Raw genomic sequence first — 121,554 nt, forward strand, 5'->3', positions numbered from 1 at the left:
ATCTACTTCTGCTTTGTTGACTATACTAAAGCCTTTGACTGTGTGGATCACAACAAACTGTGGAAAATTCTTAAAGAGATGGGAATACCAGAGCATCTTACCTGTCTCCTGAGAATCCCATATGCGGGTCAAGAAGCAACAGATAGAACTAGGCATGGAACAACTGACTGCTTCAAAATTGAGGATGGAGTACAACAAGGCTGTATATTGTCACCCTGCTTATTTAACTTATATTCAGAGTACATCATAGGAAATGCCAGGCTGGATGAACCACAAGCTGGAATCAAGACTGTGGGAAAAATATTAACATACTTGGATATACAGATGATACCACTCTCATGGCAGAAAGTGAAGAGGAACTAAAAAACCTCTTGATGAAGGTGAAAGAGGAGAGTGAAAAAGTTGGCTTAAAACTCAACATTCAAAAAACTAAGATCATGGTATCTGGTCCCATGACTTCACGGCAAACAAGGGAGGAAAGTGGAAGCAGTGACAGATTTTATATTATTGGGCTCCAATATAAAGTCACTGCGGATGGTGACGGCAGCTTGTTCCTTAGAAGGAAAGCTATGACAGACTTAAATAGTGTATTAAAAAGCAGAGACATCACTTTGCAGACAGACATCCATATAGTCAAAGCTATGGTCTTTCCAGCAGTTATGTATGGATGTGAAAGTTGGACCATAAAGAAGACTGAGCACCAAAGAATTGATGCTTTTGAATTGTGGTGCTGGAGATTATTGAGAGTCCCTTGGACAGCAAGGAGATCAAACTAGTCAATCCTAAAGAAAATCAACCCAGAATACTCATTGGAAAGACTAATGCTGAAGCTGAAGCTCCAATATTTTGGCCACCTGATGCAAAGAGCCAACTCATTCAAAAAGACCCTGATGCTGGGAGAATTGAAGGCAAAAGGAGAAAATGGTGGCAGAGAATGAGATGGTTAAATAGCATCACCAACTCAACAGACATGAATTTGAGTAAACCCCAGGAGATAGTGAAGGACAGGGAAGCCTGGCATGCTCTAGTCCATGGGGTCTCAGAGTTGGACATGATTTAACAACTGAAAAACAACAATGGTCACTGATGTTAACCAGACTTACTGTGGTGATCATTTCATAATGTATACAAATATAAAATCATTATGTCATATGCCTGGAACTAATATGACATCATATGTCAATTATTCCTCAATAAAAACAACAACAAAGGGCAGTTTGCTGGGACCTATCACCAGAGTTTCTGACTCAGTAGCTGTGAGGTGGGGCTTAGAATTTGCCTTTCTAACACAGCTAATATTTCTCACAGGTGATGCTAGTAGTGCTGGTCTGGGGCCCACATTTTGAAAGCCACTGTTAATTAAAAAGACCTGTCAAGTGCCACGAAAAATGAGCCATGCTGATAAATTGTGATCTTTTACTATATCAGGGATAACAGAGAAAGTCCTAAAAGTAGGCATGGGGGAGGTGAATTCTAAGACTCGAAAATCAAAATAGGATGAGATTTCTCAGCTCTAAAGTCAAAGTCTGCAAGATAAGGAAGGAGCATTTCCAAAATTCTGAAGGAAAATGATTTTCAACCTAAAATTCTATAACCAGCAAAAAGTAGTCATCAGGAGTAAAGGTGGGAGACTTCCCTGGTGGACCAGTGGTGAAGACTTTGTGCTCCTAATATAGGGGGTCCAGGTTCCATCCCTGGACGGAGAACTAGATCCCAAAATGAAGATCAAAGATCCTAAGATCCTATGTGTCACAAATAAGACCCAGCATAGCCAAATAAATATAAATAAATAAATATTAAAAAAGAAAAAAAAGCTCAGGCAGCACAGATGCACTAAAAAAAAGAAGAAGAAGAAGAATGAGGGTGGGATAAAGCCATTTTAGGTAAGCATTAAATCTCTAAAATATTACTTCCCAGGCGTTCTTTCTCAGGAAGCTACTGGAGGATGTGCTTCACTCAAAAGGAAATAAATCGAGGAAGAGGAAGACACTGAGTCCCTGGAGAGGAAAAGGGCAAAGTGAATTCTTAAGTACCAGTCATGGGCAGTCCCAGGGTGACAGGTGTGCTGCAAGACTTAAGAGCAAAGCATCCATAGAAAAGCAGAAGGATGGGGTGCCACAGGACAAATGTCTCCAAGGAGAAACAAAACAGAACCAATAAGATTACATGACAGGTTTGCCCATATGCAAAATTGTACTAAGAAGGCGTTTTACAGAACCATTGAAGGGAGTGTGAAGACGGAGCCAGAGATTCAAAGAAAACCAAGCAAACAAAAAATTGAGGCAATTAACTCCAGGAAAAACAAGAAAGTTGTATAAGAAAGGAAATGTAAACAGAGCACACAACAAAAAGTTATATTAGAAAAGGAAATGAAACCAGCATATTTGCCTCAAAAGTAAACAACATTTTCAAAGTCAATAATGAGATCACTGAACATGGACTTGACTATAAATTGTGATATAAACATAATGGGGGTGGGTAGCGAGGAAGAGAACCAGAACCCTCATCTACCAAGACAAGGAGTGAACAAATTAGATAAATGAACCCAGAACGGCAGTACACATGTTATTTAGAAATAAGGAAGGAAATTCCAGAAGAAACGGCCAAACCAAGTTGAAAGTGATTGTCCCTGGGGAGTAGGATAAAGCTTGGGAGAAAGGCCAGTAGGACTTCTGTTTTTATTACAAGCCCTTTAGAAGGATTTGGTTTGTAAGCAATGTGTATGTATTAGCTCGATAAAAATAAATATTACTTTTATAAAGCAACTGTAAAAGGAAGTGTCACATCCTCCAAGACAGAGTGCCTGAGGGACCCTGTTGTAGCCTCAGAGGACCAGAGGTCTCCCATCCTCATCGCCCCCCTCCCCTGCCCCGAAATGGGCATTACTCATCAGCTCAGCCCTCTTCTTCCAGAGCACTCCCTCCATCTCTTCCTATTCTGCGCACCATCCACAGGGTGGCTATACTCCAGCCCTACTGAGCCTGATTCTGGGCCTTTGCGTGCACTGTGTCCTCGACCTGGAAGGCTATTCGTTCCTATTCCACTCTCACCCACTCTCACTGCAACAGATTTTTTTAAAAAAATATTTATTATTTGGCTGTGCCAGCTCTTGGTTGTGGCACGTGGCATCTTTTTTTTCAATTGTGACATATGAGATCTTTAGTTGTAGCATGTGGGATCTAGCTCCCTGACCAGGAATCAAACTCCACCCGCTGCACTGGGAGTATGGAGTCTTAGCCACTGGACCACCAGGGAAGTTCCAGATTAAGGACAGTTTAAATTTCAAGCGTCAGTTGAGATAACACTTATTCCATAGCCATCCTCCTTCCCCCCCTAGTCTGGGGCTAAATGCTCCCCCTCTGTGTTATCCTGCAGCTGTGTGTCTGGTCCTCACTGTCGCTCTTTAGTTCCCTGCACTGCAAATGCCCCCTCACTGGTTTAGCTCTCCCACTAGCCTGTAAGCTCAAAGAAGACAGGAACTCAGTCTTAATCCCTCCAGTTCCAGGTCAGGGCCTGTTCCTGGTAAAATAGTGAATGATCATGCAAACGGCTAAATATTAATATACATGACACATTTAGTAAGGGTTCAGATCTGAGTTCTAAATATTCAAATGCAGACCTCCCGCCCCCATCCAAAACATGCCACCCTTGCGTCATCTCCGTTCTATCCTTTGTACTCTCCCTGGCCTATAAGATCAAACTTCTCAGGCAAGCTGGCTGTGGCCAGTGCCCCAACCTCACTCCTGCTTTGATCCCATAAAGCAGTCAAGGCCCCTTCACGATGACCAGGTTCAGCTCCAGTAAAGGCAATTTCTAACCCATTTCATACTAAAATAGAGGGAGCAGCTTAGAGACTGTCTGCCCAACCCGGGAGGAAATCAACTCCCTCTTAGTTTTCTTGTCGCAGAGCCTAAAACACAGGTCTCAGAGGTCGGCCTGCCGTGCTAAGTCGCTTCAGTCTGTGTTTGACTCTGTGACTGTAGCCTGCCGGGCTCCTCTGTCTATGGGATTCTCCAGGCAAGAACCCTGGAGGTGTTCATGCCCTCCTCTAGGGGATCTTCCCCACGGAGAGAGACGTCTGGGTCCCCGGTTAAACAAAGGGGACACAGTCTTTTAACTTTGGCCTGACAAAGGTCCGTCTTTGCATAAACTAAGCGATTGGCTCTCACCCCCCACCCCCCCACCCCCGTTGCATTCTGCCTCGTTGACTCCCAGCCGGTATTATTCAGCCGCTCAGTCGTGTCTGACTCTCTGCGACCCCATGAACTGCAGCACACCAGGCTTCCCTGTCCTTCAACATCTCCCGGTGTTAGATCAAACTCATGTCCCTCGAGTCGGTAATGCCATCTAACCATCTCATCCTCTCTCGTCCCCTTCTCCTCTTGCCCTCAATCCTTCCCGGCATCAGGGTCAGTACATCCATTGGGAAAGATGAGAGCCCCGAGGCCGGGTTCAGGAAGGCCTGAGGGTAAGAAGCGTGAGTGCTCAGCCTGGGCCAGGCAAACAGTAGGTGATGGGCAGTAAAAATCCGCCTTGCCTTACTCCCACGAGGTCTGGGGAGCAGGCTGGACAATTCGCCTCACTGGGAAGCCTGCAGGTCGCAGGCTTGGGTCAGGGGCGTCCTGCCGCCCCACCCCCATCACACCACGTGACCTCAAAGGGCCGCCAGGGGTTTGGAATGCGGCGACCTCAGCGTCGCCCCCGGAGGGGCCGGCAGAGCTGCGGCGGAGGGAGAGAGGGAAGAAGAAGGGGCCGCACCCGCGGCTGGGAGGACTGGAGGGGTGGGGGTGGGGCGCAGGAGGGGGCCTTTTCTTCCCCCAGTGCGCGCGCTGGGGGAGCGAGGCAAGGCAGTAGACGGTTTGGCTTCGTCCAGGAAACCTGTAAATACGGGCCTAGAAACTCGATCTGCTCCTGTCGCTTCCCTATTTAGGAGAAGGGACGGAGACGGGCGATTAGTGGCTCCTGGGGGCGCAGGTCACGTGGCTTCCCAGGACTAGGTGGAGGGAGGGGGAGGCAATGCTCCCTAGGAACCGGGATTCTGGGAGGCCGCCATTCCAGGCCTGGTGGCTCGAGCCCCAAATAGTTCTGTTTGTCCTCATCTTAGACGCTTGCACCCTGCCTGTGGGGTGGGCAAGTCAAGGGTCCACCCTGCTGCGGGTTCCTGCTCGCCACGAGCCCTTCTGAATGCCCTGGCGAGGTGTGTCTGTCGGCCCCGCCAAGCCTCAATCGGCTCCCGGCCTCCTTTGCAAAACCAGGATTAGATGTGACCAGACTCCCTGGTCCCAGACTCCTGTGCCTGCGGTGGCCATCAGGCTCCAAAGCTCTGCTTTGGGTCTAGGACTCGCCATCCTGGGTGGCAGAGAAAGTGTCCAGGAGCCTGGTGTCCTGCCTCCTGGCTTCCCTGGCTCAGTGGCCCAGGAGACCCACAGTTCCCAGGGAATAAAGTGCCCACCGGGACTGGCTTCCAGCATAGCCCACTGTGTGGGCATGAGGGGTGTGGAGGAAAAAAGACAGCGTCTGCCCTCAAGGAGCTTACACTGGAGCAGGGACAACAGTCAAGTAAAGCAGAATGAAAATACTGGAGCATTGAGAAATACGTCGAGCACATCGAAGTCCAGCTGGGACCTGGGAGGGTTTGAGGAAGAGGTGGCACTTGAATTGTACTTTAAAAGGATGAGGAGTCATCGCACCGGGGAGGGGGTAGGGCCTCCAGACAGAAAGAACCCTGGGTGCAAAAGCATGGAAGCACACAGTGCCAAAGAACCGCAGGTGAACCCTTCCTCAGGACAGAAGCACCAGGGAGTGTAGGAAGGTGTGTGAGAAATGGGGCGGGTGAGCCAGAGCCAGAGCCAGAGCCAGGCTTCTGAGCTTGTTCTGAAAGTCCTAGGGAACTGCTGAATCATTTCATACAGCCAGGATCAGATTTGCATCTTCCAGGAGAACTGGGGATGGATTTGGATATGGGCCCTAGAGCAGGAGAGAGCTTGATTAGGAGCCTGTTGCCAGCCTCCTCCCAGATAGCAGCAGTAGGAACCGGAAGAATGAAAAGGCTTGACAAATACTTGTGAGGGGAAGAGCCGCTTGGCTTCAGGATGGATTGGGGAGTGGAGGAGAGTGGGGAGGAGGTGTCTTGGGTGACCTCAGGTTCCTGGCCTGGGGAACTGGGCAGATGATGGATGAAGAAGCCAAGGTTGATGAGAGTCCTATTTATTGAGCACCTCCAGTGTATCAGGCATTCAGTGCTTCCCATATTATCTCATTTAATCCTCACAGTAACCTGTGAAGTAATACTATTTGGTTATTCCTATTTTAAGATGAGGAAACTAAATCAAAAGGTTCAATAACGAAGTAATAGGGTTGGGATGATGAACATACCTGCACCTTGCAGAATGCATCATGCCAAACTGAAGCTCCAGTGAAGTTCCCCAGACTCCTTTACATAGAAAGTATACCCACTACCACTGGCTCCTCCTCCCCTCCCCAGATACTACATGTGGCATCACCCACAACTGTTCAGTCACTGTCACCAGAACTTTAACCCACCCCACTTCAGCCCCAGGTCCTTGCCCGGAATAGCCAGGGCAGGGCCACACAGACCTTGGGTCAGGAGGCCCACAGGGCTCTGCAACCCTGGTGCTAAGATCCCACCTTCTCAGTTACAGTACAAAACGGAACTGAGAAACGGCAATAAACAATCAGAGAAAGCAAAAAAATGGGTGTGGTCCATTTGTAGTAAAAAAAATTTTTTTTCATTTTAATGGAACGTTTCAGTAACATCAGAGGGTCAAGAAAAGTCTTCCTTGGCCCAACCCTGTGCTCATTTTCTGTGGGGAAAGGGGCAGAGTTCTGGAGCAAGTGTGCCCCTCCCATAGAGGAAACTTCTCCAGCTGTTTCCCTTTCCCAACCCTGGCTCAGGAACACCCAGGCCAACCCAAAGAGCCATGGGAGACAGACAGGGGCGGCACTCCTTGGAGCCCCAACCTCACTACCCCACACCTTGCACTTGGGGAGGGGATAGGGTCATTAAGATCCTGTTGCTTCTGGATTGCCTCTCCCTAGCCTTCCAGTGGAAGTAAATTGAGATAAAGGGAAGAAACAGGTAGGTGACCTGATACAGTTTGCAAGCTTTCTCTTGGGAGAATTGTTAGGCCTAGAGAGCCCTGGCCTCAGCTAGCATCCTTGAGCCTAATTAAACAGGGCCCACCCAGTCACACAGCCAGCAACTGGCCCAAGGCCTGGAGGTAGGTTATGAGATGGTTTGAGGCAGAAGTGAGGCCTCTCACTTCCCTTAACTGTAGGAAAGATGCTCATCATGATCCCAGAGAGCTGTCTGGGTCAGGGACCTGAAATCTGAGGACAGAGCAATGAGAACCCCATGGCATCAAGAGTCCAGGCCCCTGCCTGTGGTCCAGGCCCCTGCCTGTGGTCCAGGCTCCAGTAAAGCTGCCACTGCCTTTGTAGTTTCTGGAGGCACAAAGGTCCTTACCAGGCCTCTTGGGGACCTTTCCTCATCTAACCTCTCCACCCTGGGTTCTATTTGCACTGTTGTGCCTCTGGTCTTAGGTTTCTGTGTGTCTTCTTATAAATGAAACTATCTTTGACCTCAGAGCAAGAGGTACTTGAGGGTCATCTACTCTGTATCCTTCAGGGACAGCTAGAGCCCTGCACTCAGAAGGCATCCTCAGCACACAGAGATGAAAGCAGTGTGCCTCCAACTGTTGGCCACAACCTGGTAATGGGTCATGAAATCATGGCCAGCATCTTAAAAAAAAAAGTAGAATAAATAAAGTATCATAGTGCACGCATATAGCAAGGATAAGTATTATCCCAAGAAGCTTTTGTTTCAGTTATCTCATGGTTCAGAATATGTTTCTTGCTGTAGGTCACTGAACCCCTGGTTCAGAGCACTAGTTAAGACATAGACTCAAACAGCAAATACAGAAAGAAAGGCTGCCTGCTCTGTGTCGGGCACTATGCTAGATCCAAAACGAACAATACAGTTTTAATCCATCTGCTGGTGGGGAAGGCAATAAGCAAACTATCTGCAAGAAATGATGCTAAGTGCTCTGAGAGAGTAGGTAAGAGGCTATAAAGCCCTGGTGTGAAAGTGGGTATCTGGGAGGGTTTCCCAGAGGAGGTGATGCAGTCAGTTCTTAATAGGAAAAGACAGTGACAAGGAAAAAAAAAGGAAGGAAGGAAGAAAAAGAAGAAATGGAAAAAACGGTGACTAGATTCTGGTATCTCTTCCATCCTATTGATAGGAAAAGAACGATGGTAAAGTGTTAAGATTCAAGTCTTAAAGTCTAAAGACAACTTCTAGGGAGTTACCTGGCAGTCCAGTGGTTAGGACTTGACACTTTCACTGCTCTGGACACAGGTTCAATCCCTGATCGGGAAACTAGGATCCTGCAAGCAGCCTGACCGAAAAAAAAAAAAAAAAGACAATTTCTAGTCCTGCCTCCTCTTCTTAACAAACTGTGAGACCTTAGGTGAGTCAGTTAATCTTCCCAGACCCTGTTTCCTTGTCTACAAAATGGGCATATCTGCTCTGTCAATCTCAAAACAGTAAGAGATCAAACATGACAAAATGTATGTTAAAGTACTTTGTAAACTATAAATGAGGGAGGGATTGTCTCCATGGATGAGGAAATGACAGTGTAGAGAGGTGAAGTGTCCTGTCTAACACTAGAGAGCAGGAAGAAGGGAGTGTTGGGGGAGTAAGGGTGGGCGGGGCAGGTACCCCTCAATCCTCTGTCCTCAGCTTCTGCCTGCACTCCCCCTCATCTCACTGCAGCAGAATTCCCCACAAGAGGATGGGGGCAGGGCCCGAAAAGGCCCCCTAGCAACCTATTAAAAGATTTACCTTAAGAATCTTTTACGGGTTTTTATGAACTTTTTCACAATGATGGGAGGTACATGAGAACTCCTCCCTTTCCCCTTCTTTTAATGAATTAGCATCTACCCAAACTCAGTGTTTAAAGTTACATAAGCATCATTCAGATCTTCTGTACTAGCTTTCACTTTGGAAAAACTGCATTTCCTTTAAAAGTGTTATATAAAAAGGTTTTATGTATGTATGTGTAGGAACAGAAGAACAGGTGCACGTGAGCACTGTTAAGGCACACAGGCGCTTATGCATCACAAGCTCATCTGTCCGCATGGGGAGCAAGTTTAAGATGTGACCTGCTTGGCCGGCAACCCCCAGTGAGGCCTGGTACATATTGGGCAATGGGAACTACAGCAGGAAGGCCATCAGCTGCCCCAGCCTCCCAGGGGCCAGAGAAATCCTGATCTTCCAGAGAGTTTCTTCCTTGGCAGCCTAAGTTTCATTCATCATAAACTATGGGGGTTGGAGGTAGCTCAGAAGTCACCCAGTGCAATCTCACTGGACATCACTCTCCCCAGCCTTGACCTGAACAGCTCCATTCCTCCCAAGGCGCCCATGTCACCTGTGGATAGCTGTAGCTCACTGGAAAAGACCTGATATTGAACTGAAATTTGCCTTTCTGGAGTTTCCACTTCTTGGGAACAAATGTATATCCCTCACCCACTATCTTGAGTCCAGGAGTCACAGCCAGCAGGAGAGTGCCTGGGCCCTAAAACCACGGAGGGAGGGCAGTAAGGGTCCACAGAGATGATACTTTAAGCTTAGAGACTTCTATCCATCTAAACTGAGACTGGTACTGTGGGGGAGGGGGAGCGAAGCGCCCAGTGGTGGATTGAGAGGAGGGGGAGAAGGGAAGCCTTAAATGGGAGTAAGTGAAAGGCTTTGAGCAAAGCTGGCTCCTTAGGTCTCATTTATTGTGTGAGAGTCAGACCATCCCGAGGTCAGTTCCAGCTCTGATATTCTTAAAGTCCTCGGCCTACTCACACACCACGCACACCACACGTATCCCTTTCTGGTTTCGATGGTTGTACTCTTACGTGAAACGAAGGGGCCACAATTCGAGCGCCAAGCAGGAAGTAAAACAACTGCCCGAAGCCTCTCTCTCATCCTGGTCCGACCTGACTTATGCCTGGAGGCTTGCTTGGCTACCCGAAGGGCGCAACCATTCCACCGTAAGCGGGTAGAGATACCCAGACAAGAACACCCCAGTACAGAGGAGGGAAACGTGAGCTTTGGAGTGTCCTTTTAAGTAGTTGGGAAGGGGGTGTGGCCGAGGGGACTGGGAGGCCGCAGCCCGACGAGGGGGGAGTGGCCCGGGGCGTGGCCTTAACGACTGGAATGTTGTTGGGTCCCCGCACCGCATAGTAAGGAGGGGCCCCGCCCCTTTTCTCGGAGAGGGCCAATCGGAATGCCGGAGCGGTTTCAAGTCTCCCCCGCCAGCCAGCCCGCCCGCCACCCCACCCCCCTCGGGGATTCGCTTTTTCCGTAACAAAACTGCAAAGCTCCGGATGTTCCGCAGCCCCGGCGGCTCACAGGTGGAGGGGCCCGGGGCCTAGGACTGTGCCCCGAAGCGGGAAGCGCCTGCAGGCTGTAGAGAGGCCGGGTCCGGAGCCTGGAGGCGCGCGGGGGTGGGCGCTGCAGCCGCGGGTTGTTTATCTGGAGTACGGAGGGGAGGGGGGAGCCTGGAAACCGCCCCGTGTCCCATTTCCTCCTCTTGTTTTCGCTCCGGATTCTCCATGTTGGACCCAAACTGAGGAGCCCGGAGCTGCCGCCGGGGGATCGGGGCTGGGGGCACCCGGGAGAGCCGTTACCCGGCTCGCCCGCTCTCCATACAGGCCGCCTCCCTTCCCGGCCCAGGGAGGGAACAAGAGCCGGGATGTGAACAGCAGTGGGAGTCGGAGTCTCGGGAACCGGAGCCTGAGCCGGAGCGGGCCCCCGCCCAGGCCCCCCAGCCCAGCCCAGCCCAGCCTGTGCGCCCGCGCGTCCTCCCGCCCAGCCAGCCCGGGCCCGCGGGATTGTTAGATGGAACACGGCTCCATCATCACCCAGGCGCGGAGGGAAGACGCCCTGGTGCTCACCAAGCAAGGTAGGGGCAACAACTTCCCAAAACTTTGCGTCGCCCCCAGGCGGGGAGGGGGCTAGCACAGCTCCGAACCCGAGTCTCGGCCCCTGACCTCCCGGGGCTCAGAGTGGGCGATTCCGACCGGATCCCCTACTCCATCCGCCCCTGCGTCCTGGTGCGCACTCACACCCGGGAGAGGGCTGCGCCGGGGCCCGGGCTCCCTGCGCCCTAGGGGGAGGGGCGTCGTCCGCGCAGCTGTCACCCCTTCCTGCACCCCCTCTCCGGGCAGAGAGACTAAGGGGTGAGCGCTCGAAGCGCGAGTCTACTCGCGTCTATCCTCTCCAGAGTTAGGGGGTGGGGTCGTCACTTTTCCCGCACTGGAGCGCGCGGCTGCCCCAGGACTACAAGGACTGGGGAGGGGAGGAAAAAGAGGGGGTCCCGGCCGACCTCGGGCTAGAATGGAGCCGGGACTGGAGTCCAGCATTTCCCAGCCCCACCCCCCAGCCCCTCACCCCCGCCAAAGCTCGGGGTTGCTCAGGCAGCGGGCGGTGACGGCGTCCGGCGGGACTTGGGACCAAGTTCACCGCCCGGAGGCGGGGGCGGCCGCGGTGGGGGAGGGGCTGAGCCCTGGCTGACCGGACCTGGTCCGCCCGCGGCCCTTTGCTGGGCCAGGGACCTCGGCTCGCGGGGCTCTCCCCGGGCGGCCTCCTGCCGCTTTCGCTGAGCAAACAAGCGCGACCCCAAGGCCCGACCGAAGCCCCTCCCTGCCCCGGTGCGCTTCCCCCGGGCCGCAGCCACACACACAGAGCCGCGTTTGTTTAGCTCGAGAACGGTGTCCCTGGTTACATAATTCGCCGGATGGCATCAGACCCGGCGTGTTTCTGAATCGCGCTGCGAAAAAGTGCGAGTTCTCGGTGGGCATCGGCTAGCGGCCGCTGTCTTCCTGCGGGTCGCGGGGAGATACGAGGAGGGGTCTCGGGCCCTCTCTGGGTGTCGGTTTGGGGGCTGGAGCGTGATTGGGCCGAGGCCCTTCCTAGGGACGGGGAAGGTGGGGGTCCGAGGGTGGGATCTTTGAGTTTGGTCCTGGAGAAGGCCCCGAAACTCTTTCCCCCTCCCCCACGTTCCTCATCAGGCCTTGAGGAATGTGTCTGGAAGAGCGGACAGAATTTCCGCGGGGAATAAAGACTAGTCTTTTTTTTTTTTTCTGGAGAACTTCCCAGACTCGGGCCACCTGGCCTGGGGAGGCTGGGGAGCTCACGCTCTTGGGACCAAATTCGGAGCGTCCCTGCTCATCCCTCGATCCCCCAGAACAGGGCAAAAAAGGCCCAGTGCCTTGTGAGGGGCCAGCCCTGGGGCCTCGGTGTAGCCCCACAGCTCCCTGTTAGGCAACATTAGTCAGCAGATCACTTATTTCGGGGGTTCCTGGTCCCAAGGAGCACCCCCAACTTGCCTAGAGGCTAAAAAGCTGGGCCGGTGGTTTCACCATTCCCTAATTCCCTTGGTGGAATGCTGGGGGGCGGGAAGTAGTGCGTGCTTCCTGCATCTGCTGGCCCTATTTAAATAAGCCTTGCCTACTCAGATCCCAAAGCCCCTGACTCCCTGCTCTCCTGGCCACATCACTAACCAGGCTGCAGCTTCACCCCTCCCCTGGCTGCTCAGCTGTGCTGAGGCTGAAGTGGGGAGGCTTTCTGTTTTATAACTTCACTCCTGACTCTTCCTGCTCTCTTCCCAACCTCCTCTGAGAAAAAGACTCCCAAGTGCTAGCCAAAAATGAAGAAACGTGTGGATGGAGGATTCCAGAGGGGGCAGTGTTGATGAGAAGGGGAAGAACTACCCTGAACACACTCTGGTCCTCCCCTCCTGTAGGGGCTCAGGAGGGTGCCCTCCCAGGGAGAGGACCACACCAGGAGTGGGAGAAGGCTGGACTGCTGAAGAGACAGCTTACCAGTAAAAGCTGGAAGTTTTATCCACCAGGGCAAGTGGTGGGGAAGAGAATAGATAGCAGCAGAGCAAGCAGCTGTCTTCTTGACAGTTTTTAGTTGCTGATGTCGGTTGAATTTTTAGAGTTACGATTTTCATTTTTTTGTGTGTGGTTTATCCTTCAAACTTATCCCTGGAGGAATCTGAATCCTCAAGCCGGCAGCTTGGGGGTCTCTCTCCCCTGTAATTTGACTGCATTCCAGAGAAGACATGATTTCTTCCTGAACTGCTTGGGCAAACGGCAACCAGCAAGCCAACTTTCTGATTCCTTCATTCTTTACAAACAAATCCTGCATCTTAAAAAAAAAAAAAAAGTGGGGGTGGGGAGCAGATGTTTTCTCTCTCTTTAAGAGTTTGGCCCTCTCTCCTCTCCAGTGTCCTATCTCTACGCTTCTGCCTCCCTTTGGAAAAATGGGGAAGGAGTACAGACCCAGTTTTATTAATCAGTAAATTTCCAGAAAAATACTAACGGCTCCTAGCTTGGGTGGTTTTTTAGTGAAGTTGTTTGCTGGATGGTTTTTTCCCTCTTCTTCTTCTTTAGCATTCTGCTCTCAGAGCTTTAAGGCTGGCTGGGTGTTGATGATTCAAAAGTAATTACAGTAGGGGAAGTAGAACAAAGTTGCTGAAAGCATTGATGATGAAAGGACCCAAATTGGACCATCTCCCCAGACAGATGGGTGAAATGGCTCGCTGGTACAGCAAGGATAGGGCTGTGTGGCATATCAAAAGTGAAAAAGGAAAGTTAGTATCCCTGGTCCAGCAAGGCTAGGGCTGTGTGGAGTATCAAAAGTGAAAAAGGAAAGTTAGTATCACTTTGGTTAGAAAAGCACCATTTATGGCAGCCATTGAGGATGTCTCCCCATTGCCGCGAGACTGTACCTTGGGCTTCGAGGTTAGATGGGGGGAAGCCAAGGACATAGGTTAGCTTATAACCTCCTGGGGTGAATTGCGAGGGTGGGGCAACCTCTTCCAGAGCTTGAGTGACCGACAACCCTTCTGTGGGAGCTGGGACTGCTTCTGTTTTGTTTTGTGGGACCTAATGCCCCTTCTTTTCAGACAGTTGATGGTAATGCTTTGAATTGTCTTCTCACATGTCTTAGCAGCAGGTTCTGGTAACTGACCATCCCTAAGAGTTAGGATTGAGGCAGGTTTTTCTGACTCTTGCTTCCTCCCTACAAGGGAGAAATTCTGCCTTATTCGCTCATGTAAAAGCTCAGACACCTTTCACTGTAGTTGTAGCTAGGCCCTTAACTTGAAAAGTTTGGCTTTCTTCCTCAGCTGGCTGGGTGAGCGTCCAGGGTGTGTGTTTACAGCTGGCTCCTCCCGCCCCACGGGTTCCTCTCCCATCCTGGCCCAGCTTCAGCCTTGGCTTCTTTGTGGCCACCGAGCCTCACTCCTGTGTCTCCTTTGGAGTTGTTGCCCCACCTTGGAGTGGGGTGGGGGCCTGGGTGGTGACTGACACTTGTGTTTGTTCCCTGCCAAAGCAGCCCAAGGGAGCCCTGCTAACTCAGCAACAATGATTGTAAATGCCCGCCATCCTGGGCTGGGAGTTTGTAGTTCTGCTGCTGAGTCTGACTTGGACAGTTTGCGGTGGAGCTGGACTCGGGGATTGCTGTGAAAACCCCTCCAGAGATGGCAGAGGTGGTCGTGTCCCTGACTCCTGTCTCCTCCCTCTCAACTATAGGGGTCTTCAGCTGAATAGAAGAGAGGTCCCTTTTCATCCTCTCAGTGGAACCTTCCAAATCCCTTATGATCACAGACTTTGTTAAAATGATAAATAGAAGTAAGTTGATGCACCCAACCTTTCTGTGAAGAGTTAATACATGTGTTCATTACTTAGCAAGAGAAAGACAATATGTATTTATATGTAAGTATATGTCCCTTCCCCTTCTCAACTTTTCTTCCTCCTAGCTTTTGGGTAGGTTGAGCTATTGTCTTACATTCTCATCTTGTCTCTTGGAATGGAGAGGGGATTGGGGAGGGGAGGGTGGAAGGCAGGGGCAGCAGTTAAAGTGTTCGGGAGAATTGCTGGGGAGCAGAATTGGTTGCTTCTGGCCTGGGTGCAGATCCCTGCTTTCCCTGTTTACAGTGAGACTTGACAAACCACTTCCCTGTTCTTAGCGACTTAGTGACTTTTCTGTAAAATGGAAGTATTGGTCTCTACACATATGTAATCCCTGGTACTTAGAAGATGATTGAAAAATGTTAACATCCTTCTCTTTTAGACAGCTAGACTGCCACTCCAGTGTTCCTCCATTCCCTGAAGGACACAATACAAGCACCAAAATAATCATATGGGTTTTATTGTTAAAGACAGGTGGCTGAGGGTCAGAGGGAACACTAATGTGGGAGCTTAAGCCTTCTGGGAGGATCATAGCCTTGCTGCACAGACCCCCTCTCTGCCCCTGTGACACTGGATGGGATTTTATGCAAGTAGATTGTGCCTTGGGCCTTTTGCTCTTTCTGGAGCCCAGGCATCTGGGGTGGGAGGAGGCCGGGCAGCCACACACCTCCTATGTAGAGTCCCTGAAGTCTAAATCTTCTGAACAGTTGCTCAGTCCCTCAGAAGTGGGTACAGTGAAGACCTGAGACAACTGTATGCTACGTTCTTACGGTCTACATTCGCTAAGAGTTAAAGAACCCGGTGAGATTCATACACACACACATATATATATATATGTATATATATGTTTTTTGTTTTTTTTTTTTAGGAAATTCTGGTAACAAGGAGAGAAAAAGAAACTGGGGTTTTGAAGAGAAATAGATGTTCCAGAGCTGTGTCTTTGTTTCTGTGTTTTTGGAGTGAACCTTGAGAATGCACAGACAGCCTTAAAGTGCTTCTCACCCTGTCTCAGGCTGGCCAGCTCAGGAAGCACGGCTTTAACTCATTTGTCCTGGGGACATGGGATTGGGTGTGGCCCTGTCTGAACTCCCTCCCTCTTCTGTAGAGGAGGAACAGTTCCCAACTGAGATGCAGATGAGTTTATTATCATGCACGTTTTAGGAATGAACTAGTAGAAATCAAAGTGGAGAATGTGATTTAGCACTGGAAGCCTCTCTGTACCAGAGGCCAAGCAGAACAGAGTACCTTTGTCTGGCCAAGTGCCCAGCCCTTCAGGTCTTAGTGTGTCTGAACCAGGTCTGTTATGGCAGAATGGGTACTCCAGCAAGCACATGGCCTCCTGGGCAGGAGTTACAGGCATGTTCTGTTTTATTCCTCAGCTATTCTAGGGGTTAGCCTTAAACCTGATCTCTCAGCAGACCTGCTGACAGCTCCTTTTCTTTCCCAGGTGATCCTCGTCGTCCTCTCCTACCCTACCCCCATCCCAAATCAGACTTTGCTCTTACTCCCTTTTTATTCAATACCTCTTTTCATCTCTTTTGCATTCTGTAGAATTTCTCTTTCCCACCCACATAGATCTCAGGGAACAAATGGGGCCCCAAACCCAATGAGAGCCAAGCAGATTCATGAGAAGGCTCAGAGCGTGTACCACAGATGTTCAGAAGTGTCTCCTGGGTCCGCCGAGGGGGCTCGGGCCTCCTTCTCAGGAACAGGGGCCTATAGTAAGAGACGGCAGGCTTGGGTCTTTTGACTCTGTGATAGAATAGAGCAAGTACCCCTAGAAAGGAAAATGAGGCTCTGGGGTGCAAGTCCCCTGAAGCCTGCAGAGACACTGAGGCAGTGGGATGTAGTAGGGAAAGGGGCCTTGGGTTCTCTAACTGAATCACCCTCCGGTCCTGGAAGGGTTAGTCAAGGACCACTGGCAGCCTTTAGACATTGGCTCTTAGCCAGTGACACACATCAGACTCTCCTGTGACACTTACTAAAAATACAACCTCCACCTGGGTCCTACAGAATCAGAGCATGAGCAGGTGGGCCGGGCATACGTGTGTTCCAAGTGCTCCCTGTGAGTCTGACAGGTGTCCCTGGAGGAAAGCCAGGTGAGTGCAGCAGTGGCCCAACTGCCTGTTTAGCCTTGAGCATGAAGAGTCCCTGGAGGGGTCCAGTTTTGCTGTTAACCACCCTGTGGCTCCTAAAGGGGGGGTCTGAAAGTTTTCTGAGTGTAAATGGACAGAGTCACGGTCCTCCCTCACCAGTAATGGTCACAGATGATAGAGAGCACTTACTGTGGGGCAGGAACTGCCCCAGCCTTTTATATCTAGTATCTTACTTAAGCCCCGCAGTGACCTTGTGAGGTAGGAATGATCCTGTCTGGACAGGTAAGGAAATCCTCTGTCGAGAAACCAAGCACCCTGTCCATGGGAACATAGCCAATTTGGGGCAGCTAGGACTGACTGAGTCAAGCCTAACCCTGACCCACACAGCCTCTTCTCAGCATTGTGCAGGCCACCTCTCAAGGTACCTGTTCAAGATTCAGGTGACCTGAAGCCACCTTGTAAGGGACCATGCAGCCTGGCCCTTTCCTGATTGGCCTTCAAGCAGACAACCCAGGGTGGTTGTGCCTTAGGCAGGCCCACAAGGCTGTTTGAGTGGCTGAGGTGGGGCAGGCGCCAGGTTTCCTGATGTCCAGCTTAGCGCTGTCAGTGGACACAACAAGACTGGTGGGTTGGTCCACGTGCAGCTGGGCTGTGGGGGGAGTGGGTGAGTGACCCTGTAGGTGGGACAGACTCCCTGGCAGACTCCTTCCAGTTCGTTTGCAGGGGCCAGCCACGAGAGGAAGGAAGGAAGGAAATGGTTGGCCACCCTCAACTAGAGAGAGAGAGAGAGAGTGTGTGTGTGTGTATGCTTGGTTTTTGTGGAGTCTTGGAAAACGCCATTTCCCAAGATTGGCCCTGCCATGACCTCTATGTGACCTCTGGAATGGTAAGAAATCTCTGTGGTCTCTTTCAATGTGGCCGTTTGAGATTGAGACTGAGATAAGGGTATGAAAGTGCTTTGTGCTGAAGGCAAGCAGCTGAACTTAGGAGTGTTTTACTAGGCTCAGGACACACCCAGACCCACTTGTAATCCGCACAGCTCTGTGAACTGGGTAGCGTTAGTCTTCCCCTTTTACAGAGGGAGAAACTGAGCCCTGAGGCCACACACCTTGTGTGCAGCAAAGCCAGAATTGAAGCCCAAGTCTGTGACACCTGTGTCATCACCCTGTTGTCCACTGGTCAGAGGAGAGATGGTCGAGTCCCTTGCTGTATCTTGGGCCTTCGATCTTTTTCCATCTCACTCTCATGCATGTGTCACCTAGAACAGGCTCCATAGCTGGAGAGAGAGGAGACACTAAGTTCTTCAGGTCTTCACCAAACCAGAAATCAGGCAGAGCGCTGAGACGGGTGGAAACAGCCGCTAAGAGGATGTTAGTGTCCTGCTGGGAGGTTTCTTTTAGCCCCTAACCTCCCACAGGGGTTTGCTTAGTACCTCCTTAGGGGAAGAGGAAGGCTCAAGGTGGGAGGGGATGGCTTCGAGTACCCCCTCTGGCCTAGCAGATGCTGCACACAGTGGAAGAGGGGCAGGGGCCAGCCTGTGGGTTCTCCTGGGTGGCATCTCGTGTCTGTCCCTGCTGCTGTGGTGGACCATCCGGTCACTTCCTGACATCCACCCAGAGCACCCTGGTATGGGCTGTCTGGGCCTGCTCTTGATGCACCTATGAGGAGATGCTATGCTCCAGGGCCTGTTGTTTCTCCTGGGAACCCCAGCCTGTTTCTAAAATATGTTAGAGCTGTCCGGAAGGGTGTTTTGCCAATAACTCTTGTAAAGGCTGACTCTGAAATTGACCCAGTTATCTTGGTCTTGTTTCAGAAGTTGCCAGGAATCCCTTGCTTCCAGGACTGAGTCGCCCTTGAGGGAAGGGCCCTGAAGTTGTGGCCCCATGTTGTGATCAGTGACAAGACTGCCGAAGGGGGCCGGGGAAAAGCAGACGAGGTTGCCGGTGACCAGGTACCCTGCTCCCACCCCACGGTGGCCTGAAGGACCCAGGACTGAAAGAAGTCCTCCTTCCTTAGAGGAGAGGGAGAGGCAGGGAGCCCTTCTGCCCTGGCAAGAGCTACTGAAGGCATCTGTGTAGGCAGGACAGCCCTGCTGCTGGCCGCAGGGATGGCGCTCCTACAGAACACGCTGGCACAAGCCAAACAGCATGGCTACAACTTTCTGAAAGTCGGAACCGTCAGCTTCTCCACTGCTCTTTGGAACGAGGGACCTGGCGCTGAGCGGGGAGGGGCCCCGCCTGCCTTGCCGCCTGAAGAGAGCAGTGTCCGCGGTCGGCCGCGTTTCCAGCCTTTCCTGTGTGGGGGATGTCGAGGCACCTCTCACCTGGCTCCCCTGCCGGCTCGCCTGATGGTCCAAGAGCCCTTCCGTCCACCTGGCGCTTCCAGGCCTCTCCTCGGCCAAGGCACGGATGCCCCGTGCTGGGGACCCGGGAGGACTCCGCTCCATGGGGAGCCCCAATCAGATGCGTCTTGGCCTCAGGTCCCAGGCAGCTGGCCAGGAAAGGCCGGAAACGCTCCACACATGCTCCTTCCTCCAAACGCTGAGGGGAGGGAGGCCCCTCTGAGAGGCCATTTTATAGTCATAGCCAGGCGGCATCCTTTGCTGTGGGGGGATGAGAGATGGTGGCGAGAGAAGTACTTTTGAACCAAGAAAGCATCCTTCTGCATGAATGGGCTTGTTAAAACCCGACAGCCCAAAAGCTTGCCTTCTGCCGAATCCCAGGCGGGTATGTGAGGAGTTCCTTTGCTGGGACACGAAGCTGTGTTGTTGGCAACGGCGATATCTGAGCCTGACCTTCAGAAGGAGGTTAAAAATAGTGTTGTCCTGGCAAAGCCCTTCTCCATCTGTGTGTGTGTGTGTGTGTGTGTGTGTGTGTGTATACACGCATGCATGTTTGTGCACTAGCTTCTTAAGAGGCAGAGGCAAATAGCATCCCCACCTGGTGCTTCTCTGGGGCAGACATGGTGGACACAAGGGGTGAGGCCATTCTTTGTCTCAAGTGGAATGGCTTCACCTGCTTTCCTGTTACTTGCTGATGCCAGCGAGGGAATTTGCAACTGGAAAACAACTTTTGTAGTGAACTGGGGAGAAGGTATGGGGTGATTTTGACTTTTTGAAGCCTGCTCAGGATCAGAGTTCCTCTGACACCTTTCTTGCTTTCTGTTCTAGAGCTTCAACCACGTGCTGGGGTGGGGGTGCCATGGGGTTGCCAAGGTGCAGTCGTTTTCCCCTTAGATAACGTGTTAAAACCAGCATGGATTTAGGTTTATTCCGCATGGTGCGCTACTGTGCTTTGTAAGTTTTATCTGTCCTCACAGTCAGGAGTGGTCTTGTTATCGAAGTTGACAGATAAGGAAGCTAAGGCTCAAAGAAGCGGTGTGGCTGAGTTGGTAACTGGCAGGGCCTGGACCCCAGCCCTGGTGGTCCTGGGGCGGGGGGGGGGGGGGGTTGGCGGGGGGGTGGTGGCGGGGTGGGGCAATGCCTCCCCATCGCCCTTTCTCTTCACATCCTGCCTCAGTAGGAAGCCTTGCAGCAGTGAGTTGAAGGAGTGTCCTGGCCTCCCTTTTCTCAGCCACCTGCACACTTTATTCTTAAGCCAGAGGTCCCCCCATTAGGTCAGTGCTGGTCCTTTCTGACGTTCAGCCTCAGACCAGAGGTTCGGAACGGGGGGCGCAGGCACACATCAGTAATGGAGCTCTGTGGTACCCACTGGAGTCCTGCCCTCCCTCTCTGGCCAAACTGTGTGCTGTGAGATCCACACCACCCCCCCCTGCCACCCCCACCCCACCCACCCCCCCCCCCCCGGCCTGTACACCCGCTGGTGCCAGGGCTCCTCTCCTGGGGAGCGGTTGCAGTCCCTGGCTGGTTGAAAGGAGTCCTGTGACAGGCTCTTTGACACAAGGCTCAGATCCCACCTTGGGTGTTTCCCCTCAACACTCAACACAGAGGATCTCTGACCAGAGGTCCTGGCTCCAGCTTCTCCCTGCCCCCATTGTCCTCTTGATCTCCCAGAGCTGTCTGCCAGTCAGAGTATGTGCTAGGCTGGGGTAGGGGTGAAGGGAGCCTTGGAATGGAATCCCAAAGCCTTGTACTGTTTTACCCCGAACCCTTTTCAGGGACTGCCCACAAGGGCAGCAAAGAAGGGGGCCAAAACCCAAACTGATCCTTGACCAGTCCAGCCTAAAGAGGAAAAGAGCAAACACTCTAAAGGAGATCTTGAGAGTGCCCCACTGCTTCCCACTTGTTGCAGGAATAAATGCTCACGAAGCCCGAGCTGTTGGGGACCCAACAGAGTAGCTAAGAGCCCTGACTCTGGATTCAGGTGGATCTGGGTTCACACCCTTGCTCTGCTATCCTGCTCCCTGTGTGACCTCAAGCAGGTTGCTTAGCCTCTGTGCTTCAGTTAACCTTCTATAAAACGGGGGATTAAGGCCTATAGATGGGTTTGTAGTGAGGATTAAATGAAATAATAATGTCAGGTATCTTATCCTGGGCCTGACACATCATTGGTGCTCAGTAAACATGACTGAGGCCCAGAAGGACCGAGTGGCTTGTCTCAGGTGCTCAGCTCCTCAGTCCACCCACCTCTCCTCATAAGGGAGCTTGTTTCTAACTCTTGTGGGCCAGTTGCACAGAAGGCTTCCACAGGTCCTGGCTCTGTAGAGCTGACCAAGGCCCTGGAGGCCCCAGAGTCACTCACTCAGCCAGAGTTGCTGAGCACCAGCTACTTAGAAGCTGGAGGCCATTGCAGGCCCCATCGGGAGGCAGCCATGTTAGGGGGAGGCGGAAGAGGCCCTGCTGGATTCTCAGTGGCTTGTTTGTAAAGGTAAGGAGGATGGACAGCCTGGAGAAGGATTGAGGGAAGTGGGGCCCCAGAGGTGGAGGGGTGGTGAGGGGCTTCTGGGGCGCTGACCTTGCTGTCATGGGTCTGGGGTCCCCTCCCGAGGCTCCAAGGCTCTGTGCTCTGCTCCGAGTGCCTGCCCTTGGGGTCAAGGCATTCGTGGTCTCTGAGGCCCAGGGGCTGCCTGGTCACATTGTGCTTTTGAGGAGACCCTCATCCCCTGCAGAGTCTGAACCAAGCTGAGGCGCCCCCAGCCCTTCCTCACAAGCTCCTTCTGAGGCTGAAGCGCTCCTGCCTGTTGGGCCTCCCACAGTGGGAACCAGTGAGGCCTCTCCGTGGCCCCAGCCAGCTGCCCTTTTCACCCCCGCTGCCTCCCAGGATTACTCAGCCTTCAGAGCGTCTGTCACTAAGATCCTGAGTGCGTTCTTGACGGCCTCTCTTCAGGAAGGGCTTGGGCTGTGTGGCCTTTTAAGAAAGGCTTGGTGCCCAGGTTAAGCCTCTGATTGTGGTTCTGTGTGAAGAAACCATAAGCCAGAGGAAAAGCGATGGTTCAGCTTTGGTCTTAGAGCTTTGTGTCAGCGTCTGTTTGAGTCTCTGGGCTTGGTATTGAACGTGGGCTGTATAGACAGGTGGAGAAACTGTCCTTTCCTTCTGATTTCTGCATAGATTATTCAGAGTAGGAAAAAGTCCGAGGAACCTCTTACCTTGTGGCCTTTAAGTACTGGTCTCTGCTCACAGGTTTGTCTCCTGGACGCAGGAGCCTTGGGCAAGGTCTCCAATGCAGCTTCTTCCTTCAGACCAGGATCCCCAGTCTCTGGAAATCCTGCTTTTTCCACCAGGGCCAGGAGCTCAAGAGTGATATCCAGGTTTTTAGGCTCATCTCTGGGAAGCCTGAACATGTTCTGAAAGGTTATAAGTGGTCATACCAGTGTCAGGGGATCTGCCTGATCCAGGGAGGGGAGAGGGCTAGACTGGACTGACTGGTGCCCGACCTCAGCCTCTCTGTTGAGCCAGAGCTGAGTCAGTTGTTCCGGGGCGGTGCTGACTGCCACTTGACTGATGGTCAGCAGCCATTTCCTCATCCTTGGTCCCAGGGATAGAGTTTGGTTTTCCCTCCTCTCCAGGGACTCAGGCAGCCCAGGAACTGGGTGTTAAATGTCTCTCCATCACTTCTATAGGAGCAGCCTCTAAGCAGGTGCAGCACACCCTCTGAGGACTGAGCAGAGGGAGCTTGGCCTTGCTGGGATGGCGGTTTGGGTACCACCTTGCCTCCCCTTTCCCTTCTTAAACCCAACAGCACATGGAACGTTGTCCTCAGTGCTACATTCTGTTTGTCCCCTACCCTCGCCAGAGATGGAGGTGTTTCCGGTGCTTATTTTCCTGCATTGGAGTTTGCCTTAAGCCTTAAAGTGGAGTGGGGTGGCTTTCATTCCACGGCCATCTCCTGCCCTGGACCCAGGAGAGCAGGCCTGTGGCCAAGGACCATTCTGGAGCAGTGGTGCAGTGCCACCTCCTGGCCACAGTACACATCCTGGCTTCCTACTCTGGCTCCACAGTTGCTGGAACAGTTCATCTCAAAAGGAACTTGAGAAAGGTTTTCCAAAGTCTGATTCTGGTTGATCCTATAATACCTATAGCTTTTTGTATCAGCTTGACCTTTCTGGGGCTGCTTTACCAAGCCTCTGATTAAGATGGCTTTGTATTTCCAAAGCCCAAATTTTCAAGGCAGGACTTGGCAGTTACAGCCTAGAAGCAGGGACATAACCCAGAACCCAGCGCTGGATGCATGTATCCCAAGAGAGTGACCTTCTTGTGGTCTTGGAGGAGAAGGAGTGGTAAGGAAAGTGGCTGGAATGTGGGAAGGACACAGGTGTGTGAACAAAGCATGTAGGTTCTTCTTGAGACTGAAGCCGTTCTGCTTTCTAGTCTCAGCTTAGTGCTGCCAACTGATTGGGCATTGAAAGAAGCTGATCCAGGACAGGACAGGAGCTCTGCTAACTTGAAGGGGTCTAGCTCACTCCCTTCTATAGAATTGGTAGTCTTCTGGAAACTGGTGGTAGGGAGGATTTTTGGTTTTGTGAATTCATCTTGAGGGTTCCCTTAGTGTGCTGTTGCCAAAGTGGATTCTGTACCTGGCCCATCTTTCAGTGCCCCTCCCCCGCCTGTGCAATTAAGAGCAAGTTTTATGCAGCTCATTTCCCAAACCAGGGACTGGGGATTCCTGTTTCTACTTTACAGAGATGTTGGAATAAACACGTACATTTCACTGTTGACTGTGGTTGGTTGTTCACCTGGCCCGTGCCGTGTGCCCCAGTGGAGCTTACAGACTAGAGGGAATCCAGCGCGGGAAGTGGGCATCCGTGGATGTCCTGTCGCTAACGCCTCTGTCATTCCCTCCTTTCTAGGCCTGGTGTCCAAGTCCTCTCCTAAGAAGCCACGTGGCCGTAACATCTTCAAGGCCCTTTTCTGCTGTTTTCGTGCCCAGCATGTTGGCCAGTCAACCTCCTCCACTGAGCTCTCCCCCTACAAGGAGGAACCCAACACCATTGCTAAGGTAGCTGGATCCAAGGTGGTGTGATGCCAGCAAGGATGAGACTGCCATGGGCGAGTAAGGGTCACGGTAACCATAGCAAGAGGGCAAGCCAGCCTTGCCTGCATCAGAAGATCTCTGGCCCAGAGGAGGCCCTTCCTCTGTCCTTCCCATCGTGGGCCATCTTCTTCCTGTTGATTCCCATCTGTGGTGTGGGCCACCTGGATGTCCTTGTGGTTTCTGAGGGCCCCTGTAATCCAGATCCTTCCAAGTTCCTGGAACTGTCCAACACACTTTGCATATGTTGTCTCATATGACCCATAGCAGCCTTGCAAAGAGACTCAAGGATTTCAGCTCACAGACATGAAAACTGAAACCCAGAGGGTATATGTTAGCCCCTGAAGAGTTATTGGTTAGTAAATGATAGTATCAAGGTTTGAACTAAAATCTCTCTGGCTGTAAGTCCTGTGACTGTTGTTTTTATTTTTAACTAAGCAAAGATAACCTCCAAGTTATCTTTCAGGGAACTTTTAGGGAACCAAGGAACTGAAATTCTGTCACATTTCTTGGTAACTCCTTGCAGCACTCTGAGCTGTACCTGTTAGAGACATTTGGAAATATATAGGGTGTCTTTGATTCCCATAATTACCAGAAGATACATCTGGCATCTCAGAGGTGGGGATAGAAATTATTCTTTCCCCCTAGGCCATTGGTATTTCTTTCTGAACCATCAAGTTTTAGCTGTCCTTCCTCTCTTTCAAAGCCAGGCTATAGACATGAACTTCACTGTCCGAAACAGGGAAATGGTTAAATGAAGTACAAGGTGACAGTATTAACTGAACTGTTCACGACAATGTGGAAGTGTTGAGTTGCAACATTAAGTCAAAAAACAGAAAGCAAAATTATGTGTCATGAGGGGGAAAGACTGCTAAAGCAAGCTAGAAGGAAATGCAGTAAAATGCCGACATTGTTTCTCTAAGTGCTAGGACTTTCATTTTTCTTCAGGGTTTCCATTAAGATCACTTACTTGCTACAACCATAACATTTTTATTATTAGCCAAAGGCAGGAAAAACACTTCTGATCTCTCTGCACTCTATCTCCCTTCACATTTTAGGACCGCAGTGTGGGTTCACATCGGCTTACTTGTGTTTTGTAGGGGTTCAGCGCATGCACACACACCCCCGCCATCTGTGCCCCCACGGAGAACATAGGAAAAAGACAGGTTCTCAAAGAAAAGGCTGGTTTCTGGACTAAGCAAGAGGCTAAGCCTCTGTAGTAAGGGGTCCTGATTTGGATTCTGGCTCTGTGCAGTTGGCGTCAGCTGCGTCAGTTCCCTGTTCCTCTGAGAGGCAATGGTAGCCTAGCTCAGGGACACTGCCTTCTCCATCCTTCATCAGGCCTAGTGCGGAAGGGAGACTTCGGCCCCTTTCCTGCCCAGCTCTGAAGGAAAGTCACTTCTGTTATGTCAGGGGGCTTCAGGGGGCTGGGATCTCAGGAAGAAGATTCCCCTGCAGGGCTGAGTGGGCTTCAGACGGCCAGGAAAGGCACTAGTGGCTGGCACTGACTGCCTCCTTTTCTCCCGTAGTCGGATCTGCTCCAGTGCCTCCAGTACCAGTTTTATCAGGTATGTGACTCTGCAGGGCGTCTACTCAGAAGCCCCGAGACCCAGTGAGCCCTGCTAACCTCCTGTGGCGATGTCCTGAGTCCTTGTAGCGTGCTGGCTAGCTCCCCACCTGGGAAGCTGTTTGTCCCAGACATTTGCTGAAGGCCCGCTATGTGCAAGGCCTTGGATTTTGGAGGGAGCAGCTGGCCTTCAGCCTGTGGAGCTGACCACCAGCGCTGGCCTCCGTCTCTAGTATCTGGATCACTTCACGGTCCCCGGGGAGGCTGGAGCAGGGAGTCGGTCTCTACTCTTTTTCCTCTTGGTCTTCTGGTGTCACCTCTCTCGGGCTGAAGTGGGGGGCATCTTCCATCTCCTCAACGGGCCTAGCTCCTCCCAGAGTTCTGTTGAGGGAAATTAATCTCGGTGGCAGATACAGCACCTTGGCTCTGGTTTTAGATTCCAGGGACCTGCTTGCTCCCAGAGGTGACAGAGGAAGATCAGGGAAGAATCTGCGTGGTCATTGACTTGGATGAAACCCTTGTGCATAGTTCCTTTAAGGTAACGTGACCTGTGGAGCCCTTCCTCACCCGTCTCGGGCTGTCCTGGGAACCTGACTCAGGTGCCGTGAATTGGCCTAAAGGTGATGCTGGAAGAGTGAATAGAGACAGGAGGGCTGGCCTCTGGGATTTGGCCACACTGGCATCGCAGATACCTGGAGACCACTCCAGAGAATGTTGAGCAGGAGCTCCTGCTCTCTCTCGTCACTGCCAACAGGCTGCATCTGCCTCTTGTGGCATAGGAGCCACCAGGGCTCTGTATAGGACAGGCCCAAAAGAAGGCTACGGGCCATGAGTCAGCCTTGGGCCCTGTCCCTGTCTGTTTTATCAGGCCCAGAGACTCTCAGTTCAGGTAGAATTTACAGGTGGTAGTAGGTAGAAAAACCAGAAGGGATATTGCAGCCTGTACTGGGGTGAGAGCCACTTAGTGGGGCGGCAGGAGCTTCTTAGAGCCTCTGAGATCTGACCCTCCCTTCTCCTCCCAGGGGACAGGCCTTGGCCAGGACTGGGGTGTGGCTGGGCTTCTTGTCTCTTCTCATGAGCTGACTCATTAACTCCTCTGCCTTTCAGCCAATCAACAACGCTGACTTCATAGTGCCTGTAGAGATCGAAGGGACCACTCACCAGGTAAGTACTGCCAGGCCCAGGGCCCCGGGGTCCTCCGTATCTCAGGGCTGTGTTCCATCAGTTGATCCTTTCCTGTAACTTCAGTCTCTCCATCTTTATTGGTACCTTGCACACTCAGGGCTTTCTCATCTTAAAAAATTCAGCCCCCCAGTCGCCTCAAGGTGCCATTTTTATTCTCTTCGCAGCCAAACTTTTTTAAAAACAAGTATTGTTTAATAACAGTAATAGCTATCATTTACTTACCTGCCCTGCCCCTACTGAATGTGACCAGCACTGTTAATGCTTTATTACATTTTCTCTGATCTGAAGAGTTGGTGTGTCTGCCTGTTACAGGCAAGGAAGCCAGTACTGGCTGTTTCCTTTCCTCCCCTGCCCACCCATTCCATCTAGCTGGTGAATTTTCTTCCTTCCCAGCTCAGGCATCTCCTCCTCTGTATCTCTCTATGCAGCTCCCTCCCCTTGGGTCCTTTCACGGGATTCTGTCACAATAAATGCTCAGTACACATCTATCTAAAAACACTTGATTCTAAGTAAGAGCAGACTCTGGCTCTGTATAACCGGCTCAGTCCAAGGTTAAGGATCGGTGGTATTGATAATCAAACAGAAGAGTTACTTGTAGGGAAATGGGACTTGAGGCTCCCATGGATGGTCATCGCTCTCCTATGTATTAAAAGTTCTCTTTGTCCCAAGGCCCTCCTCCCAGCTGAGGTGCTCCGCCAGGCCTAGCGCCAAATTCTGCGTGGCAGCCCTTTACAGTCTGCTTGGGGGCTTCCCTGGTGGCTCAGATGGGAAAGAATCAGCCCACAGTGCAGGAGACCCTGGTTCAACCCATGGGTTGGGAAGATCCTCTGGAGAAGGGAACAGCAACCCACCCCAGTATTCTTGGCTGGAGAATCCCCATGGATAGAAGAGCCTGATGGGCTGCAAGTCCATGGGGTTGCAAAGAGTCGGACACAACTGAGCAATACACTTGAGTATATAGAGGTGTATAAAACTCAGAGAGAAGACAAAGGCATATCTTCAGAGAGACAAATAAACACAGTGAACTCCTGGCTAACAAGGAGAGACGTGAATAATGGAAAAGGGATGAGATTTAAATGATTGGGGGGTGGGGGTGGTAATGGGGTATCTATGTGCAGAAGTTGGGTTTTCAGCAGAATGGTGAGAGGATGCCAAGCTTGATGAGTAACCAGGAAGAAGAGAGGACCTGTTAAAGGGTAAAGAAACGGCAGGTGAGAGGAGGCCCAGTTGTGGCTACCTGGAGCCCAGGGTTCCTGCTGCAGAGCTGGGAGGGGTCTGGTGAGTGATGGCCAGTCCAGGACACCTCCAGGAGGAAGAGTCACAGAGGCACATGCTCTTGAGCAGGGAGAGACGTGGGTAAAAAGAACTTTGAAGGGATGGTTCTAGGAGCACCTACGTAGGCTGGATGAGAGGAGCACACCTGGATGGGGGCAGGCACACAGCAGACCCACGAGGGACACGTACCCAGGGAAGCTTTCTGGCCATGATGTGCAAGATGATGACAGGTGACACGAGGGGTGGGGTGGCTGGCAGGAGCAAGCACAAAATGGGTGGGAGTCACTAGGGCAAGATGCTTCGGGGTGTTGGATCTGTGGTCACGGGAGAGGAACAGGCCACTTTTCCCCTGGTGCCTTTCAGAGAAGCCCTGCAAGGGAGGGCTTGAGGTTTTAGGAAAGATCTGCAACCTTGCCTGATGGGGACCTGGACTGACTGTCCTGCCAGAACCAAGGATAGAAACTCCTGCCGAGGCTGTGGCTGGATTCAAGTAATCCAGGATAGGCTGTTTCCATCCGTGAGGCCTATTCTTGATTACTTGTTTCTGGAGGCAGCTGATGGTTCGCCGCTGGAAAGAGATGGCTCCTGGGACCTGAGGTGTTTTTGTTTGTTTTTGAGCTGGGTCAAGGTTGGGACCACCGAGCCAGCAGGAGCTTGGTGAGGAGGTGATGCTGGTGCCCCGGTCGGTGGGGCAGAAGGCTGCTGGCCAAATGGCCCAGAGGCGGGGCTGTGGGAATGTGGACTGAGCCAGTCTCCTACTTGCGCAAGTGGTGATGGGGCCTGACGCGGCATAGCTTCCCCCGCACAGGGTCACCTCCAGCAATCTGCTCTGCTTCTCCTCAGGTATACGTGCTCAAGAGGCCATACGTGGACGAGTTCCTGAGACGGATGGGGGAGCTCTTTGAATGTGTTCTCTTCACTGCCAGCCTGGCCAAGGTATTGGGGGCAGGAGGGGGGCAAAGGCCCGGGAGCAGGGGTGGCAGCTCCTTGCGGGTCTGCAGGAGGCCACGGGGAAACCAGGACTGCATCCACACAAAAAGCCTCCTCTCTCCTCCCAGTATGCTGACCCCGTGACGGATCTGCTGGACCGGTGTGGGGTGTTCCGGGCTCGCCTGTTTCGTGAGTCCTGTGTGTTCCACCAGGGCTGCTACGTCAAGGACCTCAGCCGCCTGGGAAGGGACCTGAGGAAAACCCTCATTCTGGACAACTCGCCTGCTTCCTACATCTTCCACCCAGAGAATGCAGTGAGTGGTTCAGACACACCCACACAGCAGGGCTTGGCAGAGTCCCTGTCCTGAGAAGTAGCGGGGAGGAGAGGGAGGGTGGTGAGCTGTGGGGTTTACTGGAGGAGCACACCAGCCCAGGTGAATGGGCCAAGCTCCAGGGGGATCCGGGGCAGGGAGACTTAGGCCGCCCTCTCCCTCCCCAGGTGCCTGTGCAGTCTTGGTTTGACGACATGGCGGACACTGAGTTGCTTAACCTGATCCCAATCTTTGAGGAGCTGAGCGGAGCTGAGGATGTCTACACCAGCCTGGGGCAGCTGCGGGCCCCTTAGCCTTCCCTGCTGCCAAGCCACGGCCATCCCAGTAGGGGGCTTTCCTACACTGTGCCTTTATGATCAGCTTGACAGAGTGGAAGCTGGAGCATCTCACCAAATGAGGCCTGGAAATAGACGTGATTGGAAAGAGCGTTAGGACAGGTTAGATGCCGAGTGGGCAAATATCAGACCAGTGATACCAGAACTCCCTACTCCCTGAGTTGGGTTCCTGAGATGTGAGTGAGAGAGAGAGAGAGAATGTGTGTGTGTGTGTGTCTTGCCGTGAACTGTGGCCCCAGGATAGAAGTGTTTCAGGTTGGGGGAGAAACTGAAGGATCAAGAGTCTCATCGAGTTAGTCTCTCTCCTCTCTCTCCTCTCCCTTCACCCTGAGAGCCACCGAGCTCCAGGCATGAAGACTGTTGAAGGCTCCATTGCCAAAGCTATGGCCTTTCCTCAGTGTTGTAAGGTTTATGCCAAGGAGAGAGTAGGGTCAGGGGCTGCCTTTGGGTGCCCCAGGCATGCGTCTTTCTGAAGCCTTTCTCTTGCCAGCTGCTGCAGACAGAGAAACGACATTTCTGGGAAGATGAAAGCTTGCTTCCAGAACTGGTAGGCCCAGTGGCCATCAAGTCCTGTGGCCTGACAGCTGCCCTTGCCTCCAGCTGAGTGCCTGACTCGGGTCCTGTCTGCATCTCCCCAAGGCCTGGGCACCAGGCCTGCCTTCCTCGCCGCCTAGCCATAGTCTTGAACCTGTGGGGAAGGAGGTCTTCTCCCTGCCCTGGAAGAGGACAGATAACGGATTTCCGTTCTTTTGACTCTGTTTTAAAATTCCCTTTCTAAATACAGTGTTGAGCTGTTTTGTTTCTGACAGAGCTGCAGTCCTGGGCCTGAGGTGAATGTGGGAGGCCTCGGGGGTGTGGGGATGGGTCCCCAAAGCATGAATGTGTGTGTCCCCTTGGCTTGTAGGGCAGCTGAGCTTGGGGCTGTCTCGGTCTGCCCTTCAGGGAATCTCTGCTGGTGCTGCCACAAGGACTTTGCTCCCAAGTCCGGGAAGGGCGCTCAGCGTCCCACCCTCCTGTTTCCTGGGCAGGGCTCTCTCCTCTCTTGTCTTCCCCAGGGCCTGGCCTGTGCCGAGTGTTTCATCCCTCCTGGCTGGCTGGCTGGCTGGCTGGCTGGCGCTTTTTCTCTCCAGAGCCTCAGGCACGCTTGCATTTCCTGGGCGGAGGGGCTGGGTGTTCTCTGCGTTTAGTTTGCCAACGTAACACACGTGCGCCCTGCCAACAGTAACAGGTGTGAGTGAGCTCTGCACTCACCTGTGCTTTGCGAGTCTCTTTGCTTTCAAAGTTTCTTAATAGTGAAACGCTTTTTTAAAAAAGAAAGCCACAAAAAGGAAGTTTCCCCAGGATGGAAAACAAAAGAGGAAGAGCTGCTGTAATTGGGAGCACAAGGGGCCCCCCAAGGGGAGCCCCACCTCAGCATCACTGCCTTAACCTTGGCCTCCCCTCCCTCCTTCAGGTGGGAGCTCCTGTCACCCCACCCCCACCCCCATTTTCCCTGGAGGCAGGTGTCACCAAGCATTTGAAAGTTGCTTCAGGTGTGAGAACACTGCCCACTCAGGACCGCCCCCATTGTCCCTTCCGGTTCCCACACACTAGGCCAGTCTGAGGAGCTCACCAGGACCAGGCAGCGGAGCAGCAGCTTGGGCTTCTGGCTGCCCAGTTTCTTCCTCTGGCTTCGTGAGGCCTTGCCTTTCGCTTTGGTGTCGCATGAGTGGAGTAGGGCCCCCAAGGCGTGTGTGGTCTTTTCCCCAGAAGCATTTCCTGGTGGCTGTGGGATCCTGCTTCACGCAGGTGGGGAAAGAGGGCTCCAGGGCTGGCCAGGAACGACATCTCCTGAAGACAAGAAGGAGCTTCTGATTCCAAGCCCCTGGCCTAGGCCTCTCTCCTGGTATCACAGGGGGGCCTCTTCTAAGCCCCACTCAAAGGGTCAGACCTCTGGCCAGATCTGCCATGGGGTCCAGCCAAGCTTTTCTGACTAAACAAGCAATAAGAGGCTCTAGGCTGACCCAGTTTCAAGGACCCTTTCTGCCCTCCTTTGGGTCACCTGGTCTGCAGGAAGTGTCATTGCCACCCACTTTCCTGTTAGGCTTGTCTGAGTGTTCCAAGGGATCATGACCAGGGCCCAGGATGACCTGGTGGGATGCTTCTGCATGAAGAAGCCCAGGTCCGCAGGCCTGTCTCACCAGACCCCTGCCCCGCCCCTGTGGTTCCTTACCAGAAATGCCACACCCCCTCCCCTCCTTCTCTGGAGAGGTAGCTCAGCCAAATATAAGTCTAAGCAGGGTCTATCCGTTTGGACCAGAGCCAGCCTGAAGTCGTTATGTGATTTCTGGTCTCCAGTTTTAGTGTGTTAGGGACAAGAGATGATTGCAAAACTTGCTCCTTAGAGGAATCAGGCCAGACTCAACTTGGGAGGAGGGCAAGATTGCAAGGAGGAGCCAGTTCACCCCAGGATCTGTTTCAGGGTTTCCTACCAGCCCTTACTGTTTGAGGCTGGCCTTTGGGAAGCAATAGGCCACCAGGCCTGGCCAACCCCAGTTCAAGCCATGCCAGGAATCTGCCCACCTGCCAAGTTCAGTTCTTTTAAGGTGCCTCTTCAGGGACACAGCGTGTCTCTCTGATTGGGCTTCTAAATCAAAAGCCTGATGTTCGTGTCCCTCTCATAGGGGGAGCTTTGGACACAGGACCAGTGTGGAAGGGTCAGGTAAGGGTCTTCACTCTGCACATTGTAGAGGGGACCCTTTGCGGGCCCATGGTCCCTCACTAAAGAGGTTGAGGTAACTTGCCTTCAGTTAACCTGGGACCTTCTGTTTAATTCCCTCCCACCTCACAAAGATTTGGACCATTTTATAAATGTATAAATTCACCTCTGTTCACAGTGGCCCCTGAAGCTTCCCTGTGCTAACAGCATGGGAAGTCTAAAGGCAGTCATTCCCTGGGAAGTGGGTCCCGTTCTGTTTTGCAACCCTACCCTGTTGCTGAGGAGGCCTCATTCAGTAAGGCAACTCCCCATCCCCCTCCAAGGTTGTCTTGCACCCCATGTCCCAGCCAGGTCAAGTGTCTACAGAAGGTAAACCTGTTTTCCCCTTTAGGTCTTCATTTGGTTATTTGTTACTGTTGTCCCTCAGTTGCCTTTTTTGTAAAATGAGGTTTTAGTTTTGTCTTAAAAAAAACACCAGTAAATACTTGCATTCAAGCCGGGGAGGGGAGGCAGAGGTCTGGCCCCCTGCCGCATTCTCTTTAATGCTGTGGGGCATGCCCCTGGAGCAGACTCTAGTCTTTGGGGCCCTGAGCTTCTTTGCTTGTAGTCATCTCAGATTTGACCTGTTATGCCGCCCAACCCCCTTCAAGACGCCATCTGGAGGGTCAGGGAGGTCTGCCTCCCACTGTGACTGGGCTCTGGGGTTCTGACCACCTTGCTTACAAGTCCATAATTTGATAAATTTGTTGTATTCAAAAACTTGAAATGTAGGATGCCATTAAATGTCTGTTTATATTTTTGAAATATTTGTATTACTTACAATTAATGAATAAAAGTGGGTTTAAAAAACCCATCCATGAATGGTGCTGTCTCCTGCCCCTGCTGTTGTTCATTCGGAACTTACCCCCCAACCACTTCTTCCCTCAAAACCCCTCTGTCATTACGAGGCTGGAGTGCCCAGGCTGGGAGACCAACTATGGACTCAGCACAGGGATTCTGCCCGAGGTCACAGAAGTCGGGCTCTATTAGCTCTTCCCTGGCCCCTGGGTGGAACCAACCCCATTCCCTCCAGGTGCTTAATAAGCATATGCTTGGTGTCCTATTGACTTCTGGTGAGGAACCAGAAGCCCTGGAGGGACTTAGGGACGTAGAGTCTTCCTTCTGTGCCCCTTACTGGTTTTCCCAGAACAGGAGTCCTGAAACTCAAACAGTGGTTCCTGGCACCTAGTAAGCACTCAGACTTTGATTGGACTGCCAAGGGACAAAACAGGATGACCTGATAACACACTGTAGGCCCTTCACCCAGACTTCACCTCCGAGAAATGCCCAGAAGCTTCTGGGGGAGGCGCTTGCCAGCCTGGACACCCCAGGGGCTCAGCGGGCAGCCCAGCCCTGCCTCCTGTCATCGTAATGCATTCATATCTACAGGATGGCAAATTTCATATCCTCCCACCCTCTTTCCTGCATTATTGATGGACTGCACTTTTAAAAAATCAATTAGATCAGGGAGTGGGACTGGAGTTAAAAAGAAGCCTTTAAAAGTCTGCTCTTATTTTTGCTGTTTTGAATAGGAACAGATAAAGCTTTCCCTCTGGTTTGAATAAGTCAAGCCCAGGGCTAGGTTGGCTGTGATTGGCCAGGACTAGGAAAATGCGGTTAAAATGCAAACCCAAGCAAATAAAACCCAGTGTCTGCACAGCCATTATTAAGAGAAGGCAGCAGGGCCTGGAGCCTCCCACATTGGGTGGTTCCTCAACACTGCTTACCGACTGCAAGAAAACTGGGAAGACTGGTGAGAGAAGGCAAGGTAAGTTCTCTTTGGTTTATGGGTGCATGTCAGTAGAGCAATTTTACTAGACTAGAAAGAAAGGAGAAGACATTGAAATTTCCTTGGCCTTGTCTTCTTGGACGAGGCTTTTAGAGGATTGAACCAGGAGCTTGTCAGTTTTGCAAACTTCCTGCTGAGAAGTTGAGGTAATTTTTGAGAGACCCCTAAACATTAAGGCACATTTTCAAAAGCTAAGAAAGAGAATACCCTAGCTCAAATAGATGGTGTAGAGCAAGGCATAAATGAAAACCAGCTCCCTCTACTTGGGGTCCATTCATAGGAGTGTTGATAGGAATTAAGGGCCACTACCTTTTAACCTGGGATTTCAAAACCGCACCCTACCCATCGGTAGTGTCAAAGGATACTAAGTTAATAAATTAGGAGTTGAGGAGGGACGGAGAGATGCTTTGGGAGACTTCGGTGTCACAGATGGAAATCACACCTTCTAGGTGTTCCAGTACGGCAAAGTTCCTTTTGTGAGCATGTCCTGTCCTGCATTTCAGGACTCCTGGCCCAGTGAGTGTCTTGATTGCTAAGTCCCTGTTGGGAATTGGGACCACTTTTGGCCCCTGGACTCACAGTCCTAATTAGTGACCGCTGGTTTGACTTTTAGCAGGTTTACACTTAGCTCTCTCCCAGGAACGAATTGGTCTTTATCCCCTTCCCCTAGTTTGGTCATGGCATTTACCTTTAGTGACTGAAATCTAGGATCTGCAGAAAACCTGAACAAATATTCCCCAGCAGTTCCAAGCAGCACAGGGTGGGGCAGTGCCAGTTATCAAATGAAATCCTCAAACATTGACTGCTCCGCATCATTGCTCTGCTTTAGGCCTGCTACAGCAGTAGACAAAGGGAGGTTTTTGTTTCTCTTTTTTTTTGTTTTGCCAGTGTCCACACTAGATAATGGCACATATCCAAACCTAGGTTCATCTACCAAGGCTCAAGAAAAGAATGGCCAGACATGCTCCTCCTAACAAGCACAATATGCTTCCAAATAGCCAAACCCCAGGCTTTCCTGGTGGCTCCAGATGGCCTGCAATGCAGAAGACCCGGGATCGATCCCTGGGTCAGGGAGATGCCCTGGAGAAGGGAATGGCTACCCACTCCAGTATTCTTGCCTGGAGAATTCCATGGATGAGGAGCCTGGTGGGCTACAGTCCATGGAGTCACAAAGAGTCAGACACAGCTGAGTGACTAACACTTTCCCAGCAAAATCCCAGATAGATCTTTCAGGGTGTTTGGTTTTTGTTTTTTCCTTTCCCTATGATTAATGAATCAGTCAAGCCCATCCTTCACCTTTGCCTGTGAGAGCATCCATCAGTTACTGTGTATCACGAAATTGCAGGCCCCTTGAGAGCAAGAACCGCACAGGAATTTTCATTATGTAAAAGCTGTGTGACCATGGCCATGTGTAGGTGCTTGATAACCCTAGACACACCTCGAGTAGAGATGGTGCCCAATGCGCACTTCTCGTTCCCTCTCGCTGTCGCTCCACACCCCGCCTGCGGGAGGCCACTGCACCACTGGCTGGATCTGTGGGGGACGTGGGGGCGGGGTGGGGGTGGGGTAGGATCTGTCCACAGGCCACGCCCACCTGTCCCTGCTGGCACCCTGAACTCTTAGTACTCCAACCAGGGATCCAACCCGCCACCCCCTGCATTGGAAATCCCAGAGTCTTAAGTGGTGGACTGCCAGGGAAGTCCACCCCCTGAATTCTATGTCCCACCTCTGCCATTTTACTTTCCCTTTTCCTCTGTGAGGCACGGGGAATATATTAGTCATATGACAAAAGCAGGATGGGATAGTTTAAGGATGGTTTACTTTAAAAAGTCTGGTAAGTGGAAGCCCAAAGAGTGGACTGTGAAGAGGACCTGCCAAGCAAAGAGTCTGGGAGAACTGGAATAAGAATGAGAAAAGGAAACTCAGTTTGGAAATACTCTGATGTAAGCTTTTCAGCCCCATGGGCCACTGGATTTAGGTAAGTTAGGAAGGGTTGCAGTACCTCAGAGTAATTAGAACAGAGATTTTAAGATCAGGGAGGGATTTCTTTCCAGTGATACTGAGCAAATTATTTAACCTCTCTGAACCTCAATTTTCCCACAATGTTAAGATGAAGGAAATATATTCAGCTTATGAGAATTAAATGAGAGAAAGTCAGTCAACAGAGGGCTTAACACATTTGTCACCCCTTTGGTAAATAATCATGCCTGTTACCAGAGCTCTTAACAAGGGAAGTGGCAAGGGCGAAGCAGAACTTCCGGTGGGCACCACCCCCCACCACCTCCCCGCTGGGTCAGCCAGGCTTACGACGTGAACTTGGACAAGTCATTTCCCACATCACTGTGAGATGACGGTGCAGGGATGCGCTGTGAGGACATGGCCGGATGGCTGACAAGAGATTGGGAAGTGACTTAGGAGGAAAGTGGGCTGGATGCCTGCTCTGAGAGGCATCATCTCCCCACTTGTCTGTGATGTTTCAGTCCCGGGAAGACAAGCACCATGTCTCTGAGCAGCGCCTTCCGGGCTGTGGGCAACGACCCTGGGATCATCACCTGGAGGATAGAGGTGAGCTGGGCTGGAAGGGGCTGCTGAAGGCCCCCCACACTGAGTCTCCTGCTAGTGGCTCCGCAGCAGTGAGAGGCAGGGCTGAAGAACATGGCCTCCTATCCTTGCACAGAGCGGGCGGGTGAACTGGAAGAAATGCTCTTCACTTTGGGAGCAGGGCTCCAAGCAAAAATAAGCTGGCCCTTTATCCAGCCATCTGCACTTCCAGTAAATGCCCTGGAGAGATGGGTGGGGCCCGGGCCACCCAGAGAGCCCCAAGACTACTGGCTGCTCTAGTCAGGACAATGGAACCTGTCTTGCACAGGGCACTCTCGCTCCTGCAAAGTAGGAAATTTGGGTACACCATAGATGGGGCCCTGCTCATCCCTTCTACTCTGGCTTGAGCCCCTCTGGCTGACCTGGAGCACCACCGGTCTGTAGCTGGGAACCGCCCTGGTCCAGAAAGCCTCACCTCCTCCTCCTCCCTGCTCTGAGCCCAGTGAGGGACTGCTGCATAAAACCCAGGGGAGATGCCCACCTCACTGTCGTCCATAGGAGGGGTCACAGCTGCCTAGCGAGCTGCTCAGAGCCAGGCACTCCCACTGCTTTTAAGGCTCCCTGGGCATTTAACAACTAATAGGAACAAGAAGTCACACAAACTGTGGGATATTTAATATTTTCACATTTGACACACGTATTTTACATAGAATATACTCACATAGGACCGCAGGTTTACCTCCTTGGAGACAGTGATGAAAGTCCCCATCTGAGGCCACGTGAATGGCTCTCCTGGGACGAGCCAGACGTGCTATGACAGATGCACCAGAGCTCCAATCCAGACTCCAGACAGGAGCCCTGAGCTCAGAACCTGCACACAGCCAGCCCTCAGCCCCCAGAGCCACACAGAATCCGGGTATTCCACTCCATTCTCAGACCTGGGCCAGTGCTGGGTAGATGGAGTCAGTGCTGGAGACCCTGGTGCTTCGGCTCGGAGACTTGAGGCTCTTCCTTGAGGGCTTACACCCAGCTGCATAGGACTGAGGGGGCTCACAGATTCCTCAGTGTAGCGAGATGAGACCAGGCAGGTGGTGGGAGGACAGACCCCGGGCTGTGCGGGCGGAGCTCAGCAGAAGGCGAAGGGATGTGCACTCATCCTGGGGCTGGCCGCCATGCCCCGTTGGGGACATCTCCCTACCTTTCCACCCACTCCCCAGCCCTGTCACCTGTGCCAAATAATAGCGTGGAGGGAGGAGGCTTGCAGGGGAGAGGGGGAAGGAATGTAGCCTACCCATACCCCTGTCCTTCCAGAAAATGGAGCTGGCGCTGGTCCCCCTGAGTGCCCATGGCAACTTCTACGAGGGAGACTGCTATGTCATCCTCTCGGTGAGCACCGTCCCGCCCTCTCCTCTGATTCTCACAAGCTCCTCCCCAGAAAGCCAGTTCCAGGGCTTCCCTGGGAGATCTGCCCACAAAGTTAATCAGGCCTCTCTGGTATCCATCTTGATTCTTCCTCGCTATTGCATGGAACAGGCTTCCAGTATGACTATCAAAGGCTGTGCTTAGACCAGGGTTTTAAATTTTGCATCAGAATTGGGGGGTGGGGGGGGGTGTGTGGCCCTCAGTCTGAACCTCAGCACGTGGCCCACAGCCAGGCTTCGGCCTCCTGGGCCCAGACCCCAGATTACAGTGCTGTGGAGGAAGGCTAGGTGGACACAGGGCCGTCTCTGGCCTCAAAGTGCTCACCTAGCCGAGGGAACAGCCTCGCACATGGATGGTGCTGACAGAGCCATGCTGGCAAACAGCAGCTCTATACAGCTGTGAGAGTGCAGGGGTGCAAATGAGCAACAAGAGAACTCTTGCCTGCAGTCCAGACTGGGAAGATCCTCCCACCTCTGCTTATGTGGAGGACAGTAAGCTGTCAGCATTCCCCAAACGTAGGGAGGGACTCAGGCTGCTAGGGCTTGAGTCACATAACAGGTCTGCCCAGGGGACACTGCAGGGAGGAAGAGACTGCAGAGCAGGACACAGAGGCCTGAGCCTGCCCAGAATGGGACACAAGTCACCCTAGGCAGCTACCTTCCCAGGCCAGAGGGGCAAACCGGCCCCTGAGCCAGTCTCTTTGACTATACCCCAGACCCGGAGAGTGGGCAGCCTCCTCTCCCAAGACATCCACTTCTGGATTGGGAAGGACTCCTCCCAGGATGAACAGAGCTGTGCAGCCATCTACACTACGCAGCTGGACGACTACCTGGGGGGCAGCCCTGTTCAGCACCGGGAGGTCCAGTACCACGAGTCCGACACCTTCCACGGATACTTCAAGCAGGGCATCATGTGAGTAGCTGGGCACACAGCAAGGACATAGATGTGGTCCACCAAAGAGGAAACCCAAAGGCTAAAAAGTATGTGAAGAAAGTAATCAGAGCAATGCGAATCAAAACAAAGCTGTTCTTTCCACTAGTGTAAGTTAGAGAGCTGGGTGCTGCTGAGTGTTGGCAAGGCTGTGGGGAGATGGGCCTGGAGCCCTGCTGGTGGGAGCGAGGACTGGCCCAGTGTTCCGGAGGGCAGTCTGCTACTGCCACTGGGGCAGTTCCCAGGTCCACAAGGGCACGGGAGCCAGAATGTTCATAGTAGTATTAGTGGTGGTGAGAAGCTGCAGGCAGTGGGGCATGCCTCCCCCGGGGAGACTGAACAGGAGAAACACTCCGAGACAGCACGGAGTACCATGCCATCACATTAAGACACATCTGACCTGTGGACACACCTTAAAAACACTGGGCTTAAGGAACACAGGAAGAAACAGGCTTGAAATAGAGAACAGAATGCCAATTCATGTTTGTAAAAAATGACATGAGCACAAAACAACAGGCCATGTTTACCAGAATGAAAATGGAAAGATAGATGTTAAATGGTTAGAATGGATGCCTATGGTGGGGAGAAAAAGGCGGGGAGGGGAGGGTTTGCAGATAGAAGGGAACACATGAACACTTCAAGAGGGGGGTCTTGTAAAGGCCGGTGATGACAGACAGCCTTCCATGAGCTGAGGAGTTTGATCACCTCCAAACCTTACACTTGAGATTGACGACATTTACACTTGGAATTCTTTTGTTGTCAATCTCAAGGAGCTCAAGAGTTCTGAGGCTGGTCAAAGGCCAGCTTCTTGCAGGTGAGCAGTCCTCACTGAGGACCCACTGGGCACAGAGCAGCCTGTTGAGTCACCAGGGAACCCAGCAACAGAGGCCCTCTGCTCTCGGGGGCTTTCTGGGTGCCCTTCACATGTGGAATGCCTAGAGGAGGCTGGGTTGGGGTGAGACCCAGAGGCAGGAGAGTGGTTTCCTGGAGTGAGTTGGTCTTCAGGCCACAGGGAGATGACTGTGCCCCTCCCCCAACACACATGATGTTCAGCTTCAAGAACAAAACAAACCAAGCTCTTCCATGCCGTGGGGACTCGATCACTCCTCTGTCTGGAGATCTAGTCCTCTGGTGGTTGGTTCCTACTCTTAATATCTCAACTCAAATGTCAGTCCTCCAGAGAAGACAGTCCCAAATGTTCTGTCAAAAAGCCCTTCACTGAGGGCAACTCTGTGGCAGGGGTGACCAGCATCAGTGTTTGCCTTGCTCATTTACCGTCATCACCTGTGTGGGCAGAGGCTGCCTCTGTGTGGCCCACGACTCTCTCCCCAGGACCTGGCACACAGCAGGTTCTCAGTAAATAACGCAACGGTTGTTCCCTCAGCTACAAGAAGGGGGGTGTGGCCTCTGGGATGAAGCACGTGGAGACCAACACCTACGATGTGAAGCGGCTGCTGCATGTGAAGGGGAAGAGAAACATCCGGGCCACCGAGGTGAGTCCTGCCCCCTGTCTGTCCTGGGCCTGAGGCCTCTCCGCCTGGCACTCAGGAATTCCTTCTGCCTGATGTCTACCTCTTCTCTGCAGGTGGAAATGAGCTGGGACAGTTTTAACCAAGGGGATGTCTTCTTGCTGGATCTTGGGAAGGTCATCATCCAATGGAACGGCCCGGAGAGCAACAGTGGGGAGCGCCTGAAGGTGTGGCCCATACAGTCGGCCCCTCCTTTCGCGCAGCTACTCTTTCCTTCTTCTTTCCTGGCTGGCTCTTTCCTGCCCTTCCAGCCAGATGCCTGCCTTTGAGCAGCATCTGTTTCAGAGACAGGCCACATGACTGAGGCTGCGACTCAGCCTGGGGTTCCTCAGCATCAGGGTAATCCCTGTGTCTGGGATCTAGGCTGTTTCTCTTGGAGCTAAGGGCATCCCTGGCCTTCTTTACAGGCAATGCTTCTGGCAAAGGATATTCGGGACAGGGAGCGAGGGGGCCGTGCTGAGATAGGAGTGATCGAGGGAGACAAGGAGGCAGCCAGCCCGGAGCTGATGAAGGTCCTTCAGGACACCCTCGGCCGGCGCTCCATTATCCAACCGGCAGTCCCAGATGAGGTCATAGATCAGCAGCAGAAATCAAACATCACGTTGTATCGGTGAGTAGCTAAGGCTGGCTGCTGGTTGGAACCTAGGGTCAGGAGAAGGTGGCCCCCAGAGAAACAAGCACTTCTGCTTGGCTCCATCTGGGGTGCAGGCACCTGGGTTTCTTTCAGTCTTTCTTCGAATGCAGCTTCTACAAGGAACTCGTTGTTCCCTGAGCAGCTACTGTCTGCTCTTGCTAGCAATGATTCCTGGTCTCTGGGAGAGAATGTTCCTTGACTCAGGTCTATGCATCCCAGGGGTGTGGATAGGATAATGTCAGGGGCAGGGTAGAGATAATATTCAGGAAAGAGATACACAGAAGTCTCCCCCAGACAACAGTGTCCATCACATTCCAGTCTGCACTCAAGCCATGCCTGTCGCAAGAAGTCAAACTCTACCCAGAAACTTCATCCTAAGACCAAAGCAGGAAATAGCAAACTGACCACATGATGCGTTGTAGAAGGGAAGGTACAGGCTAACTTCTCCCCTTCTCCAGTGTCTCAGATTCATCTGGACAGCTGGTGGTCACAGAGGTAGCGACGAGGCCTCTGGTCCAGGACTTACTGAACCCTGATGTGAGTAGCACTTGGGTGGGCTTGGCTTGGGGTAGCTGGACCTGGCTTCAGAGGCAGGCTGCACAGAGAGGCCTTCCTTATGGTCTCGGGCAGCAGTAACCACTTTTGTCCCTGGCCATCTGCTTCAGGACTGCTACCTCCTGGACCAAAGTGGAACCAAGATCTATGTGTGGAAAGGAAGAGGAGCCACAAAGGCTGAGAAACAGATGGCCATGTCTAAAGCCCTGGTAGGAGCTATGGACATGCAGTATTATCCAAAAAGTCTGTCCACAAAGCGCCAGAGGTGCTCGGAGAGCCGTACTAGGTGCTGGAGCACAAAATATCGCAGTTATATCCGTGACTTCACAGTCAGACAGACAAACTGGGATTCAAATCCAGGTCTAGTGTTACCTCCTGGAGTTGTTGTGATGGTTAAATAACATTTGTAAAGCACTCAAACACACTGGCACACACAACTGCCCAATAAAAGGTGGCTGTTATTATTGAAGGCAATATCACATATCAACAGCCCTGTCCTCAAGGAACTTATGACATTATTGTGCAGCCTCCTGCAGCTGAACCAAGCAGGATGCATCTACCAAGCAAAAAAAAAAAAAATGCAAATGAAGGTGATGCAAAGTCAGTAGAGTACAGAAGTGCTGAAGGAATATACTACAGGGGATTAAAAAAAAATCAGTAATAATCATGACCAATGAAGGAATGCCAAAGTGTTCCATTTAGTCCTTTCCTTGAGGCAGCTAGCTTGGTCCCTAGACAGAAGTGGGTTAGAATTTGGCTCTGACTCCCAGAAGGAAACAATCTTATCCAATGGCTTCAAAGGGGTGAATTACCAGTCAAGCCAAGAACCCAGTGCATTCCCTGACTGACCTGCCCTTTGGGGGTGGGGGGGTACCCACAGAATTTCATCAGGATGAAGGGCTACCCCAGCAGCACCAACGTGGAGACCGTCAATGACGGTGCCGAGTCGGCCATGTTCAAGCAGCTGTTCCAGAAGTGGACGGTGAAGGAACAGACCACAGGTCTGGGGAAAACGTTCAGCGTGGGTAAAGTTGGTAAGACTGCCCCCAGATGGTGTTCTCATTGTGGGGAGTCTCTAGAAAGACGGGCACGGATGCTTTTCACTCACCTGGCTTCTCCCAACCCCTTCTCTGCAGCGAAGGTTTTCCAGGATAAATTTGATGTAATTCTGCTGCACACCAAACCAGGGGTGGCAGCCCAGGAAAGAATGGTGGATGACGGCAATGGCAAAGTTGAGGTAATAAGCCCAGTGCCCCGTGTGCCCAGGCAGGCAGGGCACCGGCTCACCTGGCTGCTTTGCTGCAGAGGAGCGCACAGGATCCGGTGTCTCCTCTGCTGCCCTTGTCACCTCCGGGGCCTCGGGACCCTTCCCTAAGAGGTGTCTGCGTCTGCAGGGCTCTCCCACAATTCTTCAGGGAAGGGAAAGGTAGGCACCCCAGTGTGCTGTCAACAGCTCACCTGGCAGATGCATTCAAATCACCTCTGAGCTGTGATGGGGGTGCATCTGACCAGGGATGACCTAGTTCTCCGGATTCAAATCATGCAAATGTGATAAGCCCTCAGTACTGGGAAGAAGCAGCAGAGGATAAGGGGTACTGTGAATGGACCTTTGTGCCTCATCCACCTGGATTCTCTGCTCAGCATGGCCCAGTTCCCTCCAGGTGGCTGTTTGTTCAAAGAGGACTCCCCCCATCTCTGGGGAACTGTGTCTCCTTCTATGCCCAGGTCTGGAGGATAGAAAACCTGGAGCTGGTCCCCGTGGAGCACCAGTGGTATGGCTTTTTTTACGGGGGAGACTGCTATCTGGTTCTCTATACGTACGAGATGCATGGGAAGCCTCATTACATCCTGTATATCTGGCAGGTAGGCCTGGGGCAGGCTCTTAGCTTTGGATCCTGGTGCTTCCTCTGGCCACTGAGCAGGGGGGAGGGGGGAGGTGGCAGGGCCCCATTGCACCCTCTCACCCCTGCAGGGCCGCCACGCCTCACAGGATGAGCTGGCAGCCTCGGCATATCAGGCGGTAGAGGTGGACCAGCAGTTTGAAGGGGCCCCCGTGCAGGTTCGGGTCACCATGGGGAAGGAGCCGCGCCACTTCATGGCCATCTTCAAAGGAAAGCTGGTCATCTTTGAGGTGAGAAACCTTAGGTAAAATTCCACCAGAAGCAGAATGCTCAGAACCAGCAGGTCAGCAGGGAGCTACAGTAGAGGAGGGGTGGAGAGTGGGGCTTGGGGTGGACACAGACGAGAAGGGGGTGAATCTCTCTAAGACACTGAAGTGTATCCCGACTGCCTAGGGCTTCAAGTCCACACTCCTGCCTAGTTCATGTTCAAGGTCTTGTATAATCTGACCCGTATCACCTGTGCAGGTGCATCAGCCTCAGCTCCCTAACCTCCACACTCCACTCCAGTCAGGTGGGTCTCCTCTTTAGACCTCACATGTGCTCTATCGTCCTGTCTGCCTCCTCCAGCCACTGTGCCCCTGACTCCAGTCCCATGTCTTCCAGAAAGCCTTGGCTGAAGCATCACCAGGACTGTATGATGTCACAGGCTTGACATACACGAGTCTGTGGTCAAGCCCTAGTCTTGTCATTGATTAGCCAGTTTTCTGAGCTTCAGTTTCCTCACCTGCACTGTGGGATAATAATACCTACTTCACAGAGTTATTATGAGGATCAATAAAATGATATAGCCAAGGCACCAGAAAAGAGCCTGGCATATGACTCAGGTCTCAGAATGAAAGCTAACACCATTTCTTAAAAACATTTATTTATTTGGCTGCAGAGGGTCTTAGCTCTCGCATGTGGGACCTAGTTCTCTGACCAGGGATTGAAGCTGGGCCCCCTGCACTGGGAGCACAGAGTCTTAGCTGCTGGACAACCAGGGAAGCCCCCGAAAGCTAACACTGTTGGTAACGTAACTCTGGCTCACCTCAACCTCTCTCAGTTGGCTGAGAAGCTCCTTGAGGGCAAAAATGGTGTCAGATACAGCCCTGTTCTCCACAGCGCTGGCCCAGTGCTCAGCGCACACGGCACACCTTAGATCTAGACTCTGCTTTTCTTTTTCTCTCTAGGGTGGGACTTCTAGGAAGGGAAATGCTGAGCCGGATCCTCCAGTAAGACTCTTCCAGATTCAAGGACATAACAAATATAACACCAAAGCAGTGGAAGTCCCAGCCTTCACCTCCTCCCTAAACTCCAATGATGTCTTTCTGCTGCGGACGCAGGCAGAGCACTACCTGTGGTTTGGCAAGGTAGGACGGCTGGCCCAGCAGTCACACCCATCCCTTGGCTCCCAGCCCTGCACCCACCCTCTGGTCAGCAAGGGCAAAGGAACTTAGAGTAGGCTGGAGCAGTCCTCACAAAGAGGAGTCTTCTCCTAAAGATTCTTCAAAGGGACCAGCGGTGTTTCTCACAATTAGGCCTCCAGTTACACACTCAATAATGGCACCCCTCACACCCAGGAGACCCTCCATAAACAGCTAAACACATGGAGGCTGGATGCAGGATGGAAAAGCCAATCTTTCCACACCAGTGTGATGCACTGTAATAGGACAGGCATTAACACTGAACAAAAGAACACTAAAAATATGATGTTTGTCAATTCAGATTTCATGCATTGAAAAGCACTAGAACTGTTTTACAAAAGAGAACAGAATAGAAAAAGATGCTCAATAATAGTCATTAGGGAAATGCAAATAGAAACCCCAATGAGATACCACTACACACCTAGGAGTAATGACTAAAAAACTGATAATATCTAGTGCTGGTGGCAAAAAGCAATAGGAATTCTCACACACTGCAGGTGAAAATGCAAATATGGCCTTAGAAAACTATTTGACAGTTTCTTATAAAACATATACTTATTGTATGAGCCCATTCCTGGGTATGTACCCATGTGAAAAAACTACCTTCACATAAAAATCTATACAGAAATGTTTAATAGCACCTTTATTTGTAATTGCCAAAAACTGGAAGCAAATCAACTGGAGGATGGATAAGCAAGCAGTGGTGCCTCCACACAATTGGAATGGAATACTACTCAGCTGCAGAACACCCACAGCTGCAAGGAAGAATCTCAAATGCGTTATGCTAAGTGAAAGAAGCTAGACTCAAAGGCCACACAGTGTAGGACTCCATTTACCAGGTTTTGGAAGAGGCAAAACCGTAGTGATGGAGAACAGATCCCTGGTTGCCAGAGGCTAAGGATTCAGGGAGGGTTTGACTACAAAGTTACGGTAGTCTGAGGGAAGCTTTTGCAGAGGTGAGGCAACTTCTGTTTTTGTTGTGGTGGTGGTAGCATGATTCTATGCATTTGTCAAGAGTCATAGAACTCTATGGCAGAAAGGGTGAATTTTCCTGTATATAATTTTAAAAATAAGTTTAATTTTTTTCTTAAAAAAAAAATCAAAAGTAGGTGCTAAAATTCCAACTGAAGGTAAAACAAAAGTGACCTCTCAATACCCACTGACCAGTTCAGAGTCTAGTCCTGTCCTTTGCTTCCACACTGTTTTCCTCCTTCCCACCCACCACCCACCCCCAAGCCTCCCCCCACCCCCCCAGCCCCCAACCCCCGCCTCCACCCTTCCAAGCACCAGAACCACCCTTCCAAGCACCAGAACAAACCCATCTATCTCCCTGTCCTGAGGTCTTTTGGCTTGGTGACTAATCCTGGCTGCTGCTGCTGCTGCTGCTAAGTCGCTTCAGTCGTGTCCGACTCTGTGTGACCCCATAGACAGCAGCCCACCAGGCTCCCCCACCCCTGGGATTCTCCAGACAAGAACATTGGAGTGGGGTGCCATTTCCTTCTACACTGAGTTATTAGTCTAAGGCACTTTATTCCCACATCAACGTGCCTGTGTGTGACTAACATCTGTGTTCTCGCCACACCGTTCTCAGGGGTCTAGTGGGGATGAGCGGGCGATGGCTAAGGAGCTGGCCGGACTTCTCTGCGATGGTACTGAGAACACAGTGGCTGAGGGCCAGGAGCCAGCTGAGTTCTGGGACCTGCTGGGAGGGAAAACTCCCTACGCCAGTGACAAAAGGTACAGGACCGCAGCATCCCCTCTGTTTGGCTCCCCCTGCCTCCCAGACTGGTGAACTGCAGGTGATTTCCAAGCAGCTCAGCTCCACTGCATGGACTGTATTGCAGACTACAGCAGGAGATCCTAGATGTCCAGTCTCGTCTCTTTGAATGTTCCAATAAGACTGGCCGGTTCACTGTCACTGAGATCATAGACTTCACCCAGGACGACCTGAACCCAGGTGACGTGATGCTCCTGGATACCTGGGACCAGGTAAGACACAGCCGGAGAGCTTGGAACGAATGACAGACATCCTCACGCTTTAGTCTATTTTTGTATAGTATCTCTCCCCCAAACCCCAGTTAAGCCAGGGTAGCCCTGGACCATCCCCAAGTCAATCAAACAATTGTCAGTGGTGACCGAAGGGAGAGCTTGCTTTTTTGCCAGCGTTGGAGAGAATAGAATGTTGTTGAAAACTCACCATCCTGGGAATTTTCCCACCATGCTCTGCGAAAATCATGCCATCCTACCTATCACACACTCCATTCTCTCAGGACCAAGAGCAGCAGGCTCCACACCTGGAGATATGGGCCTTTGGGGGAATAAAGGGATAAAAGGGGACATCTTCAAGGCCACCCTTCCGCCATATCCTGACACCTCTTCCTTTCTAATCACTGTGCTGGGTGTGGTGTCACTAAGGCGAAGGGCCCCACCCCACTCTCAGAGTCTACAGGCTGATAGAAGGTGGAGGAGACCGGACGTAGAATCATCACTTTACTGTGATGGAGGTATCTATGAAGTGCCTCGGGAGCACACATTAGGGGTATTCAACACAGTTCAAGGGCTCAGAGAAGACTCTCTGGAGGAGATGGCTCCCAGACTCCAAGGAGAAACAGGTATCAACCAAGTAAAGAGGCCATTCCAGGCAAAAGAAAAGCAAGGCAGGAAATAGTCTAGTATATAGGGAACTACGAAGAGTATTATCAGAGTATAATACAGAGTTAAAGAGTGCCCTAGAGGTGAAGCTAAAGAAGTAGGTATGGACCTTACCAACCAAGTCAAGAAGTTTGGAACTTACCCTGGAAAGCTACTGAAATTTAAGCAGGTGAGTGACATGGTCAGAGTGTGCTTTAGATCACTCACTCTGGCGAGTGTGGGAGAGGAGGGAGGGGGTGTGACAAAAAAGAAGACTGTACGTTGGGAGGCCCGTCAGCACACCATGGTCCTAGTTCAGAAAGAGCTGCTGCTGGCCCACACAGAAGCAGTGGAGCAGAGCTGGATGGATGGCAACAGATTTGACAAAAGCGTGGGAGGTAAACTAGCTCAGTCCTGGTGATACAGAAGGCATTCAGGATGATTCCCAGGTTACTGCCTTGGGTGACTGAATGGACACCATTCCCCAAGAATGGAGACGCAGATACAAGTTTAGAAAAGAGCTACATGTTGGGGGTGTTATACTTGAGGTGCTTGGAGACAGCCAAGAGGAGATGTTTTGCAAGCAGCTGGATTCAGGAAGCTGACGTTCAGAGAGTTCAGGACTAGAGATGTAGATGTGGGAGATACACAAATCAAAACAAATCTGAGAAAAACTTTACTCTGCTGAGGCTCTGAACTGCTGGCGGGGAAAGACGGGGCAGCGTGTACTATCTAGCTTTGGCACGAGTGAGCGCAGTAAAGAACAGTCTCTATGACAACAGGTGTTCCTGTGGATCGGGGCTGAGGCCAATGCTGCAGAGAAGGAGAGCGCTCTGTCTACTGCCCAGGAGTACCTGCACACTCACCCCAGCGGCCGAGACACCGGCACACCGATCCTGATCGTTAAACAGGGGTTCGAGCCTCCCATCTTCACAGGCTGGTTCCTGGCCTGGGACCCTCACATTTGGAGTGTAAGGACAGAGAAGCAGGGAGATGTTCTTACTGCCAGGGTGCTCAGCACTGACAGCTCAGAAGGATGGCAGGGTACTCGAGGGCCGAGTCGACCCAGGACTGTACCTCCCCACTCCCTTCTCCCCTCTTGCGTTTTCACCTTCCTTCTCTTTCACATCCTGCCCAGCAGTTTAGTCGGCAAATTCACAGCTTGCCTCAGGAACAGGCAACGTGATAAGCAGTAAAGTTTGTGAAGTCTGTCCACACACATTACACCCTGATAGCCAGGGGAACATTGTTGCCTGTGTTACAAATAAGGAAGCTCAGAGGAGAAGTTACTTGTCTACAGTCACAACTAGTAGGAAGAAGCCAGGTTTTCTGACTCCTAGTCAACTGTTCTTAGTATGGAACATTGAGGAGACACCAGCAAAAAGTGTAGATCATGTTTAAGTACCTTCCAACCCTGCATAGTCCTTTCTGCTTATCTCTGAAATGTTTTCTGTCCGCTGGCTGTTTTTCTTCTCTCAAGGGTTATAGACCAGACCTGAGACGTCCCTCCACTATAAGCAGCATCTCATCCTGTGTTTTCTATCTCTTCTTTCCAGGCAGGGAAATCATATGAACAGTTAAAAGAGGAGCTGGGAGACGCTGCTGCTATCACAAGAATCACTGCTGTGAGTTTCTTGGAGGAGCTATTCACAGGCAACCAGAGCCAGAAAGAAACAGCAGATGCTACAGACACAGCATGGCCGAAACCCTATCATGTCCTTCTCAGTATCACTCTGACGGTCTAATTGGATGTGAAGATTGTTTTAATTGGTAGAAAAAGCAGGTTTCAGAGCCGAGTTCCTTATTTTACTGCCTTCCAGAATTTAGAACAGACTTGCTGTTACCAAATCAAATTATTCAACTCTGTCACTCAGGAGAGATTAAATTTACTAGTAGTATTTTTCAGAAATAACAAGCTTCTAAACCAGGTGGGCTTCCCTGGTGGCTCAGAGGGTAAAGTGCCTGCATGCAATGCGGGTGACCTGGGTTCGATCCCTGGGTCAGGAAGTTCCCCTGGAGAAGGAAATGGCAACCCACTCCATTATCCTTGTCTGGAGAATCCCATGGAAGAGCCTGGTGGGCTACAGTCCGTGGGGTAGCAAAGAGTCGGACACGACTAAGCGAGCTCACTTCACTTCAACCCAGGTGACACTATTAGTTTCTGACAGTGGCATCCACAGAAACTCAGGCCATTACCCCTGTTTTAATGGCCCCCAAAAGTGGAGCTCCTGGCCGAGAATCCAACAGCTTTTTAACATCAGGACAGTGCACAGCACCACTGTCCAAACCATCTTGCATTTTGTTGTTTGTGCTCTAAAAACTCAAGATTTCAAAACTCATGGCAATGTAGCATCTTTAAAATGTATTTAAGAGAAGTATGACTTCAATTTTAAATCATCTGAAGGCCAGAAATGTAGAGCCCAAAGTAAAAGCACCAAGAGAAAGGATGTGATCACAGTATTTAAGTGAGATTTACGCAAAACATTCACGCCAACTGACGATACAGGATTTACCTTAGACTCACTGAATCAGCTTCCCAAGAACCCTCAAACTAAAATAGTTTAGATTTCCAGATGACTCTGACATGCAGCCAGTGTTGGGGACCACTGTTCTAAAAGATGATTATAAAGTGTGAAGTGGTGAAAAAAAAAAATTTAAATGTTATAAACACAGAACTTCAATTGCACAGACCTGAGTGGTCTTTTATTGTGTCTACATTCTTATCTTCCCTAGGATATGAGGGACACAACCCTTCCCCTGAATTCTGAGCCAAAATATTACCCCCTAGAAGTTCTGTTGAAAAATCAGAGTCAGGAGTTGCCAGAGGATGTGAACCCTGCCAAAAAGGAGGTGAGTGACTGACGTGAGTGGAACTCTGCATAAGCACCATCTCGGAGTATGGCCAACACTGTAAACACTCAGTAGACATCTGACCTACCCAGGAGCTCAAGCCAGAAATCCAGGGCTCCTTCTCGATTCTTTTTCCTCACCTCCCACATCAACCCACCAGCTAGCTGCCACCCACTGCTCTCCATCTCTCTGCTGCCAGTATGGCCAGCCATCATGGACCACTGCCATAGGCCCCCAGTGAGTTTCCACCTCTGTCCCTACAATCTGATCCCCATATAACAACCAATGGGCTTTTACAGCAGATGATACTCTTCTGTTTAACACACCTCGAATGGCTTCCCACTGCACTTAGAATCCAGAGTCCCTGTAATGGCCTCCAAGGCCCTATACAACCTGGCCCCTACCCACCTCTGATTCAGTCTTACAGGCCACTACTGTCTTCACTTACAGCCCTTTAGCCAGTTGCTGCTTTTCTGTTCCTCAAACGTGAGCCTTTCTGCTGGTTACTGCTCCTGCCTGAAAAAACATCTCTCCCAGATCATCAGACAGCCAGGTCCGCCTCATTGTTTAGGTCACAGCTGCAGGGTCACCTCCCCAGGAAGGCCTTCCCTGGCCACCCGACCCTGCCTCCCTCAGCCCCTACAGTCCTCTTGTACTTGGTCACTCAATGTCTGTCTGCCCCACTCCCTGACACCTTCAAAAGCAGGGGCCTTGTCTGTACTGTTCACCATCACATTCTCAGCTTCTTAGCACCTGAACGGTGACTGGCAGATCATAGGCACAACTTCCTTTTCAGCTGATTTAATCAAGTCATGTTGAATGAATGAATTTATTTTCCCCCTGAAGGGTCTCTGGGCTTCCCTGATAGATCAGTTGGTAAAGAATCTGCCTGCCCCCGGTTTGATTCCTGGGTAGGGAAGATCCGCTGGAGAAGGAATAGGCTATCTACTCCAGTATTCATGGGCTTCCCTGGTGGCTCAGCTGGTAAAGAATCCACCTGAGATGCTGGAGACCTGGGTTCAATCCCTGGGTTGGGAAGATCACCTGGAGAAGGGAGCACTCCAGAATTCTGCCTGGAGAATTCCATGGACTGTATAGTCCATGGGGTTGCAAAAAGTCAGATACAGCTGAGCAACTTTCACTTGAAGGGTCTCTAAATTTTCCACAGTGTCTTATGTAACCAATTCTTCAGTATCTGGGCTACAACTTCCTTGAAAACAGAAACCATACCTTAATAATTTTACTTGGACTGAAAATATTCATTAATCATTAATAAATAAATGTTAGAATGTTATGCTCTCAGCAAGATCCACCTGATCCTGCATTGGAAAACATCTGGATAAAAAATGGCAGATAAAAAAAGAAAAATATTAATAAAAAATGGCAGATGAGGGCATAAGGCAAGGAAACCTGTCACTCAGTTTAGCTCTCCATTCAGCCAAAGCCTAATGTTTAGCACTCATACATAATATATAACCCATTTCTTGTCCTTCTGGCAAGAGACTGGTGCCAGGTGGGACTGCAAGCTCAGTGAACCCAGTCAGCGCTTCCACAGGCCATGGTGGGATTCCACAAGCTGAAGAGCTCGCCAATGAATAATTTAAGTCAAACACAGACTTTCTGAAAAATTCATTCTACTTCCCCTTTCAAGAAACTACTTGGGACTATCTCTTGGCCCCTCTGCCCCCCCCCACCCCGCACCCCATTAACACTGACAGGTGCCAGGTCTTCTAACTAGAAACTTTGTTTTCTCTCTTAGAATTACCTCTCTGAACGGGACTTTGTTTCTGTGTTTGGCATCACAAGAGGGCAGTTTGCTGCTCTGCCTGGCTGGAAACAGCTCCAGATGAAGAAAGAAAAGGGGCTTTTCTGAGGCAAGAAGGCATCTGCCTATTGCAAGATCCCAGAAGAGAGCAGACAGTGCCAATGTCAGGAAAGAATTTCTCTAATTTCTGCCTAACGTCCAGCTACTTAATGGAGAGACAGTTGAGCCTGCCAATCACAGCATGTACTCCATTTTTCTCATCCCTGCGTTTCTTAGTTGTCATATACCTAAAATGGTAGCTGCTCACTTTGAAATTTTTATGGTCTTCTGGCTGAAGCCTTAGCAGAAAACGCTAAAACTGCATGAAAATCTGGAGAAGTCAAAAGTAAGAGAACAGAAAAATTGTTTAAAGTGCTTAATTCTGGGGCGAGGGCCTAAGTTTAAATTTTAAGGTTGGTATTTTCTATTTAACCCACAAATCATCAAAGTTATTCACATATATACCCTGAAGTCAAAATCTAAATGCTCAAATCTGTATGTGCCAGAATTTTAAGTTTTCAAATAAAGATATCTATAAGGACAAACGGGAGTTCTTTTCAGTATTTTGGGTCTGCCCATTAGGGTAACTATTGTGTTCTATGAGAGAAATGTCTCAGGACTGGGGAAGTCAAGAGGCACTGCTGGGCTTCCCTAGAGTGGCTCAGTGGTAAAGAACCCACCTGCTGATGCAGGAGACATGAGTTCGATCCCTGCTCTGGGAAGATTCCACGTGCCATGGAGCAACTAAGCCTTTGAGACACAACTATTGAGTCTGCACTCTAGAGCGCAGAAGCCCCAGCTACTGAGCCCATGAGCCCCAACTACCGAAGCCTGCAAACTTATAGAGTCCGTGCTCCGCAACAAGAGAAGCCACTGCAATGAGAAGCCCGAGCACCACAACTGGAGTAAAAGCCCACAAAGCAACAAAGACCCAGCACAGCCGTAAACAAATAAAACTATTAAAACTTTTTTAAAAAGAGGCACTGCTGAGGGAGCTCTCTGGATAGCTGGGATCCCTGTTTCTGGCACAAGAATCCCAGAATCTGCCTCACAGCTGTCCAGGAAACCTCAGGCCCCACCCAGCTACACCCTACTATCCAGAAGAGAAACAAGGCCATGTGTTATTAATTTCAGGAATGAGGCCAGAACCAGTGTGTATACCACCACAGAGAGCCTTCAAAGCATGCTACAGACATCAACAAATGAACCACATTTTCCAGACAACTCTGAGTCAACAACTGCAGAAGATTCCATGTGGCAAAAGTAATGTAACTGGGGAAGTTCCAGGATAGAAGCATAATCCAAAGCATCACAAAGTAAAACTGAACAAGAACAAGAGAGGTCTCTGTCACAGGAGTAGGAGGGGAAGAGTCAGACATCCTGGGGATGCCATAATAAATGCATGGAAGGGAGAAGCAGCACAGTTCTCCCAGACACTGTCAGCCACTTCCATGAGGCTCACCTGTTGGTTTCTAAAAAGTGTCACAAGTCAGGCACAAAAAAGCTAGACCCAGCATGACGCAAACAAAGAAAAGTTCTACTTTCTTTATTACCTAACAATTTTATTTAATAGCTCTACCCACAAAGTATATAATTTCATTATAAACTCAAATGAAAAACAAATTCTGGGTTTGAAAAGGCTTAGGAAGTAAACTTCTTTTTGTAAATGTCCCGGGTGAAGAATAAACACGTCCTCCTGGGCCCAAAATCTCTGGAACCTATTCGGCATCTGCTACGTCTTCGCCTTCTCCACACTCAAACCGCACAAAGTCTACGACGGACACCCCATGGGGCTGCACGTACTGTCCCAGTGTGATGGAAGGGTCCAGCAAGTATGGCTGGGACAGCATCTTGGTTTCCCCCTCTCCCCCGGGCTCGTCATCCAGGGAGCCAACAGAGAGGGGAGCCATGCCCACCACGTGCTGCCCAAGGCGGCGGCCAAGGTCTTCGAGGTTTGCCTTCAGCTCTGACGTCTCGCAGATGACCAGGGCCCCATACTTCCCCAGCACCAGGTTGTTGAACGAGGGGCTGTGCATTGCCCCATGGACGTAAGAGCCAACATAGAACCCAGCTGGCACCTTCACCCATGCAGCCCGTTTCAGAATCATGTTTTCTCCCAGTTTCCCTGTGAGAGAGCAAAAACAAACAAAGAAAAACCATGCTTCCAGAATACAGTGCCCATGGTAGTACCAAAATACACACAGCAGTGGCCAAGCCTGGGAGATAGTCCTCTGCATTTATGCCGCGGATGTGCCGTAAGATGGAAAGATTCCATTTTCAGGACAAATAGGAAAAGGGGTTTGGGGGGAGAAGGTGGGAGAAATGGAACGTACTTTATGGAGCACCAACCAGGTGCCATGCTGGTATTCAGAAACACAGACTCTGGTGTCACACAGACTCTGGTGTCACACAGACCCTGGCCACAGATTCTGCCTCTCACCGGCCACACAACCTTAGGCAAGTAACTTAATAATATAACCCCATTTACTAATTCATCAAGTCTTTTGTGTTCTCATCTGCAAAATGGAGATCATGCCACTTAACCTCAAGGCAGGGTTACTGGAAGAAATAAATAAGAGGTGTAAAGAACTCATTACAGTATCTGGCCCTCTAATATGAGTACTCCCATCTGGCTAACATCACTACATTAAACTTAGGCTTAGAGAGCTTAAGGAACCTCTCCAAAGCTACAGAGCTAATGTATGGCACAGCTGGAATTCAAACTCAGATCTGACTCAATTCAGGGCTTTCCCCCATCAAATCACCACCCCTTCCCCCAAACCACTGTGACTGACACAGACTCCTGATCATCCATTATATTGGGGGGGAAATCCCAAACTAAAAGCCCTGGAAAATCTGAAACCCCATGTCATCTGGTGGTTTCAACTTTCCTTCATCAAAAATAAAAAGATAACATCTTTGGAGTTACTTGCAAGAACCAAAACCAGATTCTAGTTCCACCCCTCCCCCAACACTGTTCTCTCAGGATGCTATCCCCTCCTACTGGAAGCCCAAATAAGTCAAAAGGTAGGAAGGGGCAGGAAATTAACGGGGTCTGGGTAAATAACCCTGAATTAGCCATTGTTACATCTAAAAGTCATAGAAGCCATAAACCAAAAGGGATCTTAAAACAGCTCTAAGCACCTACCCAAAAGCCAATTCCCAGAAACTGACAAGGCTGAAACACTCAATTCTTCCAGAATTTCTTAAGAAGTTTCATACATAGCTGGCTGGCTGGCTGGTTTCTCAACCATGACTCACTGAAACACCACACATACCTCAAGATGACATGATAAGAACAGAACTGATGCCTTGACTGGAACCATCAGATGAGCAGTAGCTTCCCGCAAGCTCCACCCCAGCCCTGCTTCCCTCCTTCCATCAAAGTCATACAGGAGGGAGGCAAAACCCATGCTGTTCCCACCACGATGATCCAGATGCGGCTCCTATCGCCAGTGGTTCTGAAAAAGTGTACCTTCACAATCTCAGGATCAGATTTTTTTTTTTTTAAAGAGAAGACAATTTCCTAAACACCATGCCCTGAAATATTCCTGGATTCCTTCGTAAAGGTGAAACAACCTCTGATGGACTATTTCCTTCACAGTGGATAGAGAGGCAGTCAACCGGAGGTCAAAAGGCCATCTCTGCCTAAAGACATGCCTTGTTTGGTCAGCAGTGATGCCTGCTAATTTTAATTAGTTGCAAACAGCTAAAAACTAAGATTATTTTTTTCATATAAATCTAAATCCATTTAAAGGAATTTAAAAATTCTGATGACACTGGGATCCTATTTCCCTCAAAGTTATCAGGTGGTTTGGTAATGGTTTCCTTCAGTAGAATGTGAGCTTTTCAAGGTGTCCACTGCTCACCAATCTCTAACACACAACCCACTTCTCGCATTCATATTGTCTGACCCTTGCAGGAACTTGACCTTGTAATTTTTGATCTAGATTTGGAGGAATATCAAAGATACCAGGAGATTCAGTTCTTAATTTCCAGTTTCCATATCCTTACAAATACTCACCAATTGCTAAAGCCAGCTGATCCTTGAGAGAACCCTCTCTCTCGGGTCCTGCTGGAAGTTCAGAGAGCTCAGAGGAATTCAAGAAGCCCTAAGTGTGCAAAGAAAATGAACGAGTCATTTTCAGTACAATTGAACATGAGTCAGTCTGTACAATTCAAATTACCAAGAGACTAAGCAAAAACATAGGTTATAGGTTATTCCTCAGAAAGTTATTTAAGACAATTGGGTACAATGTTTTCATTAAGCCAAGGACATTAACAATTGCTAAAAGCTCCACTTTTATAAATATTTTATTCTATCAACACTTCACCCCAAATCCATCCCAATCTCCAGCCTAACTTCTCAGAATGTAGCTTCCTAGAAATCAGGAATAACATTTTTATACAATCATAAAATACTAAAGCTAAAAGGTTAGTAGATCGTTGGTAGGGAGGGAAAATGGTGCAAATCCAATGGTGGGGAACTGTACGATAGCTAACAAAACTATTACATACACTTTTATCCTTTGATTCGGCAATCCTATTTCTAGAAATTTACTATAATACTCTTCCAATGATACAAAAGTACATGTGCACACTTATTCATTGAGCAAATATTTCTAATTGTAAAATACTGGAAAGTTTAAAAGTCTAAACATAGGTGGAGACTGGCTGAATAAACCACAGTTCAGTCACAGGTAGAATACTATGTAGCTGAAAAAAAGAAAAAATGCCTCCATGAGCTGTTAAGGAGTATTTCCAGGGTATATGAAGTGAAAAAGGCAAACTAAAAGAATACATACATATTATATCACCATTTGTGTAATAAATATTTGTATGAAAGTGTTAGCCTCTCAGTCGTGTCCAACTCTTTGTGACTCCATGGACTACAGCCCACCAGGCTCCCCTGTCCATGGGATTCTTCAAGCAAGAATACTGGAGTAGATAGCCATTCCCTTCTCCAGGAGATCTTTTCAACACAGGGATCCAACCTGGGTCTCCTGCATTGTAGGCAAATTCTTTACCATCCGAGCCACCGGATGAATATGCTTATTTTTGCAAAAAGGATAACCAGAAACCAATGAAGTTGGTTATCTACAAGAGTGGATAGGAATGCGGTAGAAGGGAGAGGAGGGAGTAACACCTGTGTATGTGTTGGGGGGAGTTATTACAGTTTTAACTTTCAGAACTTCATTAGTTTTACATATTCAAAGATAAAATTAAGGGGACTTGGAGTGAAAATGAACACTGACCAAACAGAAACCAAACAGAAACAAAGAGACCAAACAGAAACAAAGATTCTAACAGAGATTCTAACACTGACCAAACAGAAACAAAGATTCAAAGGAATAAGGTAACTTCAAAAGGAGGAACACAACTAATCCAAGTTATTTTTGATAAGAGTCCTTTGATGACTTAACTTTAACTATGACGACATAACTTCAACTAAGGACAAAAAGAACCTCAGAAAAATTTTGAACTACTTAGTAGGTTTATTACTTGCAGTGATCAGGGACAGTAACTCTGAAACAAAGCGTGTATGCACTGTACAGCAAGTAAATAAGCAAACATACTGAAGTTGCTAGGAGCCAGTGCATTCACTATGAGAGAAGAAAGGTATAGATTACAGAATGAGGGAAGACAAGGAAGGAGCCTGTGGTGCAGGATTAGAACTGAAACACACACACACTTCTAGCTCTGCTGAAAGAGCAGAACAGCAATGACATCTCAGTAGAATTAAACATACCCAATGCCCAGATCTTCCCCTGGAGGAGACTATGGCAACCCACTCCAGTATTCTATTTTTTTTTAATTGAAGTATAATTACTTTATAGAATTTTGTTGTTTTCTGTCAAACCTCATCATGAATCAGCCATAGGTATACATATATCCCCTCCCTTTTGAACCTCCCTCCCATCTCCCTCCCCACCCCACCCCTCTAGGTTGATACAGAGCCCCTGTTTGAGTTACCTGAGACATACAGCAAATTCCAGCTGGCTATCTATTTTACATATGGTAATGTAAGTTTTCACGTTACTTTCTCCATACTCCAATATTCTTGCCCGGAGAATACCACGGACAGAGGAGCCTGGTGGATTATGGTCCATAGGGTTGCAAAGGGTCGGACACGACTGAAGAGAGTCAGCATGCACACATGCACACAATACCCAGATCTTTGTTTCTAAAAACCATTCCCCACCAAAAAGGGTCAAGAGCCCTTGTAGAAGCGGCCACTTCCATGGATGGGGGCAAGGAAAGTATGATATAAGCCCAGAATATTTTGTTATGCCAAAAAGTAAGGAAATACTTGGAAAATAATAAGCTATACCAAAGAGACAATGGAGACAGCTTGCACAGGCTTAGCTTATACTGGCCAAATCCAGGGATAATTTGAACATTAAAATGACTGATGGATTATATGATAAATTGTAGTCTATCACATTCAATACAAAAGAAGAATCTACAGTGGAGAAGGAAATGGCAACCCACTCCACTAGTCTAGCCTGGGAAATCCCATGGACAGAGGAACCTGGCGGGCTACAGTCCATGGCGTCACAAGGAGTTGGACACGATTTAGTGACTAAACAACACAATACCAGGAGTAATTAACATTTATCACAAGATCTCAAGAGAAAGATATATAGAAGGAAAAGGGTGGTACAAACAAAAAAACTGTTGTGAGTAGTTGGTTCGTTTTTCCTTTGACAATAAGGATGGATCAAAGGCATACAGATATGTCAATAATTCCTTCCTTGATCCATCTACAGAAAAGAAAATGCTCGGTCTCCTCAATTGTGCCTTTCTCTAGGACAGTATTTAGAAATCCTTTCCTTAGGACATTCTAGATTCCTAAATACAAAGTTTCACCTGATTTGATGGATTTTTGTCCCACAGGCATTCATTCATTCATTAACAGAGATGTAATGAGCCCCAGCCAAGTGCTGGGCCCACCCCTCATGCACCAGAGACACACTAGTGCAAAGACAAATTTCCTGCCTCATGAAACTTATAGTCTATTGTGGAAGGCAAACAAGAAATGAATAAATATAAATTTAATGTATAAGCACTATAACAAAATATTTTAAATGAAGCAAAATAAGGGGACAGAGCAATGGGAGGAAAGGTACTCCTCTCCTGAGAGATAAGCAGAGACATGAAATAAGGAAGTGAGACATGAGAAAGTCTGAAAAAATGGAACAGCAAAGACCCTAAGAGGGGAGGAACAAACCCAGCATGTTGGCAACAACCCCAAAACTCACTTTACTGTATGTGGAGAGTTGATCCTTTAAGTTCTGACAATGCAACAGGGTTCCCAGAGCTACTTGCTGGACCAACTGCTGAAATTTTAAATTTCTGGAAACAAAATCTGTCTCACAGTTCACCTATGGGAATAAATTGATAAGCTGTTGTATAAGCTGTTTACTAATAGTCTCCAAAGTGTCTTAAAGCAAGATATTGACAGAACAGGCAGCAGACCCAACAAAACAGAAACAAATGTCTGTGGGATTTTAAAGCTACAGTTGCTCCACTAGCGTGAGGCCAGAAACTTAATGAAGTGATCCCTGCTGTGCCAATGAGTCAGCACTGACCGCACCTTCAGAGATTGGTTCCATAATGTCCCCAAAGGATTCACTTCAAGTTCACACCTGCCTGTGCCCGCAAGCCATAATCCTCTCATTCTCTGGGCTCCTCCAATGCCAAACCACTTTTGTGATTCTCATAAGGAGCACGCAACCTTGACCCCTCACATGCACAGTTCAGAGCAGGGTTCAAGCTCCTATGAGAATCAAATGCCACCATTAATCTGATAGAAGACAGAGCTCAGTTGGTAATACAAGCGATCAGGAGAGGCTGTAAATACAGAGGAAGCTTCGCTCCCTCACCTGACACTCACCTCCTGCTCCGTGGCCTAGTTCCTAAGAGGCCACAGACCGGTACCAGTCTGTAGCATGGAGGTTGGAGACCCTCTGGGCTATCCTAATAGGCCTTCCCTCACCAACAACCTGTGCATGTCTATACTTAAATGAATCCAGAACTAATAACTGGGGTCTCACAGGCTTAATTCTAATTAGCTTTTATGGTTCTCAAACACTTCTTCTTTAAGAATGCAACGGTCTACCACAAAGCTCACACTCAAGCAGACAGTTGCTTCTGATATCTAGAACTCTGACACTCACCTCTACCAACACAGTCGTGTCTCCTTCCTGCAGCAGCCCAATCAGGCCTTCTTTGGTCTTCCTCCCATGGAGCCTAGCAGCTTTACTCCAGCCCTCCTTCTGGGCCTGCTTATGGAGCCAGCTCTCTGCCTATAAATAAAAAAGATAAAGGGCAGATGACACAAGCACAGAATTTAGAAAAGAATGGGGCTCTAAAAATCTCCAGGTTACCCAATTTTCTCCTTCTCCTCAAACCTACAACAGAAACTAATCTATCATTTACTGGCAGCATACCACCAAATGCCAAACAGTAGACATTGTGCCTGATGTTTGGTAAATTTTAAAAAATTATTTATTTGGCTTGTGGATCTTAGCTGCAGCATGAAGGATCTCAGTCTTCATTATGGCATATAGGATCCTCAGCTGCAGCATGCAAATCTTTAGTTGCAGCATGTGGGACCTAGTTCCCAGACAGGGATCGAACCAGGTCCCCTGCACTTCGAGCTTGAAGTCCTAGCCACTGGACCACCAGGGAAGTCCCACGCCTGGTATTTTGGATAAGTTTAATCTTCACAACAACCCTATGGGGGAGATAGCAGTATTTTCTTTACGTAAAAAAAGAACTCTTAAAGATTAAGGTATCCATGGTCGCGGGGATTCGTGTGAGGGTACCAGGATCTGAGCGTTGGTCGTTGGTCTGACTACTGTAACAGCCTTGCATGGAACAGTGTGTTAGCCCTGGGACCCTGAGTCAGTTGCTTCAAAACAGGTAAGCGTCAAAGGGTGAGAATGGCATTAAAGTCAGAATCCTGTGTAGGACTGTGATGGGTCACTGGACAGCAGGTGTGATTTCTACGGTCCCCAGAGTGACCTCTGGAAAGCACTGGGGTCCGGCCCCAGTACCTCACCCCCGCTCCCCTCCACTTCCTTCCCCACACCTGTTTGAGATCCCCGCCACAAGCCTCCAGGGCTTTCTTGCAGTTTACAAAGGAGTAGCCCGTTTTCCGCCGCAGCTTCATGAGGAGCTCCTTGCTGGAAGCCGAGGACAGCCAGGACCCAGAGTGAAATGTATGCCACTGCTGGGGCGACTGCAGCAGAGGAAGCCCGGCCTGGAGGGAATAAGAAGGGATGAGAAGCAGGAAGCGGCGAGGAGCTCCCTCCGGGGGAGGGAGCACGTCGGCCGGGGAACGACTTCAGGAGAGACGGGCCCAGGGGGTCGGGGGAAAGGCAGGGCCGGGACGCTGGACCGCGAAGAGGCACCGAGGTGGGGAGAAGGGTGAGATGGAGCCGAACGCAGCCAGGGGAGGGGAAGGGAGCGTGCCGGGCGCACGGGAGACCTGCAAGGAAGGCAGGAAGGGACCAGGGCCAAGAGCGCTCAGCGGGCAGCTCCCGGTCCGCGCGACCAGGCAGAGGCGCAATGACCGCAGCAGCGACATCTTTCCGGTGGCCGTACAGTGCAGCCGGTCGGCGCACCTATAAGGCCACGGCCTACGGCGTGGCAACGGGGCCAAAACTCTCACAAGAACGCGCCGAGCGGGGACAGCGCCACCTGCTGTCCAGGGGGCGCATTCGCCTCCCCTGCTTGGTTTACTGAGACTACATTTCACAAGAGAATTACTCCCCAGAGGTGAAATAATGGAAAACATGAAACCGACTTGTCACAAAATAACAACACAAGACACGTGGTAAGACTTTATGTTTATTTCCAATGCTTATTTCTATATCCATTTATGGCTCACTGACAAACTTGTGAGATAGGAGAGTGGGTTTAGAAGTTTGACCAAGGTCACCTAGGGAGGAGGAAGGGTGTCCCTCCAACAAACCGAGTAAATTATTTGTTGAACAAGCAGAAATATTTGATGTGTGCCTGGAACCATATAGCCCTACCCTCTAAGGTGATCTGATGGTGAGGAAATAGGGAGCAGACAAAGATCACACAAGACAAGGTAAATAAACCCCAGGAGACAAAGAAAGGGTCTCACAGGAGAAAAATCATATTCAAACAGGAGGCTCAGATAAAGCTTTTTTCAAGAAACAGGCTAAGAGCAATGAAGATTTTGAGAGGTAGAAATATAACCCAGGCAGGGGATCATCAGAATGAAGGAAGAAGTCAGAGAATTTTGGTGTGGGTTTAGGAAACAAAGAGTAGACTTTTGTAATTTGGCCAGAGGTTAGAACACATGTAGGAAACCAGTAGGAAATGAAATAGAAGGGTAATTTGGGATCACATGGAGAAGGAAATGGCAACCTACTCCAGTACTCTTGCCTGGAAAATTCCATAGACAGAGAAGCCTGGTAGACTACAGTCCATCAGATCCCAAAGAGTGGGACACGACTGAGCGACTTCACTTTTTTGGGATCACATGGGATACACTGGGTACCAAGCAGAAGAGCTTATTCTTGCTTCTGTTGGCAGCAGCAGAAGCTAATCGGATCTGATTGTGGAAGATTACAAGAGTTTACAAAACAGTTTGAATGGGAGTGAATGGAGGCTAGGAGACCACAGGAGGTGATGTGTGACCCAAGGAATAAGTCAAAAGAGGACCAGAGGCCCCATAGTGGGAGAAGAAAAGAGGTGAGGGCAAAGCGCATTAGGAAGCAAGGACTGACAGGGCTTGGAAAGGTACAAAAAAAAATCAAAGAGAACCTGGACCTTAGTGATCAGGACTCCAACTCCAAAAAGACTGAAGGAGCTACAGTCCAAAGGACAGCTCTGCGGCCTAACCCCAACTTCAGGGCTAGGAAGACTTGACCCAGTTAGAGCCACAGTTCCACCAGACTATCTCTAAAAGCAAGAAGTGGGTGGTCTGAAGTTTCTTGCTTCGCAGTGCCCCCCAGCAAAAGCCCATGTTCTCTGGATGCAGGAGAGATCTTTAATGCTTATTTTCCTTTAAAAAAACTTCCAATCGAATCTGGAAAAAATAATCCATTCTGTATAAAAAGACAATGGCAGGACAGACAGGATCACGACAGTCTCTCTGCAGCCACTGTTTACATCCCACCTAACCTCCCCTTCCCCTAAAATCCTAGCTGCCCTCTCATCTTCCTCTGTTGAGAACAGGAACTGGGAATTTCCTTTGCACTCTAGCCCACACAGCAAGGGCTCTAGTATCCCTAACAAGTGGCACCTCCCTGCAGCTTCCCAAGAGGCTCTCAGGAAACAATGAGGGAAGGAGGAAAGACAGGCAAGGGAGATCCATCTTTTTTTGGTCCTTATGTTTATGGCTCTGGAGATATGGCAGTTCCTTCATGAGAACGAGGGGTTCAGAGAAGCAGAAGGGTGATGTTAAGCAGGTCTTGGTCCCCTGTGCCTGGCCCTATAGATGTTGACATTTTCATCCTCATCCCGCTGGGCCAGCTCCAGTTGGAAATGCTGGGGCAGGAGATGCTGAAAGAAGCTCTCTGTCCCGTGCTCCTCTCTCATCTTGGAGGCCAGATAGATGGTGCCATGGGGCCCGCACAGATGTCGGAGGGTCCCCAGCAGCAGTGGGAAGGTGGGCTCCAGGTACACGATATCAGCCCCCAGCACCAGGTCATAGTCTCCAGGGAAGACATGCTGGTCAACCCCCCAGGACAAGGCGCGGACCTGGGCCCGGCCTCCAGGGGGCACATTGGCCTGGACGTTGCCCTGGATCTGTTCTAGAACCAGGGGTAGGTCAGTGATGGTAACATCCCCCCCTGAGAGAGAGGAAGGAGGAGAAATGCAAGTCAGAGGGACCAACCAAGGGGTTTCAGCTCCTCCCCAGAAGGTCCAGAGACCTCAGGGCCTAGAGGATAATGTTTTGACTGCCCAAAGTCCACACTGTGGATTTTAGCTGCCCTAACCTCAGCTTCATCCACTGCCATCTCATTACTCTACATTCTACAACATCAACATTCTCGCTGAGCTAATCTTCAACCTCTCTGCCCAACACACAACAATCAGATGTCAGCAGAAGCCTGGGCAAGACTAAGCTGGAGGTGGGCTATGCACCCACCCCCTACTGACACAAACCAGCCTTCATGGATTTGGAAAGCTTCCCAGAAGACACGACCTCAGCAAGCCTTAAAGGGCAAGGAGGAGTTAGTCAGGTGAAGCTTCTCAAGCAGAGAACAGAGTACAAAGGCTGGTGATGAGAGAGCACGGCATATGCAAGGAAGGCTAGACCTCAAAGAAGGTGGAAGGGAAACGTGTTAAGGCGTGAGAGTACAGAGAAAAATCATTATGACATGCTAAGGAGATCCAGGCTTGATCCTGAGGGCAACAGGCTTAAGGGCAGAAGCAGAGGGTGACGATGGTTAGATTAGGACTTCAGAAACCTTCCTTCATTCAGTAAGCATGTGTACTGAGCATCTACCAAGTTCTGAGGGTACAGGGGTGAGCCAGACAAGACCTTGGCCTTCCTTGAGATTTGTTATAGAGGCGGAGACAAATGAGGTAATGCAAGTAATAGCCTGTAGTCATAATCATGGTGATTATTACAGAAACAGGAAATATTCAGAATTCATTCTTCCATTAATAGTCATTATGTGCCTATACGCCAGGTGCTGAGAATACAGCAGTGAACCAATCAGGCAAGAATTCCTCCACTCCTAGGACTTACAGTCTAGTGGCTAGAGACAACAACAACAAAAAATGAAACAAAACACATTGTAAGTCAGATGGTATGCTGAAGCAGGGAGGGAGGATAAGAACTGCTTAAGGGACAGGGCAGGGAAGGTTGTTTTAAACAAGGTAGTTAGGGAAAGCTTCAAACTGGTAGTTAGGGAGCAGATTATGTTTGAGCAATGACCTGTACGAAGTGATGGGGCAAACTCTATGGGTCTCTCAGATTAAAAGGTACCAAATGATGGGCTAACAGAAAGAAAAGAGGTCAAGGTAAAACACATTAGGAAGGAAAGACTGACAGAGCTTAGAAACCCCTCCCCCCGCCCCTCCAAAAACCAGCCGTAAACTAAGGACCAAGAATAAGGACCTTGAGGCAAGAGTTCACCTAACAAGTCTGAGGACCAGTAGGAATGCCTGTAGCTGGAGCAAAATAAGTGAGAGAAATAGTCGGTAGGGGTCAGATTCTAGATAGCGCCTTAAAAAGCAACCAAGAAGTTTGGTTTTTAGTCTGAGTGATATGGGAAGCTATTGGAAAATTTGTAATGGAAGAATGTCATAAACTTTATGGCTTTAAGAATTGAAAAATGGCTCTAAAGAGATCACTCTGGCTACTGCGATGAGGAAATACTACGGAGGGGCAAAGTCAGAACAGGCCAGTTAGGAGGCGGCTACACTTACCCAGGGGAGAAGTGATCATGGCTTGAACCAGGGCAGCAGTTTGTCAGATCCTGAATACACTTTGAAAGTAGAGTCAATAAGGGGGGTTCTGACAAATTAGATATGCTAACAGAGAGAGAGGCTGAGGATGGTTCCAAGATATTTGGCCTGACAACCAGAAGATCATATTGTCATTTATTTAGGTGAGGAGGGCTGCAGGAGGAGCAGGCTGGACAGGAAAATCATGAATGCGTTTCTGGACACATCAAGTTTGACATGTTCATCAGACAACCACAAGAAGGCATCAAGTAGGCTGTAGGTTATACAAATAAGTCTGGAGATATAAGTAAGAGAGTCAGAGTCATCAGTATGGAAAGGGCATTTAGAGTCGTGAATACAGACAGAATAGGGGAGGGGTCAAAGGGCTGCTCCTGAGCCCCGGTGCACTCAGACTTTTGGTTGTGAAGAGGAACAGCAGCCAACAAAGGAGAATGGAAGAAGTGCCAGCAAGGTGGGTAGAACCCAGAAGCGTGGTATCTTGAAATCCAAAGAAGGAGTGTTTCAAGGAGGGAATGACAACTGCCAAGTCCAGGAAGTTGGGCTCATACTGACTGCTGTACTTTTTTTTTTCTTTAATATTTATTTATTTGGCTGCACCAGGTCTTAGTTGCAGGATCTTCAACCTTTGTTGCAGCATTCAGGTTCTTTAGTTGCGACATTCGAACTCTTAGTTTTGGCATGTGGGATCTAGTTCCCTGATCAGGGATGGAACCGAGATCCCCAGCATTGGGAACTTGGAGTCTTAGCCACTGGACCATCAGAGAAATCCACTGAGTCCTGAACTTAACAACATGCAGTCAAAAGTGAAGCTCACAATCTTGACTGGAGCAACTGGAATGGAGAAGGCAAGTTGTCCGGGGCGGGGGGAGAGGGTTGTGAGGGGGTGTTCTGGAACAGAACTGAAGAAACAATAGGAAGAGAGGGATGACAGTGAGTATTAACTCTTCTGAGTTTCATCACAAAGCTGAGCAGAGAAATGGAATGGTAACTGGAAGGATGTGTAGGATCTGAGATAGGAGAAATTATAGCATATTTATATGCATAATACACGCAAACACACATATGGAATGATCCAGAGAGAAGGGAAAACAATGCAGGAGAGGCAGGGGAGCCGGGTATCTGCTTGAACAATGTCTTTAAATAGATGAGAAGGTTTAGGGTCTCATGAGGCATGAGGGGCTTGACCTTAACTAGGAGCACAGCACATCTACCATGGTACCAGGAGAGAAGGCAGTGCAGACAGACACAGCTGGATGAGTAGATGCTGTGAGAGGAACTTGTGGACATTTTCTATAAGGAAAAAAAAAGCAATCAGAAGAGCTAGGGAACAAAGTCATAGGCTGGGGAGAGAGACATTTGGAGGTATGAAGGGTGAAATGGTAAGGAATAAGACATTTGGGAGAGCAGAAGAATAACTGGATGGGGGAGAGGTAAGAGGCTAGCAGGACATCATCTAAGGACACATCTGAGGATAATGACAACAAATTTAAAATGAAACCAGTCAGCACAATTGTGTCTATAATACTAGAAGTAGCTAAGATAGCTTGGGGGTGGGAGTGCCCTGGAGGCCTTCCCTTGGAAGTGATGTTTGAGCTGAGCACTGAAGAAGGCATATGCATTAACCAAGTGGCACGAGGGGTATACACATAGAGTACAAGCACAGCCTATGTGAAGGCTCCAAGGAAGGGGACGCCGAGAGAGGCTTGAGGAACTAACAGGAGAACACTAGGTAGCGCAAGGAGTCCAAGAAGGGGAGGGAGGGGCTCAGAAAGAGGCTGGAGAGGGAGGCCGTGCCAAAGGGACTAGTTCCATCCTGAAAGCAGCAAGAAGCCACTGAAAGATGGGGAAGGTGTGCTGGGAAGATCCCTCTGCCAGCTGGGTGGAGCAAGCAGAGGTCTAGGTGGGGGCAAGGAGCAGAAGCAGGAAGACCAGTTTGATTAACTGTAGCCATCCAAGAGCGTGACAGTGCCAAGGACTGGGGAGCCATCAGTGCAGATGGAAAAACAGGAGCTTTAAGAGAGTTTTAGGAGTTAAATCAGCCAGACTTGGATAACGGAGATGAGGATGAGAAAAAGGGACATGTCAGAGGTGGGTCTAGATACCCCATTGGTTGGATGGAGTTTGATTCATTATGATGGGGAAGCCTGAGGGAGAAACAGGTTTGGTGGCAGAAGATCACAAGATCTACTTTGAGCATGCCAAACTTCTCCCTAGAGAAGCTTGAAGACACTCGTGAAAATCCACGGGAAAGTTGGCAGAGCTCATTAGAGCTAGGGGGAAGAGAACAGACAACTGGGGAAGTATTAAGGACATGTGACTCACAGGACTCGATGACTACCAGGATGCGAGGGGAGAGGGCAATGGATGAGAATGACACCCAGATTTCTGAGTGGGCAGCAGAACAGAAGACAAAAGAAGTCAGTCTGGAAGCAAGTGAAAGGTGTTTCCCTTGATATTACACATCTTTTCTGCCATTTTAGCATAGCTGCCCACTTATCCACTCATCCTTCATGGAAAGCTGCTGGTGACATTCCTTCGGTTCTTTCTGAGCCTGCTATGTTCATACTCCTCATCTGATAGACCGTCTTCTTGATGGATTCCCAGAGTCAAGGGAGACACGGCCAGAGCGTGTCCACTGGCTCTACACATAGCTCTCCATAACATCCTGTAACATTTTCCCCCATCTTCAACCCCAGGCCATAAACTCCCTGGGGAGAGGAAATCTGTCTTACTCATTGCTGTATCCCAATACCTAGCATGATTCTTGGCACACATAGGACTCCAAATACATGTTGGTTGAATGAACAGAATAAAAGAATGAAAGCCTGCTACTGGGAAGACCTTCCTGAATGTGTTTTGTGTTATGTCCCTATGAACGAGGACATGTTAATTTGCATTCCTAGGGAGATGTCATCCTAAGTGTTTTTAAAGGAATGTTTTCAGTGTGGGTTTTGCCTGCCCATCAGATTATAAACCAAGGAACTTTTTCCTTTGTAGTTTTTGATTCTTGACAAAAATAAAGCAGAATTTTTACCTTTTTATTTCCCAAGTCAGCAGTGCCTAATTCCTACACCACTTCCCACAAAACACAGCCTAACCCTCAAAAACTCATAAGCTTGTTCCTCCCAAGCAATCAAAACCTAAAGAATCAAAAATATATTCACAGTGAAGTTATAAAGTACCCATGAGGTTTAACACCTGCAGATTGCTCCCTCTAGAGTAATTCCATATAGGCATTTTAACAGAAGACCATATCCAAAGCAAAGATTTTTTCTGACAGCATTGTCCAGGAAATCGAAAAAAGGTAGGAAAAACTCCTCCTAAGCCCTGCCCAAGTTTTATTTCCTGCCCACCCCCACCCCCCAATCAATCACCATAGGTGCTAGAACAGCGAATCAGCACTGTCTGGCACACAGGAGCAGGCAGGGGCAAAAAAAAAAAAAAAAATTGTTTGTTATAAAGAAAACAGTGTGTTGGTCCCAAACCACTCCCCTCCCTCTCTCAAGAATCCAGGAAGTGACAAGTTCTCTACATCCCGGTTCCCCTCACTCCCTCCCACCGCAAAGCTCACGCACCCTGCAGCGCTGCCAAGATTCCCACGATACCAGTCCCCGCGCCCAATTCGATCACTTTCTTGCCTCGGAAATCCACATTTTGACTCTCGAAATAGTTGCAAAGGCTTAGAGCCTATAGGAGAAAAAACAGAAAATATAAGATTGCAGCGGGGATGGCTCCATATGGGAGAGCGGGAGTCCGGGGTCTGACCTCCCCGCGGACCCTAGCCCAGGGCCGCCCACTCCTCACCGCATCCCACACGCGCGCTGCCACCCCGAGGCGGGACCCGAAGTTCTCCGTGATATTCAGCACGTGCCCACAGAAGCAGAACCTGCTCTTCTCCGAGTAGCAGTCGGCGAAGAGCCCGACCTCACGTGGGAACACCGAATCGGGCTCTGACTCAGGATCTGGGCGGGAATCTGCCATCTGGCCGAGAGAGTGCCCTGACGCCAGCCAGCGCTCGGATCCCTGAGCTGAAGCGGGGTGGGGGTTGGGAGACAGCGAGCCCCGCGGCTGCCCCGTGGCACCGAGCCCCGCCTCCTCGAGTTTGCCCTCCTTCCTCCAGTCTGACTTCCTGAAGGTGGGATGAGGAGCTGCCTCCCTGGCTCCGGTCCCCAGCGCACACCCGACGGGACTTACACCGGGCTACGAGGGTCAGACCTAGTGCACTGTTCGGAGACCGGAAGGAGGGGAGAGGAACGAGGATTAATTCAACGTAGGAAAGCGGGGTCCCTGGACCCCTCTCACCTGCGGGGTGCACAGGGGCCTGCAACAGGGATAGTAACCCAGACCAAACAGAGGAAGGCTAACGATAGAGGCTGGGTGCGAGTCTGGCCTTGCCAGCCCAGTTAAAGACCTGCGGCGCGGAGGCACCCTCCCTTGCGGCCCCGCTGCGGTCCTCCCTGCCCAGCCCAGCCGAATTCACTCCTGGGGCTTTAAGGGGAGGGCTCTGAGCATACGTGCCTGGCTGCGTCATTCTCTTGCGTCCAGAGCCTAGTTCTCCACGTGGGTTCCGTAGAGAAACTCGCTCTGGAGATCATGGCGGGAACCGAGACTGGGGACGCGGCAGGAGCCGAGGCCCCACAGCCTCAGAAGCGCTACTATCGGCAGCGGGCTCACTCCAACCCCATGGCGGATCATACGCTGCGCTAGTGAGTGAGCGAGGCGGGGCGAGCAGGGGAGCCAGAGGAGGGCAGAATTCTCGGATTAGCCCCGAAAAGCGATCGTGCTGGAACGGTTGGAGGGTTTAGGGTACTCTTGGGAGGATCGCTGGGTGACGTCATTTTTGTGTGTGGTGACGCGGGGGTTGGAGGGGGTAAGATTCGGTAGAGGGCGGAGTTTGCGGGTTGGAGGGGGCGTGGTGTTCTGGCCGACGTCTGGGTAGGATTGCTAGGCTGGGAAGAGAAAGAAATTGTTACTGAGACTAGAGTGATGGAGGAAGAATGTCGTTTCCATCTTTCAGTTTCATCTGTGAAATTTAACAAAAGGCAAACTTGGAGGAGGGATAAATTGGGAGCCTGGGATTCACATGTACACACTACCAAAGTAGATAACTAAGGACCTCCTGTATAGCACAGGGAACTCTACTCAATCGTCTGTAATGACCTACATGAGAAAAGATTCTTAAAAAGAGTGGTTATATGTATATGTGTAACTAAGTCACTTTGCACTATAGCATAAACTAACACAATATTGTAAATCAAGTATTCAGTTCAGTTCAGTCGCTCAGTCGTGTCCGACTCTTTGCGACCCCATGAATCGCAGCACGCCAGGCCTCCCTGTCCATCACCAACTCCTGGAGTTCACTCAGACTCACGTCCATCGAGTCAGTGATGCCATCCAGCCATCTCATCCTCTGTCGTCCCCTTCTCCTCCTCCCCCAATCCCTCCCAGCATCAGAGTCTTTTCCAATGAGTCAACTCTTCGCGAATCAAGTATACGCCAATAAAATCAGTTTTAAAAAAAAGAGGAACTTCCACACCACCCCACCCACACCTTACTCCATCCTTTTCCCGAAGAGAACTTCAGCAAAGACAAGTCCCAGTGCCTTAGGCAGCCGGTCTCTGGGACAAGGGGAATTTGAACCCCAGAAAGGAGAGATGCACAGTCAGTCACATCAACCCTGGAAAGGGTGATAGGCGGATCACAGTCATGGGCCCCATGATAGGCCGATGATTCATACTGGGGGTTAAGGGTGGTTTCCATTGTGCTCCCTAGAGGCCAAAGGACCCACTCTTACCGAATTTTTGAGAAACCCTCCTCTCATGCATCTCCCACCCTCACCCATCCACCCACACACATAGTACCACTTCCACAGTGGTGTAACCACATTTCTCACGTCTTCTCTCCAATAGCCCTGTGAAACCAGAGGACATGGACTGGTCTGAGCTATACCCAGAGTTCTTCGCTCCAGTGCCTCAAAATCAGAGCCACGATGACCCAAAGGATAAGAAAGAAAAGAAAGCTCAGGCTCAAGTGGAGTTTGCAGACGTAGGCTGTGGCTATGGCGGCCTGTTAGGTAACACTCTGGCCCTCTCTCTGGGGCAAGGAGAGGCAGTGCCTAGCTTCTGCCACCTCAGCAGGTTTGCTGGGGGCCATAGTTGGCCTTTCCCCTTCGGACCAGACACTGCTTGCTGTGAGATCGTTGTGAAGAACCTCCACCTTCCCTCTACTCTGGGTCTGTGGCCTTCGCCCAGGAGAAGGGAGGGGGCTGCCTCAAAGCCTCTTAGAACCTGAGTTGTCTTGGTCTGGCCCTGCTTCTGGCTCTGGTCCCTACATGAGCCGTTTCACCTGCCAGGTGCCGGGTCAGTGAGCTGGTCAGCACAAGCGTCAGAGATTAGTCGCTGTGGCCAATGATCCTGAACTGTCTTTCTCGGGGATTCCACCCCCCTCTCCCTTCCCCCTTCCTCACCAGAACTCATTCCTTCTCCAAGATACTATTTTCAGATTTCTCTCATATCGTCTGTGTTGTCCCAGCCGTGCATGCTAGACCTCCTTCTCTATGTAGAGCTCTTCCATGGAAATAGCAGCATGAGAGAGAGGAAGAGCATAGTACTTGGTGGCGGGAAACCACGGTTCCAAGTTCCAGTTCTGCCTCTTCTTAGCTCTGTGGCTTCAGCCATTTCCCACACTCAGTTTTATCATCTTTGCAGTTTACCACATAATGTCATGAGAATTAAGTGAGACAATGTGTGGAAACACTGTGAAGACTTTAAAGCATGAGCAAAGACACATGTATTGCCAGGCCTTCCCACTTCCCGTTCTGGTGACAATTTTGGGGTGTCCCTCAGCCTCTCCAGCACAGAGCTATCCATAGAGGTAGCTCTCTGGCCACACTTTCCGTTCCTGATTTGGGTAATTGCTGATTGAGGCTTCATTTCCCGTGTTGACCCCTCTGTACATCCTGTAAGGATGAGGTTGATTCTGTTTCTGTGTCCAGTGGAACTGTCACCGCTGTTCCCAGACACGCTGATTCTGGGTCTGGAGATCCGGGTGAAAGTCTCAGACTATGTACAAGACCGGATCCGGGCCCTGCGAGCCGCTCCTGGAGGTGGTTTCCAGAACATCGCCTGTCTCCGAAGCAATGCCATGAAGCACCTTCCTAACTTCTTCCACAAGGGCCAGGTGGGGCCGGGCCCCAGGGGTTTAGGCTGGTAAGCAGGTGGGGTGTAGAGGCCAGGCTCTCACCACCCTGTCGGTGCTCGTCTGTCTCACAGCTGACAAAGATGTTCTTCCTCTTCCCTGACCCACATTTCAAGCGGACGAAGCACAAGTGGCGAATCATCAGTCCCACACTGCTGGCAGAATATGCCTACGTGCTGAGAGTTGGGGTGAGTCAAGAGCAGGAGGGAGGACGGGGTGAGGGGTTCCAACCGAGAATTCAGTGGGGGTTTGTTGGGGACTCACCACCATCCCCATCACCCTGCTGCTCGACCGCTTGCAGTGGCCCCTTCGGACTGACTTTGCCTGTGCAGGGGCTCGTGTATACCATAACTGACGTGCTGGAGCTGCATGAGTGGATGTGCACCCACTTTGAAGGGCACCCGTTGTTTGAGCGTGTGCCTCTGGAGGAGCTGGTAAGTAGGGAGCCTAAGAGAAACTGTGGAGAGTTACGGAAAGATCCTTGCCAGAGTGGTTCTGTCCTCTTTGAATCCAGCTTAATGCCCAGAGGATGGGATGAATGTCTAGGGACCAGGGCAATCTGAAAGATGGGCAAGGACTTACTGGACCCTTCCTTCTCCCAGAGTGAAGACCCCATTTTGGGACATCTGGGCACCTCAACCGAGGAGGGAAAGAAAGTTCTACGCAATGGAGGAAAGAACTTCCCAGCCATCTTCCGAAGAATACAGGATCCCATGCTCCAGGCAGTGACTCCCACTCCTACCCCTCCTGGTCACTGACTTTGCCTTTGCCTTAGTGGAACCCCGTATTTGGGGGACTGGAACGGAGATCAGGCCTTTGGACCTTCCCAGCCGAGCCTGCTACAGAGAGAGCAGGCAGCAGTCTCCAAGTTGAAGAGCTGCCCAGGGCAGGACCCTGGAGTTCAGGACTGCCCCAGACGCCTCTTACCTTCTTGCCCTTCCACTGGCAGCAAAAACCCAAAGCAGCTGACTGGGAAGGTCAAAAGACCTTGGACCAGAAGGGATCCTTGGAAAGGAGTGGGAACTTGCTCTTCCTTAGCACTCCCTTTTCCTAGGCGCTCTCCTCAGCTGGAGTGAGGAGTGCCCTTCTCCACTGTCCATCTACACTGCCTGCTAGACTCAAATCACCTGCCCACTCACGTTTGCTTTACGGTTCTGAGGGTAACGTGTATGTGTGTGCACATAACATGCTACGTTTTTGAGGAAAGGCTAGAGTGTGTATCACTCCCATCCTCTCCCTGCCTAAGACTTGACCTGGGGAACCCATGTTCCCTTTGTTCTTGCTATCTCTGGAGATCCTGGGAGAGTGTGGTGGTGGAGACCCCCTCCCTTCTCATGTTGACCTTTGCTTTGATTTCAGAGCTGACTGACTAGCACCGAACCTGCTTGTGGGAGGCGGGAGTAAGGAGCAGAGAGCTGAGCTGGGGAGGATTCTGAGGCTAAGATTGGAAAGGGGCTGCTGACTAGAAACCCCACACACGCACAGGAGACTGAGTCAGCTGGAGAGTCAGAACTCTAGCTTAACCCTTGCTCTGTCCAGGAGCCCAGAAAAATCTCTCAACTCTTATAGTTTGCAATAAGATCCTTGGTTTCTGCTCCTCAAGTCTCATATTGCCATGGCTGGTAGGACAGGGCTTGTTGACCCAAAAGACCAACCCCCTCTCCTCAAGGAATAAAAATGAAGACTCCTGAAACCATTTTAGCCCATGAACCCACCTGCCCTCTGTCCAGTTGCGGGGTAGGGGGACAGGGATAGGGGCAGGGGGAGCCATGTGGTAGTGCAGAAAAATTCTGCTCAGGTGCAGAAAAGGTGCAGCCCAACGAGGCAAGAATCTGAGGAGAGCCCCAGCTGTGCCTCTTCCCGCTCTTACTCCTGCAAGAGCTGGAGGTCGGGGAATTCCTGAGGGGGTGGGGGGCGGGGGACGGGCCGAGCTCCCTGGGGAAGTGGTGGGAATACCAGGGACCGAGTCTGTATCTTGGTCAACTAAACCTCACCAAATGGACTTTCTGAGGAAGAGATGTTTAGGCTGATGGACTAGGGCACCAGCCCAGGAGAAACTGAGGCAAGCCTCCCCTCCCAAGAGGGTCATGGTAACATGAGACCCAAGGGAGCAGCCTTGGCCGCTCCGGCCCCGCCTACTGTTCCTGGGTGCTGATCCCCAGCATTGACCACTCAGGAGAGGGGATTGGCTGAGGAGCTTGGAGAGGGGGCGTCGCCACTACCTCGCCCAAGAGTTAAATAGGGGCCGGGCAAGATGCTGTGGAGGAGCCAGCTTTGGTGGGTTCCGGAGCCAGACCATGACCCAGACCCTCAAATTCGCATCCAGAGTGTTCCATCGCGTCCGCTGTCCTGAGCTGGGCGCCTCACTGGGCTCCAGAGGCTCCGACTCAGCACCCCGGGTTTTGGCGGACATCCCAGGCCCCTCCACGCCCGGCTTCCTTGCGGAGCTTTTCTGCAAAGGGGGGCTGTCACGGCTACACGAGCTGCAGGTAGAACGGGGCGCCGTTCCCACGACTGAAAGCTGGGGAGGCTGACTTTCACAAACCCTAGTGCAGAACGTAGCAAGGAGGGCCGGTGGGAAGGGATGCCCATGCGTTACGGAAAAGACGAAGTTGGGACTGGGGGCGGTGGCTCCCGGGACGCGGAGTCCTCTGGATACCCCGCGGAGGAGTGCGTTCAAAACGCCCCTTCTCGCGATGCAGGCGTCTCGAGGCTCGCAGATCCAGAACAAGTGCTTGCGAGGCGGGACTCTCTTAAAGCTAGTACGCTCCTATACCTTCAGTGGGAGCTCGTCCTAAGATGAACAGTCCACCGGAGGAGCCTTTAGGGATTTCTCCGCCCAGGTGGCCAAAGAGAGATTCTGAAAGTCAGCTTTGCGCCCAGCTCCTCCGTTTTGCCCATCACCCCCAGACTTCCTAAGGATGGGGAGTGAGGGGAAAGGAGAGGGATTTGCAGCATCAGAGCCATACACCACTTGGGAGCAGAAGCTCCCCCTTTCAAACCCGAAACAGCGCCTTTGGAGTTGGCGCAGGCCAAGCCGGGAGCTCCCGGCCTGCATCTCCAAGTCCGCCGCTCACGTTCTCCCAGGTGCAGGGCGCCGCGCGCTTCGGGCCGGTGTGGTTGGCCAGCTTTGGGACGGTGCGCACCGTGTACCTGGCGGCCCCTACGCTGGTCGAGCAGCTGCTACGACAGGAGGGACCCCGGCCCGAACGCTGCAGCTTCTCACCCTGGACGGAGCACCGTCGCCGCCGCCAGCGGGCTTGCGGACTGCTTACCGCGTGAGTCCTCTGGCCCCAAAGCCCCCGACGTCCAGCTGCCTTCCTCCCTTGCGGCCCGGTCTGGAGACAGTCTGGGGAGGTGGAAGTCGTTCTCCCCAACCTTCTGGCAAGTCGAGGTTCCCACCCTAGTCCGTTTCGCTCAAGCTCAGGTGGAGCCCGGCTCTGGTGCTTGTTCACCTCTTTATCTTTTGAAGCCGGAATCTTGGGGACTCCGGAAGGGGCTGAGGCACCAGGATCTAGATGCAAAGGAAGATTCTGTGACTCAGCTTACCCAGGAACCCAGGCCCCTCTGGGGCAGGAAATGAGTAACGAGGAGTGGGGATGGAAAGCGGGTCCCGGCATGGTCAGGTTTCTGTACCCCCGAGGGAGAAGACGCTATCCCTCTCCTGGCCACCCCAGCCCGACACGCTCCATCTCCAGCGCCACCAGCCCCGTCGGGTCGCCTCTCCACACTACCGTCTGCCCTGATGCGCGCCCTCTCCGCACCCCCGCGCAGGGAAGGGGAAGAATGGCAGAGGCTTCGCAGCCTCCTGGCCCCGCTGCTCCTCCGGCCTCAAGCGGCCGCCCGCTATGCCGGGACCCTACACGGCGTGGTCCGTGACCTTGTGCGACGACTGCGGCGCCAGCGGGGACTGGGCGCTGGGCCGCCCGCCCTGGTTCGAGACGTGGCGGGAGAGTTTTACAAGTTTGGACTGGAAGGTAAGTCCCAGGACTGGAACACGCGTAAGAGGCACCTGGGCAGGGTCTCGAGGTGCCCTGACAGCGCCCCCTCCCGGCCAGGCATTGCTGCGGTGCTGCTGGGCTCCCGCCTCGGCTGCCTGGAGGCGGAGGTACCCCCAGACACAGAGACCTTCATCCGCGCGGTCGGCTCGGTGTTCGTGTCCACGCTGTTGACCATGGCGATGCCCAACTGGCTGCACCGCGTCGTGCCCGGACCCTGGGACCGCCTCTGCCGAGACTGGGACCAGATGTTTGCATTCGGTAATGCACAGACGGGCTGGGCTTCCCAGGTGGGCTGGGCTTTCCAGGTGGCGCTAGTGGTAAAGAATCCGCCTGCCAGTGCAGGAGACATAGGAGAAGAGGGTTCGATTCCTGGGTCGGGAAGATCCCCTGGAAGAGGGCATGGCAGCCCACTCCAGTATCCTTGCCTGGAGAATCCCTATGGACAGAGGAGCTGGTGGGATATAGTCCACGGGGTCGCAAAGAGTCAGGGACATAACTGAAGCGACTTAGCAGGCACACGCACAGCAAGGCACAGAAATGAAGTGAGGATGGGAGAACATAAAGCTGTTCCCAGGTGGTGAGGAACACCCTGTCCCCATCCGCACAGCCCAGCAGCACGTAGAGCAGAGAGAGGCTGAGGTAGCCATGAGGAACCATTTTGGGAAGTCTGAGGAGGACACGGGACCTGCAGCACACCTGACCTACTTCTTGCTCCGGAAAGAGCTGCCTGCCGCGTCCATCCTGGGGAATGTGACGGAGCTGCTTCTAGCTGGGGTGGACACGGTGAGGTTCTCCCTCTGTGCTGGGAGCCCCACTTCCACAGCTTAACCTCCTCCATCTCGGGTCCATTTCCCTGCGGCTGGAAACCCACTATGGTCCTCTATGCCAGCTTGGCTTAGCACCTCCTGGGGTCCAGACTGCCTCATATCCTGCCCCCTATGCTGGGTCCCCACTCTCAACACCTCTAATGCTTCCCCCTGTCCCCACAGGTGTCCAACACGCTCTCCTGGGCTCTATATGAACTCTCCCGGCACCCTGAAATCCAGACAGCACTCCATGCTGAGATCACAGCTGCCTTGGGCCCTGGCTCCAGTACCCAACCCTCAGCCACTGCCCTATCCCAGCTGCCCCTGCTGAAGGCCGTGGTCAAGGAAGTGCTAAGGTGAGCGGGCAGGAGAGGAGAGCTAGAGAAAATGCTGGGGGAGGGCTTGGGAAGCATACAGGGGGTGGGAGCTGGGAGAGGGGGGTATAGGAAAATGATACTCTACCCCTGGCCAAGAATGGATTTGGAATTTGGATGGCAGGAGAGGAGGGCTATAGCCTTTGCTTCACCTTGTTGTCTCCCTTTTGTGCTCTGCCATCCAGATTGTACCCCGTGGTACCTGGAAATTCCCGTGTCCCAGACAGAGACATTTGTGTGGGTGAATATATCATCCCCAAAAATGTGAGTAGAGCCTACGGGCCCCTCCTGCTAAGCCATCCCTACCTTGCGACTGTTCCTGTTCTCAGATACTCTCCATAAGCTCTTCAAACCCTTTCCTTGGCCTGGGTGCCTCTCTGGGATATAATGGGGCAGTAGAGAAAAGGTGCTCCAGAAAACTTCCAAATCACAGTCAACCAGAACCTGCCTTCCTCCCAGTCCATAGGTCCTGTTCTCTCCCTCCCTCCTGGCATTCCTGGGCCCAAATTGACAAGTTTATTTTCCTTCCTCACCAGACACTGGTCACTCTGTGTCACTATGCTACTTCAAGGGACCCTGCCCAGTTCCCAGAACCAAACTCTTTTCGCCCAGCTCGCTGGCTAGGGGAAGGTCCAGCTCCCCACCCATTCGCATCTCTCCCCTTTGGCTTTGGCAAGCGCAGCTGCATGGGAAGACGCCTGGCAGAGCTTGAGTTGCACATGGCCTTGGCCCAGGTGAGTGATCTAGATCTTCTGCCTTCCCCAGAGCAGAGGGCTCTAAAGCCATGATCTCTCCTTCTGATAGTCATTTTTTTGTTCTTGTTCAGTCACTCAGTCGTCTCTGACTTTTTGCAACCCCATAGACTGTACCCCACCAAGTTCCTCTGTCCATGGGATTCCTCAGGCAAGAATCCTGGAGTGGGTTGCCATTTCCTTCTCCAGGGGATCTTCCTGACCTGGGGATCAAACCCACATCTCCTGCTTGGCAAGTGGATTCTTTACCACTGAGCCACCTGGGAAGCCCTCTAGATAGACATATGGAAATATATAAGACCTGGGAGACCTAATCCCCTGAAATATGTCAGTCCCATCATAGGCCCAGAGGGTGAGTGAGGGTTTTCAGACTATCTTTTTCCCTACCATAATCTCTTACCCTCATTGACTAAGACATCCCCTAGTAGCCACAGGTTCCATTCCAACACTGACCATCCTAACACTAATAATGCCCATTACCAATCAAGCCCACCACTGTAGACCCCTCCATAGTGATAGCCTTCTTCCTCCCTTTCCAGATCTTGATCCACTTTGAGGTGCAACCTGAGCCAGGTTCTGCCCCCGTCAGACCGATGACCCGGACTGTCCTGGTGCCTGAGAGAAGCATCAACCTACAGTTTGTGGACAGATAGTATGGTGGAAATAGGCTGTCACCATCTCCGCTTCTCTCATCACAGGGGTTTATGAGGCATGAGACCAAGAGATGTATATTTCTCTGCAGTCTGTCTGGTTAGAGAGACCATAGCAAAGTGCTTGAAGCAGCCCTGATCGAGGTAGGAAGTATGTACCTGGCCTGACCCAGCAAGCCTTGAGAAAACCATGACCCATTAACCTGCTTAGCCCTTTTAGTCATATCATATGCATCCTTCAAGGGCCAACTTCAATTTTAACTAATCATGCTGGGTGGCTGAGGAAGAATTCAACCACTGGCCTTTTGGGGCTTCACAGTGTTTACTGATGCTGCTGGCTAAGCACTTACTTAGCCTGAGCTAAGTGTGTATCTGGTCTGCCCCTGGTTGATCCTCTCTTGTTGCCTGTGAGCTCTTTGAGAGGAAGGATGAAGCCTTATTCTGTCTTCATACACCTTGCCAGGGCCTGTCCCTGACTGAGTGACACCATGTAGACTCTCAGATTGTATCTGGATGATGTGGCAGAAGGGACAAACAGCTTACCAGGCTCTGTCTACCCTGCTTCTTCCTCATCTTGCCCCTAGGAAGGTGAGTCTATCCTCATCTGGGTTGTGATTTTTTAAAAACTCTCCTTGGCTCTCTAGCCACTATTAAGTTTGCTTGCCCCCCACCACTTAGACCCCAGGCAGAGATGTCTTTGGACCGAAGTCCTCTTTTTACATATTGAAGTTTTTTAAATACTGTTTTTAAATTTAAAAATTGCTTTGAATGTTCCATCCTTGACTTTTGACTGACTTATTTCCCTCACTTCCTACAAAGACCTGTAGGTAAGACCTTGACCCAGATTACCTACTTTGGTTTCTCAGGTCCCAGAAGTGACCACCCGCGCCGCCCCCCCCCCCCCACTGCCTCCATAACAATGGGAGGTCTAGACACCTGGGAGAAAGGTTTGCATCACAAACCCAGACACATTTCTATCTGTGGTGGGAACAGCCAAGTCTGGCTCCCGGTAAGAGATTAAGGAAGGGTGGTGTTGAAAAGTAGCTTCAAGGGCTAGGCTGTTAAAAGGGGTGGGGAGGGACTTGCAGAGATGGCCAGAGATGGTCGACTGTTTGCTAGAGGAGTGCTTTTGAAACCTGGACTGCCAGGACTAAAAGGACACCTTAGCATGGCCACTCGGCTCTCTTTAGAGATGTTGCTCCAAGGTAATTTCCTTCAGAGAAAGATAAGGATACAGACAGAGAGGTGGCGTCAGAGAGGATGAACGCCAAGTGTGGGGGTGGCTAGAAGCCCTAGGGCACCAAAGCAGAAGAGGAGTGGGCAGCAAGAGTCCCTGTTCCCCTGAGTCAGCACTCTCTGGCCCCCCAGAGGCTGGACTCAGTTCTCTACTCGTGATGTATATAGATTAACTCATCTTCTATACAAATAAATCTCTCAGCACCTTCCCTGCAGCACCTTTCGTAGCCTAGCTTACCCTCCCCATGTCAGGACTTGTCCCCCTTCTTCCTGCTCCCCTCCATTCCAATTAGCAGATGGAGACGGAGATTTCACTTCATACTTCCTCCTCCTCTCACCACCTCAGCCCCTGCCCTAGACATGGCTCCCTTCCACAGAATTATGTTAAGATCTACAGAGGGGTAAGGTATACCCCCAACCGTGTGCAAAGACCAAGGTTTGGTTTACTGCTCCTCCTCTCAGCTCCTTCTCAGCTGCGTTCTCAGTCTCTAACCCTACTCACTATCACTAGCTCAACTTGAACTTAAGTGACCTGATTTGGGGCAGTTCTGAGCTTAGAGGGAGAGTTAACTCCCCAATTCCGCTCAGACCCTTTCCCCTGGAATCAGTGGTCAAGACTTTTCACATTCACACTCCTCATGGGAAAGTAGGCCTGCTCACTTAAGAAGGGCAGCAGATGTTATGACCCTTTCCTGGACAATAATCCTTTAAAGGTAGAAAAAGGAGAGAGGACAAAATAGATTGCCAGTCCCAACCTCCATACCTATACCTCCAATGGTCCTGAAGGGGAAGGGAAAATGCCGTCTCACTTAGCCCTGTTTTAGGACCCAGCACAGAAATGGACAGTGTGCTTGTGTGTTAAGTGCCTATATTCTTGGTTATATCTAAGTCTTTATGTGGGGCCATCAAGGGGGAAAGCTCAGTGTTGGCACAGGAAATCCCACCTGTGTCATACCTACCTAAACCCTATCTACTTGGATAAGAACTTGGAGTCACTTAGTTTTGCTGTCTCCCTTCTGGTTCTCACCAGCTAGTCTGTGAAAGGCAAATCAGTGAAGTCTGGTCCTTCTGTATCCCCAGGTGGGGAATGTGGAAGGTTGTCTCTCTGGGGAAACTACTTCCCACTGGAAAAGTAGGGGGTGGAGGTGGGGGATAGGGCTTAGCCTCAGTTTTCTCTTCACTTTAATCCCCTCTGAGGTTGGAGGTGATACACTTCAACACTTCCAGGTTACTCACACTCAAGTACAGCTCTGATTCCTATACTCCCAAGTGAGTCTGGGTGCCAGCACCATGGACAGCGGCTGAGACCCCTTCTGGAGAGGGATTGGGGAGGACCATTTCCTGGGCAAGGATATGTGACCTGTAATAGAGAAGCATTACCAAAACACCCCAGGGAGAAGACAAAGCAGAGCCTTCCTTGAGAGGAGGACCAATAATAGGAGAGGTCTCTGGATCTGACTTAAGCAATGTTATGAAGTAATTATTTTAATTGCTGATGAATAGTTCACGTAAAAGACACCATCCTTCATATAACACACAGCCCCAAGGCCGCAAGAAAAAGGGACCAGGCATCATGCTGGCATCTTCATCAGTCCTTCCCAAACCTTTTTCAGCCCTCTACACGCCTGCCTCCAAGCACAAGATATTCCAGTTAATATCAACTAGCTGGGGCACACCAGGATCAGACCTGTGGCCCTGAACAAGGGAGCTTAAACTGGGGCTGGAGACTCATAACCCTGGGAGAGTCTGTCTGTCTCACTCCAAACGAGTCCAAATTCACTTCACACCACTTTTCCTGGTAAGCACATTACCTAGTAGGGATTGATAGAACCTGCAAGATTCCCTGAACAAGGACTGCTCCTGTTTAGGGGATTGGAGGAGCTCTCATTCTTGCAAATAACCACCATCCTTCACATTTGCAATGTCTATTTCCCCTCAAATTTTCTGTATCTATTATGATACTTAACACAAATTTCCAAGACTCTGTGTAACTCCAGTTGAAAAACACTTTGGAATTTGTAAATCAGCTATTATTTGAAATAAATGCACCATCAACTAGTCTAGAAATCTTTTTATGCCATCACTGATTTTCCCTACAATGGCATTCAACCTGTCCCTCATTTATCCTCAATCCAGCCCTGAGGTAGACAGGAAAACCACGGTGGGGAGATTTTTTTCTAAATCACACAACACCCAGGTTATCAGGTCCACCCCTGAGATGCTTCTGAGCACTGCCACCTAGCAGCCAATGTGAATTATTCACCACCAAGTGGGAGTTACACCTCCAACTCAGAAACCACTCCTGCATTTGGGATTTGCAACCTCTGCAAAGAAACTTCCCCACCCCTCCAGAAAACCCCCGGATGAGAAAGGAGTCTCCATGTGCATATAAATGATTCTTTATGCCCTTCCCCCCATGCAGTGGGGGGAGAGGTGGAGCACAGGGAAGTACCCCCGCCCTCATGCAGGGAACGGGAGGTCAATGTATACTAGTCTTATTGCCAGCTGCCCTGTGGCCATGGGGTAGGGAATGGGGGGGTCTACAGCCCCTTTCTTCTGGCATTGGTCCCCCTTCACCAAGTCACCATAGTGGAGCTGGGGGGCTGGAGGCCCTAGGAGCTGAGGTAAGGACGGTTCTCTAGGGAAGAAATGATGCTCTCCCCACCTATCCACTGGTTGCCCCAGGATGAGTGTGAGGGGCTGTCAGTGGGGGCTGGAATGTATCCAGGTGTCTCTACCCAGTGGGCAGTAGAGGCCAGACAATGTCTCCAGCTTGAAGCTATCCATAGAGATCCTCACTGGTGGAGGCAGTGTGCCCCAAACACCTTGTCCAGGTGGTACCTCCAGCAGCCATGACAGCTTATCTCTGGCCGATGCATTGACTCAACATCCCCACTCCTGGAGTTCAGACCGTGGTGACCCTCATGACCACCTCACGGCCAGAATTGGAACTGGAACGGGCATCTGGTGGCCGCAGCTGTCCAAGGAGATGCAGGATTGTGTAGCCACAGCGCTGAGGCAAGAGCGTCCGCATGCGCTGGGCCGCCGGGGGGCGGCTGGTGGCCCCAGTAGGGGGGCCCGTCCGTGAGGTCCTGGGGCCCGGCTTCCCTGCCGTCCCTCCCCCTGCATCTCCTCCTATGTCCTTGGTCTTGTCATAATTCAGGACCTTCCACTGCTGGTTTACTGCCTGCCAGCGCTTGAAGATACGGTAGACGGAGGAACCTTCATGGACGATGAGGCCTGAGCAAGAGGATAAGAAGTCCAGAGTCAATGCTGCCCAGACCTAGAACCAGAGGTACTTAAGCCAACATTTCTCCAGGTGGGGTGGAGATAGCGTTGCAAAGGGCCAGGAGAAGCAGGGAAGGGAGGGACACCAGGATTGCCCTAAAGGTTCTCAATGGTAGAAAACGTAGCCATGAAACTGAGGGAATGGGCAGGGAAAGTGAAGTGTGTCAGTTGGAGGAAGATGCTGAGCAGGTGAGAGAGAGAGAGGTGCCCTCACCTATGCAGACGACATCCATGAAGCCGTACATGCCATAGCAGATCTGAAAGAGCAGATCTTGCCGTTGCCACTTGGCTGAAGGGCTAAGTGAGGACCAGATGAGCCAGGAGATGCTGGCGACGAGGAAGAGTGAGCCCAGAACTATGGCTGCAATCTGGACCTTCTCGATGACAGTCAGGGAGATGGCCTGCCACTGTATGGGAGAAAAGGCTCCAAAAAGTCACAGAAAGAGATGGAAAGCCAGGTTAGGGTTGCCCTTAATAGGAGGATGCACCAGGAGCCTTCCTGAAACCCTTCAGGTAGGACTAATAATCTGTCTTCTCTGTGCCTTGATCAAGTCTAGAATGTGGCACTTCTTATATTGTTTGAGACCATTTCCTGTCTTATTTTAGAAAGGCATGACAGACAACTGCTCTGAAATCACATCATCTAGGATCTGAATTCCAAATCCTCACTCACTTTCTGGCTGAGTAACTTCGGGCAAGTTTTAAAATTTACTTGTGCATCAATGTCCTCACTGACTTAAAATGCAGATACTAATGGTACATAATTACTAGGATTAAAAGAGTTAATACACACCAAGAACTTGACACATAGATCACTCTACATGTATGCTTCCAGCAGTAACAGCAGTGCCACTGCCTTTTCATCTTTTGTTGTCCCAGGGCCTGGCACACAGGTGGCGCCCAATAAATGTCTTTGTGAGTAAACGAAGGAAGGGAGATTATAGACAGAAGATTATGATAATGGAGGATAGGGTGACTTTGAAGCAAGAGTAAATGAATGAAATAAGCCACCTGGAAGGTCCCTGATTCTAATTACTGAAAGGCCCTTGCCCCAGTCTCAGAGTGCTCCCCTTATACCTCACCTGCAAGGGGTTCTTGGTGCTGATTGCCAGGACCTGGTACTTGAAGTAGCAGAGCTCACAGCTCCAGGAGCCCCTCTCGCTGATCCAGCGGATGAGGCAGGGCTGGTGAGTGCAGCGCACTGAGCCATCGCAACGGCAGGGGCTCAGGAGCTCCCCCTGGAGGAAGAGTAAGGAGAGTCCCTGTCAGCTATCGCCACCCGACCACAGTCCTCTCCACTCGAGAGAGAGAAACCTCTTCTCCAGGTGTCTACCTTAAAAAAAAAAAAAAAAAAAAATCAGGCCTTTCAACCAAAACAAAGCAAGACGCTAAGGCTACAAGCCCAAAAGAAAAAAATTTAGAGTTCAAGGTAAACTTCCCGGACCCAATAGAAGAGACAAGAGAAGGGATGGGGAGGGGGGAGTTGGCTGGTAAATACTGGGTCTTCTCTGTTCCTAGAGTTTGAGGAGGGTGCTCCTAAAGGTTTCCCAAATGGAGGGCCACCCCTTAGGATCTGGAGAAACAGAAGTGCGAGCTTCTGAGCCATGCCTTCCTAACTCATTCCATCACTGTAAAGTGTTTCACAGATGTGGTGCAGACTGGGATAGGTTACAGTCCTCAGTTTCCAAGAATCAGAAAGGAAGATATCCTAAGGGTGGGAGTGGAGGCTGTTCCCCTTTAATCAAGTAATTTCTCAAGACAGGAAGAGACACCCCCTTGGTACTATCCCAGGACAACTTTGTCCATAACATTTTAACAAAGAATATTCTTTGCAATGAGAAAGAAAGTTGTGGAATGGGAAGTGAAGAAAAGTGCCCCATGGAGAGAACTACTGAGGGAGGCGAGGGCACCGGTTGGGCGCCTCCTTTCAAGGTGGGAACAGAAGCATTCTCCTGTCTGCCCACCTCCCGGCCCTCAGCCTACAGAGACCCTGGAGTAAGAGAAGTGGGGGAGAAAGGCTGTCTCGATTAAGCCGAGAGAAGGATTTGGGCCCCCCCCCAAGAGAAAGCCCCACCCCTTCCTGGAGACCCCTGATCCGCCTCCACCCCAAATCTGCGCTCCTGGAGTCTTCAGCCAAGCCCCCCAACCTCACTCCATTTCCACCCCAGGTCCCTGGGTCCCGCCCTGCCTCCTCAGGCCCCGCCCCCTGCTCCCGGTCTCCCCGGACGCCCCAGGTGCGCGCCCCCACCCCTCCCCGCCCCGCCAGGTGCCCGGGCCTGACCTGCTCAGGGCCTTGGAAGCAGATTCGGCACTGAGGGGTTCGGAGCCCGCTGTCCAGGCTGCTGCTGAGCGACAGGGCGTCCAGAGCGCCCGGGGGCGGCGGCGGCGGCGCGGGCGGCGGCGGGGGTCCGGCCCGCGGCTCCTTGTCGCCGGCCAGGCCCCGGGCTCTCGGCTCTGACCCGTAGTACTCCTCTTCGTCTCCGTCGCCGTCCCGGGCCGAGCAGCCGGCGAAGGGTGCCCAGCCGCAGCCGCCTCCCCCGCCCCCCCGGGGCTGCGGCTCGGCCCGGGGCCGCCCCCCGCCCGTCAGCACCAGCAGCTTCAGCTCGTTCAGGAACATGCGGAGCCGAGACTTGAGCATCGTCCGGGCGCCGGGGGGCGGGGGGCGGCGTGCAAGGGGGGCTCTCAGGCGGCGGGGGGAAGGGAGAGGACAAGGCCGGGAAGGGGGCGCGCGCTGGAGAGGCAAGCCCGGCTGAGGTCTACGGGGCCTGCGAGAACCGTTCACTGCTGCCACCGCCGGGACTCCGGGGTTTGCGGGGCGAGAGGGCTGGCGGCCCGGGGGCGGCGGGGCAGGCAGCCATGGCCGGGGCAGGGGGCGGGGTGGGGGTGGGCTCAGGGTGCCGCGCCCCGCGGGTCCGGGTCCGGAGCGGGCCGGGCCCCCGGGGTTACGAGCCCCGGCCCTCCTGCGCCGGGGCCGCCCCCCATCGCAGTCCTCCTGGCCCCAGTCCCGCTCCGGCTCCGGCTCCGGCTCGGCCCGTGCGCTCGGCGGTGGCAAATGGCGGCTCCTTCCGGCGGCGGCGGCGGCGGAGACCCCCCCGGAGCGGCGGGCGGGCGGGGCGGGAGGGGCGGGAGCCGGGGAGCCGGTGAGGGATGGAGGGAGGGGCGGGGCGGGGAGGGGGAGAGGAGGAGAAGTGGCCGCGGCTGCGCATCCCCGCCCTGCCCCGCACGAGCAGGTGTCCCCAGAGGCGGGGGCGAGTGTGCGAACCCGGGGGAGGGTGGAGGGAGGGGAGTGGCCAAGGAAGGGGAGTGTGCACATGGGTAAGAGAATAGGTGTGTGAATGGGGGTGTTGAGGGGGGGAGCGGGTGAGGATGGAAGGTGAGTGGTCACAGACGCAGGTGCACCAGGGAGGGAGAGGCTTGTGCAAAATGGGAGTGTGCAAAGAAAGAAAGCTAAGCAAGGGTCCGAGGTGAGTGAGCAAGACATGGGCTCAAGCAATAAACACTTTTACACAAAAGACTGAAAAGTGTGCACAGTGTGGGACTGTGGAAGAGATGAATGTGTAAGGGGTGGAATTGGATTGTATGAAAAACAGAAGTGTGTAATTGTGTGAGGGAGGTGAGTGAGCAAAGGAGCAGAGTGTTAAAGGGGTTGAGTGTCTTTCCTGGTATTCCCCTGACCCACCACCACTGCACTGAAGTGAACCATACCTAACACACACACATACACACCCGCGCATGCACACACATGCTTAGCTCTTTGTTGTATGGGGGCTCTTGACCCTGAGAACCAGTTGTAACCTTCTCATCCCTTATTTCTGCCTTATGGTTACATCCTCCTTCTCCTCTCCTTATCAATGCTGTGGGAAAAGGAATTCCAGGGAAGCTCACTGGGTCAAACACACTGGGAAAAAAAAAATTAATTAGTAAAAAAAGTAATTAACAGGAAAAGGGAGGGTATGTAATCAGGGACAGACTGCCAAACTAAAGATCCTCAATAGAAAGTGATTAAGGAGAGTAATGGTGTTACAAATCATTCAAATATTTTGGATGGATGGATGAATGAATCAGAAAAAGGGTCTGGAACCCAAGCCAAGATGGAGGATGACTTCTATTTAAAAAACAGTGAGCTTATGTGGAGGGTGAGGCTAAAGTGGGACCTTGCTGGTGTAGGATGAAAGTTTAAAACACTCAGAGACACTTAGCCTTCCAGAGGTTTACAAACCCACCAATCCTAGCAAAATAGTCAATGAAACATTCACCTCACAAGCCCCTTAATCAGTTAGCACCTTGGGATTTTTCTTACCAGAATTCCAGTTGCCTTTGCCAGCAAAGGTCCAGGACTACAACTGTCAGAATGCAAAGAGGGGAAATCTGTACTGACATGTCTTCCATTTGGCCCTGGAGCATGGTTTATATGAATCTCAAGCTTAAACTCATATCCTCAGCCAGATGATTAAGAATAGAAGTTCAGGGCACAAGGAGAGCAAATAGAGTAATAGAATGGTTTCAGATTTTAGTTCAGTTCAGTTCAGTCGCTCAATCGTATCCGACTCTTTGCGACCCCGTGAATCGCAGCACACCAGGCCTCCCTGTCCATCACCAACTCCCGGAGTTCACTCAGATTCACCTCCATCGAGTCAGTGATGCCATCCAGCCATCTCATCCTCTGTCATCCCCTTCTCCTCCTGCCCACAATCCCTCCCAGCATCAAAGTCTTTTCCAATGAGTCAACTCTTCGCATGAGGTGGCCAAAGTACTGGAGTTTCAGCTTTAGCATCATTCCCTCCAAAGAAATCCCAGGGCTGATCTCCTTCAGAATGGACTAGTTGGATCTCTTTGCAGTCCAAGGGACTCCCAAGAGTCTTGTCCAACACCACAGTTCAAAAGCATCAATTCTTTGGCGCTCAACCTTCTTCACATCCACACATGACCACAGGAAAAACCATAGCCTTGACTAGACAGACCTTAGTTGGCAAAGTAATGTCTCTGCTTTTGAATATACTATCTAGGTTGGTCATAACTTTTCTTCCAAGGAGTAAGTGTCTTTTAATTTCATGGCTGCAGTCACCATCTGCAGTGATTTTGGAGCCCAAAAAAATAAAGTCTGACACTGTTCCCACTGTTTCCCATCTATTTCCCATGGAGTGATGAGACCGGATGCCATGATCTTCGTTTTCTGAATGTTGAGCTTTAAGCCAACTTTTTCACTCTCACTTTTAGATTTTAGACAGTTTATCATAAATGAGAAACTGATCTCTTCTTTTCCTTATTCCCATTCTCTCAAAGGATTGGGAGACAAAGAAGTTGGAGTCAGTAAGACAAGGGAAGTCAGAGAAACTTGCCTGTTGTCTACCTAGATGTCTGTGAGCAGAGGTTGTTTGGGAAAAGTCTCTTAGGACAAGGGCTAGGAAAGCTTGCCATAGGGGAAAAAAAAATGCAACAACCCCATATAAGGAGTCACAAGGTTTGCAGAAGGGAACACTCACTTTCATGCAGTGTGGTGGTAACTTCCTTGCTCATGCTCGCTCACTCCTATGTCTATCTATATGTGATGTATATAATATCATACCATGATGTATGACATACCATACATGTCATACCATCTTACTGAAGAACCTTAACGAATACTCCCAAGTATTCCTCTTTCCAGCTCATCAATAACTTCTCTGTCAGCAGGTATCTGGTCTCTGCTTTGGAAGTTGGGAAGAGGGGACAACATTACCTTGCCACATGTCCTGCTGGATTATTGTACTTACCTGCCTTCCATTAGCCCTTTAATCCTAGTTTTGTCCTCAGATGGGCAGTCTCTTGGACTGCAAGGAAATCCAACCAGTCTATCCCAAAGGAAATCAGTCCTGAATATTCATTGGAAGGACTGATGCTGAAGCTGAAACTGCAATACTTTGGCCACCTGATGCAAAGAACTGACTCACTAGAAAAGGCCCTGATGCTGGGAAAGATTGAAGGCCGGAGGAGAGGAGAACGACAGAGGACGAGATGGTTGGATGGTTGGATGGCATCACTGACTGGATGGACATGAGTTTGAGTAAGCTCTGGGAGTTGGTGATGGACAGGGAAGCCTGGCGTGCTGTAGTCCATGGGGTCGCAAAGAGTCAGACACGACTGAGCAACTGAACTGAACTGGGCACCGTCTACTCCCTATTTTATATGACCACATATAAAATATGTGACTGTATCTTTATAGATAAAGGTCAAGTGTCTGCGACACTTGTCGAAAAAAAATTAACAAAAAAAAGAAACCCCACAGACACACAGGAAGCAAGGACTCAGTAAACATTTGCTGAATGAATGAATGAAACAAAGACACAAATGAGAACATGTTTTCTGCTAGCGATGGAGCAGAAAGACGACAGCAGCACGTCCCGTCCCTCGACCCATCTCCCCGCTTAGAGAGAGTGAGAGACAGGTAGTGAGACTCAGGCTCGGCTTGCAGCCCGGAGTTGGGAATCCTGGGTGGCCCAGGTTGCCATGGCATCGCATTGGACTCCACCCTCTCTCTTCTCCCGCCCCAACGCCCAGCCAGAGTTAAGGCAGCCAGTTACGTGCCCTTCAGCGTAACCACACCTCTGCTCCTCCAAGCAATGTCAAGCGGTCACGTGTGATAGCAACAGATCATGTGGTTGCCATCTCTCTCCGCCTCTTTCCCCTCCTCGCCCCTTTCTCGTTCAAAGCCGCTTTCTGGCTGCCCCTCCGCGCATGAGTAGTCCGGTCACGTGGTCCGAACGTCCGGCGTTGGCCCCGCCCCTCCAATTTCCGCGCGCCTCTTTGGCAGCTGGTCACATGGTGAGGGTGGGGGTAAAGGGGGCCGCTCTAGCCTGCGGCCTGTGTCTATGGTCGGGCCCATAGCGTCCCGCTGCCCAGGACAGACCTCGAGTGTATGGCGCTGCAGGAACCGGCTCCGGGGTCCGGATAACGGGCCGACCCCGCAGCTCCTGACACGGGGCGAGGTGAGTGTAGCCCTTTTCAGGAATGGGGACCATTCTCGCCCTCCACTGCTTCCTACGCGGGCTGGTTATGGAAGGGTTGCTCGAGGGCGGGAAGTGGGGCAGGATGTGATAATGTTCCTTTGTGGCCGAAGGGAGGTGTAATTTCAGGAACTGGGTGTCGGGTCTTTGATGTAGGGGGTGTGTCTTATGGGATTTCCCTTGTGTGGGGCTTGATGGTCCCCAAGGAAAATGCATCTTTGAAAAAGTTATAGGGCCTCACGTGGCTGGAGGGTTTGGGGTTAGAGTTATTGTGTTACCTAGGGGGCTGCCTTCAGGGAAGTTTGGGAATGCTGTTGGTGTTGTCTTCGTGATGTCTTTTGTGGGAGTCATTTTGTTGCTGCAGGCTCATTGAGCCTCTGTGATTGTAGGGCCTCCTCTGGTCTGAGAATGGCTACCTCTCGATACGAGCCAGTGGCTGAGATTGGTGTCGGTGCCTATGGGACAGTGTACAAGGCCCGTGATCCTCACAGTGGCCACTTTGTGGCCCTCAAGAGTGTGAGAGTCCCCAACGGAGGAGGTGCTGGAGGGGGCCTGCCCATCAGCACCGTTCGGGAGGTGGCCTTACTGCGGCGTCTGGAGGCTTTTGAGCATCCCAATGTTGTCAGGTGAGAAGAAGATGGAAGGGTGGGAGTGGGTCGTGAAAGGAAAAAGACAGCCTAACCTGTAGATGTGGAGTGGTGGTCAGAAGAGGAGTGGGAACCCTGAGGAAATAGGGGAGGCCATGTTGGGTCCAAGACCATTGCTCAACGAGTGACCATTTGTTCTGGCCAGGCTCATGGACGTCTGTGCAACAGCCCGAACTGACCGGGAGACCAAAGTGACCCTGGTGTTTGAGCATGTGGACCAAGACCTCAGGACGTATCTGGACAAGGCACCCCCACCAGGCTTGCCAGTGGAGACCATAAAGGTAAGTAGGGCGGGCAGACGCTGAGAGATAGCTTGAGACCTTTGTGGTAGTTTGTTGTAATTTCAGGTGTGGCACCTGATTCCCAGTTTCTCTGTACTTCCCCCTTCCAAACCAGGATCTGATGCGCCAGTTTCTAAGAGGCCTGGATTTCCTTCATGCCAACTGCATCGTTCACCGAGACCTGAAGCCAGAGAACATTCTGGTGACAAGTGGTGGGACAGTCAAGCTGGCTGACTTTGGCCTGGCCAGAATCTACAGCTACCAGATGGCACTTACACCTGTGGTCAGTAGAATGATGGTGGCCAGGATGGGGCCAGAGTGGGGTCTGGCTGGGGGAGAAGAGTGATTGCCCATAACAGTTGAGAAGGAGCGTGTTTTTCCATGTGCTTTGCAGTAACTTGCAGGACTCTCATCCGCATTACTTATTCCCATCAGGTTGTTACACTCTGGTATCGTGCTCCAGAAGTTCTTTTGCAGTCTACATATGCAACACCCGTGGACATGTGGAGTGTTGGCTGTATCTTTGCAGAGATGTTTCGTCGAAAGTATGGGGCCCAAGTATCCCAAACATTTTGAATTTCCCAAGTTTTTTATTCATAAGCCACGCCTATACCCTGCCTGCTCTTCCACTTACTATTGGCCACCTTGTCCATAGCCGGAAACTCTGAAATGTTCTGGAATTAGGAATTTCATAGCCCTTTATTCTCCACACCCTATGTTTTGAGCCACTAAACAGTATCTACCACCCTGTCTTTGTAAAACTGCTACTGGAATGACTGTCTCTTTTCACCTTAGGCCTCTCTTCTGTGGAAACTCTGAAGCTGACCAGTTAGGCAAAATCTTTGAGTAAGTGACCTGCAAGGGGGAAGAACTTTGCATTCCGAGTCCTTGACTTTGCATTCTGCTGAGTCCTTGACAGCAGCTGGCTCTGCCCCTGGAGATGGGGGCTGGAAAAAGGCCCTCCTGACCAGAATTCTCTTGTTCCCCATAGCCTGATCGGACTGCCCCCGGAGGATGACTGGCCCCGAGATGTCTCTCTACCCCGAGGAGCCTTTTCCCCCAGAGGGCCCCGCCCAGTGCAGTCGGTGGTCCCTGAGCTGGAGGAATCCGGAGCACAGCTGCTGCTGGTAATAGACTGAGGCATGGGCACAGGGCGAGACTACAGGGGGAAATCACGTGTTTGTCACTCAGTCCTGTCAGACTCTTTACAACCCCATGGACTGTAGCCCACTGGAGTGGGTTGCCATTTCCTTCTCCAGCGGGTCATCCCAGGGATTGAATCTAGGTCTCCTGCATTGCAGGCAGTTTATTTTACCACTTGAGCCATCAGTGGGGGGAAATGGAGCAGGATAAAAGGGACCCAAATGCATTGTTGTTACTGAGACTTGATAATGAACGGGTTGGTTTTTATTACTGTTTTGAACGGCTGGCCACAAGAGGGATAGAAAAAAATCACCCATTCTAGGTATTGTTAGGGTTAAGCAGGAGTCCCTTTTGTTTCTTCCATGTTTTCTGACATTTGCGTCTCTTCTCAGGAGATGCTGACTTTTAACCCACACAAGCGAATCTCTGCCTTCCGAGCCCTGCAGCACTCTTATCTACACAAGGCAGAAGGTGACGCAGAGTGAGCAACAGAATGGCTGGAACAGAACCAAGGCGAGAGACACAAATTTCCCTTCTTTTGAACACTTGAGTGGAGAGCCCCACCACTGAGAAGGCAACCTCTGCCTTCACCTCTGAAGCTGTGGAGACGACTCCTCCAACTTTTTACAGACAATATTTTACTGCCTTAACAATATTCCCCTCCCACCCTTCTTTTTGAGGCTTATCCTTATCCTGTGTCCTTACACCAAGAGATATGTCCCTTGTTCTCCCCTTCTTTATACCTTTATATTGGGATCCTTTTTTATACAGGACAAACAAAACAAAGAAATATGGTCTTTTTTTTTTTAAATATTTCTTCCTCTGATTGGCTTTACTGTTTGGGAATTTGGAAAAAACCATTTGGAAGATGGAACTTCCTTGCAGATTCTCTTTAGATCACAGGGTCAGTGGAGCCCCTCTACTAACAAGGGAAGGAAAGGCATTTACATGGCTTCTTTGATTATAGAGTTTAAATGGTTTTTATTTTTATATTTATTGAACCTCCCCAAACCAGGTCCTCCTTATTACAAGAGTTCTTGGTAGTTTTCTCTCGGGATCTGTCCCTGATTTACCCTTGGAGCAAAGATGTGTTGAGGTGGTCCAGCATATGGAAGGGAGAAGAGGGGAAACAGCCAGGAATGACTCCAACCGCCATCCCATCTCATGTAATCCTGGAAACTTCCCATATCCACTTAGGGAGAGAGGAAGGAAGAAGGGTTTTTCTTTATTCCTTATAATCTTTCTCCTAGCAAAACATATCAAGGCATAAAGCCTAACTGTTCAGTCATCTTTAGGGAACATGGCAAAGGCCCTTTCCTTTTTCTCAAAAAGGGCTACAGACCCCAAGTTTTCCCTAAGGGGAAGAAAAAGCTTAGGGAGAGCAGACAGCAGGAAAGATGTCAGAAGGATCCAGAGTCTCATAGAAAGGCACTGGGGTTGGCTCGAGGATCCTTCTGATTCCGAAATCTCATCGCTAGCCAAACACCAAGGATCTGTAGAAGCAAAGAGAAAAGAGGTAAACACGAACTATGAATTTCTGGGGCTAAGACTTGGAGGTGTACAAAAGGGATATAAGGGAACTACAGAATGTTACCTCTGTGAAGCTAAAGAAGAGTCCAACACCCCCCAGGATTTTCAGGGCTTCATCTGAATGCTTAAGAAACTTTTCTCCACACATCTGACATGTGGGGCTCCGGCTCTTGCAAACCTGAGCAAAAAAACACACATATGCATATTTGGAGGATGCAGAGTTGCTACGGTGCTCTATCGTAACTGTGGTGAATGACCCTAGGAATTATCTTCCAGTTCCTGATTAGTATCCTATAGACTGGACGCTCACTTGTCTAATTCTCTAGAATCTGTATCCATCCCCCAACCCCTACCAGCACACAGCCCCAGTACAAGTGAGCTGCTAGAGACAGGCAATCACATTAAGCTCAAATCTGCCAATTTGAGCATCGGCCTTAGCCAGTTTTCTATCACACAAACCACCGCCACCCCCCACCCCCTCCCATGCCAGCTCACTGCAGTGCAGAAAGCATAATCTTGTTGATCCAGGGTTGTAAGGTTGAACAAGCCACAGCAATCAAAACTTCTTTCCAGTTCATCCCGGGTATTGTTGCTCATGACCCACCAAGAAGCATTGATGACATCTGTCTGGAGGATATAGGCAGAAGGAAATAATTTGATGCTGCTAATCTTGAGAATCCCATAACATTTTGATCCTAGCTCCAGTGTTTCAATTTCCCTTTTTAAGCAAAAAGTTAACGTCCTTGAAAAGCAAAGGTGCAGACACAATAACTACCCACTTCTGGATGGTCCTCACGGTCAGTTAGCCAGACATCCCAAAGGAAGCAAATAGCTCTGGAAGTAGTGGGTCTAAGAATGATCTTTGGGGCCAGACTGAGAGTAAGGAGTCAAGAGGTTAGAGGGTAGGGGAAAAAGTACTTGAAAGGGCACCTTCTTACCTGTTTGCTTAGGTTAATAGCCAGACATGAGCAAGAGATTCCAAACTGGAAGATGAAGACCAAACCAAGGATGATCATGTACTGAGAGGAAGAGTTATGGAAAAAAAAAAAAAGTCCTAGATTCCTTTATGTTCCACTTATAGTAATGATCTGATCCAGTCGAAGAACTTACACAATTATGTCAGTTGAAAACAAAATCATTGGCTTTTGTTTCATAGAGTATGGTATAAGGGAGGGTAAGGAGACATATCCCCCAAACACCGGAGGTCTCCTACCCTCCCCAGTGCCCCAATCACTTCAGGTCAGGATACAAAGAAAAGCAGTACTTGGTGGTGGTTGACAGCACCTACCAGCCCAGCGACCGCGATGAGAAGAAGGAAGACTCCCACTGCAATAACTCCTCCGATGATATGGATGCTGGACACCAGACCCAGGCCCTTAGCCCATGCAGCCACTCCAATGAGCAACAAGCCTACCAGCTATGGAAAACAGGATATATCTCAAAAGAATTCCGGTGTGTATCACAGCCAAAGGCCAAGGTGAGAGAGGTGGCTGGACAATAAAGAACTGAGTTTTGCGTGAGTGAGTGAGAGGTGCTACTACCAGGACAGGGACCATCCCTGGGCACTCCTCCCATCAGAGGTCAGAATGGCTGGAATAGGGTTGAGAGGCGGCAGGGGGCGTAAAGTCTAAGAATATAAAATAGAACATTTAGCTTCATCCATCACTTCCATTTGGGAGAAGCCTAAATTCAGAAGAGGGAGGGCTGGGCCTTTATCCCCACGATGAGCCTTCACTTCATCACTCCCCACCCCCCACCCCTAGATAAACCCTCTGGTCACCGGAAGTCTCCCCTCTTCCCACGGAAGTCCCTAGGAATTCCCTCTTCGCCGGAAGTTCCCGGGAATCTTCCCGGAACCCCTAGTACATCCCTCTCCCCATCCGAAGTCCCTTAGACATTCTCTCCACTGGCCTTTCCGCCCTGGAGCTTCCCGCGACCTCCAAAACCTCACCATGTAGACCACGTTGAGCGCGCAGAGCGCATTCTTGGAGCAGGCAAAGCCTCCGCAAACCATCTCCCCAGCTTTGGGGACCCAAGTGGTCCCAAAAACTTGGGGGGAGGGTCTCGCGGACCGTCTTCTTGGACCCCGACAGCTTCTGTCTCTTTAAATCGAGTCCAGCCAAACCCAATCCTCTGCGCCTGCACCGTCCCACCCCCGCCTTTGGATTGGCGAAATTGGGGACTAATCTAGGACGTCGGTGGCCTGAATGCCAATCAATCTGCATCGCGTCACTGACCCGCCTGCCGGTCCCTCCTTTAGGTTCTTTATTGGATGAAACTTAAAACTGGGGGCAGGGCTTCCAGAGAGTCTCATAGAGACCCGAGCCTAAATTTCAAAACCCCGGATTGAAAACGGAGATTTCTGTGGTGGCAGCTGCAAGAGGATTTATCCGAGGGAGGAGGCTCTTGGGAAATCCCGGTGAAGAGAAGGTGCTTCAAGGGCCAGGTGAAAGGGCTCCTCCCCTCAAGGGAGGGCCCTCCCGCCCCTTTCCCCTTGTCCCGCAATGACTTCATGATGACGCTCTCGTTTGCTACTATTGCATCACATTCAGGAACACCCAGAGAAGCAAAATACTAAGCTATTTAGCCCGGCCACAGAGGCCCCAGGTTGGGCATAACACCACCTAGCAAATACTCTCATCTTTGCAAGTGCGTCCACTAGTACACATAGCCTGATCCATATCCCCTCCTGATGGGCTGTGAACATGCTAGAAATTCAGTAGGAAAATTAGCAGCCTCGGAGCGGCGCATTCCTGTATGTGGCAAAACCACAAGACGCACAGGAGTGTGCTGGAGTCTTCAGAGCACATGCCTGATCCTGGGCGGTAAAAAAAAAAAAAAAAAGACAAAGGGAGGGGCCTGGAATATGAATAAATATCAGGGGAAGGCGGAGTCTTCACATTTTCACTCCAGGGGCGGGCGTAGTGGTTGATCAATATCTGTTTATTAAGGAATAAGTGCTTTGACGCACCGCCTTTTGCGTGGGGATAGGAAAAGACATAGTTCCTCTTTCCACCAAAACAAAGAGGCAGTCGTAGTAGGAACACAAATGAAAAACCTCCCTTCAGCCCTACAGAATAATTTACATTTGTGTGTACTTAGTTTCTATGACTCCATCGTCTTACCGCTCAAGTCAGATCGCAGGGGCTTCCAACTTTGCGGCTTACTAGCTGTGTAACCTTTGGCCAGTTACTTAAGCTCCCTGTGCCTGTTTCCTCATCTGTAAAATGGGGATAAATAACCATACACCTACCTCTTGTGTTGTGAAAACTGAAGGAGATAAGATATACACAATGCTTAGAATATATGTAGAATGGTACCTGGCACATAGTAAGCGCTCACTGCTAGTTATTATCTTTCGGGCTATTTTACAGTTTCCAGTGGGTAATCCTAAATCTAATTCTCTTATCTCCAACTACACATTCATATGTTAAAATCCCTCATCCATCACAAATTAGTATCAGTAAGATATACAGGAGAAGAGGCATTTGGCAGGGCCAGAAAGGTTTATAAGTCCTGAAACAAAATGATTACATCAAACTACCCACTGTTTTCCTCTTCACTCCCTCCCCCTACCACATCTTCTTTCTGTCCTTCAATTCCTCACCCACCCTCTTTCAGGGACTAAATCAAGGACAGGACAGTGGTATCAGGCATAAGGGGATCTGGTTGGCGAGTGTCTTAGTTGGGTGGTGTAGTGAAAAGTGTATCAGAATTATAATCAGAATACCTAAATCCTTATCTTTGTGTCACCTCTTACTGGCCTCTCTGAGCTTCAGTTTCCTTTTCTGCCAAAGAGGGATAAAAATCCTACCCCTTGGGCCTGTTGTGAAGTCAATATATATGAAAGTGTGTTGTAAACTATTAAGTGTTATAGACAAGTCAATTATTATGAAAGTAACTGAACATGGAGCCTAGTGGTTTTGTCTGGTTACAGGTTACTATCCTCCATAACTTGTTCTCCCTGGGCCTGCTTGGCCCTTTTAAGCAGGAGATGGTTGCAGTGGGGTAGCCGACTAAGGAAGGGTTACATTGCAAGATGTTAAGTGTGTGAACCCTTTGGATGTGCAGAGTAGGTGGGGAGTACAGCCGTAAGCTGGAATGCAGGGCATTAAAGGTGCCAGAACAAGAGTGTGTGGATTCCTGTGAGGGTTTGAGACTGCACACAAACCTATAGGTCACCAGGAGTTTGGGACTGCATCTGGGACATGACATGCCACACTCTCGCCTTACCAACACCCATCTTAATTAGCTACCTCCCACAGGAGGCTCATTAAGGCCTCTCCATCCACCTGGCTGGGCAATTGTGGCAGGGGCTGGCTGGCAGAGCTGATGGGCCAACGCTAGAGGGGGTGGGTGGTGCAGGAGGTAGTGCTGACCCAGGCTGTGGGTTTGAAACTCACCAGTCAGGAAGTGAAGTCGACAGACAGACGGAAGGGCGGGCAGGGGAGGGAGTTCTGAGGCTGAGCAGAAGGGGCCTTCTGGGGTTTGGGGGCTGTGGGGCCATGGGCTTCAGGGCCAGTGGTTGCTCTTAGCCCAGCAGGACAGGTCTGGGCAACATGCATGCCCAGAGGCAGTTGGCTGTAGCTGCAGTGAGAGCAGAAGTCAGACGACATGAGGTGGCCCGGCAGGCTCTAAACCGCCTCAGGAAGCTGGCAGAGAGGGTGAGCGACCCTGAACTTCGGGACAGTATTCAAGCCTCGCTGGACAGTGTACGAGGTAAGAGAAGGATTAGCTCCCAACTTCGGTGTCTTGAGGACCAGCAGGGGCGTATAAGGGCTTGCAGGGTCATCCATCATTTCCCAATCAGCCACTTTCTGGTTCCCAAGATGGAGCTTGGACTTGGGGAAAGAATACATCTGGAAAGGATGGAAAAAGACAGAGGAGGTGTCATTTTTCCTCTTTCCCCAACTCTCCTCCTTCTCCCAGGGGATCAAAATACAGATCATTGCTGAGCTGACCTTGGCAATGGAGAAGTGGGTGAGCATGAGGAAGACAGGCTGTGACAGACCCATGGTAGACTTGGACCCTGCTGGGGGAGTCTGGGGCAGGAAGCAGTTTGGGACAGGAGGTTCCAGGACTGGATAATGTGGTCATTCCCAGGACCCACGAAGGATCAGTGACCTCTTGTTTTCCAGCTGTAGAGAGAACACACACTCACACATATGCCAGAAATACACCACGCAGAGTATCTCAGGCTCCCAGACACACATAACACTCACACAGCATGCTCTGCACAGCTGAAAGTGCAGAGAAGTCCCCAGGATTCTCCTCGGTCCCCTTTCCTCCCCGTGTTCCTGTTCCTGTCTCTCCCCCCCAACACACACACACCTTCCGCTCTACCTCCTTAGTGCCATTAGAGCAAGTGATGACAACACAGGGAGGAAGTGCTGCCATGGCAACACCATCCGCCACATCCTCCTGCCCACCCCAGCCTTCAATCCTGTGGTGGGGCCCTGGCAGGAGTAGCTTGTCTCTATCCACAAGGCCCCACCACTAAGGAACTAGTAGAGCTGGAGGTCATCTCTGGTCTGGTGTCATTTAATTTGCCTCTGAAGCTGCAAAGAGCCAATAAAAGCTAGCTACTTTGCTCACTAAAGGTGTCTGGGTGAAGTATATCCTCCATTATACCCTGGTCTCTTCCAGGCTCTCCATGCTTAGCTGCCTACCTGGGGGTTGTGGTGGGGGGTGAGTGGGCAAGAGACTGTTCTTCCCATCAAGGATGATTCCTGCCAGACCCCTCTGATAGAGGCCAACAGGAACTTTTGGTTCACTTGGGGAAGGAACAGTTTGGTTCAAGTTCCTAAGGGAACGGTCTAATTCCTTTTTCATTGCCTTTCTTCCACTGGTACCCCTCTCACCATTTCTCCCCCATCTTTTGCCAAGAATTACAGCTGATAGCTTCCCTATAGGGGTTAGAAAAGGAGACCTAGCGGGGAGTGGCCCCATGAGGCCTCCTAGGGAGGAACTCCAAGCTCCACCCACTGCTTAGGGGGAAAAAAGAAAGAGTGGGTGAGGAAAGGTTTAGGTCAGGTAGAGGAACACAGCTTATCTTTGGAGAGGAGAGAGAGAGGAACAGTGGAGGCTGAACTCAGAAAACCACTCTTCCTAAATGATTTGTTCCACTCCACTCTAAGAGTCAGGATTCTGTTCCCATTGAACATAAACGAAAACTGAGGCAACCAAAGGAAGGAATATTAAGCCAGAAGCAACACATTTTCACCCTCTCTTTCAGAAAAGTTTGTTGAAGGGTCTTCTGTTCGGGGGATGGTGTCATCCTTCTGCTGCGGGTGGGAGGGGGGCGCTGGTGGGTGCTGACTGAGGACCGCGGAGGGACTGGGTACAAGTTTCAGGGAGAACAAAGGGCACCCAGCATCCTGGTACCGTCCCCCCCTCATCCCCTACCAGGCCCAGCATGCCGCCGGCTTCTGCCTCCAAGAGCCGCCCACGGCAGCACTTATTATAGTCTCCGCTGCGTCAGGAGGGTGGGACGCCAAATTAGGGGAACGCTGAGACTCCCCGAGTCCCAGGGAGGGGACTTCAAGGCTAGAATGGAGGCCTCCCTCGACTGGTGCACACCTGCCCATCTCATCGTCTGTCCTCCATCGGCCTAGCCCTTTCACCCTTCTCCCTGGGCTTGAGGACAGTCAGCCTTTAACTCCAGGGTCCCTAAAAGGCTGGAGGACACAGAGAAGGCGTTTTTAATTCTATCTCCTCTTTAACCTTCGGAAAAAAGCCCCACCCCGAAAACCTCAGGAGATTGAATGGAACTTAGAAGAGGCCTGTACCCTCTGCCTCAGCTGACGGGGTCTTTATGTTGAGCCGCTAAATGTTCGGCATGCGTGTAACCAGGTGTGAAGGTGGTGCCTCCACTACTCAGCCGGTCCCCCCACCCACCATACACACCGATCCTCCTCTCTGCTTATCCCCGCTCTTTCTGAGGCGCTCTTGGAGCTACGGTTGCTATGGAGACCGGATGCATTTTGGTATGGGGGGTGGTGTCGCTCTGTAGACGTCTTCTTTCTCCTTCCACCTCGAGCTGGAACCTTGGGACTCACTTTTCCGCCGGGCCCCTCCACTTCGTAGATCTCTCTCCACTTGAGGCAACCCCTCCTTCCACCCACCCTGCTGAGTTCCATGTTTGTCCCCATCCCCAGGGAACACTTTCCAAGTTCACTTTGGGACAGTTAGGCTCAAGTCATGGCCCAGTCAACGCACTGCGTGTGGAAGGTGGGGGTGGACGACGGGGCTGGGTCGTGGGAAGAGGAACCCATGCAAGTACCTGGGGAAAACAAGGGGTCTTGGGAAAGGGATTTCAAGGCTCCCCATCTTCCCACGTCAGCCTCCCCGGAATTGACAGTGAATCCGAATTTGCTCCGTTTTCGCCGGGTATTGCCCACCCATACAACGATTTTTACTCTCTTGCCTAAAGGCCACACCCAACAGTAGCGCTTCCTAACCGAGGTGTGCTAGGGGAGGGGGCTCGATGTTGGAGTAGATGAGTCCAAGTTCCAGGAAATCCAGCCCAGGATTTGGGAGGGAAATCCAGTCCTGGATTTTGCACCGCCTTCGCAGACAGCCGTGCTGGTGGAGAGAAGGTGGGGGGGAGATTGGGTGGGGGGGCAGGGGGCCGCCTCCTCCTCACTGTGAGGGGAGCGCCCGGACACAGCGCGCATCCGGACCGAGCCGAGCCCCGGCGAGCCCCCCGGACCCTGCGCCCGGATCTCACGCCCCTCCTCTCCCGGACCCCAGACCTGTGGGTTCCCACCCCCTCCGGCTTCCCTCCTTCCTCCCCCGCCGGCGCCTGTATCTCCATGCCCAGCATCCTCCCCGCGCGCCTGCGAATCCCCCGCACGACCAGCCCCATTAGCTTCCCACCCTCCTAAAGACCCCCTCTCGACCCCCATCCGCGGCCCCTGTCCCTCGAGTCCCCCGTTCCCCGCCCCTGCCTCCCCCGCACCGGTTCTTCTCCCTCAGCCCCGGGTTCCTCTTTTCTGCCCCGTTTTCCTCCCTCTCCCCTTTTGCCCCCACTACAGTCCTCCCCGCCCTCCCCCGCCCATCTCAGCGCCCCCACCCAGGCCGGGGTGCAGGGTCCGGCGCGCCTCCTTGGAGCAGCACCAAGGTCCCGGGGTTCCAACGGGGTGGGGGCGCAGGGCGGGGAGCATGGGGAGGAGGCGCCCCGTGTGATGGGAGGGGGGCGCAAGCGGAGGCGGCGGCGGCGGCGGCGACAGCGGAGCCGGGCCGGGGGCTCAGCGGGGTCCGGGGGCTGGGGGCAGCGAGCAGGGCGGCCCCATGGCCGGGCCCCCCTGAGGCAGTCCGGGGGAGTTCCCTCCCCTCCCCAGCTCGGGGGTCTCGGGGCCCCATGAGCCGGGGCGCGGGCGCGCTTCAGCGCCGGACAACGACCTACCTCATCTCGCTGACCCTGGTCAAGCTCGAGTCGGTGCCTCCGCCGCCGCCTTCTCCGTCTGCGGCCGCAGCCGGCGCCCCTGGGACCAGAGGTACCGAGACCGCGGATCCCGGCAGCCCCCGAGGCGCTGAGGAGCCGGGCAAGAAGCGGCACGAGCGACTCTTCCACCGGCAGGATGCGCTGTGGATCAGCACGAGCAGCGCGGGCGCCGGGGGCGCCGAGCCCCTCGCCCTGTCCCCGGCTCCGGCCAGCCCGGCCCGCCCCGTCTCCCCGGTTCCCGGCCGCCGCCTCTCCCTCTGGGCCGCCCCTCCCGGACCCCCGCTCTCCGGGGGCCTGAGTCCAGACCCCAAGCCCGGGGGCGCCCCCACCTCCTCCCGGCGCCCCCTGCTTAGCAGCCCGAGCTGGGGGGGCCCGGAGCCCGAAGGCCGGGCGGGCGTCGGCGTCCCCGGCTCGTCCTCCCCGCACCCCGGCACCGGCAGCCGGAGGCTCAAGGTGGCGCCTCCTCCGCCGGCTCCCAAGCCTTGCAAGACCGTGACCACGAGCGGCGCCAAAGCCGGCGGGGGCAAGGGCGCCGGTAGCCGCCTGTCATGGCCCGAAAGCGAGGGCAAGCCCAGGGTCAAGGGGTCAAAGAGCAGCGCCGGGACTGGAGTTTCTGCAGCCGCCGGCGCCGCAGGGGGAGGGGGAGCGGCAGCCACGACCTCTGGTGGGGTCGGGGCTGTGCCCGGAGTCCGAGGGAAGCTGTCCCCTCGGAAAGGCAAGAGTAAGACCTTGGACAACAGTGACTTGCACCCGGGACCGCCTGCCGGCTCTCCTCCTCCGCTAACCGTCCCAGCCACCCTGACTCCCACCTCTGCTGTCACCGCCGCCTCCGCGCTACCCACCGGGCCTGCACCTCCAATCACTCTGGAGCCTCCAGCTCCCGGGCTGAAACGGGGCCGGGAGGGGGGCCGAGCATCCACTCGAGATCGCAAGATGCTCAAGTTTATCAGCGGCATTTTTACCAAGAGCACAGGAGGGCCTCCTGGTCCCGGGCCCCCTCCCGGTCCGCCGGTCCTGTCTTCTGGCAGCGGGTCTAGGGAGCTGCTGGGTGCAGAGCTCCGCGCCTCCCCCAGTGAGTAGGCCCAGGGCCTGAGGACAGGGAGGGGAGGGCGCCTGGAATGCTCAGCTTGGGGTGGAGGAGTGGTGTCCAGGACTGACTGAGAGAAGCTTCTTGGGTGGATGGATGAACCAGGTTCATTTCTCTGCCAAGAACTGGGGCAAAAAGGATAAGAGGTCCTGGAAGCGGGGTGAGTAGGCATTGTGGGACATGAAAGACGACCATGTCAGAGGGACTCAGAAAGCCTCAGAGCTTTCTGGGATAAATAATGCCCTTGGTCAGCATGGCTGTAGGAAATTGCTCCCAGAGAAGCCCCAGACTCCACTCCCAGCTTCAGCTGGCCTCTGGGAGCATGGAAACGGCTTTGCGTTGCCCAGAGGGTTACTGAAGGAGAAAGAAGGTGGGGAAGCCTCAGTTTCTCCTGAGCACTTGGGGTGGGTGATCAGAGTGACCTTGCAGACAGTCCTCGCCAGGGACAGGTCTTTTGCTGGGCTGAGAGCAGGCTGGTGAGGTTTCTAGAAGGAAGGGACAGGGTGCTTTCCATTCAGTGAAGGCGAATTGGGCAGTACGGGAGTGCACGGGCGCTGGAACGTGCTGAACACGTGCGTGTGAAGTGAGAGGGGGCGGATAGGTAGCTTCACGCTCCCCCCACCGCCCACCCCAGCCCCAGAGCGCATTGAAATTCCTAGGGGGCCTGACCGGGAGTAACTCAGTGGGGTGGAACTGCTGCAAAGGCAATTCTTACTCCTGGAGACTTGGGAGTGGGTACGGAGAAAGTACTGTCTTTTTCCGGTTGGGGGGTGGTGGTGGTGGTGGTGGTCTTTATTTATTTTCTAGAAGAGAGAGGCGAGGGCGTCTCGGTTCAGCTCACACTCCCGGGAGAGGTGGCGAGTCCGGGAGCGCAGGCGGCCCCCGGGGTTTGGCTCTCGAGCGGGTGGGAGCAGATGGCTCCGGATCCCAGAGTTCCCGCCGCAGCTGCGGCGCCCCGGGAACGTCCGGCTAGTGTCAGGCGCGGGGGCTGGACCCGGCGGGCGGAAGGAGCGTCTTTCCTCTCCCGCCCCCCCACTCTATCCCTCCCCAGGCCGGTGGCTTCTCTCGGCCTGGGAGTGGAGCCCGGTTCCCCATCGTTCTTCTGGAGGGTGCTGGTGAGAAGGGTATGAGAGGGGCGTATAGAAAAATCCAACCTCCATTCCTTGGGCTGTGGGGAGGGGTCAGGGCCACAGTGCCGTTGACCTTGAAAAGGGGGAATGATATCTTCACTTCAGGTTCGGTTCTATGAAAGGGAGATTGAGGTGGACCTACTCCCTCCTATGTCCCAGTCCCTTTTTCTGGGGATTTACCCTGGGAATCAGTCAGTTTGGTGAGCAGTACACCTTTTTGTCTTCCAGAGAGAAGACCCCATCAACTGTCAGAGTCTTGGTCCCCCAGTTTGGGGCAGGGACTCATGTTTGGGGATGTGTTTTAAGGGAGATGCCCACTGAAGTATTTTTGTCTTGCTGGCTCCGTTGCTAAGCAACCACTGAGCGGCAGCAACAGCTGTGGGGAGAGAGACTAGGATGGGAGGACTGGGGACCACTCTCACCTCAGCTTTTCCACACAGCTCTCCAGCCCAGGCAGAGCAACTACAAAAGGAGGAGGGGTAACAGGGTTGGGAGCCCTCCTTGGCCTGGAGTATCCCTCTTAAGACTCCTTTTCTGTTACAGAAGCTGTGGTCAATAGCCAGGAATGGACTTTGAGCCGCTCCATTCCTGAACTGCGCCTGGTAGGTAACCCAGTCTCCTGGTCTGTGTGAAGGTTGATCTCTCTGCCACTGGCACTCAGCTCTCTCGCCTTCACCTCTTCCCTTCCCTCCCTCTATGAGAATGGGGAATAGTTTTCCAGTTCTGAGATTCTACCTTCATAGCACCTTCCTGGGGCTTGATACATCCTCATAACTTTTCCTACTATAGTTTCCCTTCTTCCTGCTGGTCCATGGTCCTCCAGATTTCTCCTCATTTCTGACTTCTCCCCTTCAGTCCTTCATGTTCTGTTGCCTAGAATTGGGTAAAATTTTCCAACTATTGCCTAGAGCTGTAACATGTCCCTCACCAGACATGCATCTGGTATGTTTCCTAAACAACAGAATACCAAAAAAAAAAAAAAAAAGGCACTGAATTGACACTCTTCAGCTTGTGGTCCACTTCTAGCTTGGGATCATTTCTTACAACACTCCTGGCCTGATCCTTGCAAATGCCCTCCTGACTGATGTCACCCAGGCCCTGTAGAACCCTGCTTGGAAGACTTAACACTGCCAGTCTCTTAGAGTTCTCTGGAATGTTCAGACTCAGTCATCCTGCCTCTTCTTAATTCCTTCCTTCTCTGCCCTACAACCTTTCCTCAGGGTGTGCTGGGTGATGCCCGGAGTGGGAAGTCCTCGCTTATCCACCGATTCCTGACTGGTTCATACCAGGTGCTGGAGAAGACAGAGAGTGAGTTCTCAGGACCCATAGTAACCTAAGGGTTGGGGTCAGGGATCTGGGCAGTGTGATCAATGACTCTGCAGGTATGGTGGCCAGAGAGAAGAATGCAGCCACAACAGCTTAAAATACAGGGAGCATGGGGAGATTTGGTGACCTGTGACCTCTGACCTCCTATCACTCCCAACTCTTCTGGACAGGTGAGCAGCACAAGAAAGAAATGTTGGTGGATGGACAGACTCATCTGGTGTTGATCCGAGAGGAAGCTGGGGCACCCGATGCCAAGGTGAGGGATGAGATGATGGGGTAGGCAGGTGGGCTGGGGTCAGCACTGGCCAAAGGAGAGGCCTCTGGTTTCCCAGGTCTCCTTGGGAATAACATCCAGAGAAGTGGACCTGTCTGACCATCCATTTGCTCCCTCACCCTCCGCAAGTTCTCAGGCTGGGCAGATGCTGTGATTTTCGTCTTCAGCCTGGAGGATGAGAACAGTTTCCAGGCCGTGAGCCGTCTTCACGGGCAGCTGAGCTCCCTTCGGGGTGAGGGACGAGGAGGCCTTGCCCTGGCACTGGTGGGAACACAAGGTAAGGAGGGGCTGAGGAAGCACAGCTTTCAGAGGGGTTGCTACTGGGTATTACCCAACACAAGTGAGAGCTTGGCAAGGTGTGTGGACAGGGCCACTGGCTTTCAGTAACCCTCTGGAAGGAGCCTGGTCTCCAAATAAGAGTCGTTAAACAAAACACAAACTCCCCAAGGTCTGAGAGAGAAAAGAGGACCTTCCAGGAAGGACAGCTGCAATGGCAACCTCCTTCCTCTGAGATGTCACCTGCTTGGTGTTCTCACACTGCTGTTTCCTGATGCCACCACCAGGCCCTCTTCACCAGCAGAGCCAGGAAAAGCTTCTCCAGGACCCACCTGTACGAAGCTGGCAGGTCTTTCTGTCTAGATGCCTGTCCTGCAGATGGCTGTTTCCACCTGTTGCTTGCCTCTTGGCTTCCTGCTGCAGATGAACAGTCCACCTTTTACCATGGACATTTAGCCTCATCCCAGTTCATATGCTGCCAGGTGTCCTCCCACTCAGTTCAGGACTCACTGAATTTGCAGGGCAGGGGGAGTGCCACTCAGGAGTGTCAGCCGTGTCAGACCTTATCAGGACATTCCAGTCAGCTCTGGAGTATTCTTTGAAGACTGGCACACTGAGCTCACCCAGCCTACTCGTGATGCAGCTGGGCCCAACATTCAGAAAAGACTATACGCTCCCATTGCACCCGGTCATAGGGGGGATATTGTCTCATACCCTATCCCTAGTGGTCCCAGCGGAGAAGGCGATGGCACCCCACTCCAGTACTCTTGCCTGGAAAATCCCATGGATGGAGGAGCCTGGTGGGCTGCAGTCCATGGGATCGCAAAAAGTTGGACATGACTGAGCGACTTCACTTTCACTTTTCACTTTCATGCATTGGAGAAGGAAATGGCAACCCACTCCAGTACTCTTGCCTGGAGAATCCCAGGGATGGGGGAGCCTGGTGGACTGCTGTCTATGGGGTCGTACAGAGTTGGACACGACTGAAGCGACTTAGCAGCAGCAGCAGCAGTCCCAGACTAGGACTAGAACCCAGAAGAAAGGAAAGCAGCAAAGTGGGCATGGGCGCCCTCATCCACCACCCCTTCTCTTTCGTCCCCTCAGACAGGATCAGTGCTTCCTCCCCCCGCGTGGTGGGCGATGCTCGCGCCAGGGCTCTGTGTGCTGATATGAAGCGCTGCAGCTACTATGAGACTTGTGCAACCTATGGGCTCAATGTGGATCGGGTGTTCCAGGAGGGTGAGCTTGGCCATCCCTTGCGTGTGTTGGGGAGCAGGGAACTTAGATATTCCTCAAGGTCCCACCTCCAGGCCTCCCTCTGTGAGCGACAGGAAATTAGCCTGTGTGGGAGGGAGGAGGGACCAGGGAGGTCAGAGAAGATTTGCTTAATAGCCACAGGTCCTTCTGGGCAGGAGGAGCTGGCAAGGCCACAGTGACAAGGAAGTTGGAGCCTGTTATCTCCTGGGCATTTCTCAAAGTTGGGCACGAAATGGTGGTCTTGGGTCTCTGCCCTGCTCATGCCTTCTTCCCCTCCCCTCCCCTAGTGGCCCAGAAAGTGGTGACCTTGCGAAAGCAGCAGCAGCTTCTGGCTGCCTGCAAGTCCCTCCCCAGCTCCCCGAGCCACTCAGCAGCTTCCACTCCTGTAGCTGGGCAGGTGAGTCAGGATTTCATGGTCCAAAGAAGGGCTGGTGGGAATCAGAGGAGGGGCTGGTGATCCAAGGAGAGGCACAAAGAACCCAAGGAAGTTGTGGGGGTGAGGGCAGATGGAAATGGTGGTGACAGTTCGTAGAAAATGCATCAGACTGGAAATCAACCAGGTTTGAAACACCATTTGTAGCGTCCTTGAGCAATTCACCTAAACATCCCAAGGTTGTCAGGAAAATTGTATGGCATAAAACTTGTGAAGTCAAACTCTGCAAAATCTGAAGCACTGTGACAATGCTAGTGAGGAGTTTTATTATTAATGATAATACAAATAAATGGTGATGAGATGAGGGACTATCTCAGATTCCTCATCACTTGATGTGACTGTAGCCTGGTGGGCTGGGGGCCCCTCGGCAGTTCTGAGCCCTCTGTTTGCCTGCAGGCTGGTAACGGGGGCCACACTAGCGACTACTCTTCCTCTCTCCCGTCCTCACCCAATGTCGGTCACCGGGAGCTCCGGGCTGAGGCAGCTGCAGTGGCCGGATTGAGCACCCCAGGGTCCCTGCACCGGGCAGCCAAGCGTAGGACCAGCCTTTTTGCGGTATTGGACACTCTAACCCCCTATCCGCCTGTCCCCTGTTACATGCCTATCTTCCCTGGTTCCTAAATCTCTCTGTTGGCCCTTCATCTGTCTCTCATGTCCTTCCATCAGCATATCCATCCTCTAATTAATGCCAATAACCATTCCAGAATCGTCGGGGCAGTGACTCTGAGAAACGGAGCTTGGACAGTCGGGGAGAGACAACGGGAAGTGGACGAGCCATCCCCATCAAACAGGTGGGTGGTGCAGGGACTGGGGTTGGGCTGGGGGGAGCTGGTCTTCACTGGGTTTTCTCCCACATGTCTCTTTCCATTCTTCAGAGCTTCCTACTGAAGCGAAGTGGCAACTCCTTGAACAAAGAATGGAAGAAAAAATATGTGACCTTGTCCAGTAATGGCTTCCTACTCTACCACCCCAGCATTAATGTGAGTGCCAGAGACTGGCTGGGCTGCAGGGGCTGGCCTTGGGTGCACTTCTAGCTCTTCCAGTCTGTGCCTCTAGCAGATATCAACACTGGTTCTGGGAAGTGCTAGTCCTCTTCTTTTTACTTTAGCAAAACATCTGTTAGGCAGCTACCATGTGCCCATGTTGCAGATAGAAATGTAAATCCATCTCCTGAGGACTTGCAATCTAGTGCGAGCAGATGGAGAAAAGACCTCTAACCTGGCCTGCCATTCAGGGATGCTTTCTGGGGGAGACAGTGCTGGGCCCAGTCTGTTGGGCTCATCCCAACCCAGTCAGCTCCCAGAGCCCTCTCTCCAGTCCCTCTCTGCCCATAATATTGGCTGCCTCCCAGCACTACTGAGGACCCCAACATTCCCTACACTCTCAACCTCTATACTCCTGTAGGATTACATCCACAGTACCCATGGCAAGGAGATGGACTTACTACGAACAACAGTAAAAGTCCCTGGCAAGAGGCCCCCACGGGCCATCTCTGCTTTTGGCCCCTCAGCCAGCATCAACGGGCTGGTCAAGGACATGAGCACTGTCCAGATGGGAGAAGGTCCTGGTGAGTGGGGCTGCTGACAAAGGGGCAGGAGAGGGGCCAGGGCTAGGAAAAAGAGGAGCGAGGAAGAGGAGAATGGGACTGGTTAAATGGGAAGGTGGGTAATGACAAGGGACCACGTAAGGACTCACTCAGAGACTGACTCACTGAGGATTTATTTTCTTCCCCATCTGACAGAAGCCACCACTCCTACACCAAGCCCCAGCCCCAGCCCTAGCTCCCTGCAGCCACCACCAGACCAGACATCCAAGCACCTGCTGAAGCCAGACCGGAGCCTGGCACGAGCCCTCAGCACCGGTCAGTAAGGAATCATCCTCCATTGCTGTCTTCCAGATCCAGAATGGATGCGGAGGGAACTAAAACTGGGGTGGGAGCTTGGAGGCTGGACTCAGTGAATAAGTGGACACCCTAAGCACTGACTGGGTACCCAGGCACCAAGCTCAGTCATACTGTGTTTAGCAAAATGGCTAAGACAAGTGGGTTCTAGAGCTAAGCTGCCTGAACTTGAACTTGAATCCTGGCTTGCCACTTGGGCAAGTTACTTGACCTCTCCACATCTCAGTTTCCTCATCTGTAAAATGGAGATAATAGTTTCTACCTCAGACGGTTGCTTTGAGGCTTAAACTGAGAACATTGTCCTGCACATAGCCAGCCATCAACATTTGGAATGTTTGGAAATATGTATTTTTTAAACAAATAGCAAGTAACATTGTAACAAGTGGTCCTCACAACAACCTTGTTGGGTCAAGATTATTATCCCCATTTTAGGGATGAAGAAACTGAGACTCAGAAGATTAAGTGACTTGCTCAAGGTCTCAAGGCCAGTAAGTGGCAGAGCCAGGATCTGAGTACAGGTCTGACTCTAAACCACTCATCTGCCCTCCTCCCCAGGATTGATCAAGGGGGACCTCCTAGAGAGGGATGGCTGAGGAGGGGGACCCTAAAATGCCAAATCTAGTTCAGGGGAGACAGGTTATGGAGAAAGCAGGGAATCTGTGGAGGGGGCAGCTGAGGCAGCTGTGTTCCCCTCCCCAAGACTGTACCCCATCTGGAGACCTGAGCCCCCTGAGTCGGGAACCCCCTCCTTCTCCCATGGTGAAGAAGCAGAGGAGGAAAAAGTTGACGACACCGTCTAAAACTGAAGGCTCGGCTGGGCAGGCTGAAGGTGAGGCCCTGGTGGGCAGTTTCACTCTCACCCTGGACCCTCACCCCCAAACTCCAGGTCACCCCTGCAGGAGGAGGAAAGGTGCCTGAGAGGAGTGCTTGACTATCATCACCACTCTGTACAGTATTTAGTGAAAAATGGACGGATGCCTTTCAGCCCCTGTGCTTCCTCCTATTCCCCAGCCAATGCCTTTTATGGCAATAGGGCCCAGCCCCTGCTCTCAATGGCCCCTGTAAGTCTGTAGCTCTTGCTCCCTCTCCTCATGACCCTCTAGTTCATGTTCCAGACCCAACTCTGCTTAACACCCCAGCCCCTGTGCCCAGAAGGCTCCATTATCCCCGAGGACTCAGTCCTTGACTTCAGTGACCCCCAGTGACTCTTCAGCTCCTGTTCCCAATAATTTTCTGTGATTGCCAAGCTCCCACAACAGCCTTTGACTACAGTGATTTCCATTCCTGCCTCCCTGTGACTTCCCACAGACCCATGAGACTCTGCCTGAATCCCAGGGACCCCTCACCCCTGGCCTCTGAACTCCTGTCCCCCTTCCCCATGTTCCCTCAGATCCTGGCCATCCCTTCCCCTCCCAGAGACCCGGCTCCTCATTGGTCATGATCCCCGGTCCCTGCCGCCCCTGCTCTCTGCCGGGTGCTCAGACCCAGGTTCCAGATCTGCCTACTCTCATGGCTCTTGGCTTCCGCTCTTCTCTGCTCGGGGCCACTGACTTTAGTTCTGCTTTCTCTCCCCATCTGTCTGTCCTGCTTTGTCTCTGGCACTCTCTGTCACTATCTCTCTCTCCACCTCTCCATTTGCCTCTCTTTTTTCTCCTTTCTTGGTCTCTGTGTCTGTTTTGCTCTCCATTCTATCTCTATCTCCTTTGCTTCGGGAAACCAGCCAAGCGCAAAATGTGGAAACTAAAATCCTTTGGTAGTTTAAGAAATATTTATAAAGCAGGTAACAAGTGGGGAGCTGGGTGGGGCGCTGAGCTGGGGTGCAGAGGGGTGGGGGTGCCCCTGCCTTCCCCTGCATGTGCTCGGGCTTCCTGCTCTCCCGCACCCTCTGCTTCCCCAACCACTCTGCTCCACTCCCAGGGGCTTGGGATGGACCTCTGGGAGGAATGGTTTGGGCAAGGCAGCTCCTGTTTGAATTTTATCCCTAATGACCCCATCCCGTCCCCCCACCTAGAGGAAAACTTCGAGTTCCTGATCGTGTCCAGCACCGGTCAGACATGGCACTTTGAGGCAGCCAGTTTTGAGGAGCGGGACGCCTGGGTTCAGGCCATCGAAAGTCAGATCCTAGCCAGTCTCCAGTGCTGTGAGAGCAGTAAGGTCAAGGTAAAGGGTCGGGTGTTGGGCGGAAAGCAGAGGTGAGTGTCTGAGGCGTCCGGAGAAGGGCTCAGAGGGAGAGTCTGACTACTTCCAACCCTTTCTGCAGCTGCGCACAGACAGCCAAAGCGAAGCCGTGGCCATCCAGGCGATCCGGAATGCCAAGGGGAACTCAATCTGCGTGGACTGCGGGGCCCCCAGTGAGCACAAGGGGGCAGTGGAGAGACCAGGGAGGGAGTGTGGTTCGCTAGAATTGATGAATGCTGCTGGGTGGCCCGTCCAGCTGCTCCGCCAGGGAGCTGACCCCTGCATTCCGTCCCCAGACCCCACGTGGGCCAGCCTGAACCTGGGCGCACTCATCTGCATCGAGTGTTCTGGCATTCACCGGAACCTGGGCACACACCTGTCCCGCGTTCGCTCGCTCGACTTGGACGACTGGCCGCGGGAGCTGACCCTGGTGCTGACAGCCATTGGCAACGACATGGCCAACCGCGTGTGGGAGAGTGACACGCGGGGCCGCGTCAAACCCACGCGGGACTCTTCGCGGTACGCGCGCAGGAGAGGGGTGGGGGCGACTTAGTGTGTGCAGCTCCCAGGAGGGTCACCTGGGTAGGGAGCAGAGGTCTTGGGGTGGGAGGTCCCTAGAGCCTTTCCTGTTGATCTCTGGTCCTGCAGCGAGGAGCGTGAGTCGTGGATTCGCGCCAAGTACGAACAGCTGCTGTTCCTGGCGCCACTGGGCACTTCCGAGGAACCGCTGGGCCGCCAGCTGTGGGCCGCGGTGCAGGCCCAGGACGTGGCCGCCGTTCTCCTGCTTCTGGCCCACGCGCGACACGGGCCGCTCGACACCAGCGTAGAGGACCCGCAGCTTCGCTCCCCACTTCACCTGGCGGCCGAGCTCTCCCACGTAGTCATCACGCAACTGCTGCTGTGGGTAAGTGAACCGGGGATGTTGTAAAGGGGTTTGAGGGTTCCGTCTGGGAAACGGGCAGGCGCGCGGTGGGCGGGGCGAGATCCCCAAAGGCACCCTGTGGAAGTGGGCCTGGCGATCCTGGGGAGCCGGCGGGAGGGGATTGGCCCCGGGGACGCACCGTAACGCGGCCGTCTCCGCTCTGTCTAGAACGGCGCCGACGTGTACGCCCGCGACGCGCAGGGCCGCACCGCGCTCTTCTACGCTCGCCAGGCTGGGAGTCAGCTGTGCGCCGACATCCTTCTCCAGCACGGTTGCCCGTGTGAGGGCGGCAGCACGGCCACCACTCCCAGCGCGGCCACCACCCCCAGCATTACCGCCACGCCCAGCCCCCGCCGCCGGAGCAGCGCTGCCAGCGTGGGCCGAGCCGACGCTCCAGTCGCGCTGGTATAGTTGCGCCGCCGGAGAGACACCCCCACCCCCACACGGGCAGGGCACGACCACACCGGGTGGACCGCTGGACAGATGCACCCACTCACCTCTCTGATCCGCACCTCGTTCCCGCGGGAGCACTTCTTCCCCCACACCATCCCCGCAAGAGGGCACAGCCCCCGCGCCTCCCGGAAGACACAAACTCACTTCCCTCTCCCCAGCGAGGCATGGAGACCCCAGCTTGACACGCCCCCTCTCCACTGTTTCCACACTCGGATTGCTCTGGGTCTACCCGCTGGAGGGACTCCCCCGCCGAGGTCCCCGCTCCTGGCCGTTTGGATGTGCCCGCTCGCGCCCCCTAGGGGTGGGGGATAGGACTAAGTCCTGCCTGTGTTCGATTATCCCACGGCGGGAGCATTTACCCAGGCTGGCTCCTGGGGCGACGCCACGCCACAGGGAGGGGTTAGTACGTGGGAAGGCTAGCCCTGGGACTTGGGGCCAATAAGGGGGACCCTACCCCTTCCATGCTAATCTCACTGCCCAGTGAAGGGGGAAGGGCAGCGAGGGGCAGGACCCCTGCTGCCCATGGGGGTAGGGGGTCCCCAACCCTTTCCGTGAAAGGGACCAAGAGGAGTGGAAATCAGGACGTTCCCCCCACATCCACCCATGGATGGAAACTAAAGGGTCGGGGGAGCCGAAAACCTGGGTCCCTCCTCACTATCTTGGGAGGGAGAAGGGACGAAGCAAGAGCGGGCTAATGGGGACTGGGGAGGGGCCTTGTAATTTATTGCTTTGTTCCCCAACCAAGGGGCGGGGGCGGGCAGGGCTTGGGGAGGGCGTTTCAGGGTAGGGGAAGCCAAGGGTGGGCAGAGGGTGGGGTGGGGTGGGGGTGCTCTCGGGTTGTGAGTGTCTGTGACCGTGACTGCGTCCCTGTGACTGTGCAGCGCCCGTGGTGATCTGGGGTAGGGGGCACCCCTACAATGGGACCCCTCCCCCACTGTTCTTCCTGTCCAGCCCCTTCCTCCCACTGGAGCAGCTCCAGACCCATCCCTCAACCCCATGATCCCCCCCAGCCAGGGTTAAGATGGTGTGAGGCGGCTGGGAGGGTTTCCAGACCCCCCACCCCGCACCCGCACCCGTCCCATCCCCAGAAAGGGGATGGTGGGGTGAATTTACCTGGCCCAGCCCCGCCTCCTTCAATCAACCCAGCCCTTGGGCCGTCTGTGTCAGTGGTTTCCGGTCTTTTTTTTTTTTTCCTGGCTAAAATATTTTGCAGAGGACCAGGTAACTGGGGAGAGAAGAGGGGCGGGGGCAGCAGGGGATACTACCCCCTCATCTCCTCCAAGGCAAGTGGTGTGAACCTTCATCAACAGCAATTAAAGAGGAAGTGATTTTGTCTAGGGGGTGAGCTGCTGGTCTGTTCTTGAAGAGCTGGGTCAGGGAATGGCCTTGGTCAGGCTGGGGAACTGGAGGTGGGAGAGGGCTAGGGTGGGTGCCTCCTGCTGGGGCTGGTGGCAGGGCAGTATCTAGAGGGAGGAGGTGGTAGGTCAGGTACTCCATCATGTGCAACAGTTCCTGGAGTGGAAGGAGACAGGCAGGTCAGAGCAACAGTGGGGACCCAGGGAGTAGAGAAGTCACTAACTCCCAAGATGACTCCTGTTCTGGGCGGGAGGGGCTGCTTGGAGGAATGAGGAGATAAGGTCGCTTTGGTTAAGAGCAAGAACTTTGGAGTCAAATCTGGTTTTGACACCAGTACCTCCGCTTCATAGTTAAGTGATCTTGGATAGGTTATCTTGGTGGCATCTGTTTATCTGTAATCTGAACAATATGTGCTCAGATGGCACCTGGTCGGGGCTCCAGCATCAGCCCTGGGGGACCACCCCAGGCCAGACTACTCACTTTGAGCATCTGGTACCAGAAGTAGAGCTTTATAGTAGAGTCCCTCTCCTGGCAGGGAGGGAAGAGCTGGGAGATCTCCCAACCACAGATGTCACTGGTGTCACAAATTCCAGCTCCGCTGAGGCGGACATCTGCCCACCCCCATGACATGCAGAAGACTGCAAGGACATGGCAGCCTGAGGCCCACACCATGCCAAGAGCTGCAGCATCTTGTGGTTCAGCATGTAGCCAGTCCTGCTGTTGCTTGTCTGCAGCTGAAAGCATTCGACCTGGTAGAGGGGCCAGATGGGGTGCTCTTGGGCCAGCAACCTGGGCACAGCCACACACATGTTGTCAGCCACTTTGATAAACCATCTATGGCCCATTGTCTTCTGGTGGAGTTGGTTCTGGCCCCCCAGGCACACTCAGCCTCATGAGGGACATTCAGCTACAGGTGCGCCAGTGAGCTGATTGTATGAAGGAGCCCAGATCCCACTCACATGGGAGGCCCTGCTTCTGCAGGGTCCTAGGCTGGGTGACCTCCTAGCACAGCAGCCTGACCCAGAAGAAGGTGGAGTCAGGGTTGCAGATGTGGTCGCAGGTGTGTGGTCTGGGAAGGCAAAGCAAGAGGAAGAGAGGCAAGTAGCAAAGAAGACTCAACTGGGAGACCTAGCCACCATGCCCCCCTTTATCAGAGCCCCTAGATGCCCCCACTCCATCCTCACTTTCTTTTTTGGTAGCAAAAGCTCACTCCCTTCCTCAGAAGCTTGAATGTGAGAGATTGTGAGAAGGAAACAAGGACCCTGGAGAGAATGAATGACCACAGGGAGCCAGAGGCGAGTGGGATGTTCCTTTCAGTTCCTAGCAGTGAAAGGTGGCCAAGGTGTCAGCAATCCCACATCAGATTCCCACACTAAGGACTCCACTGGCTTCTTTTTATCATGGGCTGCATCTTGGCCTGTGGGAAATGTAAAAGGTGGTTCTCCAGACTGTGGCAGAACAGGACTCTAGAAGTGGATTCCCTGAGGGCTAGAGGGGCGCTGCTATCCCTAACATCCACGCCAACTTCCCAGTTCCCCTTGGGGTCCTCACCTGATTCCTGCTGCTATCTGCTCTCCCCTCTTCCAGTTACCATCTGCCATACATCCTGCTCCCCTCCTCTTGTTTGCCTTAGTACAGCTGGGAGTTTCACCAGAAGCCAAAGGAAAGTAAAAAGGAATTTATTATTGAAAGTACAAAATGATTAAATCTAGCAAAGTCTCTAGAACTCTATTTTCTTTTTTATTTATTTTTATTTTCTATTGAATTATAGTTGATTTACAATGTTGTATTAGTTTCTGGTGAACAGCAAAGTGATTCAGTTACATATACATATATATGTGTATATATACACACACATGTATATATATTTTGGGGGGTATTTTCCATTATGATTTATTACAGGATATTTAATACAGTTTGTTTCCTGTGCTATACAGTAGGACATTGTTGTTTATTTTGTATATAACAGTTTGTGCCTGCTAATCCCACACTCCTAATTTATTCCTCCCTCACCCACTTTCCCCTTTGGTAACTATAAGTTTGTTTTCAATATCTATGAGTCTGTTTTTGTTTTATAAATAAGTTCATTTGTATCATATCTTAGACTCCACATATAGGTAATATCATGTGATATTTATCTTTCTGACTTACAGAGTATAATTTCTAGGTCGATCCATGTTGCTACAAATGGCACTATTTCATTCTTTTTTTATGGCTAAGTAGTAGTCCAGTGTGTGTGTGTGTGTGTGTGTGTGTGTGTGTGTGTGTGTGTGCCACATCTTCTTTATCTGTGTATCTGTCAGTGGACATTTAGGTGGCTTCCATGTCTTGGCTATTATAAATAGTGCTGCAATGAATATTGAGCTACATGTATCTCTTGGCGTTAGTTTTCTCTGGATATATACCCAGGAATGAGATTGCTGGATCACATGGCAACTCTTTTTTTTTTTTTTAAAGGAACCTCCATACTGTTTTCCATACTTGTTACACCAATATACATTCCCACCAACACTGTAGGAGCGTTCCCTTTTCTCCACACCCCCTCCAGCATTTATTATTTGTACACATTTTTAATGAAGGCCATCCTGACCAGTGTGAGGTGATGCCTCATCATAGTTTTGATTTGCATTTCTCTAATAATTAGCAATGTTGAGCATCTTTGCATGTGCCTGTTGATCATTTGTATCTCCTTTGGAGAAATGTTTAAGTCTTATACCCATTTTTTGATTCAGTTGGTTCTATTGTTATTATTGAGTAGTATGAGCTGTTTGTAAATTTTTGGAAATTAAGCCCTTGTCAGTTGCATCATTTGCAAATATGTTCTCCCAGTCCATAGGTTGTCCTTTCATTTCATTTATGGTTTCCTTTGCTGTGCAAAAGCTTATGTTTGATTAGGTCCCATTTGCATATTTTTGCTTTTATTTCTATTGCCTTGGGAGACTAACCTATGGAAACAATATGATTTATGTCAGAAAATGTTTTGCATATTCTCTTCTAGGAATTTTATGGTGTCATATCTTATATTTAGGTCTTTAAGCCATTTTGAATTTATTTTTGTGTGTGGTGTAAGGGAACGTTCTAACTGCATTGATAAACATTCAGCTGTCCAGCTTTCCCAACACCACTTGCTGATGAGACTGCCTTTTTTTTCATTGAATATTCTTGCCTCCTTTGTTAAAGATTAATTGACCATAGGTGTATGGGCTTGTTTCTGGGCTCTCTATTCTGTTGCATTAATCCATATGTCTGTTTTTTTGTTTGTTCATTTTTCTGGTTTGCCAATACCATGCTGTTTTGATTACTGTAGCTTTGTAGTATGGTCTGAGGTCTGGTAGGGTTATGTCTCTACTTTGTTCTTTTTCCTCAGTATTGTTTTGGGATTTCTGGATCTTTTATGGTTCTATATACATTTTAGGATTATTTGTTCCAGGTCTGTGAAAACTGTCATGGGTGTTTTGATAGGAATTGCATTAAATCTGTAGATTGCTTTGGTAGTGTGGCCATTTTAATAATATTAATTCTTCCAATCCAAGATCTTAGGCTATATTTCCATTTCTTTGAATCATCTTCAGTTTCCTTTATCAATGTTTTATAGTTCTCAGCATGTAGGTCTTTCACCTTCTTGGTCAGGTTTGATCCTGTTGTTTTTTTTTTTTTAAATAATGTTATTTTTAAAGGGATTTTTTTTTTTACTTTCCCTTTCTGACATTTCACTGTTAGTGTAAAGAAATGCAACAGATTTCTGTATGTTTATCTTGTATCCTGTATCTTGCTGAATTTATCAGTTCTAGTAGTTTTTGTGTAGTGTCTTTAGAATTTTTTGACCTAGTATAATGTTATCTGCATAAATGAGTTTTACCTCTTTCTTTTCAATGTGGATACATTTTATTTCTTTTCTTTGTCTGATTGCTATGGCTAGGACTTCTCATACTATGGTGAGAGTGGGCATCCTTGTCTTCTTCTAGATTTTAGCAGGGAGGCTTTCCACTTTTCACCATTGAGTATTATATAATCTGTCGGTTTGTCATAAATATGGCTTTTATTATGTTGAGATATGTTCCTTCTGTACCCACTGTGGTAAGAGTTTTCTTTAAAATCATGGATAGATGTTGAATTTTATTAGATGCTTTTTTTCATCGATTGAGGTGATCATGTGGTTTTTGTCTTTTCTTTTGTTGATGTGGTATATCACACTGATCTTTGTATCCTTGTCCCAAGGACTATCCTTGTCCCAAGGATGAATCCAGCTTGACTGTGGTACATGATCTTTGTTGGATTCAGCTTGTTAATATTTTGTTGAGAATTTCTGTGCCTATATTCTTCAAAGATATTGGCCTGTAACTTTCTTTTTTTGTAGTGTTTTTGTCTGGCTTTGGTATCAGAATGATGGAGGCTTCATAGAATGACTTTGGGACTGTTCCCTCCTCTTTAGTCTTTTGGAAGAGTTTGAGAATGATCAGTATAATTTCTGCTTTTATAAGTTTGGTAGAATTCCCCAGTGAAGCCATCTGGTCATCGGCTTTTGTTTGCAGGGAGTTGTATTTTATTGTTGTTTTTAAATTATAAATTCTGTTTCACTTGTAATGATTGGGTTATTCAAATTAATTCTTTTTGATTCAGTTTTCGTGGGACATATTTCTAGAAACTTGTCCATTTCATCTAGGTTGTCTGATTTCCGGCACTTAATTGTTTGTAGTATTTTTTACACTTTGAAAATTTCTATAGTGTTGGTTATTTCTCCTCTTTCATTTCTTATTTGATTTGAGTCCTTTCTCTTTTCTTTTTGGTGAGCCTGGGCAGAGGTTTGCTGATTTTGTTTACCCTTTCAAAGACTCAGCTCTTGGTTTCATTGACTTTTTCTATTGTTTTTTTTTAATCTCTATTTCATTTACTCTCTGATCTTTATTTTCTTCCTTCTGCTTGTTTTAGCTTGTTCTTCTTTCTCCAGGTTGATTATTTGAGATTTTCCTTGTTTTCTGAGGAAGGTCTGTATGGTTATGAACTTCCTTCTAAAGACTGCTTTTCTTGCATCTCATAGATTTTGTGTGGTTATGTTTTCATTGTCATTCATCTCAAGGTATTTTAAAATTTTCTCTTTGATCTCATCATTGACCCATTGGTTTTTTTAGTACCACACTGTTTAATCTCTGTGTAATTGTTTTTTTTTCTTTCATTTCTCTTTTTTTGTGGTTGATTTCCAGTTTCATGCTTTTATAATCAAAAAAGATACTTGAAATAATTTCTATCCAATTAAATGTTTTGAGGCTTGTTTTGTGTCCTAGTATATGGTCTATCCTAGAGAATATTCCATGTGCACTTATATGCACTGTTTTTTCTGATGATGTTAAGATTTTATGCCTATCAAATCAAAGATAAGCCTCCTGCCCCAGCCTATCCCCATGCTCCCATTCTACAAAATTCTGCTATAGCTTCTGATCAGCTTCTGATGGTATTCCTTCTATGACTCTTGTCTCCAGGTACCTTCCAGTCTCTTCAGAACTCAGCAGCTGGTTTATTG

At 51.2% G+C, this 121,554-nt stretch overlaps 10 protein-coding genes and 1 long non-coding RNA gene across 19 annotated transcripts; 6 read left to right on the forward strand and 5 right to left on the reverse strand.

The window, feature by feature from the left end:
* The first annotated feature begins 10,250 nt into the window (after positions 1-10,250).
* Positions 10,251-33,479, forward strand: CTDSP2 (CTD small phosphatase 2). Of its 2 annotated transcripts, XR_011255974.1 has the most exons (9): positions 10,323-10,973; positions 24,115-24,263; positions 25,826-25,864; positions 26,300-26,401; positions 26,971-27,027; positions 29,167-29,259; positions 29,382-29,567; positions 29,753-30,022; positions 30,411-33,479. XR_011255974.1 is itself a non-coding variant. In XM_069584800.1 (8 exons), exons 1-8 carry the CDS (start codon positions 10,910-10,912, stop codon positions 29,876-29,878), a joined length of 816 nt encoding a protein of 271 aa, XP_069440901.1. In that variant the 5' UTR covers positions 10,251-10,909; the 3' UTR covers positions 29,879-33,479. The 2 variants fall into 2 exon arrangements, 1 of the variants encoding a protein (XP_069440901.1); XM_069584800.1 differs by having other exon boundaries at positions 10,251-10,973; positions 29,753-33,479.
* An 876-nt stretch (positions 33,480-34,355) lies between these two features.
* AVIL (advillin) lies at positions 34,356-53,191 on the forward strand. The gene is made up of 20 exons (XM_069584799.1): positions 34,356-34,425; positions 36,927-37,011; positions 38,299-38,373; positions 39,125-39,321; positions 40,724-40,832; positions 40,925-41,035; positions 41,276-41,478; positions 41,961-42,039; positions 42,168-42,266; positions 42,938-43,091; positions 43,194-43,294; positions 43,783-43,920; positions 44,030-44,188; positions 45,128-45,307; positions 46,953-47,098; positions 47,206-47,350; positions 48,775-48,963; positions 49,549-49,617; positions 50,726-50,842; positions 52,602-53,191. The coding sequence occupies exons 2-20, from the start codon at positions 36,946-36,948 to the stop codon at positions 52,713-52,715; spliced, it is 2,451 nt and encodes an 816-aa protein (XP_069440900.1). The 5' UTR covers positions 34,356-34,425; positions 36,927-36,945; the 3' UTR covers positions 52,716-53,191.
* A 987-nt stretch (positions 53,192-54,178) lies between these two features.
* TSFM (Ts translation elongation factor, mitochondrial) lies at positions 54,179-62,331 on the reverse strand. The gene is made up of 6 exons (XM_069584815.1): positions 62,143-62,331; positions 61,744-61,914; positions 60,827-60,955; positions 59,909-60,031; positions 56,671-56,758; positions 54,179-54,771 (listed from the first exon to the last, which is right to left on the reverse strand). The coding sequence occupies exons 1-6, from the start codon at positions 62,239-62,241 to the stop codon at positions 54,365-54,367; spliced, it is 1,017 nt and encodes a 338-aa protein (XP_069440916.1). The 5' UTR covers positions 62,242-62,331; the 3' UTR covers positions 54,179-54,364.
* Positions 62,332-62,491: 160 nt separating this feature from the next.
* On the reverse strand, positions 62,492-70,946 carry EEF1AKMT3 (EEF1A lysine methyltransferase 3). Its single transcript, XM_069584821.1, has 3 exons — positions 69,915-70,946; positions 69,686-69,797; positions 62,492-64,483 (listed from the first exon to the last, which is right to left on the reverse strand). Exons 1-3 carry the CDS (start codon positions 70,089-70,091, stop codon positions 64,092-64,094), a joined length of 681 nt encoding a protein of 226 aa, XP_069440922.1. The 5' UTR covers positions 70,092-70,946; the 3' UTR covers positions 62,492-64,091.
* Positions 70,201-74,513, forward strand: METTL1 (methyltransferase 1, tRNA methylguanosine). Of its 4 annotated transcripts, none has more exons than XM_069584817.1 (6): positions 70,201-70,816; positions 72,020-72,183; positions 73,105-73,289; positions 73,382-73,495; positions 73,640-73,741; positions 73,910-74,513. In XM_069584817.1, exons 1-6 carry the CDS (start codon positions 70,704-70,706, stop codon positions 74,063-74,065), a joined length of 834 nt encoding a protein of 277 aa, XP_069440918.1. In that variant the 5' UTR covers positions 70,201-70,703; the 3' UTR covers positions 74,066-74,513. The 4 variants fall into 4 exon arrangements, with proteins under 4 accessions (XP_069440918.1, XP_069440920.1, XP_069440921.1 ...); XM_069584819.1 differs by having other exon boundaries at positions 70,215-70,380; XM_069584820.1 differs by having other exon boundaries at positions 70,224-70,380; positions 73,129-73,289.
* Positions 74,514-75,016: 503 nt separating this feature from the next.
* Positions 75,017-80,666, forward strand: CYP27B1 (cytochrome P450 family 27 subfamily B member 1). Its single transcript, XM_069584813.1, has 9 exons — positions 75,017-75,796; positions 76,395-76,585; positions 77,082-77,284; positions 77,366-77,566; positions 77,916-78,091; positions 78,298-78,470; positions 78,674-78,752; positions 79,025-79,222; positions 79,780-80,666. Exons 1-9 carry the CDS (start codon positions 75,605-75,607, stop codon positions 79,891-79,893), a joined length of 1,527 nt encoding a protein of 508 aa, XP_069440914.1. The 5' UTR covers positions 75,017-75,604; the 3' UTR covers positions 79,894-80,666.
* Positions 80,667-83,182: 2,516 nt separating this feature from the next.
* Positions 83,183-87,647, reverse strand: MARCHF9 (membrane associated ring-CH-type finger 9). Its single transcript, XM_069584812.1, has 4 exons — positions 86,696-87,647; positions 85,497-85,652; positions 84,629-84,821; positions 83,183-84,366 (listed from the first exon to the last, which is right to left on the reverse strand). Exons 1-4 carry the CDS (start codon positions 87,050-87,052, stop codon positions 84,032-84,034), a joined length of 1,041 nt encoding a protein of 346 aa, XP_069440913.1. The 5' UTR covers positions 87,053-87,647; the 3' UTR covers positions 83,183-84,031.
* A 2,733-nt stretch (positions 87,648-90,380) lies between these two features.
* Positions 90,381-94,258, forward strand: CDK4 (cyclin dependent kinase 4). The gene is made up of 8 exons (XM_069584816.1): positions 90,381-91,379; positions 91,787-92,023; positions 92,190-92,325; positions 92,441-92,608; positions 92,761-92,870; positions 93,121-93,171; positions 93,317-93,452; positions 93,861-94,258. The coding sequence occupies exons 2-8, from the start codon at positions 91,806-91,808 to the stop codon at positions 93,951-93,953; spliced, it is 912 nt and encodes a 303-aa protein (XP_069440917.1). The 5' UTR covers positions 90,381-91,379; positions 91,787-91,805; the 3' UTR covers positions 93,954-94,258.
* Positions 94,259-94,421: 163 nt separating this feature from the next.
* Positions 94,422-97,499, reverse strand: TSPAN31 (tetraspanin 31). Of its 2 annotated transcripts, none has more exons than XM_069584822.1 (6): positions 96,950-97,499; positions 96,248-96,415; positions 95,937-96,017; positions 95,494-95,625; positions 95,063-95,176; positions 94,422-94,961 (listed from the first exon to the last, which is right to left on the reverse strand). In XM_069584822.1, exons 1-6 carry the CDS (start codon positions 97,010-97,012, stop codon positions 94,887-94,889), a joined length of 633 nt encoding a protein of 210 aa, XP_069440923.1. In that variant the 5' UTR covers positions 97,013-97,499; the 3' UTR covers positions 94,422-94,886. The 2 variants fall into 2 exon arrangements, with proteins under 2 accessions (XP_069440923.1, XP_069440925.1); XM_069584824.1 differs by having other exon boundaries at positions 96,287-96,415; positions 96,950-97,232.
* A 421-nt stretch (positions 97,500-97,920) lies between these two features.
* LOC138437476 (uncharacterized) lies at positions 97,921-103,644 on the reverse strand. Of its 2 annotated transcripts, none has more exons than XR_011255976.1 (3): positions 103,406-103,644; positions 99,960-100,136; positions 97,921-99,857 (listed from the first exon to the last, which is right to left on the reverse strand). It is a non-coding gene; the product is annotated as an uncharacterized lncRNA (long non-coding RNA). The 2 variants fall into 2 exon arrangements; XR_011255977.1 differs by lacking the exon at positions 103,406-103,644 and adding an exon at positions 100,221-100,321.
* Positions 98,492-118,088, forward strand: AGAP2 (ArfGAP with GTPase domain, ankyrin repeat and PH domain 2). Of its 3 annotated transcripts, XR_011255975.1 has the most exons (19): positions 98,492-99,717; positions 106,205-106,263; positions 106,882-106,969; positions 107,158-107,243; positions 107,391-107,538; positions 108,642-108,776; positions 109,082-109,191; positions 109,624-109,782; positions 109,932-110,018; positions 110,103-110,207; positions 110,632-110,794; positions 110,969-111,088; positions 111,828-111,956; positions 113,139-113,287; positions 113,388-113,478; positions 113,602-113,824; positions 113,954-114,209; positions 114,396-114,792; positions 115,933-116,017. XR_011255975.1 is itself a non-coding variant. In XM_069584802.1 (18 exons), exons 1-18 carry the CDS (start codon positions 99,558-99,560, stop codon positions 114,636-114,638), a joined length of 2,511 nt encoding a protein of 836 aa, XP_069440903.1. In that variant the 5' UTR covers positions 98,492-99,557; the 3' UTR covers positions 114,639-118,088. The 3 variants fall into 3 exon arrangements, 2 of the variants coding, with proteins under 2 accessions (XP_069440903.1, XP_069440902.1); XM_069584802.1 differs by having other exon boundaries at positions 114,396-118,088; XM_069584801.1 differs by lacking the exon at positions 98,492-99,717 and adding an exon at positions 103,293-104,516 and having other exon boundaries at positions 114,396-118,088.
* The last annotated feature ends 3,466 nt before the right edge of the window (positions 118,089-121,554 follow it).

This window comes from Ovis canadensis, chromosome 3 (genome assembly GCF_042477335.2).
Source record: "Ovis canadensis isolate MfBH-ARS-UI-01 breed Bighorn chromosome 3, ARS-UI_OviCan_v2, whole genome shotgun sequence".
Classification (NCBI taxonomy): Eukaryota; Metazoa; Chordata; class Mammalia; order Artiodactyla; family Bovidae; genus Ovis; species Ovis canadensis.

Excerpts from the sequence above, each read along its gene's own strand:
- METTL1 (XM_069584817.1), top strand. The coding sequence starts at position 70,704 with ATGGCGGGAACCGAGACTGGGGACGCGGCAGGAGCCGAGGCCCCACAG. Across the intron at positions 73,290-73,381 it reads ACTTCTTCCACAAGGGCCAG|CTGACAAAGATGTTCTTCCT; the intron begins GTGGGGCCGGGC and ends TCTGTCTCACAG. Across the intron at positions 73,742-73,909 it reads GTGTGCCTCTGGAGGAGCTG|AGTGAAGACCCCATTTTGGG; the intron begins GTAAGTAGGGAG and ends TCCTTCTCCCAG.
- MARCHF9 (XM_069584812.1), bottom strand. The coding sequence starts at position 87,052 with ATGCTCAAGTCTCGGCTCCGCATGTTCCTGAACGAGCTGAAGCTGCTG. Across the intron at positions 85,653-86,695 it reads GCTTCCAAGGCCCTGAGCAG|GGGGAGCTCCTGAGCCCCTG; the intron begins GTCAGGCCCGGG and ends CTCTTCCTCCAG. Across the intron at positions 84,367-84,628 it reads CATGGATGTCGTCTGCATAG|GCCTCATCGTCCATGAAGGT; the intron begins GTGAGGGCACCT and ends CCTCTTGCTCAG.
- CYP27B1 (XM_069584813.1), top strand. The coding sequence starts at position 75,605 with ATGACCCAGACCCTCAAATTCGCATCCAGAGTGTTCCATCGCGTCCGC. Across the intron at positions 77,567-77,915 it reads GGACCAGATGTTTGCATTCG|CCCAGCAGCACGTAGAGCAG; the intron begins GTAATGCACAGA and ends CCATCCGCACAG. Across the intron at positions 78,092-78,297 it reads TTCTAGCTGGGGTGGACACG|GTGTCCAACACGCTCTCCTG; the intron begins GTGAGGTTCTCC and ends CTGTCCCCACAG.
- TSPAN31 (XM_069584822.1), bottom strand. The coding sequence starts at position 97,012 with ATGGTTTGCGGAGGCTTTGCCTGCTCCAAGAATGCGCTCTGCGCGCTC. Across the intron at positions 96,416-96,949 it reads CGCTCAACGTGGTCTACATG|CTGGTAGGCTTGTTGCTCAT; the intron begins GTGAGGTTTTGG and ends TGTTTTCCATAG. Across the intron at positions 95,626-95,936 it reads CTATTAACCTAAGCAAACAG|ACAGATGTCATCAATGCTTC; the intron begins GTAAGAAGGTGC and ends TATATCCTCCAG.
- EEF1AKMT3 (XM_069584821.1), bottom strand. The coding sequence starts at position 70,091 with ATGGCAGATTCCCGCCCAGATCCTGAGTCAGAGCCCGATTCGGTGTTC. Across the intron at positions 69,798-69,914 it reads CAGCGCGCGTGTGGGATGCG|GCTCTAAGCCTTTGCAACTA; the intron begins GTGAGGAGTGGG and ends TTTCTCCTATAG. Across the intron at positions 64,484-69,685 it reads AATCTTGGCAGCGCTGCAGG|GGGGGGATGTTACCATCACT; the intron begins GTGCGTGAGCTT and ends CCTCTCTCTCAG.
- CDK4 (XM_069584816.1), top strand. The coding sequence starts at position 91,806 with ATGGCTACCTCTCGATACGAGCCAGTGGCTGAGATTGGTGTCGGTGCC. Across the intron at positions 92,024-92,189 it reads GAGCATCCCAATGTTGTCAG|GCTCATGGACGTCTGTGCAA; the intron begins GTGAGAAGAAGA and ends TGTTCTGGCCAG. Across the intron at positions 93,172-93,316 it reads CAGTTAGGCAAAATCTTTGA|CCTGATCGGACTGCCCCCGG; the intron begins GTAAGTGACCTG and ends TGTTCCCCATAG.
- TSFM (XM_069584815.1), bottom strand. The coding sequence starts at position 62,241 with ATGTCGCTGCTGCGGTCATTGCGCCTCTGCCTGGTCGCGCGGACCGGG. Across the intron at positions 60,956-61,743 it reads GTGGCGGGGATCTCAAACAG|GCAGAGAGCTGGCTCCATAA; the intron begins GTGTGGGGAAGG and ends TTTTATTTATAG. Across the intron at positions 60,032-60,826 it reads ACACGACTGTGTTGGTAGAG|GTGAACTGTGAGACAGATTT; the intron begins GTGAGTGTCAGA and ends TTATTCCCATAG.
- AVIL (XM_069584799.1), top strand. The coding sequence starts at position 36,946 with ATGTCTCTGAGCAGCGCCTTCCGGGCTGTGGGCAACGACCCTGGGATC. Across the intron at positions 39,322-40,723 it reads TACTTCAAGCAGGGCATCAT|CTACAAGAAGGGGGGTGTGG; the intron begins GTGAGTAGCTGG and ends TTGTTCCCTCAG. Across the intron at positions 45,308-46,952 it reads ACTACCTGTGGTTTGGCAAG|GGGTCTAGTGGGGATGAGCG; the intron begins GTAGGACGGCTG and ends CACCGTTCTCAG.
- CTDSP2 (XM_069584800.1), top strand. The coding sequence starts at position 10,910 with ATGGAACACGGCTCCATCATCACCCAGGCGCGGAGGGAAGACGCCCTG. Across the intron at positions 25,865-26,299 it reads TCCAGTACCAGTTTTATCAG|ATTCCAGGGACCTGCTTGCT; the intron begins GTATGTGACTCT and ends CTCTGGTTTTAG. Across the intron at positions 26,402-26,970 it reads TTGTGCATAGTTCCTTTAAG|CCAATCAACAACGCTGACTT; the intron begins GTAACGTGACCT and ends TCTGCCTTTCAG.
- AGAP2 (XM_069584801.1), top strand. The coding sequence starts at position 103,361 with ATGAGCCGGGGCGCGGGCGCGCTTCAGCGCCGGACAACGACCTACCTC. Across the intron at positions 109,192-109,623 it reads CCACTCCTGTAGCTGGGCAG|GCTGGTAACGGGGGCCACAC; the intron begins GTGAGTCAGGAT and ends GTTTGCCTGCAG. Across the intron at positions 110,795-110,968 it reads CCAGATGGGAGAAGGTCCTG|AAGCCACCACTCCTACACCA; the intron begins GTGAGTGGGGCT and ends CCCATCTGACAG.